Here is a 142,652-nt window from a genome sequence, read left to right as displayed (position 1 = left end):
GCCTTCAGAAGTCACCTAATTAGTAAATAGAGTCCACTTGTGTGTAATCTAATCTCAGTATAAATACAGCTGTTCTGTGAAGGCCTCAGAGGTTTGTTAGAGAACATTATTGAACAAACAGCATCATGAAGCCCAAGGAACACACCAGACAGGTCAGGGATAAAGTTGTGGAGACGTTTAAAGCAGGGTTAGGTTATAAAAAAATATCCCAAGCTTTGAACATCTCACGGAGCACTGTTCAATCCATCATCCGAAAATGGAAAGAAAATGGCACAACTGCAAACCTACCAAGACATGGCCGTCCACCTAAACTGACAGGCCGGGCAAGGAGAGCATTGATCAGAGAAGGTAACTCTGGAGGAGCTGCAGAGATCCACAGCTCAGGTGGGAGAATCTGTCCACAGGACAACTATTAGTCGTGCACTCCACAAATCGGGCCATTATGGAAGAGTGGCAAGAAGAAAGCCTTTGTTGAAAAAAAGCCATAAGAAGTCCCGTTTGCAGTTTACCACAAGCCATGTGGGGGACACAGCAAACATGTGGAGGAAGGTGCTCTGGTCAGATGAGACCAAAATTGAAGTTTTTGGCCTAAATGCAAAACACTATGTGTGGCGGAAAACTAACACTGCACATCGCCCTGAACACACCATCCCCACTGTGAAACATGGTGGTGGCAGCATCATGCTGTGGGGATGCTTTTCTTCAGCAGGGACAGGGAAGGTGGTCAGAGTTGATGGGAAGATGGATGGAGCCAAATACAGGGCAATCTTGGAAGAAAACCTGTTAGAGTCTGCAAAAGACTTGAGACTGAGGTGGAGGTTCACCTTCCAGCAGGACAACGACCCTAAACATACAGCCAGAGCTACAATGGAATGGTTTAGATCAAAGCATATTCATGTGTTAGAATGGCCCAGTCAAAGTCCAGACCTAAATCCAATTGAGAATCTCTGGCAAGACTTGAAAATTGCTGTTCACAGACGCTCCCCATCTAATCTGACTGATCTTGAGCTATTTTGCAAAGAAGAATGGGCAAAAATTTCAGTCTCTAGATGTGCAAAGCTGGTAGAGACATACCCCAAAAGACTTACAGCTGTAATTGCAGCAGAAGGTGGTTCTACAAAGTATTGACTCAGGGGGGCTGAATACTTTTGCACGCCACACTTTTCAGTTTTTTATTTGTAAAAAAATTTGAAAACCATGTATCATTTTCCTTCCACTTCACAATTATGCACCACTTTGTGTTGGTCTATCACATAAAATCCCAATAAAATACATTTACGTTTGTGGTTGTAACGTGACAAAATGTGGAAATGTTCAAGGGGTATGAATACATTTGCAAGCAACTGTATAATCAGGTCAAACTCAATCACTCTAGATAGAGCAAAGGCGAGGGAGGATGAGTGTGGTGTGAGTGTGGGTGGTGTGTACAAGTGTGCATGGTGCACAAGTGCACGTGTGCCAATGAGGAAATGTGTGTGTATTTGTATGAAGACAGAACAGGTTACAGATGCAGTCATCTGAAGCCAAAAACAAACTTAAGGAGGAGTTCTACCTTCCTCCGGCAGCTTGTTCTAAATACAAACTACACTGAGTAAAAATGTTTCCCCTGTGGTTCCTCTTATATCTCCCCCCTCTCACTATTAATCACTTCAGCCCTCTAATTTTAGAATCTTCCACCCTGGAGAAAAAGACTGCGAGCGTTCACTTTATCCTCATGGTCATATACCTTGATAAAGTCTTCCTTCAGCCTCCTATACTCTAGAGAAAATAGACCTAGCCTATCCAACTTCTTCTAACTCAAACCTGCCAGCCCAGATATCCTGGAACTTCCTGGCCAATTGCACTTCCTTGTCCCTTCACTAGGAGGACTAGTGGTTCAAGGAAGCAGCTCATCAAAAATATAAACGTATTATTTTCTCTCTGCACTGTTTTAACCTGTAGGGGTTTTGCATTTCCCTTTACTCCACAAAAGGGATTCCCCTAGGTTCTAGACCTCGGAATTATGGTGGGATATGATAAAAAGGTTGAATTGACCAGAGTGTGCTGATGAGAGAAAACAGAAACCAAGATGGACTCAAAGCAAGTCTAAAATTTACAGGCTTTATTAAACAATGAGAAATCGAATCTCACCAACACTACATAATACGTGGCTAAACTTATGCTTTAAACTAAGACTATGGACGGAAAACTATCGGGCACGTCGTGAAACTTACTTTAACACAATTTTACTCCCCTCGACCTCGATCCTATTTCGGGAATTTCACCAGGTCACCAGGATACTCACAGCTTAGGTCGATGCAGGCTCACGGGCTGTCCAGCAGAGCAGAAAGAGCAGGAAGAGCAGGAAGAGAGGAAGAGTTCTGGCTTGACTTCGGCTTTTATACCTGAGCTTCCTTTGAAACCCCCAGGTGGTCCTCTGGATAGAAGGGGTTCTTTTGATGTTTCCCAGTTTCGATCTGGCATGAACAATAGGCTTCCGATGATAAGGGGTTTGCTGATGTCATGATCCCTCAGCCTGATCATTATCATCCCCGATGGTGATTGTGCTTCTGCTGGCCTGTTTACCACCGTCTGCTGAGGCTTGGTTCCTTCCTTTGTGTATCCAAGAGAATCTCGTTATCTCCGTCTCAGCCTTTCCTGTTCACACCGTTGTGTGATGTCCAAGTCCACAGGCCAGACGGGTTTGAAACTTGAAATTGATTCTTTCTGTGGATTGGGGTTTTTTTTCCCTTGCAGCCAGCAAATCTGTCTTTTAAAATATCCATGTACTTATCCAAGTCCGGATTTGCCCCAATAACTTACATGCCCCTACGATACGTCCAGGCTTGCACGGACCGTGTCGATTGACAAAGTTAGTGGGCAATCCTCCAGACTCAAGAGCTGTAAACACTCCTGGTGAGAAGGTGAAATTATGTACCCCGAAAGCCCCCTTAATCGCTAAACTAGGCCCTCGAAGCACATTAACTTACACTATACACCTTTTACTTTACATCAATCCCACAAACCATACAGTACCCTCACGACCATTCCCTGAAAATGCAGGGATTACAACTTATGTACAAAAACTATTGCACTAGAGTACAGACATTTTACAGTGATGGGGTGTCGTTACGGTGACGTCGGGCGGCTCGATTTACCAGCTGTTGTAATTTGGCCATCCTCCTCCGCCTTTTAAATTTGCAATTAATGCATAGCAAATACACCACAATTATCATCTGGCAGATGATCAGAACATGGGACACGATGCGGACCCATGCTGGTACTATGATCCAGGACTCCAGGTCCCACCAACTTGGAGACTTGATCTCTTCGATCTCCCTGGCGATATCCAGAGTCTTTTGTTCCAGGGAGAAGAAGTGTTTGTGCGACAACTCGACCGCCACCAGCAACTCTTTTAATTTTTCATTCACTGGGGGAATATCATACCCAAAATGGGCAACATAGTTAAATAAGTCAGTTACATTTTCTCGTACCGAGAGGTGAACCGAAGAAGGTTCCGGGATGGGTAATATTCGCTGCTGTGCCACATGGACTTCTGCCCTGGGTTTAAAGCAGAAGCTGCTGTGCGGTATCGGGCACCACAGCTGTGATCCGTGCTGATACCGCTGGGCACTTGTGGTGACACATTACGTCCCACTGCCTATATACGCCACTTGTGGAGGGACATGGTCTGCCGCCATCGCCTCCATGGTGCAGTTTATAGGCTGTGCCCCAACAGTCCTGAACCCATACTGAGGCCTAGCCTCAGCGCCCATGTGCTGGGGACACACGATTACCTGTGCTCCCCGGCTCCGACAACCCAAAAGGTCAATGCCTGTCACAGGTTGCTCCCTCACTATGACATAGGGCGGGACCTTCCCGTAGCGAATATACACCCCCCCACGAACAACTCCCACGTTCTCCACTCGGTACAGAGGAGCTGGTCGTGCCGAGGTTCCCATCACCGGGATTCTTATGACCACTCCCATTATGGTGTGATTGGATTTTCCGCAATCCACCGGTACCGGGTAGGCCTCGGAGGCCACACGAACCTGACAAGGACTCAAAGTGCTGTTATAAGGGTGTAGCGCTGCTAGGTGCTGGTTGCTTATCCAGGAGGGGACCCGACCTTGCCTCAGGTCTTCCAGGTTGCTCCTCCCCTCCCCCAACAACCACGCACCATACAGCCCACACACCTCATTCTGTGCAGCCTGATCGGACGCATTCCGGTCCTCTTTAATCAAAGCGTTTATCGTTTTTGCATGTGTCTCCAATTGTGCTATGATTTCTTTTAGATGTAGAGTCATTGCCACCTCTTCGTGCAGTCCCGATCCTACCACCGCATTTTCCTCCCCCAGAACCTTTCGTAACTGGCCCTTCAACTGATTGATCTGCAAGGCCAGTTCTACGTTGTCCATGCTATTAATAATAGATGTCCCCATGTTAAATGCTGTAAACCCGTCGTTAACCACCCCTCGTCTTTGCCTACCGGACCCCAAAGTGAAATCCCCTCCCCCGCGGTACATCTCTTCTATGTCTATGTCCCCAAAATCCAGGTTGTGGAATTTCTGGAACATGTCTTTTAACAGGGCCTGATATAATAATTCCGTCTCGCGGGGGCACCATGCGGGTAACCGCACTTCAGTCAAATCCGTTGGACTTCTCCGTGACCCCGCGACGCGCCACGCACATCCGGAGGCACATCGTTGCCATCATCCATACGGCGGGGCTACTTATCTGGAAAACAAAGCAAAACACCTCCTTGCCTCCACAGAGCTATCTGCCTAATAATGGCATTTGGGGTTTTGATTGTCTGTTGTGGTCTACTTTTCCACAGCACATCCCTTCGATCCCGTACTGTCTGTCCCTGTACACCCCTGTAGCTATACAAAACCCTATATCTAATTACGCTAATTACATCTACTTACACACAAACCAATGCTATATACAACGCCACCCGTCTCCGGGTGGCCAACTCATAACTGGTCCCCGTCACGCTGGGGCCACCCCTCTGGTGGGCCCACCCGTGCAGCCCAGAACTCCTCCTGTTGAGGGGCCTGACTGTCCCTCACCTCCCTTTGCACTACGGGGTTTCGAGATACCCCTACGTTCCCTGTGGAGACTGGGCTCCCTCCAGCCGCACTCCGAAGTGCCCTGTTTCGGCCACTCTCCTTTCCGGCTCTCCTGTGGCCGGCCCTACCCCTAGGTTTAATTAGGGATGGGGACCACCTTACTGGGGGTTTAGTGACCCTGTCACTCCTACGTCTGACCGGGTGTTCCCACACCAGAGGTGATACCTCCATCTCCTCTGCTTCTGCTAGTTCTGCCTCTCTTAGGCAATCTATGGTACCTGCCTGCGGAGGGCTGGAGTCAGCTTCCTTCTCTGCTGCTTCCAGTCCTCGCCCTGGAACACAGCCGGCTACTTCAGGCTGACTACCTGTGGGCTCGCCTGGCTCCCCTACGGTTTCCACATCAACCCGGGTCTGTTCTTGATCTTTACCCCCATACGATCCCTCTATCATCTCCTGCCTGCAAATGGCTGCTGAGGCAGCCTTTAAAATGGGGTCTTGTGCCTGGACCATGGTCAGGTCCGGTGCCAAAACCACTCCCGCACTCTCCTTTTCTCGAGGCTGCTCCCTGGCTGCAGCTACCTGTCCTTCCTCATGGGGATCCCATGCTTTCCCACTCCTGGCTCCTTCCCTGGCCAAGCAATCCGCCCTCTGATTTCCCTCGCCTCGTGGACTATAGGGTGCCCTACTAGATGGAGGGGATGTACGGGGGTTGTTCGTGTGGACAATGCTACTGGAAGCACCAATGTCCAGCAGATAACTCTCGACCACATCCTGGACCTCCATCTTGACCCAGGGTCTCCCACATGGGCCACACTCTAACGGGCATAGGAATGTGGGCTGTTTCGCTGGCAGTCATAAAGGTGCCGGGGGTGCGGATACGGGCGCGCCCTGGCCTGTTGCCATGGCTACCTGTCCGGACCCTCCCGCCTTTGACTGCAAATAGGTAATTAGATCTTTTATATCTATTGTTACTGGGGTCCTATCCCCCACTGCTCTACTTAGGTTTCTGCACTCCCTCTTGTAGTGCCCGGGCTTCCCACACCCGTAGCACACCGGCCTCATCTCGGAAGAGGTCTGGCTGCCTTCCTGTTTCCACTGCCTCCTTTTGGGGGGTGCTGGTACTATTTCGTGCACCTTGCCCTTAAAGGGCTCCTCCTCACTTCTCACCCCATTGCGATACGCAAGGGTGAGCTTCCTGATCACCTCCGCCTCGTTAAGGTTTGGGTCAGCTGGGTCGAACCAGTGCTCGGCCTTTGCCCTAACTCGCGGGAGGCAATTCGCCACCAGAGTCTTCAGCCAGTGAGCTGTTCTCCCATCTAAATTCTGCCTATCTAAAGGCATCCCACACGCTCCCTCATACACTGCCCACAGCCTGTCTGCGAACATGTCCGGGGACTCAGCTACCTGCTGCTTCGTCTCCCCCACCCTGGTGAAAGGACTACCCTGATTCAACCCCATGGCCTCCAGAACCGCTGTCTGTGCCGCTACCCATGTTTCAGGTCTTCCCCCTTCCCTGGAGGTCACCGCCTTGCATAGGTATGAATCTAGGGTCATCAGTAGCAGCTTTACCCATTCTACCTCATCGCAATCGTTTATGTCGGCTGCCTGCTGCACCTCCATAAAATGCAATGATGGGTCTCCCGCCCTGGTTAACTTGGGAAAGTGAGCCACCATCCCCCTCAGCACATGTGCCCCATGGGGAATGATGATATCACTCTCTATGGGCCCCCTATCTGCCTGCCCTACCGGGGGACCATATTTCCTTTGCCGTACTGGGCACATCTGCCCTACTCGGGGCTGTTGCCCCTTTACCCCCGGCTCTCCCACCATGATCGGTAAACCCACCACCTCGTGGTGTGCTACACATGGCGCGGAAGCCGCTAACTGAGGGTGCTCTCCCGCCCCTCCTTGGGCCTGTCCCTCCCCGGACAACCCGAACCCCACCTGCCGACCCAGACCTATCCCTGGCGCCTCAGGAGGCGGTCTATTCCCCTTTGCCCCTGGGGAATCATCTGCTGAGGGAAGCCCTCTGCCCCCAGGGGACCCCCCTGGTCCTACCAGGTGAACCCGTCCCCAGTCTTGGACAGAGTCTCCTCCAGCTGCGCTATCCTTGCCTGGCAAGGCCCGTGATCACTATCCCCTAGCTCGCTACGGGCCACCCTGTATGCTGCTTGGATATCTTGGAACTTTCCCTCCAGCTCCCTGCACTTCTGTGTACTCTGAGCCAGGAGTTCCTGGGCGTTCCGTTCCCTCTCCTTTGCCTCTACCACCTGGCATTGGAGGAATTCCTGGGCATTTCTGTGGGACTCCCTCGCCTGCAAGATACACTGCCTGGCTTTACTGCATTCCTCAGATAGCCCTTCCCCTTCTCTAGCGCTTTCTTCAGCGCTGGCCCTAGCTTCTCTCAGTTGCTCTTCCAGTCTATCTACCTGTCTCTGCATTTTTGCTACCTGCTGTGATAGGCACGCTAGCCAAACTGCCTTTTCCTGCCCTTTATTATACGCTTTGCTTTCCGTCCATTGAGCCGCAGCTACTGCAGGCTGCTGTGCTGTCAACAACGCTATCACCCATTGTTTGGTGAGATTGATCTTTTTAAACAGATAAGAGGAGATTCTCTCCTCCATCTTGCTACGTTCTCTCACCCCCTCTGGTAAATCACATATCCCAAACCACCGAGGTCCTGTCACGGTCGCCATTCTGTAGGGGTTTTGCGTTTCCCTTTACTCCACAAAAGGGATTCCCCTAGGTTCTAGACCTCGGAATTATGGTGGGATATGATAAAAAGGTTGAATTGACCAGAGTGTGCCGATGAGAGAAAACAGAAACCAAGATGGACTCAAAGCAAGTCTAAAATTTACAGGCTTTATTAAACAATGAGAAATCGAATCTCACCAACACTACATAATACGTGGCTAAACTTATGCTTTAAACTAAGACTATGGACGGAAAACTATCGGGCACGTCGTGAAACTTACTTTAACACAATTTTACTCCCCTCGACCTCGATCCTATTTCGGGAATTTCACCAGGTCACCAGGATACTCACAGCTTAGGTCGATGCAGGCTCACAGGCTGTCCAGCAGAGCAGAAAGAGCAGGAAGAGCAGGAAGAGAGGAAGAGTTCTGGCTTGACTTCGGCTTTTATACCTGAGCTTCCTTTGAAACCCCCAGGTGGTCCTCTGGATAGAAGGGGTTCTTTTGATGTTTCCCAGTTTCGATCTGGCATGAACAATAGGCTTCCGATGATAAGGGGTTTGCTGATGTCATGATCCCTCAGCCTGATCGTTATCATCCCCGATGGTGATTGTGCTTCTGCTGGCCTGTTTACCACCGTCTGCTGAGGCTTGGTTCCTTCCTTTGTGTGTCCAAGAGAATCTCGTTATCTCCGTCTCAGCCTTTCCTGTTCACACCGTTGTGTGATGTCCAAGTCCACAGGCCAGACGGGTTTGAAACTTGAAATTGATTCTTTCTGTGGATTGGGGGTTTTTTTCCCTTGCAGCCAGCAAATCTGTCTTTTAAAATATCCATGTCCTTATCCAAGTCCGGATTTGCCCCAATAACTTACAAACCACAGTGCAAAACAAGAGAATATAGTCAAAGGCATCTGTCATGAAGGAATTCTGATCTTTCCCAAATCTTTGTTGTCAAGGCTCGAGCCAAATAATCAATTTGGTTTGAAGACATAAGGAACTGCAGATGCTGGAATCTGGAGCAAAACACAAAGTGCTGGAGGAACTCAGCAGGTCAGTCAGCATCTGCGGAGGGAATGGACAGACAACTGTGCCTAAGTATCAATTAGGTTTAGACACTATAGATGCTGGTTTACAAAAAAGACACAAAGTGCTGGATTAACTCAGCGAGTCAGGTCGCATCTCTGGAGGACATGGATAGATGTCTCACTTGGCTGACTTTGTCTCCCCCACAGCTATAATCAGTCTGAAGAAGGGTCCCGACCCGAGATGTCACCTATCCATGTTCTCCAGAGATGCTGCCTGACCCACTGAGATACTCCAGCACATTGTGTTCTTTTCATAATTAGATGTAATTATCTCTGAACCTGGAGGGAAGCATCAAGGCTGTGATGCTTATATAGCTTGTACTAGCCCCAAGCACAGCTAAGATTCAGAGTGATACTTAACTCTTAAAAAGGCCAGCTATGTCACATCAGATCACGTGTGCTGGGTGTAACACCACTCTTGTTTAGTTTGGATTTCAAAACTGTAAAAGGTTGAGCAAGTCTGAAGTAAAAAATAGCCTTTATTAACCTTATTCACTGTTCATCATCCTCCGTAAATGCATGTTTAAGGTGAGAGGGGCAAAGTTTAAAGGAGATGTGCAGGGCACGTTTGTTTACACAGAGGGTGCCTGGAACCCGCTGCCAGCGGTGGTGGGAGAGGTGGATATGATAGTGGTGTTTAAGAGGCTTTTAGATAGGCACATGGATATGCAGGAAATGGAGGGCTATGGGTCACATGCAGGCAGTGGTGATTATTTTAACTTGGCATCATGTTCGGCACAGACATTGAGGACCAAAGGGCCTGACCCTGTGCAATACTTTTCTATGGTCTATGTCCAGTCATTTATTGAAAACAGCCCTCAGCAGAATTACATCTCAGCAAAGTAAGACTAGTGAATATATCACGTCCTAAAGAGGAAAGAGCGAAATATATTTTTTACAACTTGCTGATTTTCTAACTTCCTCTTCTTGCTTTACCTCTCTCCTTCCTCAATTATCCCCATCGCCAGACTAAACTCGTTTAATCCCTCTCTAATAGCGCGAGCAAATGTCCCTACAAATAAATTAATATCAGCCATGCTGAGGTAAAACACATCTGATCTGTGCAGCAACCTCAATGTGCTTCCACTTCATCAGAAATCTAAACCCCTTTCTTCTGCAGAATTCTTTAGTATTGGTATATTATTGTCACATGTACCAACATTCAGTGAAAAGCTGCTGTTTGCCTGTTATCCAATTAAATCAGATAATATTAGAGATTAATATAATCAAGCCATACACAAGTACAATAAGCAGAGATTTAAAAGTGTGGAGCGAATGTATCGAATTATAGTAGATCCAATTCTGGGGCCAACATGCAAAGAGTCACTATGCTTCATTGCCAACTTGCTTGATTCACCATCTTTCCAGCTGTGCGTGTATCTGCTTTATCCTTCTGCTTTTCTGAAAGTTTTAACGGGACTAATTCTGAGATTACAAGCTGTGAGGACCTGCTATTTAATCTCTTTCCCAGTTCGGTGGGCAGGTTTGATTTAGTTTAACTTGGCATCATGTTTGGCATGTACATTGTGGGCTGAAGGGCCTGTTCCTGTGCTGGACTGTATGGTTCTATGTCTTATGAGCAAATTCCTTACTTTGACATAATTGAGAAGAGTTTCTCCATAAATTATCATTGTACTTTAGAGTTGCAATGGTTAAGTAGGTGGAAGTGCAGAGAGCAGAAGGGAGGCTAGATTTATTGCGCCCTCTATAGCACCGTGATCCTGTTGCTACTGACTGAGAGACATTAGTGGACGAACGCACCCTCTGTGACACAGGGTGTCTCCTTAAACTCAGTAACTCTTAGATTAAAGGAAACAGGGGAACAATAACCTCCCCTCATTCTCTGAAAATATTTCACATTTTTGTGTGATTCAGATCACAAATTCATCTCGAACAAATAGTTTGAATGATTATAATTCCAGACATTTTTATGCACTTGCATAATACAAGTCATACTGGAATTTTGTAATAGATACAAATGTAATAGACACAACATAGATTGAAAAGTATAATCTGCAGATCAAATTAGTTGTGCGGTTAGAGTCATAGTTGTACAGCACAGAAACAGGCCCTTACAGGTAAGAAAGGATGCGTTTTGTGTGTTAACATTGTATGCCGGAAGCTGCTATGTCCTCCAAAAGGATTGAGCTGCTTCGTGCGTCATGCACTTTGACCCGACCTTACGTGCAACCCCCCTATATCTGTCGTTTCATCTCCAGCCTGCAGTCTGCCTATCAAGAAGCTCCCTCGCCTGTGCCGCCGAGAATAAAGGGGGGACCTGGCGGAGGGCCGCCGTCAATGAAGGGAGTCCTGTTGAGGGGCCAAGGAGAACAAATGGGGACCGGAGGGGCGCTGAGAATGAAGGGGGTCCGGAAAGGGGGGGGGGGGGGGGGGCGGGGGTGACACGTGCAGTGTCTGGCAGAAGACAGGACTGTTCAGTGAACTTTTGTAACTCTGTCGGTACCAGAAACAATGGCCACACTTGTTTACAGCCTAGGTGAGATCTGCTGTATGATTTTACTGGCTTGAATGCAAAACAAAGCATTTCACTGTACCTAGGTACTTGTGACAATAAAGTTTAATTGAATCAATGTCTGAGGAAGGGTCACAACCAGATTCGTCACCTGGCCATCTTCTCCAGAGATACTGCCCGACCCACTGAGTTACTCCAGCATTTTGTGTCTTCCATTAATTCTTAACATTGTTTATCTCCTCTAGGAACATAGCTGTAGTGAAACTTCGACAGAAACCTTTCAACGGTGCTTTAATAGTGATTGTATTTTAAAATGTCAACAGAAACAGTCAAGCGATATGGGGAGAAGGCAGGAACGGGGTACTGATTGTGGATGATCATCCATGATCACATTGAATGGCGGCGCTGGCTCGAAGGGCCAAATGGCCTACTCCTGCACCTATTCTCTATTGTCGGGGTGGGAGATTGCAACCTTCACGTGGTCCGCCTTGTTTCGACGAATGCAATCAAATAAGATCAAACAGAACAAGTTGTCCTACAACTTTAGGCTGTGCACACCATACGCAAGAAGAAGAAGTCTATTGTCTATTGTCTAAATGTTTGCATTCTTCTGCTTCTGTTGTGAAGAATGGTTACACAATGCGTTCTTATTCCTTTGCTTGCTTTGTGCTGTCTGAGTGACAGTGCTTGCAGTAACACCAGAGAAAACTCAACAAGTAATCTCTTTAGCTTGGTACACAAAATTGCTGGAGGAACTCAGCGGGTGCAGCAGCATCTATGGAGCGGAGGAAATAGGCGACGTTTCGGGCCGAAACCCTTCTTCAGACTGATGGGGGGTGGGGAAAGAAAGAAGGAAAAAGGGGAAGAGGAGGAGCCCGAGGGCGGGCGGATGGGAGGGTGGGAGGAGACAGCTAGAGGGTGAAGGAAGGGGAGGGGACAGCACAGGCTAGCCAAATTGGGGGAATTCAATGTTGATGCCATAGGGGCGCAAGGACCCCAGACGGAATACGAGGTGCTGTTCCTCCAATTTCCGCTGTTGCTCACTCTGGCAATGGAGGAGACCCAGGACAGAGAGGTCGGATTGGGAATGGGAGGGGGAGTTGAAGTGCTGAGCCACCGGGAGGTCATGTAGGTTAAGGCGGACCGAGCGGAGGTGTTCGGCGAAACGGTCGCCCAACCTACGCTTGGTCTCACCGATGTAAATTAGCTGACATCTAGAGCAGCGGATGCAGTAGATGAGGTTGGAGGAGATACAGGTGAACCTTTGTCGCACCTGGAACGACTGCTTGGGACCTTGAATGGAGTCGAGGGGGGAGGTGAAGGGACAGGTGTTGCATTTCTTGCGGTTGCAACGGAAAGTGCCCGGGGAGGGGGTGGTGCGGGAGGGAAGGGAAGAATTGACGAGGGAGTTGCGGAGGGAGCGGTCTTTGCGGAAGGCAGACATGGGGGGAGATGGGAAGATGTGGCGAGTGGTGGGGTCACGTTGGAGGTGGCGGAAATGGCGGAGGATTATGTGTTGTATTTGCCGGCTGGTGGGGTGAAAGGTGAGGACCAGAGGGACTCTGCCCTTGTTGCGTGTGCGGGGATGGGGAGAGAGAGCAGTGTTGCGGGGTATGGATGAGACCCTGGTGTGAGCCTCATCTATGGTGGCGGAGGGGAATCCCCGTTCCCTGAAGAACGAGGACATTTCCGATGCCCTGGTATGAAATGTCTCATCCTGGGAACAGATGCGGCGTAGGCGGAGGAATTGGGAGTAAGGGATGGAGTCTTTACAGGGGGCAGGGTGGGAAGACGTGTAGTCCAGATAGCCATGTGAGTCAGTGGGTTTATAATGTATGTCGGTCAGGAGTCTGTCCCCTGCGATGGAGATGGTGAGGTCAAGGAATGGTAGGGAAGTGTCGGAAATCGTCCAGGTGTATTGGAGTGCCGGATGGAAGTTGGTGGTGAAGTGGATGAAGTCAGTCAGTTGTGTGTGGGTGCAGGAGGTGGCACCAAAGCAGTCGTCAATCTCTTTAGCTTTCTGCATCAAGAGATTGTTTTCATTTAATCCTTTCCAATCATAAAAGGCGCAACCCTAAGCAAATGCTTTTAATAAAAAGTACAATTTGACAGCACTTTAGCAAAATCTTGCTCATTTTGAAAATACTGCATTAAAGTTCACAGAATTATAAATTGACCACACAAATTTCAAGAGCATCTGATTTTCATCCATTTCAAAACAATGAAATTCTTACTTGCAGCAGCACAACAGGCTTGTTAACACAGTACTCAATAGATAATATAATAAATAAACAATGAAATGAAGTTCAATAAATAAAAAAACAAAACCCAGAGTGCCCAGTGCAACCAAGTCAGTTTGTAGGTTGGAGGTTAGTTGGAATTCGTAATGTTCAATAGCTTGATGGTTGTTGGGAAGAAGTTGTTCCTGAACCTGGACTATGCAGTTTTCAGACACCTATACTTTCTTCCCGATGGCAGGAGTGACGTGAAAGTGTGGCCAGGGTGGTGTGGGTCCCTGGTGATGCTGGCTGCCTAATGGAGACAGCGCCTCTTAGAGTCATAAAGAGAGAGTTATAGTTATAGAGTCACACAGCGTGGAAACATGTCCTTCGACCCAACTTGCCTATGCCGACCAAGATGCCCCATCTACACTAGTCCCACCGGCCTGCATTTGGCCCATATCCTTCTAAACCTATCCTATCCATGTACCTGTTCAAATGTTTATTAAACCTTGTTATAGTACCTGCTCTTATAGATCCATTTTTAACAGTTAACAACACACAACAATTAATTATAAGATCCAATCACTTAAATGTTTAAGAAGTAATGCTCAAAAACTATGCAGATTTATATGATTAAAAAATCACTATTTTAAATTGTGATCTTTCTTGTCATCATTTTCACATGTATAAAATATTTCAAAATGCATTATCCCAGTATTATGATTCACATAATTATGTTCTGTTGCTGTAGGGAGATTTGTCTGGGATCTTAGCCTAGTGGATGCTTCCCAAATAATAATAAGTTCATGTCATAGGAGCAGAATTACGCTATTCGGCCCGAGTCTACATTGATCTAACTTTCCCTCTCAATCCCATTCTCCTGCCATCTCCCCATAACTCTTGACACCCTTACTAATCAAGCATCTGTCTATCTCCACCTTACCTGATAACGGCCTCCACAGAATCCATATTCATACAATGAATTCTACAGAGTCACCACCCTCTGCCTAAAGAAATTCCTCCTTTCTAAAGGTACGTCCTTTTATTCTGAGACTGTGCCCTCTGGTCCGCTAGTGGAAATCTAGGCCTTTCACTATTAGGTAAGTTTCAATGAGGTCCCTCCTCATTGAGCATTGCCAACAGCATGAAGATTGAACAATGTCCAATCTTCACCAACTTGCCATAATCATTCTGTTCAGGCATCATCTGAACATTAAGTGGAAATAGAAATTCTCAATTAGAGTAGATCAATAAGTGGCTTTGAAGAGCCCGGATGCCATTTCTGAGATAGACACAAAATGCTGGAGTAACTGAGCAGGTCAGGAGCATCTCTGGAGAAAAGGAATAGGTGACATTTCGGATCGAGTCCCTTCTTCAGACTCTCGTTGGAGAAAGTAGGCATACCTTGAGGAGATTTTGGAGTGGAGCAGACAAAATGTGTAGGATGCTGGTTTACACTGAAGATAGACATAAAATGCTGGAGTAACTCAGGGTCAGGCAGCATCACTGGAGAAAAGGAATAGGTGACATTTCAGGATGAGACCCTTCTTCAGACTCAATAGATGATGTTTCGGGTGGAGACTCTTCGGAATCTGAAATGCTGGGCTCATGCTCATTTTCTGCCCTTTCACGTGATGCCTTCTTTTGATCGGGGAAATTAATAAGTTATTGCCCTACAACCCTGCCATTTGCTGTCTGTAACTTGTAAAGGACATTAGGTGGAGTGTGAAACAAGTTGCCAATATGCCTTGACCTGCTTTAGGTTGCCATGGAGTCATACAGCGCAGAAACAGACCCATTGGCCAACTTGCCCACATCGACTAAAACGTGACATGTATATCTTGACCACTTCCTGTCTGCGCTGTATATTGATTTTAGAAAAGACGCTACCATATATCGCTAGTCACAGTCCTCCTCCGCTGAGCAAGCCCCGAGGATTTTTCCGATCGATGAAAAATAAAAAAGTTATGAGTGTTTAAAAAATCTTGAGATCAGCTGATTGGTCCTCTCGCCTGTCAATCGCCACGACGAAGGTAATGCCCCTTCCGGGGAGGGGGGGGGGGCAGGACTATAAAACCCCGGATGCCTGTACGTGAATCAGTCACTCTGGAAGATCGCGAGGGAGAGTTCACAACTGTGATTCTAAGCTGTGAATCAACTGAACTGTGAGTCTGCAATGTACTTGCAATAAATGATTTGTTCGCCCTTAATGACAATGCAATGAGTTGTTTGGCAATTTGGTGGCCTGCACTCTGCTTGAAATGCTATGAAATTGAATTTGGTGGCATGTACTCTGCCTGAAATGCTGTGAAATTGAGTTTGATGGCCTGCACTCTGACCGAAATGCTGTGAAATTGAGTTTGGTGGCCTGCACTCCGCCTGAAATGCTGTGAAATTTAGTTTGGTGGCCTGCACTCCGCCTGAAATGCTGTGAAATTGCGTTTGGTGGCCTGCACTCTGCTTGAAATGGAATTTCACATAGCGCACTCTTTTGTTTTTTGTATAAAAATCCAAAAATTCTGGAACGAAATATTTGAAATCTTCACAAAATTAATTAAAATAAAACTTGTACCAAAAGCAGAATGGATTATTTTTGGAATAACGGAAGGTAGCCCCGAACTAAACGTGTTTCAAAAGAACCTACTTAATTACGGGCTAATAATGGGAAAAAAAGCTTGTACTCAAATCCTGGAAAAATGCTCCTATACCAACAATAAAAATGTGGATTTCAAACATGTTCGAAACATTACACCTGGAAGAGATGAGACTCCTCCTAGCAGGCTAAGCAGACCACTTCCAAAAGACGTGGCCTGCATTTATGGAACTACTACAAGCATAAGGTGCGATAGTAATTTAAAAAATAAATGGTGCCAGGATCTGGCAACGGGGGGTAAAAAAATACGGTTGGTATATCCCTTTTTGCGGAGTTTTGTGTTATAATAGAGCGATTGTTTCTCTTTCTGTTTTTTATTTCTTTTCTAGGGTCTATTTCCTTTCTTTACTTCCTTCTCTAACTTCTTTTCTAAGGGGCTTTCTTTTCCCAACACTTTCCTGCACCTTCACGACTCTTTTTCACTTTCCTTACTTCCTTTATTTCTATCTTTCTTAAAGCTCAAAAAATGAAGTGGTACAACAAATGTAATAAGATATATGTGATGTGTATTACTGTACTTTATTGTACTTCTAATAAAAATATTTTTTAAAAATGGAATTTCAAGGAATAGCCGTGAGTGAACTGCCAGCCGACCAGCCCTGAGTGACTGATCTGCCAGCCCACCAGCCCTGAGTGACTGAACTACCAGCCCACCAGGCCTGAGTGACTGAGCTGCCAGCCTACCAGGCCTGTGACTGAGCTGCCAGCCCACCAGGCCTGAGTGACTGAGCTGCCAGCCCAAGAATCCATTCGGCCCACAATGTCCATACTAGCCCTCTGGAAACCAGTACCTTCGACTCACAACACCCATACTAGCGCTCCAGAAAGTCCCAGCCCCCACTGGCCACCAATATTGGAATTGGTGGAGAGGTGGAATATTGCATTGGGAGACCAGCCCTTCCGTGTGAACATGGGACCCAACGGGTTCCACTTAGTCTAAACTACACTAGTTCCACCTGCCTGCCGCAACCAACAAAACCCAAAAACTCCCTTAATATTTAGAAGGCCACTATGCATTAGCACAATAGATTGACTTAATAGGTTATGGTTATCTTTTTATGATACTTAAACATTAAAACAGATTCCACAATCTGGCACTCCCAGAATCACTCAGTAGTAAAGTATGTGGTAATAAAAAGGTAAGTTTGAAGATATTGTAAGTCCAAAAGGAAAATGCATATCAATGAGAAGCGCAGTAACAGGCCCCTTTTCCTGCCCTGTCTGTGTGGAACATGGTGTTAGGTTAAACCAGAGGGAAGAAGAGGAGAGAAGGAGAAACAAGGAACTGCTGATGCTGGTCTACAAAAAAGACACAATGTGCTGAAATAACTCGGCAAGTCAGGCAGCATCTCTGGAGAACATGGATAGGTGACTTTTCAGATTGGGACTCTTCTCCAGACTGAATTAATTAACCTACAAACCCGTACTGATGAGGATGTGTGTGGGGGTGTGTGAGCGGGGTGGTGGGTGTGTCTGGGCGGGGATTGTGTGTGGGCGGGGTGGCTTGTGGGGGGAGGGATGTATGGGCGGGGGGGAGTTGTGGGGGGAGAGGGGTGTGTGGGCGGGGGGAAGTGAGCTCGGAGAAACGACGGGGGAAAAGCCATGGGGGAGAGGGGGGCAGGAGCCAGCGAGGGGGACAAGAGGGGGAGTGGCAGAAATTGGCGGTGCGATGGGGACTCACAGCAGGCGCTGGTCGCTCTCCTCTGCCGGAATCAGATTCTCCGCTTTCTGTTTGGTGACATCTCCGACTGCGGGCTGGGCTGGGTCTCCGACTCTGGGCTGGATCTCTGACTCTGGGCTGGGTCTCCCACGCTGGGTTGGGTTGCGTCGGGTCTCCGACGCTGGGCTGCTGCTTGGGGCTGGGCTGCTGCTTGGGGCTGGGCTGCTGCTTGGGGCTGGGCTGCTGCTTGGGGCTGGGCTGCTGCTTGGGGCGGGGCTGCTGCTTGGGGCTGGGCGGGGCTGGGCTTCTTGGGGCTGGGCTGGGCTGCTTCGGGTTCCTCCGAAAGTCCGGTTGGAAACCTACGCTGGCCACTCTCAGCTCCAGTAAAGACGCGGTGGCGCAGGAAGGAGCAGACCGTCCCAGGGAGTGATAGGGGAAGAGACTAATCCGCGTGGCAGTGACTGGCAGGAGAAGAGGTCGATCTGCGCATGCGTGGTTTTTAAGATTTTTAAACCTCGCTTACTTTTACGACATTCAACCGATCGGAACGAAACTTGCCGCACTCGCTGCACAGGAGAACAGTGAGTGAACTGGAAATCGTAGCGCTATCGCAAACCATTTTTGCGCAAATAGAAAGACCGCCAGACCAGAAGATAACAAGATCAGAGTTTTAGTTATGTATAGATAGACAGACAGACAGACAGACAGACAGACAGACAGACAGAGACAGACAGACAGACAGATAAATAGAGCTTTTATATATATTTTATGGTGTTTTTATATGCATTGTATTTTATGTAATGTCGTCCCTTGCCTGGACCTTGAGCCCGAAATGAAGTTTAATAAAATTTAAAAAAATAATAATATATTAATCTAAACTAAATATTCTCTGTCTGCACATGATCCATATCCTTCAAATTCCTGCATATCCATGTGAATATCTAAAGGCCTCTTAAACACCACTATTGTATCTGCTTCCACCACCATACCTGGCAGTGCGTTCCAGGCACCCACCACTCTTTGTGTAAAAAAACTCCTTTAAACTTTCCATTCATGCCTTAAAGCTAAGCTCTCATACAGAACTGAAATGATTAAGAACAAACTCTCCTGCAACATGCAGCACATTCAGGAGGCAATGTTACACATGCCTAGCTGCAGAATGTACAGAAGCCGCAGGGAAGATGGCATGTTGCCAGCAGCTGAGGAGGTTTGCTCAGATCATTCCCCAACGAAAATTCAATGAGGCACTACTACTAATCTGCACGTTAATCAATACTTGCTCTTCAAGGTCTTTTAAACACAGAACTCTCAAACAATTCAACAACACTTGGGGGCTCTAAACTTTGAAATTCACCCTTACCTATCTTTGCATCGCAAAGTTAATACCGGGTGGTGCCGTACATGGCAGCCTCACCGACAGCCTAGATAGATAGATAGATAGATCCTTTATTGTCATTCAGACCTTTCGGTCTGAACAAAATTATGTTGCCTGCAGTCATACACAGAATCAATAATAACAAAACATACAATAAACACAAATTAAACATCCACCACAGTGAGTTCACCAAGCACATCCTCACTGTGATGGAAGCAAAGTCTTAGTCTCCGTCTCTTCCCTCCTTGTTCTCCCTCTGCGCTGAGGCGATCGATCCAGGCCGAAGATGCCGCTCTCCAGTCCAGCGGACCTCCGTGGTGATGTCGCCGCCGTCGAAAGCCGGAACGCCATCTCCGCTTCGAGACGGCCCACCACAGCATCAGCTCCGGGCCGCCGCCCCAGCTCTGGGCCGCCGCCCCAGCTCCAGGTCCCGCAGTCTCCGCTCCAGGCCGCCGCTCCAGGTCCCGCAGTCTCCGCTCCAGGCCGCCGCCCCAGCTCCAGGTCCCACAGTCTCCGCTCCAGGCCGCCGCCCCAGCTCCAGGTCCCGCAATCTCCGCTCCAGGCCGCCGCCCCAGCTCCAGGTCCCGCAGTCTCCGCTCCAGGCCGCCGCCCCAGCTCCAGGTCCCGCAGTCTCCGCTCCAGGCCGCCGCCCCAGCTCCAGGTCCCGCAGTCTCCGCTCCAGGCCGCCGCCCCAGCTCCAGGTCCCGCAATCTCCGCTCCAGGCCGCCGCCCCAGCTCCAGGTCCCGCAGTCTCCGCTCCAGGCCGCCGCCGCAGCTCCAGGTCCCGCAATCTCCGCTCCAGGCCGCCGCCCCAGCTCCGGGTCTCGCAGTCTCCGCTCCGGGCCGCCGCCCCAGCTCCGGGTCCCGCAGTCGCTGCTCCAGGTCCTGCAGTCTCCGCTCCGGGCAGCTGCCCCAGCTCCAGGCCGCTGCCCCAGCTCCGGGTCCCGCAGTCTCAGCTCCGGGCCCCGCTGCATCAGCTCCAGACCGCCGCCGAAAGCCAGAACGCCGCACCAGCAAGTCGGGCCACCGCTGCCTTAGCCCCGAAGACGGCCAGCCTCTCGTTGGTAAGTCCTGGCTGGCTCTGCCTCCGGAGCCTCGGGGTCGGTCGCAGGTTGGAGGCCGCCAGCTCCACCATTAGGCCTCAGCACAGACGGAGGCAGAGAAGGGGGATACGACACGAAAAAGTTGCATTCCCCCGAAGGAAGAGACAGAGAACATGTTTCACCCCCTCTAACACAACCCAACAAACTTAAACTTAACCAAAACAAGACCAAAAAAACAACAGAAAAAAGTAAAAACAGACGCCGCCACTGTCTCATCCCTTTCTCATTTTGTTGTTTTTAGTCTGTTTTTACTTGTATGTTTTAGTGTATCTTTCGTTTTTGTTTTATGTGGGGGTGGGGGGTGGAAGGGGGGGGGGGTTGGAGGGGGTGGGGTGGGGGGGTTGGAGGGGAGTGGGGTTGGAGCGGGGTGGGGTGGGGGGTGGAAGGGGGGGGGTTGGAGGGGGTGGGGAGGGGGTGGGGTGGGGGGGGTGGAGTGGGGGGGGGGTGGAGTTGAAGGGGGTGGGGTGGAGGGGGGGTGGAGGAGGGGATGTGGGGTTGGGAGAAACTTCTTTATCTCTTCTCTCGACGGAGATGCGGCTTTTTCCGTATCATATCTCCGACTGAACTGCGGCCTTAACATCATGGAGCTGGCATTCCCTTTGTTAGGGATCGACTTCGGGAGCTCCAACCGCAGAAGCTTCGACCGCCCCGATCGCGGGAGCTTCGATTGCCCCGATATGGGGGCTTCGATCGCCGACTGCAGGAGCTTCGATCGCCCCGACTGCGAATGTTACGATTGCACCAACCGCAGGAGAAAAGGAGGAAAGAAGGTACAAGTATTTTGCCTTCCATCACAGTGGGGAATGTGAGGTCGCCGATGGACCAAAATGGATGTGCTGCCTGCACTGGTGAGGACTCCGAGGGAGTGCCGTGAGTGCAGTGATCTCAGTGTTTGCAAGGACATCGCTCCATGAGGAAATCCTGGTGTCTAGTGCGAGTGTGGATGGCTTTCTGACTATTCGGCGGACAGGGACTACAGAGGAAATGGCATAGGTCAGTACAACTCTGGTCACATCACGGTGAAGGAGTGTGTGTGTGGCCTGGACATTGAACTGATGGCTGTGGGTCTCCGCATATGCTGTAGAGAACTACATAAAGATTATCTTGTTGCTTTTTTTTATGTATGACTGTGTGGTAAATCAAATTTCACTCTACCTCAGTACATGTGACAATAAAGGACCGTTGAACCATTAATATAGTGTTGAAACAAGTAACTGCAAATGCTGGTTTACAAAAAAGGGCACAAAGTGCTGGAGCAACTCAGCGGGTCAGGCAATATCTCTGGAGCACATGAATAGGTGACGTTTCAGGTCAGGATTCTTCTTAAGAACAGAAAAGCCTGAAGAAAGGTCCTGCACCGAAAAGTCACCTATCCATGTTCTCGAAAGTTGCTGCCTGACCTGCTGAGTTACTCCAGCACATGGTGTCCCTTTTTTGATGCATTGTTGCTTTGTCTTCATTCTTCCATATAGAATATGGCCTGTAACTGCAGTGTACTGAGCTGGTATTTAAGACAAACATTTATATTTAATAGTCAGGTTTATTGTAAGTTGCAGAAGTACAGTGAGATACAGGTACAATGAAAATCTTACTTGTAACAGAATCACAGGCATAGATAAAGAGTATTGACAGGTTGTATTATGGGCTTGTTTGGCAACTCAAATGTCCAGGAACCAAGGAGATTACAGAGAGTGATGGACACTGCCTGGTCCAACACAGGGACTGACCCCACCATCGAAGGCATCTACAGGAGGTGCTGTCTCAAAAAGGCATCCTGTATCATCAAAGCCCCACACCACCTTCACCACACTCCCATTTCGCTACTACAATCAGGAAGTCAAAAGACTGGAGTCTGAAAAATGTGACCAGCAAGTTTAAGAATAACTTCTTCTTAACGTCATCAGGCTCTTGGACACTACACACTATTAACCTCAACTAGGGACTGTCTTTGGTTGCATTAAGCACTTCTGAGATTTTTTGCACTAGAATTGTGGTTATTAATTTATGGGTTTTCTTGTTTATCGAATATTATATATGTGTTTTGTGTTTACAGACTGGTTATGTTTCTGCAAGTAAGAATTTCATTGTTCTGCTCTTGCTTACAATGAACATTGAATTCTCTAATTTTAAGTAACTTCACTTTACACTCCCTTCCCCTCCCTCTTGCCTTCTTCCTCCACCCTAGTTGTTTTACCAGTTCCACATGTCTCCACATTGTTTCTCTTGAGATCACACCTTCCCTAGCCAAGCAACACCCTACCTGAGGCCATTTGTGGCCAGCCCTGATTGGTCCTGGTATTATTTTCCTGCCAGCTCTTCACCTACCCCTTTCTCCAGAGATGCTGCCTGACCCGCTGCAGCACTTTGTGTAGGTATGTTACAAAACTTACCTTCAGCGGCGCTGCAGTTCTGTCACTGGCCGTGTGCGCGACTTTGACGCCTTTGAGGGTAGGGGGCGGGTTTAAAATGCAGTTTTCTACCGCATGTCCTGGATTATATTTTCTTGGGGAGCTAGTTAACGCTGAAGATTTGTTCCAACTGCCGTTCTGTGAAAAAACATTTTTAATCGTTGGACCATTTCAGCGCTGGAGTAAACTAAAAAGACGCTTCTAATGCCGTGAACGCCGACAACGGGGACGGATTTCAGGTACGGGACAGCTAAAGGAAAGCCGTTTATTTTACATATAAACGTGCTTCTTAGGATGACCTTAATCCACATTTTACGTTGCGAAAAGGTGATTTAGGCCCCATACGAACCGGCAGTGTTTTTCCTGCCAATATGGGGTTTAAATTCACCCCAACCGCAACGTTCCAATCGATCGCGTTCCACAGAATACCACTCGCAAGATGGTTTAACTGGCCATTAATTTATAGGATTTAAACACTAAATTCCTTCCATTTGGCCTATAAATTCATTACAATGAGATTTAAAAATCATGTTATATTGTGAATTCTTGTGTGAATGTTATTTGGACATTTAGGCTATTTAAAAATGTTAATCTTTTCTTAAGAAATGGATAGATATTCAGATCTAGTAATTGAATTTTGTAATTAGCTACAAATGGGTAACTAACTAACTAATTATATGCTTTAATTTCAGGTCATCCAAGTAAGATTGTTTCATATTTGTTTCAGAATGCTTCAATCTATAATAACTGAAAATTTCTTTCCGTTCTCTTAATTTTTAAGAAAGTTATGGCCATTTGACTGTCCTCGATCACAGCTTTTGTGTTAAGTCAATGGAAAAGCAATAGGGAACAAGATGCTAATTTCCGAGTATGAAAATGGCCATAACTTTTTTAATACTGACGATATGAAAGTGAATTAGGTGTCAAATTAAACTTCTTTTTATGCTTTATCTGATGGGATAAATTGCAGACTTGATTTATAAAATCTCAAAATGTTGTAACATTGCTACTTTGTGTCTACCAAATGTCTTGCTCTGTAACTGTATATTTTTGCACTCACGAATTATTTCTTTGATGTCTTTTTATTTCCCTGTCTTGCAGAATTTATGGTGTTGGGTGTTGTCTGAGTATGTCTGCTGCAAGCAAGATTTTCGTTGGACCTGTACCTCACTGTAGTTGTGCACATGACAAAACTCGACATGTGTACTGTATAAACAACAATTTTGCTATTTTTTGTTTTTCTCCTTGTGCCTCTCGCTGGTTTGAAGTGAATAGTAGGAGTGGACTGGTCTGCTGTTGGCGTCTGTTCCACCTGTGGGCAGCCTTGCAGCCAAAGATCAGCCATCCTTGTTTGCAGATGCTTCCCTGACACCTGACCCGGGCGTCATCACCCGGGCAACGGAGGAACGGCAGAAAAAAGGGGGGGGGGGGGGCGAAAAGAACCACAATTGAAAATATAATTGTCGATTGCCGGACAAAACAGTTCTAAACCAAGAGGTAGATGTAATAAATGTGTTTAATTTACCACCCGACAAGAGTGAGAGGGGAACGTCCCAGAGTTCTCCGGGGCCTCCACTTCCTCTGCGTTTGAAGATGGCTGCCATGGAGGGAGCGTTAAGCGTGCTGGGGCAGCGCACCTCTGGAGACTCCATCCGCACTCAGAATGGTGAGGGCTAGAGGTGGCAAAGGACAAGATAAGATATGACATGACAGCCCGCGAACTCTCCATCCCGGGGTGATAGCCTGTGTGGGGGGGGGTGGGAGATACAGACACGGCCGCCGGCCGGCCCGCCCGGGAATGTTCCAGAACCTTCTCCGTTGTTCTCGGTGCGGCCGGCGTGGCGCTGGGCCGCGCGCTGGGCCGAGATGATCGGGCCGCTCCCTGTCTCGGGGCCGGGGAACGAGCGAGGGTGACAGCCTCTACCCCGCGGCTGTGGTGGGCTGGGCGCGCTGCCTGCCCACCACTCGCTGCAGCGACCGGCCATCTCCGGGCCATTGCCCAGAGCCGCCTTCCTCGTGGAGCCCCACTGACGGGCACAACCTGCACTGGCCCGTATTATTATGATTCAAAAGGTGGCATTAGATAACTCGGCATCAATAAAGGTGGATAATTTGATTAATAGATAAATTGTGTGATAATTTATCGATTAATCAAATTAGTACCGTAATATCAAATTAATATTTATCTTTTAAAACCCTTAATTTATAAGAGCACGTGCATCTCTATAATATACTAGACCAAGTGCAGACCCGTTGGGTCTGTTCCCCCAACGTGCGGTTGTGGGGGGGAGGCGGCATGCAGCGTCACACACTAACTACCCCCCCCCCCCCCCCCCCACCCCCCACTCACGCTAATGGAGGGGAGAGGTGGGGGGTAGGGGTGTGTGGAGGGGGGGGGGGGTGCTTTAGGGGAGGGACAGTGGGGGATGGGATGGAGGGGGAGAAAAAGAGGGGAGAGAGAGGGGGGGGGGGGAGAGAGAGGGGGGGGGGGGGGGGAAGAGAGAGAGTGCCTTTTTACCAACCCAAACAACCATTTGCAGGCAGTGCTTTTTTACCTCTAACCATATTTTCATTTTCAAACCAAATTAAGGGTACTCACAGTGCTGTAGACATTTGTCAGTGTCATTCAGAGCTCTGATTGAGGCACACCACTTGCAGAGACTGATTGAGGCACACCACTTCCTGGTTTTATAGTCCCTCCCCCTCCCTCCAGCAGGGGCAGCAGAGAGAATGGGTAATTTTGTGAAAACATTAATATCTCTCAATTTTCATCGACGGGAAAAATCCTCGGCACACATGCGGCGGAGGGGGGCTCTGAGCGAGGTGGCCAAAAATGACGGCCGTAGGTGGTGGCGTACTCTCGGAAATCGCAGCACGGAAAGCAAAAACCGGTCAAGAACAGACTTTTAGTAATATATAAGATAGATAGATATACACATACAAACGGTGAAATTAGATACCTTGGTATGAATAAAGATGGATAAATCAACTTAATGGATATATTGAAGGTTTTTATGTTTTTTATATTGATTTGTATATATATAAATGGATTTGTGGATAAATATATATATATATCCCTCCATTTATCCATTAATCTAATCATTTATCCATCTTTATTCATGCTGAGTTATCTAATGCTGCCTTTTTAATCTTAATGTGCTCTAGAATTTCGCCACTGCAGCTGAAATCTGAACACTTGAATTAATACAGAAAAAAGCACAATAAGTGCTGGAGTAACAGCAGGTCAAACAGCATTCCTCGTGAACATAGATTGGAGACGTTTTGGGTCGGGACTCTTCAGTCATTATAGGGATGGGCTTGAAGAGAGGAGAGGCAGGACAAAGCCACTGTCTGCCCAAACCTTCCACGGTTGTCCTGCCACACACCCCCTTCCAGTTTTCTTCTCTCCGCCCTCCCCCAATTAGTTTAAAAAAGGGTCTCTGCCTGAAAATCACCTATCCATTTTCTCATAGGATGCTGCCTGACCTGCTTAAGGGGCTGTCCCACTTGGGCGACCCATTCCGCGAGTTTGCCCTTGACTCGTACTCTCAGCATGGTCGACACGAGGTCGTAGGGGGTCTTTGTAACTCTCCTTCATGCTCGAGAGTAGTCCCCGTGTACTCGAGGCCTCAGCTAGGTCGCGGTGTATTTTTCAACATGTTGAAAAAAATGCCCGCGAGTAAAAAAAGGTCGCCATGGGAAAAAATCGATACTTTTTTTACTCGTAGGTTTAGTCGTATAGGTCGGCATGTTAGTCGTAGGTAATCGAGGGTAGTCGTAGATAGGCTTCATCATGGTCGAAGGGAGGTTGAAGGAGATCGAAGGAGGTCGCTTTCACTCTCCACTATTCGGTGTCCAATTTTCCCGAAGTTAGTCGTAGCTAGTCGAAGCTAGTCTTCAACAGTCGAAGGAGGTCTTCAACATGACATTTTTTCAAACTCTCCAATTAGGTCGCCCAAGTGGGACAGCCCCTTTAGTTACTCCAGCACTTTTTGCTTTTCTGCGTTTTATTTGTTGTACTGGTATGGAACAGTTGAATGGGCAGTAATGCTGAAGTGATGACGATGATTATCATTTGAAAGTTTATTCTAATTTGCTATCTTGCACTGTTATTTATATTTTATTTTAGTGATGGCAGCAGCTTCTATTGCCAACATTGTGAAAAGCTCCTTGGGACCAGTTGGTTTGGATAAAATGTTGGTGGATGATATTGGTGTAAGTAGAATATATTATCTTTTTGTATAGTCTAATTGGCAATTGAGGAAGGGAGAAAGTGTATAGGTTGGAGGAGGGATGGATACGGAAGTGGCGGCGCTGCCTTGCAGCTGCGGCTCGCCTGCAGTCCGTTTGTATTTTCTTTTTTTGTTTTCTTTTGTCCCGTTTTTACAGTTTGTTTCGGTTTATTTAGTTGTGTATATGTGGGTGTAACATGTTTTTTGACTTTTCCTTCGGGGGGGGGGGGCGACCTTTCTTGCCGTATCCCCAGTCTCCGTGTCCGTCTGCGCTGAGGCCTAATGGAATAAGCTGGCGGCCTCCAACTGCGACCGAGCTCGAGGCTCCGGAGGCAGAGCCAGGACTTACTGGCCGACTTCGGGGCTGTGGTTGTGGTCCGACCCAACTTTCGACCCGACTTTGGAGGCTCAGCCGCGGGCCAGTGGACGACATCGTCGGGAGCTCACAGGTTGGTGACCTGTTTTTCTGGAGCTCCCGCAACTACAGCTGCGTCCGCTGGACTGGAGGGCGGCAGCTTCGGCAGCTTCGACCGCCCTGGGCCGGGGAGTTTGAACCGGCCCGTTTGCGGATCACGGATTCAGCCGCGGGACTTGCACAACATCACCCGGCCGGGTCGCAACATCTGAGGCCTGGATTGCCTCGGCGCAGAGGGAGAGCAAGGAGGGAAGAGACAATGACTTTGGGACTTTAAACTGTGTTGAGTGTTTGTTTTGTTATTTATTCTATGTTATGACTGCAGGCTAAACCATTTTGTTGCACTGAAAAGTGCAATGACAATAAAATTGAATCCAATCCAATACAGTTGGGGCGAGGGAAGAGGATGGATGCTTGAGGGCTGGGCAGGGGAAGGGTGGAGAGTATCACGGTGGCCAAGGCTGAGGTCCGGCGAGGTTATGCCCCTAATTTTAGGTTGGATTGCAGAAAGTTGTTGGGAAGAGCATTGATGGTCCAAGGTTTAATTTTTAAAGATCTCTGGTTTTCTGTGCCTTGTTTGCTTTAAAATAAAATATTTACAAAGCAATCGTCCTGTTCATTTTCCCCGGGGATCTGTTTCTGGTAGTTAAATCCGAAGATTTCAGATTTTACCTTGGTTGAGTAATCACAAGGAGGATATGTTACACTTTTATCAGTTCCCTTTCAGTTCTGATCATGGATCAACAACTGAAATGTTTCTCTTCTTGCAGATGCAGACTGCTGCCAAGTCTTTTCAAATTTTTGAAGCTTCTTATTAAATGTAACTGTAATACTGTAATTATTGATGAAAGTAGCATAGTGGCACAGCTAGTAGAGCTGCTGCCTCAGTGCCAGAGACCTAAGTTTGATCCTGACCTTGTGTTCTGTTTGTATGGAATTTGCACGTTCTCCCAGTGACCGTGTGGATTTTGCTTGATTTTTTAAACTCTAAAATACTCCATCAATGAACTAAAATACATGCATTAGGAATTGGCGTGCTTAATAGCACCGTTGGACATAACTGGAAGAGAGAAAATTGGGGAAACGTGTACTTTACGACTTGTTGGTCAGAATCAAAGATCCTATAGCTCTTTGGTCAGAATAACATCCTGATCTTTGGCATCTGATGAGATTGTGCCTGCAGACACAGGAGGCTGGAATCTTGACCAAAAGCAGCTGCAGGAAGTCTGGGTCAGGCGCGTCTTGGGGGGTGCAATGTTTTGGGACAGGGCCCTTTGACGGGGTTATTTCAGAATATCTGCAAAATTCTGAGAGAAAGTAAATGTTTAATTGCTTTCAGTAGCAGCACAATGTAAAGTAAATTGATTCTGTGATTAGTGACTGAACGAAAGATTCAGCATGGAAACAGATGGTGCATGCTGACTATTTAACACCCATTCACACCTATTCTATGCTGTCCCACTTTCTCATCTAATCCCTACGCATTAGAGGCTTTTTGTGGAGGTCATTTAACCTACAAACACGCACACGGAGTACATGCAAACTCCACGCAAAAGCCAGGATGGAACCTGGTCTCTGCTGTAGGACAGCAGTTCTATTAGCTGTGCTGCCCTTAGAAAATGTTTATGATATCAATGAAAATAAGTTTTTTAAAGTATCTCAGGGAATGAAATATTGAATTTTTGGGCATATTTCCAAATTGTATAAATTTCTGATCTTGTGCAGGATGTCACCATCACCAATGATGGAGCCACAATTCTGAAGCTGCTTGAGGTAGAGCATCCAGCTGCCAGGGTATTATGTGAACTAGCTGAACTTCAGGACAACGAAGTAGGAGATGGCACAACATCAGTGGTGAGTGGTTTTTATCAGGTGTTGATCTGTTTAAACATTCAACAAAGCCTGAAATATCTTCATTTTTCTGAAATATGTTTGATTGATTTAGCTATTTTACTTTGAACTGGGGTGGGGGTTGCTGTGGGGTAGGGTTAGGTAAGTTATCAGTAAGTTCCAAGATTCAGAGATTTCACTAATTCTGGGAAATTAGTACATATTCTTGTGAATGTAATATATTACACGATCGAATTTGTGAGAATATGAGAATTACGCAATGCCCGCCAGACTGCAAGTAAAATGGGGCAATAGGGTCTTCACCGGGAGAATAGTGATTCTCTGGAATTGTCCGCTGAAGAGCACAGTGGGGTCACAGCTACTGTCTTTTTTCAAGAGAGACTGGTACATTTTTAGATATTAAGAGATTCAATAAATATTAATGCGAGAAGGTGGTGTCCAAGTAAATAATTAGCTGTGTAATTGAAGGCAGAGCACATTTCGAACTGAACCCTGCCTTTATTGTTCACACTGTACTTAAAAGCATTTCCAGGATCTTAATTTTGTACGTGGGTTAGATATGTCTGTCTTTGAATTTGCTGTTTGTTTTTGACCATGGGGAGAATCGTCGTTACTTACGATTTACAATCCATTGTTCTTAATGCAGGTTATTATTGCTGCAGAGCTTTTGAAGGGTGCAGATGAATTGGTCAAACAGAAAATTCATCCAACATCAATCATTGGTGGTTATCGTCTTGCTTGCAAGTAAGTTCTGTCGATCAGAAGCAGGCTGTGTAATATATGTAGCTTACAGTATACGTAGATTTTAACTAGCTATTAACAAGCTCTATAATTTGCAAGCTGTTAAAATAATTGCTGGCCCTATTCCTGAGTCAGGAATTATACAGCATGGAAACAGGCCTGTTTCCATGCTGTATAACCACATGTGATTTTTTTTTTCTATTACAAATCTCAAATTGTGGAGTACAGAGGCAAAAAAAAAAAGACGGGTCTTTGTCCCAAACATTATGGAGGGCACTTTACATAGCCTCAGTTTTTATTCGTGATTCTAAACCAAATATAGCTGAATTTTTATCTGGACATTTGTATTGCTGAATCTTGTCCATTTGATAAATAATTGAAAATTATTAAACCCACTTCGTTTGGCTAGCTCGACTTATGTGGTGACTTGCTAGTTATTGTTTGTGGGGAGAGAAATATTGCCATTCACAATATTGTGCTGAATTTATTTCTGCAAGGAATTATATGGCAATACAGATGTTTATGTAGCTAACTCTAAACTGTGGGATTGTTCCAGTGCAAAAGGGAGCAGATAGAACCCCACTATTTAAGAAAGGAGAGAGGAAACGAAGAAACCCTGGACATGGTGAACATTTCAGTAGCAGTTGTACAGCATAGAAACTGGACTTTCAGTCCACTTTGTCTTCCTGTCAGTTTTATCTATCTATGCTAATCTCATTTGCCTACACGAGGTTCTTAGCCTTCCATGCCTTGAAGATTCAACTACTTTAAATGCTGCTTAAATGTTGTAAGTGTTCCTGTCTCCTCCACTTATTCAGGTGGTACATTCCACAGTCCAACACCTATGTGGAAATACCTCCAACTCTGAGTCCCCTACAAACCATGCACCTCCCTTCTTAAATCTATGACCTCTTATCTTAGACACCGGTGGGACAAAGATTTTTACTGTGTCTTAACTAAGCAGACCCAGCCACCCATTCCTTCTCTCTGGAGATGCTGCCTATCCCGCTGAGTTACTCCAGCATTTTGTGTCTTATCTTCGATTTAAACCAGCATCTGCAGTTTCTTCCTGCACATGGGATTAGTTTAGTTTGGTATTATGGTCAGCACAGACATCATGGGCAAAAGATACGCTGGCAAATCAAATTCCCAACCAAACGGAACGCATCGTGGCTCGGTCTCTTTCGATAAGATCGATACTAAAAAATGTTGACCGAAGGGTGTCTAAGAGAAGGTCATAGATTTAAGGTTGTAGGTATATGGTTCAGAGGCGGTCTGTTGCTGTGGTTGCACCGTTTTATCTTCTATCGACCCCCGCCCCCCTCATAATTATATATGCCCCTTTTGGGTCTCCTCAGCCACCCCTACGGCAATGGAGACAGCCCCAGCCTATCCCTATTTGTAACTGAAATGTCCTCGTGAATCTCAGCTGCTCCATCCCCAGTCAAAATATATCCTGCCTACTTTGCCGACCAGACCTGTACATGGCATCAGAGCGTTAGATGTAGCTAATGTTTTATAAAATCGCACCACAACATCCTTGCTCTAATGTTTTGCGCCTTGGCTAAACAATTCCCCTGTGCAGCCACATGCTGAGATTTAGTTTAAAAAAAAATTATATTGTTGTTTTCTTCTTTGCTTTTGTAAATGCTTTTGAATAAAGTTGAGGTAAAATGTATATATTTTTTTTACAGGGAGGCTGTCCGTTACATCCAGGAAAACCTGACTATTAATACAGATGAGCTGGGCAGAGAGTGTCTGATCAGTGCTGCTAAAACATCTATGTCCTCAAAGATAATTGGAGTGTATCTTTCTAATGAAAGTGGCTGAGCTATTTTTATGTAACTTTTATTCCCAGTTGATTTCACACTGTACAAAATGGTTCTGTTATAGGTGGCATAGTGGCTCTATTTTTATTTTGACCAATTTTTACAAAGTAGCTTGCCCTTGTTAGTAACCAAAACCTATTTGCTGTAATGTTTCAACATATCTTGTATGCCTGTTGATTCCCACAACTCCAGCAGTTTAGTTTGGTTTATAGATGCAGGCCCTCAGCCCACCAAGTCCACATCAGCCATCAATCACCTATTCACAATAGTTCTATATTTTCCTCTCTTTTTCATACCGTCCCTCCTCACTAGTGGCAATTAACCTACAAACCCGCACATCCTTTGAGACGTGGGAAGAAACCGGAGCTCCCGGAGAAAATCCACACGGTCACAGGGAGAATGTGCAAACTCCACGCCCAAGGGCAGGTTCGAAACTTGATCCCTGGCACTGAGGCAGCAGTTCCAGCACCTGCACCACTGTGCAGCCCTAAACGTTGGCAGCTTGGTTTGTGTGGGTTAGAAATGCTGCAATGATGCAAATATCCACAGCCATTTTATGCCTAACGTGTTCATATCTGACCTGGTATTGAGGAATAGCATATTTAATACATATTTCCATCATTTATATAAATTTTGAATTTGCTTTATTTGGTGTATTATGATTATTTTTTAAACTCAATCCTTACAAACCTTGACCTGACATACAGCGATGCAGACTTCTTTGCCAATATGGTGGTGGATGCTGTTCAGGCAGTAAAATTCACAGATGCCAAGGGCCAAGCTCGATACCCAATCAATTGTGTTAACGTGCTAAAGGCACATGGACGCAGCCAAAGGGAGAGCATTTTGGTGAATGGATATGCAATTAACTCTACTGTTGGTTCACAAGGTAGTATACAAAGTTTTTTCTTTTTTCTTTTATCACTCCAGTATTTACAGTTGAATGTTTCACCTTAGTCAAAGAATGGAACTGTGTTCGATATCAATCTATCAAGCGCTTCAGGAAACAGTTGATGGTTTTGTGGTATTCCAAGGGTGTCAGGTGTTGCAAGCACAATTGTATGTTCATCCCATAACATCCTAGAGCTGTGGGTATTATCTGTCCCATCAACTGGACTATTGCAGGTTCAATCCCATTTGAGTTCTTGAATATATTCACGATAGAGATCAACACATTTTGAGAGATTGAGGGGATTGAGATATTTGGTTAGTGAAGAAAAGTGTGCAGGGGTAAAATATGTTCTTATTGAATGCCAGAATGGGGATGAGGCTGAATAGCCTATTTCTGCTTCTGTGTTTTATATTCCTTGATTAAGGCTGTTTAACATTAGTGACCGAGAATAAGCCAGTTCGGTATTCCGAAAAAAGCAAGGAATCTTGGGATTTGTCAAAGGTCATTTGAGAATAAAAAAAGCGAACGCGGTGCCTGGTAGCAGGGGAGAGCGGGGTGTGGCAGCGAGAGAGAAGGGGCAGATGCAAGTGGGGGACAGGGAGAGACGGTGAGAGGTTGGGGAGAGAGGTTTCAGTTAGACAACCATTGGTAAAGCCATGGCTCGTTGCTTCGAGGAGAGTCGAGAAAATGTCCTCAATCGAGAGATTGCAACTTCAGAACCCCCTCGTCTCGACCGTGCTGGAGATTTCCGCGGGCGCAAAGAACAAATTACCTAAAGTTTGCGTTGAGTGAACTGAGTGTTCTTACCGTCCTCGTCGTACACTGGCGTTTTGTGAGTGGTTGAATCCCGGGATCGAGGAGTCAGTGCCCGACAGGTGAGTGCCTGGTGCCTCTCCGCTTGCCGCTGGAAGAACTGACATCTCTGCTCCGCGGGTCGGGCGCTGCCTCCTCCTGAGCATTGCGATGCCTCACATCAGCTCCTGGTCCCCTGCCGCCTATCCGGATAATGTGACCGACGTTGATTGAGCTGAAGCTGGGATCCAACCACTCATAAAAAGCTGGTGCAGAGCTCGAAATTAACCGTTGCCCGGTTGCCAATGGCCACCTAAAGTCCCGCCGGGCAACCTAAAACCAGTGTTATTTTGGACTTTTGATGCCTTCCCCCACAGCGGGAACCATTGTGGGGGGATGTTTTTATGTTTACTGTTAAATTCTTTGATGTTGTGTCTTATCTTTATTTGTGTGCTGCAATGGCAAGTCAAATTTCACTACACCAATTGGTGTATGTGATAATAAATGTCCTTTGTCCTTTGTATTACTTTAAATTAAATAAGATTAACTGAAACGTTCTTGTGTTTAGGAATGGTCAAAAGAATACTCAATGCTAAGATTGCATGTTTGGACTTCAGCTTGCAAAAGACAAAAATGAAGCTCGGCGTTCAAATTGTCATCACTGACCCTGAAAAATTAGACCAAATTCGACAGAGGTATGACAGGATTGCTGAGATGAACTCCCTTGACAATAACTGGTGAATGCTGTATCTTTAAACCTCTAAATTTAAAGAACTTGAGAGATTATCTTGAAGGTTGTAATAATAATTTCTTCAGATGTTTGGTTTTTCAATTGACAATGAGAAATTCGTTTTTTCTCTACTGCCCCTTCTCTCCTTACCTTGCACCTGTCTCATAGAAACATAGAAAATAGGTGCTGGAGTAGGCCATTCTGTCCTTCGAGCCAGCTCCGCCATTGAATATGATCATGGCTGATCATCCAAAATCAGTACCCCATTCCTGCTTTCCCCCCCCCCCCCCCCCATATCCCTTGATTCCTTTATTCTAAGAGCTAAATCTAACACTCCTGAAAACATCCAGTGAATTGGCCTCGGCTGCCTTCTGTGGCAGAGAATTCCACAGATTCACACATTTCACCTCTGGGTGAAAAAGTTTTTCCTCATCTCAGTCCTAAATCCTCAGACCTGAAGAGGGGCAAGCTCAGGATTGAGGAGCACTTCAACAACAACTCCGACCCCCGACGCATGTGGCAAGGCATCCAGGCCATCACGGACTACAGACCCTCCAACACCACCCCCACATCCAGCGACGCCTCCTTCCTTGAGGAGCTTAATCACTTCTATGGCCGCTTCGACAGGGACAATCTAGAGACAGCCACCAAGGCTGTGCTACCTGCCGATCACCAACCCCTCACACTCACTGAGTAGGACTAATGCACGTAAAGATGCTGGCCCTGACGGCATCCCCGGGCGCGTGCTCAGGGCCTGTGCTGCGCAGCTGACAGACGTCTGGACTGACATCTTCAACCTGTCACTTGCCCAAGCAGTTGTCCTCACGTGCCTTAAAACCACCTCCAACGTGCCAGTGCCAAAACACTCCACTGCGGCAAGCCTCAACGACTTCCGCCCAGTTGCACTTACCCCCATCATCACCAAGTGCTTCGAGAGGCTGGTCCTGGCACACCTCAAAAGCTGCCTACCCCCCACACTGGATCCCTGTCAGTTTGCCTACCGCAAGAACAGGAGTACAGAGGATGCCATCTCAATGGCACTTCACTCCGCCCTCTCCCACCTCGACAACATAGACACTTACGTAAGAATGCTGTTCATCGATTACAGCTCAGCATTCAACACCATTATACCATCAAAACTGATCACCAAGCTCGGTAACCTGGGCATCGACCCCTCCCTCTGCAACTGGATACTGGACTTTCTAACCAACAGACCCCAGTCTGTTAGGTTAGACAAGCACACCTCTTCAACCCTCACCCTGAACAGGGCTGTGTGCTGAGCCCCCTCCTCTACTCCCTCTTCACCTATGACTGCACACTGTACATGGTACTAACACCATCATCAAGTATGCAGATGATACAACGGTGATTGGCCTCATCAGCAACAACGATGAGTCGGCCTACAGGGAGGAGGTCCAGCACTTAGCAGCATGGTGCGCTGACAACAACCTGGCCCTTAACTCCAAGAAGACCAAGGAGCTCATTGTAGACTTCAGGAAGTCCAGGGGCGGCACGCACACCCCCATCCACATTAACGGGACGGAGGTGGAACGTGTTTCTAGCTTCAGGTTCCTGGGAGTCAACATCTCCGATGACCTCTCTTGGACCCACAATACCTCAACTCTGATCAAGAAGGCTCACCAGCGTCTCTTCTTCCTGAGGAGACGGAAGAAGGTCCATCTGTCTCCTCAGATCCTGGTGAACTTCTACCGCTGCACCATCGAGAGCATCCTTACCAACTGCATCACCGTATGGTATGGCAACTGCTCTGTCTCCGACCGGAAGGCATTGCAGAGGGTGGTGAAAATTGCCCAACGCATCACCGGTTCCTCGCTCCCCTCCATTGAGTCTGTCCAAAGCAAGCGTTGTCTGCGGAGGACGCTCAGCATCGCCAAGGACTGCTCTCACCTCAACCATGGACTGTTTACCCTCCTACCATCCGGGAGGCGCTACAGGTCTCTCCGTTGCTGAACCAGCAGGTCCAGGAACAGCTTCCCCGCGGCTGTCACTCTACTCAACAACGTACCTCGGTGACTGCCAATCACCCCCCCCCCCCCGGACACTTATTATTATTTATTCAAATCATTTGCTATGTCGCTCTTCCAGGGAGATGCTAAATGCATTTCGTTGTCTCTGTATTGTACACTGACTGACAATTAAAATTAAAATCTGAATCTGAAATGGCCTACCCCATATTCTTAAACTGACCTGTGACCCCTGATTCCCTCTTAAACTCGTTCATGAGACCCTGCACCCTCCTTCCACTTTCCATAAAATAAACTTGCAATATCAGCCTTGCTGTTCCTCCTGAAGTGTTCATTTTACATTTTGGTGTGCAATAGAGATACTAATAATTCTGTATTTTACCTGCAGAGAATCTGATATTACCAAAGAGCGAATCCAGAAAATTCTGGCTTCGGGTGCCAATGTCATTCTAACCACTGGTGGCATAGATGATATGTGTCTAAAATATTTTGTGGATGCTGGTGCTATGGCAGTACGTAGATGTCTAAAGAGAGATTTGAAGAGAATTGCAAAGGCAAGTGGAGGTAAGATCAAGAATCAGGTTTGTTGGTCTGACTACCTCTTTAAGCAACAACCTGTTATGGAAATTTACCCTTGCAGAATTCACAAATCACTGCCAAAAAGTCTGGGATTTGGAATAAAAATTGACTTATGAAATTTACATGAAAAGAGTAAATGGGTAAACAAAATGGATGGCTCAGCTGGTAGAGATACTGCCTCACAGCGCTAAAGACCCAGGTTCGATCCTGGCCTTGGGTGCTGTCAGCTGGAATTTGCACGTTCTCCATGTAACCGTATGGGTTTCTTCTGGGTGCTCTGATTTCCCCCCACATCCCAAAGGCTTGTGGGATGGTAGGTTAATTGACATTGCTGTAAAATTGCTTGTGCAGTGTGTAGGGAGGAGTATGCGAAAGTCACAGAGCTGCCATGTAGTATGGATTTTCCGTATTTTGTACGGAAATGCGATAAGAATATGGATGTACGATTTATGACCGCACATAAAAAATAATAGTTTTTTCAGCAAAATGGCACTGTAAAAATACTGATTTCCTCAGGCAAATACTGATTTTCAGGTACTAGAATACTGAAACGCTCTGACAAAACTTGGCAGTTCTGAAGTCATATAACATGGAACTAGTGGAAATGGATGATCGGTGGTTGGTGTGGACTTAGTGGGTCAAAGGGTCTGTTTCCATGCTGTATCTCCAAAACTAAACTAATTTACAATTTGCCAACCTGCACTTCTGGAATTTTGTGCAGATGATGCAGCTTTGTGTTGCTGAAAACATTATCTAGGAATACGATGACCCCACCCCGTAAAGCAGGGTTTTTCTGTATCTGATCACATCTGACTCATTTGCATCTTTAAACTTCCCTGGTAAATAAATAGTGACTCTTCATTCAGCTGAAGAGTAGATTTGTTTCATAGTTCCTCGAGAGTGCTTCATTGCCAAATGCACAGAGAATGGAACAATGAAATTCCTACTTGCTGCAGCTAAACAGGCACATCAGTGTAAACAGAACAAATAAATATACAATAATACAATAAGTGATCAGTTATACAGGATATCCTGGCAATAATAGTGCAAGATTATTTATGTAGTGCAGTCTAAATAGATCCTATTTCCTAGCACACGCTCTGTCAGATTCTATGCCATGACCTTGCAGGTGCGCATCTTATTAGGAGTTTTGTCAGACCTTGCCTCCTGGTTAAAATAATCTTCCTCGAAACCCTTGCAAATCTCCTAACCATTGTCTTATATAAACCTCTGTCTGATTCTAGGAAACTTTGTTAAAGAGTGAAGTTTCTCACTATCTGGGTCCCTTGTGATTTTGCATATTTCAATCAGACCGCACCCCCTCTCAGCCTTCTCCAAAATATATATTTAACCATTCTACCTACTTGGCAAACAGTGATACTGGTAACTCACCCCTCTATTCCCCGCTAGTGGAACCACATTCATCCAGTATGGCAATCAGAACTACATTCAGCTGAAGGTACACAAAAAAGCTGTAGAAACTCGGCGGGTGCAGCAGCATCTATGGACCGATGGAAATAGGCAATGTTTCGGGCCGAAACCCTTCTACATTCAGCTGAGATGCACTTAGGGCTGAGGACTTGATGTGGCATAATGTTCAGCATCATTCTGAGGAAAGAAATAATCTGTTTCACTCTGCATTTTAATGCCATTTGTGTATCGCTGCATTGATTAAAGGCAAAGGCAGACTTCAACTGTTCCTCTTGTTTGCAGCAACATTCTGTTCAACACTGACAAACCTGGAAGGAGACGAGACATTTGAAGTTTCAATGTTAGGCCAGGCGGAAGAAGTGGTACAAGAAAGAATATGCGATGATGAACTAATTATGATTAAAAAGTAAGTGTCCGCTGGGAACCATACCTCGCCATTATGCAATTCCCATAAATGCCTTCCTAATTGCTTGTTGCAACTTGGCTTTCAGATATTTGTGTAGAACATCAACACTCTCACCATTTAAAAAACATATTCTGCTGTAATGTTAAGTGGACACCACCCTGCACAGTATTCCACTTTGTATTGCATCTGCCATGTTGTGGAAGCTGGAATGTTTGATATATCTAAGATGGAGATAAATTCAAAGGTTTGTGAATTGAGGGTTGTGGGGAACTGCTGTAGAAAGGGTTAATCAACTGTGATCATATTGAATGGGGGGAGACTGGCAAGGAGCCTAGTGGCCTACTCTGCTATTTAGGTCTATACGGCTAGAGCACTGGCAGCACAGTGCTGGCACACAACGCCGGAGACCCGGGCTCAATCCTGACCTCGGGTATTGTCGGTGGAGATCACATGTTCTCCCTATGACCACATCAGTTTCCATTGGGGTGCTCAAGTTTCCTCTCACATCACAAAGACATGTAAATTGCCCCTAGTGTGTAGGGCATGGATGCAAAAGCGGAATAACATAGAACTAGTGTGCACGGTTGATTGTATATCGGCATGGACGCCATGGGGTCTGTTTCCGTGCTGTATCTCCAAAGCTAAAAAAACAGGCATATAATCATACAGCACAGAAATGTACTTTTCGACTCAACTCGATCACACCCATGTTAGTCCCATTTGCCTGCATTTGACTCGTATCACTCTAGGGAATTTCAAATATTCAACACCTCCAACATATTCCTTATTCCTAGTTGGTTGAGGAGATCTACACTAGGCGATGTGTTCCACCAAAATATATTGCTCGGTGCTTCTAAATGCTTTGTGGACATTGAGGACTATGTCTAGGTTGTTTCAGTCAAATTTAAGATTGATTTATTTCTAATTCTAATCTGGGATTATTTGCGATCTTTGATTCTGGAACTCCCGTTTATTTGCTGCCACACTTATCAGTAGTGTGACCAGTTATACGCGTGGGATAAAGAAAATTCAACCATGTCTTATTACAGCACTACTATTGTGTTGATAGTAATGACATGGTCTGACACAAGCCTCATGCTGTTGCATGTACTCGCTACACAGAGTTGTTTAGGTAGCAGGCTCATTTAGAGTTAAGTGTCATGGGTGAAGAGGCTAAATGATGGTTTGCTGATAATACAAAGCTGGGGATGGGAATATGAGCTTTTACGATGATGCTGTGTGGTTTAGTTGGGTGAGTGGGCAGATGTAATTTAATGTGGATAAATGTGAAGTTACCCACTCTTAATGTAGGTATGTTGCAAAGCGTACCTGAAGCGTCGTTGAAAATCTGCCGCTGCGGGTGTGCGCGATTTTGGCGCAGTTTAGAGGGGGGCGGGTTTAAAACGCGATTTTCTCTAGGCTGTTCAAATCGAAGATGTTCAGCCTAGTTAATTATTAACGAAAAATCGCTGGAAGACCCCGTCGCAAAAGCTATTATTAGTTTTAAAGGCCTCGTATAATAGTTATAGTAGTTTAAAAATCAATCTCTAAACCCGCGACCACCAGCAACCGCAGGGTCTCATAGAGCAAATAACTGAAGGAAGGTTGTATATTTTTACATTAAAAAGGGCTTCTTAAGATCCCTTTATACAAAGTTTAATATTGCGAGTAGCTCATTTTGGACCCATTATATCCCGCAGTATTTTTCTCGGCATTTGGGGCACAAATCTAGCGCAATGTGAACGTTCTAAACCAGCGCGTTCCACAGGGACCCACTGGAAAGCTGATTTAAAATGGGCATTAATTTACAGCAATTGAACACTAAATTCCTTCCATTTGGTCTATAAATTAATGTAAATGAGATTTAAAAATCATGTTTTATTGTGAATTATTTGTGAATATTATTTGGACATTTAGGCTATTTAAAAATGTTAATCATTTATTAAGAAATGGATAGATGTTTAGATCTAGTAATTGGTCTGAAATTAGCTACAATTAGGTAACTAACTAATTATATGCTTTAATTTCAGGTCATCCAAGTAAGATTATTTTATATTTGTTTCAGAATGCTTCAATCTATGATAACTGAAAATTTCATTCAGTTCTCTTAATTTTTAAGAAAGTTATGGGCTTTTGACTGTCCACGATCACAGCTTTTTTGTTATGTCCATAGAAAATCAATAGGGAACAAGATGCTAATTTCCGAGTATGAAAATGGCCATAACTTTTTAAATACTTGAGATATGAAAGTGAATTAGGTGTCAAATTAAACTTATTTTTATGCTTTATCTGATGGGATAAATTACAGACTTGATTTTTAAAATCTCAAAATGTTGTAACATTGCTACTTAATGAGTTGTAAAGCCCAGAAACGGGTCCTTCAGCCCACCATGTCCATGCTGCCCATTGTACCTATCCACACTTGACAATTCATGTACTCATCTAGATGTGGATTCAATGTCATGGGAGAACCTGTCTCCTCTCCAGGCAGTGCTTCCAAAGCTCCAGTCACCATCCTCCCTCCTGATTGCTGGTGGGGCCAAGCCAGAGATCACACCCTCAGTATACAGGGTGTCCTATTTAAAACTGAAGGGTGGTGAACCTATGGAATTCTCTGCCTCGGAACAGTGGAAACTGAATTACTATTAAAACACAAAGTACTTTTGCTATAACACCAGGTTAAGCGCTCAACCAAGAAACCAAGCCTAAAGCCAAAGTCGTAAATAAACTGTTTATACGCACTTATTACTATAGGATAATAACTAACTCTATGCAATAATAAGCTGTCTACATGTTAACAAGCACATAAAAAAAACCTTCACAGGTGTTTTGTTGAGTTAGGGCCATGATACCTTGGGAAGTTTCAACAGTTAGTTCTGGTGTCCTAGAACCCCTCAATACCTGCTCTCACCACCTATGCTACCAGTATCTACTAAATAAAGGAAACTATAGATGATTAATTCACTCGCATCCTGTCTTACGCTTATCTTAACCCATCATTAAACAGTTGTAGCGCCACAAATGTCAACCTTTCGTATAAGACTGGGATACATTTAAACGGAATATACTTACAAAGAATATACCGCGCGTTATACATTTCCTTCTGCCACCATCCAACACTACCAAATCCACCTATTAGCTTGCTCTGCTACCTCTGACATCTCCTTTACGGCCTGGCACAAAATGAATATCTACGCTCGGTCCTGATGCTTACTGAATTCACCTGTGCTCTCCATTCAATTGCTGCAGCTATACCCTTCAAGACCTGGTTATGCACCGACCAAGAGAAAGACTAGTCTTACATCCTGACAAAATATTCCTCAACAGTGCCACCTCTAAACACAAGGGACACACTGTGCCCCCGCCTACCTACTGCGGTTCTGCGGTGATAATAGCACATCATAAATAGTCCCTATAAGGAAACTTACATGACCCGCCTCCATGCATCAGAGGTCCCTCCAGCTAAACCTCCTTTTCTACACTTTCCCATTCATCCATTGCCCCAGCTTAACCTAGATCTCGTTGCTTCCTCCTGATGATGTACCTGTCTACAACCAATTTCCTCCCCTCTATTGGGCCTACTTAACTCCACACTGGTTTCCCACTGCTAAGTGTTTAGGGCCTGTCCCACTTTGGCGATTTTTTGTTTTTGTTTTGTTTGTTTGTTTTTTTTGGGGTCTTTTTTGTTTTTTTGTACGATTACAGGCGACTGCCACAATTTTCAACATGTTGAAAAATTTTCGGCGACAGTGGCGACGTAGGTGTTGTCGTAGGTGCTGTTGTAAGTTGTCGCTAGATGTCGTAGGTGAATTCCATTAAATCTAGTCCCTGGTGTACCACCTAGTCGACGTCAAGCTACCGACAACCGGAGTCCCAATCTTCGCAACTTAGGACGTCCACCTATGACCACACCTGCGACAACCGAAGTCAACCTACGTCCACCCTGCGACAAGCTACGACAAACAACGACCCTGTCGGCGACAACTGAAGACAATTCAGTCGTCGGTACTTGTCGCCGGTTGGAGTAGGTAGCCAATGGAATTCGCCGAAGTCTGCACCTACGACGAGAAGAGGAGCTACGTCAAGCCCAGTCGCCGAAACCGTTGTCGCCATCGAGTGTGGCAGCCTCGCCAGCAGCTGTTCGTCCTTTCACCCTTTTCTGTTATTTTTAGTATGTTTTAAAGGGTCCATTCTTTTTTATGTGATGGGGGGGGGGGATAGGGGGAAACTGTTTTCCAGTCACTTACCTGGACGGAGATGCGTCTTTTCTCCGAGTCACATCTTCGCGCCCCCCACCCCCCTCGTGGCCTACCAACTGGATTGGCGCGGCCTTTCCTGCCGGAGACTGGCCAGAGCTTCAGCAGCAATGCGGCACTGAATTACCATCGTGGAGCGGGGACGATGCCTTGCCGGGATCGCCTGTGTTGAAGCTCCGACGTGTTGGGCCTGCTGACTTTAACACCGTGGAGCTGTGGTTTGCGGAGGTTCTAGCTGCGGGCGGCGCTGAAGCGGCCGATTCGGAAACTCCAAGCCGCTGAGTGTGTTCTTCCGTTCAGACGCCGGAGCCCCGATCATCCCAGCGAGAGGGCCTGAACATCGGGCCGCCATTAGTGGCGACTGCAGAGGGCGCAAAGACCCCGACCACCACGGGTGAACAAAGAGGAAGATGACTGAACTTTATTGCCTTCTCTCACATCAATAACATATTTTCTAAGTTGCTGAACCTGTTCAGTGTCATCCAACTTCCTGTTATGCCAAAAATAGCCATGTTATGGATTGCTCCTTTGTACACATCAGATTTCCTTTGCTGGTTTTAGATATGTATTTGTTAAGCTTTGTAATTTGTTTTCCTCTAAACCATTTATTTTCATCCACCAGCCCAGTTCTCTCTTTGTCTTTCTCAATGCCAAGTTCTGTTTGATAATTCCTTGTCATGTACCTTGGTTTTGCACGAATGTGTATAACGTTTGTGCTAGTATAAATTAAAATCTCTTTCAAATTGTGACTTGCTGACCACTTCCGTTGGTGCAGTAAATTTAAAATGAGTAGAATTTAATTTTGTCTTGTCACGTGGTGCTGTCATTGATTGGGCTTTTCATCTTAATTTTAAGCACAAAGGGTCGTACTTCTGCTTCCATTATCTTGCGTGGAGCAAATGATTTTATGTGTGATGAGATGGAGCGCTCCCTCCATGATGCGCTCAGTGTGGTGAAGAGAGTTCTTGAATCCAAGTCAATTGTGCCAGGCGGGGGTGCTGTGGAGGCTGCCTTGTCCATCTACTTGGAGAACTATGCAACTAGTTTGGTAAGTAATTTAATTTAAACACTTTGCACTAAAAAGTTAATGTATAGCTTTCTTGTTTACCTTCCTTTTCTATATTTAAATCATTTTATCTTTTGATACCAGTCGAGTTGCACTACAAGATCATGTTTTTAAAAAAAAAAGGGAAAGGTTGGATTACTTGTCACTGATTTATTTTGGTGAAATTGACCTAAAGTTAGTGAGAATATTTAAAGTATTTGAAAAAATGTTTTCCATTCAGGGATCACGTGAACAGCTGGCAATTGCTGAATTTGCCCGAGCCCTGTTGGTTATTCCAAAGACTCTGGCAGTAAATGCGGCTCAGGATTCCACTGACTTGGTGGCAAAATTGCGTGCATTCCACAATGAAGCCCAGGTTAATCCTGAACGCAAACATTTGAAATGGTAAGTACAGATTTCTGCTTCAGTTAGCATCTGTCATCTGTATTTGAGATTGACCTGCTGAATGACTTTCAGACCAGAGAAAAGGCTGGTTAAACAAAACCTGTTAAAAGTTGAATTGTATTTTTTATTTACACGTTGTATAGTAGCCAAGGCTCCTATTTTTTATTTACGTGCTGTATAGTAACACAGGCTCATTTAATCTGCCCAAAATTCACATTTCCAGTATCTAATAGGACTGGGGGAAAGGATAATTGGGCAAGTTGGCTTTGCAGTTTGAAGAAGGGTCCTGACCCGAAATGTCACCTATCCATGTTCTCTAAATATGCTGCCCAACCCACTGAGTTACTTCAAAACTTTGTCTTAAGCTGTCTTTCTAGTTGTCTTCTGCCTCATCCTATTGCATGGAAACATGGAATCAATATAGTTACACAGTATTCAAAAGGGAACTGCAGATGCTGGAATATCGAAGGTACACAAAATTGCTGGGGAAACTCAGCGGGTGCAGCAGCATCTATGGAGCGAAGGAAATAGGCGACGTTTCGGGCCGAAACCCTTCTTCAGACTGATGGGGGGTGGGAGAAAGAAGGAAAAGGGGAGGGGGGGAGGAGCCCGAGGGCGGGAGGGTGGGAGGAGACAGCTAGAGGGTTAAGGAAGGGGAGGAGACAGCAAGGGCTAGCAGAATTGGGAGAATTCAATGTTAATGCCATAAGGACGCAAGGTCCCCAGACGGAATATGAGGTGCTGTTCCTCCAATTTCCGCTGTTGCTCACTCTGGCAATGGAGGAGACCCAGGACAGAGAGGTCGGATTGGGAATGGGAGGGGGAGTTGAAGTGCTGAGCCACCGGGAGTTCAGGTAGGTTTTTGCGGACTGAGCGGAGGTGTTTGGCGAAACGATCGCCCAACCTACGCTTGGTCTCCCCGATGTAAATCAGCTGACATCTAGAGCAGCGGATGCAGTAGATGAGGTTGGAGGAGATACAGGTGAACCTTTGTCGCACCTGGAACGACTGCTTGGGTCCTTGAATGGAGTCGAGGGGGGAGGTGAAGGGACAGGTGTTGCATTTCTTGCGGTTGCAACGGAAAGTGCCCGGGGAGGGGGTGGTGCGGGAGGGAAGGGAAGAATTGACGAGGGAGTTGCGGAGGAAGCGGTCTTTGCGGAAGGCAGACATGGGGGGAGATGGGAAGATGTGGCGAGTGGTGGGGTGGAGGTGGCGGAAATGGCGGAGGATTATGTGTTGTATTTGGCGGCTAGTGGGGTGAAAGGTGAGGACCAGAGGGACTCTGCCCTTGTTGCGAGTGCGGGGATGGGGAGAGAGAGCAGTGTTACGGGGTATGGATGAGACCCTGGTGTGAGCCTCATCTATGGTGGTGGAGGGGAATCCCCGTTCCCTGAAGAACGAGGACATTTCCGATGCCCTGGTGTGGAATGTCTCATCCTGGGAACAGATGCGGCGTAGTCGGAGGAATTGGGAGTAGGGGATGGAGTCTTTACAGGGGGCAGGGTGGGAAGACGTGTAGTCCAGATAGCCATGTGAGTCAGTGGGTTTGTAATGTATGTCGGTCAGGAGTCTGTCCCCTGCGATGGAGATGGTGAGGTCAAGGAATGGTAGGGAAGTGTCGGAAATCGTCCAGGTGTATTGGAGTGCCGGATGGAAGTTGGTGGTGAAGTGGATGAAGTCAGTCAGTTGTGTGTAGGTGCAGGAGGTGGCCCCAAAGCAGTCGTCAATGTAGCGGAGGAGAGTGTCAGTGGCTGGGTATAGGTTGCTCCTCTGGTCGAGGAAGAACCGGAGGGCTCCGAGGCCATCCTGGTGGGGGATGGAGGTGTAGAGTGACCGGACATCCATGGTGAAGATGAGGCGGTGAGGGCCCAGAGAGTGGAATGCGTGGAGAGTGTCTGAGGTGTCTAGAACATAGGTGGGGAGGGATTTGACCAAGGGGGATAGGATGGAGTCAAGGTATGTGGAGATGAGTTCGGTGGGGCACGAACACGCAGAGACAATGGGTCTGCCGGGAGAACCGGGTTTGTGGATTTTGGGGAGAAGGTAAAACGGGCCGTGCGGGGCTGGGGAACGATGAGGTTGGAAGCTTGGTCGGGCAGGGCGTGGGAATTGATGAAGTCGGTGATGGTGCTAGAAATGGTGGCCTGGTGCAAGGGTAAGTAGGAGGAGGTGTCCGAGAGTTGGCGCGTGGCCTCAGCTTTATAGAGATCGACGCGCCAGACTACCACGGCACCTCCCTTGTCGGCTGGTTTGATGACCCAATCTGGGTTTTTGCGGAGTGATTCAATGGCAGTGCGTTCAGAGGGGGAAAGAAAGTGGAACACAGTAGTTCCACTTGCCTGTGTTGGCCCATATCACTTCAAACCTTTCCTCTTCATGTTCAATACAGAAAGGAAATAGACTGGGAAAACATTTATTAAAAAAAAAAAATCCCAGAAGATTTATAAAATTAAGAAATGGGACACCTTTTGTAAGGTGTCAGTGACTTTTTAAAAAAAAGGGTGTTTACATTGAATTGTTAAGTTTTCTGTTTAGTTTGGGCAGGGAATGGAGGGAGAGTTGAGTGTTTATTGTCCTATGCACCATGGAATGGAACAATAAAATTATTTGCTGTAGTTTTTACAGGCGCATTAATGCAACACAGCTATGCTAGGTAACCAAACAGTATTAGCGCAAACCAAAGTGCATTGTGCAACCTTATACAAAGTCTATATTGGGTTGGTGCTGAGGTAAGGTTAAGGTTGTGCTGGGTGGTTCAAGAGCCAGATGGTAAATGGGAAGAAAGTGTTCTTGAAACGGGAGGTAACAGTTCTCAGGCTCCTGTACCACTTTCTCAATAGTAGCAGCGAGATGAGAGTGTTGCCAGGCTGATGTGGATCTTTAATATCAACTGCCTTCTTGAGGCAGCATTTCCTCTAGATCCCTTCAATGGTGGAGAGGTCAATACCTCTGGGCTGGGCAATGTCCACCATGTGCAAGGACAGACATTGTGGGCTAAAGGGCCTATTTCTGTGCTGCGCTGTTCTGTGTTCATGTTTACTGTAGATAAAAAGGCAGCTTTGAAGCAGGAATTGGTGAGGGCAAAAGCAACTGTAACAGCTACATGTGCATTAGAATTTAGCTCTGACATGGCTGTCATTTTGATGGTCTTCAAGGGTTTTTATCCAACGTTGCTGGGTAAATTCTCTTGCTGACAAGAGGCAGAGAAGTCTATTGGAGCTAAAAAAATATTTTCCTTTCCCACTGTAACAGGGTGACAGGTTTGACTTGATTCAAGAATGTTGAGAGATGAATGGAAAAAGGAATGAGATTTAGGGGTGGTTTATTGTGGAGCTCATTGGTGGTTTGGGAACCTATTGTGTCGCAGCCAAGCTCCAAGTAAGATCATTACAAAGATTGACACAAAGAGGTGGAGTAACTCAGGCAGTATCCCTGGATAATATGGATAGGTGATATTTCCGGTCGTGACCCTTCTTTAGACACCAATTCATGTACTCCAGAGCTGCTGCTGAGTTTGTGTCTTTGAAATCCAGCACCTGCAGTTCCTTGTCTACGTTTTATAGCAAAGGTTACTTCATCTGATTGCCAAGCCTAATTTTAAAATCCCAATTTGAAATATGCAATACATTTTTCTTTCTTAAACAGGATTGGCCTTGATTTGGTGAATGGCAAACCGAGGGACAGCAAGCAGGCTGGTGTGTTAGAGCCAACTATGGTGAAAACAAAGAGTCTGAAGTTTGCAACTGAAGCTGCTATCACCATCCTTCGCATTGATGATCTCATCAAGCTTTATCCAGAGGAGAAGCAAGACAAAGGAAAGAGTTACCATGATGCAGTTCAAAGTGGAGAACTGGATGGTTAAAGCAACTATAGTACACCCATATCTGTCAGATATAATTTGTACTCTGATGTTAGTTAGTAAAATTACAAAGTAAAATGTTCCCATCCCTATTGTTTATGTTACAGTACACATAGTGAATATTTAAGTTGCATCCAATGTGTAAATGAGGTAGGATGAAAATCCCCATCCTGTTGTTGTTTTGGCCTCCAGTGACCTGAGGGAGGAGTGTCAGTTTCTCAGCTGATAAATTGTGTGCCCTTCATTTCTGGCTTGAATAAACGTCATAAAGAATAGAAATGTTGTTATCAACTTGAGATGAAACAAGCCAAGAATATTTTCACATATTTGTGTTATGAAATGGTGAAACAAAATCAATAAATCTGTAAGTTGTACAGCGCCAGCTATCTTGAAGACTTGTTGCACTTAAACATTCTCCGTGTGTATAGTGCTGTGAAGAATCATTCATCAGAATGTGCTGCTGCTTGTGTGAAATAAGCTCAAACGAGGCAGTTTGGATAGGTAATGGGTTCATCTAGATGCATCTTAAACATCATTGCTTTTATTTTTGTGGTACAGGAAGATCTTTCTCCCACACAATCCAGACTTTGCAACAGTGATTCATTCTTTCTAGGTTTGGTTAATCATGCATGTGTAAAGTGGGAGCTTGGACATGTGCACAAACCAAGTGATGGAGTCATACAGCACAGAAACATGCCCTTCAGCCCAACTCATCCATGCTGACCAAGATGCCCATCCAAGCTAGTCTCACTTGCTCATATTCATACAAATCTTTCCAATCCATGTGCCTTCTCAATGTTGATATAAAGTTGCCTAGATTTCTATTAGATCTTTCACCTTAAACCTGTGTCTAGCTTTGCCTTCTAGTCTTAAGTCTCCTACCCTGGAAAAATACTTTGCATTCACCCTGCCCTCATGATATACTCCTCTTTCAAGTGGAATACATGTGTTGAGATGCCATTACACAATTTTACAGAACGTAACAGTTCAGATCGCCGCACTATAGGGAGGATATAGTTACAATGGAGAGTACAGAGCAGATCCCCTTGGGTGGAAGGTTTCGGTCATGAGGAGAGACTGAACAGTCTGGGTTTGTTCTCCTGGGAGCACAGGAGGCCGAGAGGAGACTCGATAAGAGGTCTACAAAGTTATAAGGGGTTTGATCGATTAATAGCAAGAACCCTTTCCTCAAGTTAGAGGGACACGATTTAAGGTGAGGAGTCAAGAGGTTCAGAGCAAATCTGAGGAAGAAATGCTTCACCCAAAAGGTGGTTGGAATCTGGAACGCGCTGGTGGAGGCAGAAAGTCTCACAATATTTAAGAAGCATCTGGACTTGCACGATTCACCGACATAAAGGGAAATGGGATTAGTGTGGGTTGGCATAGACAAGGTGGGCTGAAGGGCCTGCTGTGCTCTAGGCTCTGATCTTTGTGTTTGTTCTTTGCCTTTTTCACCCAGCAAAGGCATAGCTGCGAACCTCTGGGCCAGTGTGTTGACGGGCAAGGCCGGTGACGACACAAAGGATGTGATCTGTCCTCCCTGCCCTTCATTCACACCTGGGGCCCCTGCTGCCAGCCCTCTCCTCCATTCATTGCCTCTCGACGCACATTGCTATTCCCATCCCACCGCCGATGCATAGGGCGCCAACTCCACGGGCTCCTCCCATCCTCTCCAGCGCGTGCAGGAGCGTGACGAGGATCCTGCAGCCAGACATTCCCAGCGGATGGCCCAGTGCAATTGAGCCGCCTTGGATGTTTACCTGCCCAGAGAAGATGCAATCAATTGCTGCGGCTGGCTGGAATTTCCACATCACTCCTGGCAACCACCACTATTTATGTTAAAAAAAACCTGCCCTGTATATATCCTTTAAACTTTGTCCATCATTAAAACAATGCCCTCGAGTCTTTTGACATTTCTACCCTGGCAGAAAGGTTCTGATTGTCTACCTAACTATGCCTCTCATCATTTTATAAACTTCTATCAGGTAATTCCTTTATCTCCTTTGTATTTTCTCCGACTGAGACTTCCTGCACACTTTTCTCTTAAATTCTTCCTCCTTCCTGATCTATGGTATCCCCTCTTAGTAATCCAGAAGAAAGATCCTATGTCTTGCAATGGGAGAGGACTTATCCCGATGTCTCCTGCATTCAACTGTTGCTGCAGGCAGTTGCGTGGGAGGAGGAAGATGGGAGGGGCGTGGGAGTGACTGGGAATAGAGACCAATTTTCAACACAATAATTAGTTTTTCCATCAAATAAGCATTAATGTTACATTCAATTCTCAGCTGGGTTAATCGTGAATCTGCACTCTGTATCTTCCCCTTTCCTCTAACTATTGTACATTAATCTGAACTGATTATGTCTAATCTATTTGGACAGCATGCAAAACAAAGCGTTTCACTTTATCTCAGCACATGCGACAATAATGAACCTAAATCTAATCACAAATGTGAGGATTATGGGGATCTCTTGATAGAGGTATCCAATGGTGAATAAAAATGTTTGCTAAAGGTAAAGCAAGCGAGTTTCCTGCAGAATAGAAGAGTTGGGAGTAAGCGGTGTGGAGCAGACACTCACTTACCGGGTCTGAACTCCGTTATCCTGCTCTTTGACAATGTTCTCAGCCAAACTCGCTCTCACAGCCATTGGTCCTTGCTCTATTGGTCCATTATCCAAACAGCCAGGCCTCTGGCAACTGGTTGTTAGAGCAGAGAACAGTATAGTGCAAAAACAGGCACATCAGCCCACAATGGCCGTGCCAAACATGATGCCAAGTTAAACTAATCTCTTCTGTCTGCACATATTCATCCACTCGCTGCATATCCACATGCCTATCTAAAAGCCTCTTAAACGCAACCAGATCTGCCTCCACCAGCAACCCTGACAGTGCATTCCAGGTATCCACCACACTGAAAAAAACGTATCCTGCACATCTTTAAACTGCTCTCCTAATCTTGAAACTATGCCCTCTAAGTTTTGAATTTTTTCAACCTGGGAAAAAGGGTCTGACTGTCTACCCTATCTACACCGATAATAATTTTATATACTTTTATTAGATCTCCCCGCAACCTCCAGCCTTCCAGAGAAAACTGTTTGTACAACTCTCGCTGTCGCTGATATTCTCAAATTCAGGTGACATTCTATTAAATTTACTGACCATCTATAATTGTTCATTCTGGGAAACCTCTGAACCCTTTCCAAAGCCTCCTTCCAGTAATGGGGCGACCAGAACGGCACACAATACTCCAAATGTAGCCTAACCACAGTCCTATAAAGCTGTATCATGACATCCAAATTCTTATACTCAATGTCCTGACCTAAGAAATCAACCACACCATGTGCCTTAATTTACCACTTACCCAGGTAATTCGCCATTGTATTTTCTGTTGGACCTGGTTTTAATCTACTTGTGTAGCCACTTAGAAGAAGACATGGACTTGGATTCCAAGATCTCCCTGTACATCAATGCTGTAATACACAGCCTCTCCTAATATCAAACCCTGCAGTCCTGGTTATATCTGCATACATCCTTTTAGCACATCTTTCCAGTTTGGTGACTCGATATTGAGTCCAACAGTTCCAGATAAATTGCTGGATCAACACCACCTCTGATGTCCATGCCACCTGCAGACCTACTAATCTCTCCTTTACGCCCGCTTCCATCAGAGCATACCACTTCCGCTCTAAATCATATCAATATGAGATTGGCTCAGATCTGTGCTGTACACGGTGTCACAGCGGTAGAGTTGCTGCCTTACAGCGCCAGAGACCCAAGGTTCAATCCTGACTACGGGCAATCCTGTATGTACAGAGTTTGTATGTTCTCCCTGTGACCGCATGGGTTTTCTCCGGGTGCTCTGGTTTCCTCCCACACTCTAAAGACGTAGAGGTTTGGAGGTTAATTGGCTTCGGTAAAATGGTAAATTATCCCTAGTGTATGTAAGATAGTGTGCGGGGATCGCTGGTTGGCACGGACTTGGTGGGCTGAAGGGCCTGATTCCGCGCTGTATCTCTAAACTAAACTGTGACTGGATATCGAATAGAGAGAGGCAGGGGCGGACTGCCATTTCCAATATCTTCCTGTGTTTTCTTGCAGCTCCTGATAGTGTCAGAGGTCATATTATTAACCTTCCTGGTCACCTCACCACCTCACTTTAGACTTTACTTGAGACACAGCATGGAAGCAGGCCCTTTGGACAATCAAGTCCGTGCCAACCAGCAATCACCCTGTACACTAGCACTACCTGACACACTAGGGATAATTTCCAATTTTACCAAAGCCAATTAATCTTTGGAGTGTGGGAGGAAACTGGTGCACCCAGAGAAAAACCACAAGGTTACAGCGAGAACGTACAAATTCCACGCAAACACCCGTAGTCAGGATCGAACCCGGGTCGCAGGAGCTGTAAGGCAACAACTCTACCGCTGTACCACTATGCCACTCACTCGGTTTACCCACCTTTGACACCTCACACTTCTGGGGAGGACTTCTGCATCGATCACTCACCTTGTCTGGGCTCAAACCCAGCTCCTTAACAACAGCAACCGACTGTGCTGCAAAAGCTTCATTAATTTCAAACAGGTCGACTGTATCCAGCTTCCATCCAGCCTTCTCCACCTGGTGAATTGAAGAAAAAGTCAACAAATTTACCAAACAGATCCCAACAATTCCACACAATGTGTTTTCCTGATGCAGACTCTGTCAGAGTCTCTAGTCAATACTCTGCTATGTCTCTAAAGTAAAGTCTAAAGTAAGGTAACAAGGTGACAAGTAAGGTTAATAATAAGATCTGACAGTTTCAGGAGCAGGGAAAGGAAAAGTTCCATTAATGCAAGAAGGAATTGTAGAGCAGAGGGGTATAAGAGTACATAGTTCCCTGAAAGTGGACTCGATGGGCTGAATAGCCCAATGCTGCTCCTATGTCTTATGGACTCTCCTCATGTCTACACGGATGCGGCTTGTCCGTGAGGAAGTGATACTCTCCTCGTGTCTACTTGGATGTGACTTGTCCATGTGGACCGGAAACAGGAGCTGGCAATTTGGCTCCTCCAGGCTGCACCAGTACTCCGTGAGACCATGGTAGATCTTTTACCTCAGCATCAACTTTCCTCCAATAACCCGATCTCCATATTTCTGAGAACGTGTCTTACCGCTTTCTTTATTGCTGGGATAGGACCGGTGCCCATAATAGCCGGGTCCAAGCCAGCCTGTGCCCAGGAAACAATGCGTGCCAATGGTGTCAGACCTCTCTCCTGGGCCATCGACTCCTTCATCAGAATCACAGCTGCAGCCCCATCATTTATACCTGGAGGAACAGATACCCAAATAACATCAATTCCGTTGAGATTCCGGGACCCATCTCTCTACTGCAGAGGGTGTAAGATGCAAGGTGCTCACTCACCGGAAGCATTACCAGAAGTGACACTCCCAGTCCCGTCAGTTAAAAAGTACGGCTTCAGGTTTGATATGGTTTCGTAGCTGCTCCCGTGGCGGGGAAATTCATCTTCCACCACCTCAACAGAGCCTGAAGACAGATAATATCCACGTGAGCAAAGGCAATGCTGAGAATTCAGAACAGCATTGGTTACCAAAAGTTCACAGTTCAACAAGCATCCGTGATTAAAGGAAATGGGTTTTTTTTACACACAGAGGCTGGTGAGTGCCTGGAACACGCTGCCGGAGATGATGGTGGTGGAGGCAGATATAATAGTGGTGTTTATGACTTTAGGATAGGCACATGAATATACAGGGAATGGAGGGATATAGATAAACTGCGCTCCATCCCCCACCAGGAAGGCCTTAAAGCCCCCCACTTCTTCCTCGACCGCAGAACCATCCAATTTCTCGCTACTACTCTGTCTTGGCTGGTCCTCACCCTCAACAACTTCTCCTTTGACTCCTCCCACTCTTCCAATATGCACTGCCCTCTCCCCCGACCCACAGCTGGCTCACGATCAGTGGTGAAGATGGTTGCCACGGCATGAAAGGACTTAGTCCGTACCTTTCCGGGATGCGACAGAAACGGGGACAATTTCCTTCCTGAAATATCCTGCCTTTTGTGCCATCTCCGTCTTCTCCTGTGACTGCAGAGCGAAACGGTCCTGGGCTTCCCGGCTCACATCCCATATCTTGGCCACGTTTTCGGCTGGGGAGTGAGATGAGAACAGCATCATAAAACGCCACTGGACAAAAGGAGTGATTCCGCCGTCAGCCATGTCAGTCAGGTTGAAGTAGGGGACTGTGCGAGTGACTGTAACTTAAGCAGCTGATCCATTTCTGGGGCGGCAGAGCGCGGCGGTGATAAAGTCCTGGTTCTGCCTGAGCGAGCAGCGGGAGGCTATCTGAGGGGTCAGGGGCAGAGTTTACCTGTGATTCCCATGTGGTAACTGTGGAAGGCGTCCATCAACCCGTCGCACAGCAGACTGTCCCGAAGGGGCACGTCGCCCATTCTGTGCCCGGCTCTCATCTGCACCAAGTGTGGAGCCTGGTGAACAGTAACAAAGCAGCGCTCACTCTCACACCCGGCACCAGTCAGTGTTTGCTACGGATCATGGTGACGTACACTCAGTGTAAGGGCAGAGACCTCGTCATGACAGCAGAACTCCATCTGCCAATCACACACCATTTCTTCACCTCTCCCTCATTGAGGTTCCTTGGATTCTGCCCACCTCCCTCACTGTTAACCACAAAGTCATTTAGCCCAACTTGCCAACACTGAACAACATGCCCTAACTACACTGGTCCCATCTCCCTGCGTTCGGTCCATATCCCCCTAAACCTCTCCTATCCATGTACCTGTCTAAATGTTTGTTAAATGTTATAATAAGACCTGCCTCAACTACTTCCTCCAGCAGCTCGTTCCATATACCTACCACCCTTTGTGTAAAAAAGTGCCTCATCAGGTTCCTATTTAATCTTTACCACCTCACCTTAAACCTATGTCCCCTGGTTCTCAATTCCCCTACTCTGGGTAAAAGTCTGTGTTCATCCATTTTGTTCCTCTCATAATGTTATACACATCCTCAGTCTGGTCTCATCTTCGGACTGCGGGACTACTTTCCATTCTCGTTCAAATGGTCGACAAATGGCAGCAATTCCAGTGATCCCGGTAGCAGGCAGGAATTAAGGGAACTGATCCTGGCACAGGGCAACAATCCTGTCTCCATGCCGTGCATAGGCTGCCTCCAGTGGCTGTTTGTTTTGACAAAAGATTACTGCCCGGGATCTTCATTAATCATTTTACATCACTTGCACTAAATATTATACCCTTTATAGTGTATCCTATACCTGTACATTGTGGACGGCTTGATTGCAATTCATGTATAGTCTTTTTGCTGACATGATAGCACGCAACAGAAAGGTTTTCATCGAAACATAAAAAAAGGTGCAGGAGTAGGCTATTCAGCCCTTCGAGCCTGCACCGCCATTCAATATGATCCTGGCTGATCATCCAACTCAGTATCCCGTACCTACCTTCTCTCCATACCCCCTGATCCCCTTAGCCACAAGGGCCACATCTAACTCCCTCTTAAATATAGCCAATGAACTGGCCTCAGCTACCTTCTGTGGCAGAGAATTCCACAGATTCACCACTCTCTGTGTGAAAAATGTTTTTCTCATCTCAGTCCTAAAAGACTTCCCCCTTATCCTTAAACTTGACCCCTTGTTCTGGACTTCCCCAACATCGGGAACAATCTTCCTGCATCTAGCCTGTCCAACCCCTTAAGAATTTTGTAAGTTTCTAAAAGATCCCCCCTCAATCTTCTAAATTCTAGCGAGTACAAGCCGAGTCTATCCAGTCTTCCTTCATATGAAAGTCCTGACATCCCAGGAATCAGTCTGGTGAACCTTCTCTGTACTCCCTCTAAGGAACTGTACCTTGGTACACGAGACAATAATAAACTAAAGTAAACATTTAATTTGGTCAAGAATGGGAAGTAACGCCTGAGATTGTTGGGTGATACAAGGGAGGCAAGTGGTTCATGCCTGGCGCTCTGCTTATTCTGCCCTCTGACTCCAGTGGGACCCGACCAGACGCAGCAGCCCACAATGTGGTACCTTCATAAAACTGAAGCACTACACTCAGGTTTTATATAGTTCAGCTATAACCAAATGTTTCCATATTCGAATTGCATTTAACGCGAATGATGAATGAGGGAACATTATTTACATTACCCAGGGTAAATTAGTCAATATACCATTTCAATTGGAAACTAGTAAAATTTAATTTGAAGATTCACAAGCAGAAAACCCCCCCACTCCCGGTCACTCCTTCATTTCCCCTCTCCCATCAGGCAAGAGGTACAGAAGTGTGAAACCGTACACCTCCAGTTTCAAGGAAAGTTCCTTCCCAGCTGTTATCAGGCAACTGAACCATCCTATCACCAACTAGAGAGCGGTCCTGACCTCCCATCTACCTCATTAGAGACCCTTGGACTATCTTTAATCGGACTTCATCTTGCACTAAACGTCCTTCCCTTTATCCTGTATCTGTATACTGTAGACAGCCTGAATGTAATCATGTTGTTTTTCCGCTGACTGGATTGCACGCAACAAGAAAGCTTTTCACTGTATCTTGGTACACATAACAATAATAAACGTACCTAAAACTAAGCTAAAACTAGCTTGGGCTGGCTGCCACAGTAGACCGCAGCGCTCCACTGCTATACCGGGCAGAGCTGGGCTCTCCCACGGCCACGCCGAATGGACACTCTTCCTACGGTGGCGGATGTAAGGGAGAGAGACAGCGACGCACCCATACCTTGCTCATGCTCTCCATGCCTCCGGCAACCACGATGTCGGAGCTCCCGGTCAGGATGGCCTGCGCGGCCAGGCAGACCGCCTTCAGGCCAGAGCCACACACCATCTGACAGCTCCACGCCGGCACGTGGTAGGGGATTCCTGCACCAACGCTGGCCTGCCGGGCCGGATTCTGTCCTTGGCCTGCGGAGCAGAGGAAGGTTATCGCGAGAGCACCACCGCGGTACCGTGCCCCACACTGCCAGCAACAGACAACCCAATGTCCCACAAAAGCATGTCCTACTCTCGAGCATGATAGACTGTTTTGTTGCATGTGTTTAAACATTCTCTCTCTCCTGTGTTACTGATCACTTTACTGGCTCACACTGGTCACTGGTGCATTCTCCCAGTATCCCCGATCCTATGCTCCGTAAACACATAATCAGAATCATACTTTATTAGCCAAGTATGTTTTGCAACATACGAGGAATTTGATTTGCCAGTCATACCAATAAAAAGCAACAAGACACACAAAATACATTTTAACATCCACCACAGTGACTCCTCCACATTCCACACTGTAATGGAAGGCAAAAAAAAAAGTTCAATCTCTGCCCTTCTTTGTTTCCCACATTCACTGGGGATTTAATCCCACACTCCCGATAAACTCACTGGAGATGTGACCCCGCTCTCCCAATAAACCTATTGGGGCCTGACCCCACACTCTCAATAGACTCACCCAGGACCTCACTCTATAAACTCACTGAGGACCTGACCGAACTCTCTCAATAAACTTACAGAGACTGGCTCCCTGTAAACTAACTGTGGACCCAATCCCACTTTCCCTGTAAACTCAGTGACCTTATCCCATGCACCCTGTAAACTGACTGGGGACTCAAACCCAAGGTCGCTGTAAACTCACCAGGTAACTGATCCCATGCTCCCTGTAAAGCCATCTGGGACCTTATCCCACACTCTCTCTCTAAACTCAGTGACTTTACCCCGGGCTCCCTGTAAACTCATCATTACCTTAACCCATAGTTCATGTAAACTGACTGGGGACCTAAACCCATGGTCCCTGTAATCTCACTGGGGATCTTGCCGCACACACCCTCTGTAAACTCATCAGGGAACAGATAAAATACTCCCTCTAAACTCACTGAGAACCTTACCCCATGGTCCCTGCAAACTCAGCGGAGATCCAAACACAAGGTCCCCTGTAAACCTACTAGTGACCTTAGCTCATGCTCCCTGTACGGTGAGATACGGTAACCGTACCCCACACTCCCTGTAAACTCAGTGACTATACCCCACATTCCCTGTAAACTCCCTGTTGACCCAAACACAACGTCCCTGTAAACTCACTGTGACCTGACCCCATGCTCCCTGTATACTCCCTGGAGACCCAAACACAAGGTCCGTATAAACTGACCAGGGACTTAACCCTACATTCCCAGTGGACTCCCAGGTCTTATGGAGTGCAAACACAGAATCTAGCAACGCCACTTGCAGGCAAATCTACACCTGACAACTAGGAGTTTTTCAAAAGTGAAATCGTTGGTTCAGGGTGAACATGTTCCCAGAAGGATGAAGGGTAAGATCAAGGAATTCTGGATGATAAAGAACATAAAGGCAGCATGTGGCAAGGGTGAAGCACTGAAAACAGGAGAGACCATTCACCAGTATGGAGGGAGAGTGTAGGGAGCAACGTAAAAAAAAGAAACTAGAAGGGCAGGAAATATCACAGGCAGATAAGATTAAGGAAAGTACCAGGGCAATATTTAAGTATATAAAGCACAAGCGTGTAGGGAGGGAGATTGACTGAGAAAGGGAGCCAATGTTTTGAGACAGCTGAGGACTAGCAGTGTCTCTGAGATCAGCAGAGCTCCAGCAGTCTGAAGGGTCTCAACTGGAAATGTCATCTATCCATATCCCTCCACAAATGCTGCCTGATCTGCTGAGTTCTCCCAGCATTGTTTTGCTCAAGATCCCAGCATCTGCACTCTCTTATGCCTCACTCTATTCCATTTGCCCCATCCATTCCACCTGCCACCTTCCCCACAATTTCAACTACTTATTTTTTCATCGCTATTTCCCAGTTCTGATGGCAGGTCTACGATCAGAAACATTGCCACTGTTTCTCTCTCCAGATGCTGCCCGATATGCTGAGTGTTTCCAGCATTTACACATTTCCAGTGTGTGCAGTTTATCGTTTTTTTCCTTAAGCAATTTAATTTGAAAATGTGTGTGAAATCTCCAACTCATTTACTGTACTGTACCTGCAGTTAAAACCTGCCCTAAAATCACTTCAGACACATCTTCTGGTTGTACATTTGCTTTCTTCAGGGCTTCCTTTATCACCACTGAGGCCAGTTGATGGGCATCCAGACTCGAAAAACACCCATTGAAGGAACCTGCAAAGACAATTAAATTCAAAGCATCCAAATTACCACAGTTAACACAAGTAAATGCAACTTTGAATATGAGCTCACAAAGCCGCTCCAGCTAATTACTGCCTGATCGCTCTAGCCTCAAACAACAGAAAAGTAATGGACATTAGAGGGATATGGATCATGCGCAGGCAGATGATTGGCGTAGACATTAAGGCGAGATTTAAGGTGAAAGATTTAATAGGAATTTGCAGGACAACTTTTTCCACATGGGTGGAATGGAACGAGCTGCCAGAGGATGTAGTTGAGACAAGTACTATGACTGCGGGTGCTCGGAAGGCCCAGACCACGGATGCACATCTGGGAAGATCGGAGGAGAGGCTGGCTGGACTATGGTGCCTTCCTCACCTTGGGGCCACTGTGTTATGTTGTGTCGTGGACTTTCTGTGTTTGTGCTTTTCTTTTTTTAATTCAATTTTATTTTTAATATGTTTTATTATTTATTATTTATTTATTTTTATGATACTGCCTGTAAGGAAAATTCATTTCGTTTTCTCTAATTGAGACAATGACAATAAATTTGAATACAATACAATACAATACAACATTTAAAATACATTTGGTCAGGTACATGGACAGGAAAGGTTTAGAGGGATATGGGCCAAACGCAGGCAGATGGGACCAGTGTAGATGGGGCATCAAGTCAATGATAATCAAGGGTAAAACATTCCAGCTTTATATTTCACTAGACCAAGTGGGACCCGTTGGGTCCAGTCCTCAACGTGCGGTTGCGGGGGGGACACCTGCGGCGTCACACACACACATTAACCACCCCCCTTGATATTATATTAATATTATTCCTTCGCTACTTTTACCCCATCCACACCCTATCCACTCACGCATAGCCCCCAACTCGCAGGCACGTCTAGAGAGGGAGAGGGAGGGGGAGGGGGGTAGAGAGAGGGCAGAGAGAGAGGGGCAGATACAGAGGGTAATTTGTGTCTTTTTTTGTAAACAACATCTGCAGTTCCTTAATAGACACATCAGTTTCTTGTTTCTCCAGTTGTTACAGCCTAAGTCTAGAGATGTGGCAAGTGGGAAGACAGGTTTTTCACCCGAGGAGAGATGAAGCAGACTGGTTTTGAACTATCCCCCCTCACCGGTATCCACCTTTTCCTTGCTAGGCTTTGCCTCAACCCTTCGGGCAGATCCAAAATGCCCGAATGATCGTGTTAATTGGTCTGATATTTATAAGAATTAGGGGATCGATTCAGTAATTTGCCAAGAAATTCTGACAGGACTGGACAAATTAGATGGAGGAAGAGGAAGGACCCAACCCAAAACATTTTAGTTTAGGTTAGAGATACAGCGCGGAAACAGGCCCTTCGGCCCACCGAGTCCGTGCCGACCAGCGATCCCCACACATTCACACTATCCTACACATACTAGGCACAATTTGCATACACCAAGCCAATTAATCTGTGGGAGGAAACCGAAGATCTCGGGGAAAACCTACGCGGTCACGGGGAGACCGTACAAACTCCGTACAAACATAGTTGGGATCGAACCCCAGTCTCTGGCACTGCAAGGGCTGTAATGGGCCTGTCCCACTTAGGCGACTTTTTAGGCGACTGCAGGAGAACTATGCGGTTGCCATATGTTCACAGCTGGGAAAGCGCCTTCATGGTCATGAGGAGTTCCCGCATTTTGGGAACTAGTCGCGGCCTCATTATGGTCGCCGCAAATTTTTCAATATGTTGAAAAATTAGCAGCGACCAGAATGAAGCCGCCATGGAGAGTAGCGAGAATTCTCATGCTGTAGGTGCAGTGGTAGTGGGTTGCCAGGTCGAAGGTTGTCGTAGGTTTTAGCCGGTGCTGACCGAAAAAAACGTAAGCAGTAGTTTTCAGAACCATGGATAACCAACCGGTAATGTTAAATGTCCGCCGAGCTTCACAGCTGAGTATCTCTGGTTTCTTAAAAGTTGTCTCCACTCCTTCTTCCCCCTTTCCCCCACTCTTTTAAAGGACTTAAGTGACCATTCCCGTACATTGTTCTTTCACCGTCGTAATTACAACGCCAACCTTCCCGTTCATCGCGGTGTGTGGTCTGTATCACATTGACTTTGCACCGTGTGAATTTCATTCAGACAGCACTCCCCCGCTTGCCCTATCCCCCGACTATATAAAAGGGCTGGTGAAGGAAGCGATATGTGTGTGTTCCACTCTGCACCCAGTCGCCTGAAACATCGCCTGTGGGACAGGCCCACAAGGCAACAACTCTACCGCTGCGCCATCGTGGTCACCCACTTTCTGTCCATTTTCCTCCATGGATGTCGCCGGAGTGATCCAGTGAGTTCCTCCAGCAGTAAAATTGAGGCACAAGCAACTGCAGAGCCCGGGTGCGGCGGTGTTGGGTGCAGATGCAGCAGTGGGTGCAGGCACCGCGGCTGCACCAGGCAGCAGAGCCCAGGTGCGGCGGGACCGCGTTGGGTGCAGGCACCGCGGCTTCTCCAGGCAGCAGAGCCCGGGTGCGGCGAGACCGCGTTGGGTGCAGGCACCACGGCCGCTCCAGGCAGCAGAGCCCGGGTGCAGCGGCACGGCGTTGGGTGCACACACCCCTCCTCACCCGGCAACCTGGGGAACACAACCAATCACCACCCGTTACGCCGGGGCGTGAAATCATTCGAGATGTGTCGCAGGCTGTGATTGGCTGAGGTTGCGCTGGGCCCGGGCGCCTCGGCTCGAGCCGGCGGTTTGTCCGCGGTGACGGGGCGACCGCGGGTCCGTAACCGTTGCCGATCCCTCGGCTTTCTTACCGATGGGGCTGCGCACGGCAGTAACGATCACGACAGCGTCCAGCTGGTTCATGGTGCGGAGGCAGTGGGAGAGGGCGGCTCCGCTATAGGATGTTTGGGCGGCTCGACACACGTCTCCGCCCCCGATCCAACCCCCGGGCCCGGCGCTGACCCCGCCCACCGCTACAACGCCCCGCCCCTAACGGTGCTGACCCCGCCCACCGCTATACTGACCCCGCCCACCGCTACACTGACCACGCCCCCAGCTGCGGTGACTCCGCCCACCACTACACTGACCCCGCCCACCACTACACTGACCCCGCCCACCACTACACTGACCCCGCCCACCGCTACACTGACCCCGCCCACCAGTACACTGACCACGCCCCAGCTGCGGTGACCCCGCCCCCATCTGTCCGTTCACACAGCATTTCTGCGGCTGCAAGGGTCGAGATTGTTTAATTCCCGTATGCATCGGGAGCACCGTTCCTTTAAATTCTTCCTTAGGTCATAAGTGATAGAAGTAGAATGAGGCCATTCGGCCCATCAAGTTTACTCCACCTTTCAATCATGGCTGATCTATCTCTCCCTCCTAACCCCATTCTCCTGCCTTCTCCACATAACCTCTAATACCTGCACTAAACAAGAATCTATCTATCTCTGCCTTAAAAATGTCCTCTGACTTTGCCTCCACTGCCTTCTGTGGCAAAGAATTCCATAGATTCACCACCCTCTGACTAAATATATTTCTCCTCATCATTCAAAAAGAGCATCCTTTAATTCTGAGGCTATGACCTTTAGTCCTAGACTCTCCCACTCATGGAAACATCGTCTCCACATCCACTCAATCCAAGCCTTTCACTATTCTGTGGGTTTCAATGAGGTCCCCCCTCATTCTTCTAAACTCCAGTGAGTACAGGCCCAGTGCGGATAAACGCTCTTTATAGGTTAACCTACTCATTCCTGGGGTCATTCTTGTAAACCTCCTCTGCACCCTCTCCAGAGCCAGCACATCTTTCCTCAGATATAGTGCCCAAAATTGCTCAAAATATTCCAAATGCAGCCTTACAAGCGCCTTATTGAGCCTCAACATTACATCCCTGTTTTTGTATACAAGCCCTCTTGAAATAAATGGTAGCATTGAGTTTGCTTTCTTTACTACCAATTCGGCTTGCAGATTAACTTTTTGGGAATCCTGCACCAGCACTCACAAGTCCCTTTGCACCTCTGATTTCTGGATTCTCTCCCCATTTAGAAAATAGTCTACTCCTTTATTCCTATTACCAAAATGCATGACTCCACTTTGCTACACTATATTCCATCTGCCACATCTCTGCCCACTCTGCAAACCTGTCCAAGTCCTTCTGCAGAGTCTCTGTTTTCTCTACACTACCTGCCCTTCCACCTATTTTCGTATCATCCGCAAACTTGGACACAAAGCATTCAATCCCCTCGTCCAAATCATTAATGTACATTAATATACTTACTGTAGGGTTATAGGAACATTAAAAGCAACAGGCCAACAAATAAATATGAAATAAATTATCGGTAATACTAGGCAACCTGAAGTTTAAGTACTTTTTTGTGTTTGTATTGTGTTGTCTTTTTAATTGATTGAACTTCAATTTGTTGTTTATTATACTATCTACTTTCTATTATGTTTACATATCTGTTATGTTGCTGTAAGTAAGAATTTCATTGTTCCATTTCAGGACATATCACAATAAAAGACCCTCACATAGCTACAATGAAATCCTTTGTTTTGCATACAATCCAGTACTATATGTAAGACAGTCGAGAGCACATTAACCTACGGCATCACTTATCCTGGTTCGGGAGCTGCAAGGCGTACGAACGGCACCAACTAGACAGGATTGTGAAGACCGCCAGCAGGATTATTGGTGCTCCACTCCCTTTCCTGCTGGACATATACAGGAAGAGATGTATCAGCAGAGCTATCTCCATCATCAAAGACCCCTACCACCCATCGCATCACATATTCTCCATCCTGCCATCTGGGAAGAGGTACAGGAGCATTAGCTGCAAAACCAGCAGGATGCTCCTCAGCTTCTTCCCGCAGGCTATAAGACTGATAAACGGACTTTGCCCCCTGCCAAAGTATCGCGCACCAACCACCAACCTGGACACACTGCAGCAGAGCAACTGTCGTGCCGCTGCCGATCGGAACGCCTGTTGATGTTTAGTAGAGAGTAGTGTTTAATTTGTTCATGATATATGTATTTTTATTTCTATTTATTTTTTACTGCACACTGAATGGACACTGGTTGAGCAACGTTTTTTTGTTTCCTCTGGGTATGTGAGTACTCAGGAAAATTACAATAGAGATATACTACTATACTACTACAGTGATGCATAAGTAGAAGAGTGTGCTTATTCGACCTCTGTGGGGCCTCCAGTGGCGCCGATCCATGCAATCTCTTGGCTGCTGCATGGACTCCAGCGGCCCTCTATGCCGACACCTCGACCCCATCCACTCGCCTCCCGCAGGCACCGTTTCCCGTCCGTGCCACACATAGCTGACTTTAGAATCTCAAACGCACTTTCGAGGGCGTGGGAGATATGCCCACACCTTGCTCATCGGCACCAAAATAGATTCCATAGTCGCACTGCTGAGGTAGGGTAGTGGTTAAGACTGTGCAGAGTAGATCAAGAGTCTGATAGTTGATGGGAAGAAGCTGTCCTTGAACTTAGTGGTCACAAATCTCAGGCTCCTGTATCTTCTTCCCAATGGTAGCAACAAGATTAGAGCGCAGCCAGTGTGGGTCTTTGATGGTACTAGCTGCCTTCTTGAAGCAGCTCTTCCTATAGATTAATACCTGTAATGGACCAGGCAATGCCCACCATTTTCTGTAATCTCTGGGTCCCTTCCTGGGTGTTGGAGTCACTGAACCATTCTGTGATACAACTAGTCAATATGTTCTCTACCAAACCTGTCGTAGATCAAGAGTATTCAGTGATGTGTTGAATCTCCTCAATCTTCTGAGGAAGTGAAGGTCTTGATGAGCTTTCTTTGTATTTCCATCAATTTAATGGGGCCAGGAACGATCTTCAGAGATAGGCATGCCCAGGAACTTGAAGCTGCTTACTGTCTCCCACATCACCCGCTGATGAAGACAGGTTAATTGATATTGGACTGTCCACTTCTGAAAGAAGCAGACTTTCGACAACTTTGAGAACAAGATTGTTGTTCGGGCACCATTCAATTTGGAACTCTTACGCCTCTATTAGATGTGGCCCCTGTGGCTAAAGGGATCAGGGCGTATGGAGAGAAGGCAGGTACAGGATACAGAGTTGGATGATCAGCCATGATCATATTGAATGGCGGTGCAGGCTCGAAGGGCCGAATGGCCTACTCCTGCACCTATTTTCTATGTTTCTATGTTTCTATCACTAACACCCATCACATCTGGGGATCTGTGCACTGAATAGCACCTATGGATCCTGGCACTGACACACACCACAGCCGGGGATCCGGTCAGCCCTGATAATGTTGTTGAGGTAGGGAACAAACTTCCGAGAGTGAATGGCTTCAGGTCATTGTGAACGGCGGTCGTAAAACCTTGTTTGTGTGCTAGCCAGTCAAATCATGCTGTGCATGAGTACTATGTAGTCATATTTTCTTGTCAGCGCTGATCACTTCTACTGTTAGATAGACACATGTGCTGGAGTAACTCAACGGGTCAGGCAGCATGGATGGGTGATGTTTCAGGTCGGGACCCTTCTTCAGACGGAGACCTAAAACATCACTCATCCTTTTTCTCCAGAGATGCTGCCTAACCCGCTGAGTTACTGCAGCACTTTGTGTCTATCTTCGCTATAGTCCAGCATCTGCAATTCTTTGTTTCTTCACTTCTACTGTTTACCTGATTTACCCTAGTTCTGCATTGAACTGTATTACTTTTAAATTCATAATCCATTTCTGATCTCTTTTTCCAAAGGCTCTTTGACAAGAAAATGGTCAAAACAAGATCCAAAATAGCATGTTTCTTTAATGTAGAGAAGTAACTCATAAAAATTCCATGAATTCACCTTCTATCTTATTCCAACAAATTCAATTTGTGCAGGCTATATATATGCAAGTTATCATCTCCCATGTTTAGTATGCTACCCCCCATTATTCAGACCTCTAAATTCAGCTTATGTCACACCAATCACAACTAATATTTGGTTGCCGTTCAGTAACTTATTCTTATATTTTCTGCTCGTATCTTAATAAATCCATCTTACCTTATCTGTTAATCCAAGATAATTTCTCACCAATGTTTTCCCCTTCAGTTTTATCATCTTCCACATCAAATAAAACGAAGCATTAGTTAAAAAAGAAAAGAGAAATCGTTTTTCTCCTTGTAAGGATATGTGGATGTCAATGTCATCATCAGCAGAAACTTTACAGGAATATCCACGCAAACAGAGACACAAGGAACTGCAGATGCTGGAATCTTGGCTACAAAAAAAACAATTGCTGGAGGAAATGTAGAGTTGATGATTATGGTTGGGACACTTCTTCAGCCATCCACATAAATTCGCTGGCCACAAAAGCTTGTAAAAAGATGGGTTAACCCAGTACCCTTCCACCATCTACATGCCACAATTCAGAAGGTTCCCCATTTGCCCAATGAATGCAGCTCAAACAACGTTTCAGAAGATAGGAAAGGAAAGGTTGAGAGGGATATAAACAAACACTGGCGAATGGGATTTTCAAGCATGGAGCACCTTAGTCAGCATGAGTTAGGCCAAAGGGCCTGTTTCCTTGCGGTGTCATTCTATTGCCGCCATTCAGAGCAAATAATTTCTCTTCATTGGCATCACATCCATCAGTCAAAACGTTCACTTCACCGCGTTATGTGCATTGTAGTTAGTTGTCAGGGCTACAATGACCGTACCACAAATGCACAACCCCTACTTTAGGCAGTGGGTGCATGGCAACACCATCATCCGCAGCTCCTCAAGCGCAGACCAATATGACTCAGAAATAAATCCCTGGTCCTTCATTGTCACTGGATCCAAACTCCCCCTCAACAGCATTGTGAAAGCACCTTCGGCAGCAGAATTATGGCGGTGCAAGGTGGGGCCTCACCATCACATTCTCTTAATTAGGAATGGGTCATTATTGCCCATAAAATCCAGATTTCATTATTGATAAAGGTACATGCCAAAAGACATACATTTGTGACATATCTCAACATGAATACTCAATAACAGATGACAGCCATTCTCTACCATTGTTTTAAACATAAGCCTTTGTAACTGCATGCTTCCTCCTTACCAACCCAACATTGAATTTGATCGTACAATCACTATTAGGTAAATGTTATTATACTGTCTCAAAATAAATGTCTAGCCCAGTTAGGGAACTTGATCAACATGGACAAGTTGGACCAAATGGCCTGTATCCATGTTATATAACTCTTACCACTCTAATGATCTTCCTTTCTTCAAAAGGGGATGTCCGCTCACCCTCAGCAAATGAATTACCCATACAGCAAGACCTAGATAACTTTTCGGCATGGGCTGATAAGTGTAAGAAGCATTCATACAATAAAGGCTCCATACAATGACCACCTCCAACTAGAGACTCCGACCACTTATCAAAACAATTGCAATTATCAAGTTCTTCGCCATTACATCTTGGGAGCCAATATTGATCAGAAACTCAATTAACAAGCTATATGAGCAGTTCACAACACTCAAAAGCCTTTCTAGCAACTACAAAGCACACATCTGGTATATGAAGGGATACTTTTCACTTGCCTGAATGAATGCAGCTCACACAACACTCAAGAAGCTCATCGTTGTGGACAGCTTGATTGTAATCATGTATAGACTTGACTGGATAGCACACATACAAAAGCTTTTATTGTACCTTGGTACACGTGACAATAATAAACTAAACTAAACCATCAGGATATAGCAACCCATTTGATTGGCATTCCATTACCACATTAAACTTTTACTCCCTCCACCATTGTATTGTTATCGATCTGCAAAATATATTCTAGAGCTTTGCTCACAGCACCTGCCAAATCAGCAACTACTCCATGTCAGTGGGCAGGTGCCTGGGATCACCATCGCCTGCATGCTTACCTCCAGTTGGACACCATTGAGAAATAACATGGAACTGTAGATTCCACCAGTGTGACTTGGAAATAAATAATCTTTCCCTCATCTTCGCTGATTTTTAACCTGGAACCCTCCCAAAGACAGCACTTTCTGTGTTCACCCCAAAAGAGGATCTATTAACATGCTCTCATTAAATCTCATTTCCACCGTCAAATCTAGCCCCTTTGCTTTACCTATTGCACTCTAGTTTAGCTTGATTGTATTTATGTAGTGTTATCTGATCAGACTGGATAGCATGCAAAACAAAGCTTTCAATGTACCTAGGTATATAAGACATTAAACCTAAACGAAAGAAGGAATACTGCAGTTCAAAAAAAGTACTCACCACCATCTTCTCAAAGGCAACTGGGAATATACGTCTTGCTAGCAACATCCAAGACCCAAAACAAAATAAATAACAATAGACAATCAAGCATTTCCTCATTTTGATTTTAGAGAAGTCAGAATCATACAGCATGGAAACTGGCCCTTCGGCCCAACGAGTCTGTACGCACCACTGAGCACCCATTTACACTAGGTTTAGAGGGATATGGGCCAAACACAAACTGATCTAACTCAGACGTCTTGGTAGACATGCACAAGTTGGGCCAGAGGGCCTGTTTCTATGCTGTATAACTTTAGTAAGACTCTAATCCAGTAGACCAATAGATAAACTGGTAAACTGCTCCAATAGACTGAGCGTGCGGGCAGACCATACTTAGGAAATAGCGCCCAAACAGGATGGCGCTTGCATCTGTAAATATACCAAAAAAAATCACTGTGCAGTTGCACTTGCGACAAATAAAGTACCAATGAACCTGTTGCCTTCTCCACTTCCTTATCAACTTCCCCAAGATTCTAACGCTCACCTACACTGTGGAGAAATTTACAGCACCAATTAACCAACCAATTTGCACAACCTTATGATGTGGGAAGAAACCGACCATGCAGTCACAGGAAAAACATACAAACTCTATACAGACAAGTTCCATCTGCAACATCACAATGTTGCACTAAAAGTACAGTAAAGGAACATGAAGAAAGTAACTCTTAAGATATTAACAAGGATACATGGAATTTGACCTGAAATGGTCAACCAGATACATCTCAATCACTTCATCAGTTGAAGTAGAATGATATCATGCTCCTTTCCTTAAAATGAGTCAAATAGCTCAATGTTCCTGTAGAAACTATTTCTGGCTCCATGTGAACTAAGAGAATGAAATTGATAGGTTGCCTAGTTCCATTTCATTTGCATCAGTGCACCGTCTTTGTAATTTAATTTACATTGTGGTTACAAAAATCACATTAATAATAATAATAATAATAATGGATGGGATTTATATAGCGCCTTTCTAATACTCAAGGCGCTTTACATCGCATTATTCATTCACTCCTCAGTCACACTCGGAGGTGGTAAGCTACTTCTGTAGCCACAGCTGCCCTGGGGCAGACTGACGGAAGCGTGGCTGCCAATCTGCGCCTACGGCCCCTCCGACCACCACCAATCACTCACACACATTCACACACAGGCAAAGGTGGGTGAAGTGTCTTGCCCAAGGACACAACGACAGTATGCACTCCAAGCGGGATTCGAACCGGCTACCTTCCGGTTGCCAGACGAACACTTAGCCCATTGTGCCATCTGTCGTCCCAACATTAAAGCAGTTAGATAGTTTTAAAGTGATTGAACCAAAGAACAAATTGCCTTGATGCTTGAAAACAGAATTTGTAAAAGAGAGTGCAAGGTTCTCTTTGATTAGAATGTCTAAGATTAAAAAATGACCCTTAACACGAAAGAAAAATTGGCAGCTTGGACATTAGAAATAGTCAAGTCTTGACTGCCACCAAGAAAATCAATGCATTGATAACAAAAACCTACGTACATTCCATACATACTACACCTTACAACCAATTGAGGGCAAAAACTGGTCCATAAACCAGTTAGAATAACGGGGGCACTTTTGACTTGAAGTTAAAAGCAAGGGCCTTGTACATGTCGCCAAAGTTGTTTGAATAGGAACAGAAATAGTCACTTTAGCCATAAGCATGTCTGACCCATTTCCATATATCTAGCTGGGGTGAGAGATTGCAACCTTCACGTGGTCCACCATGTTTCGACTAATGCAATCAACTCAACGTGCACAAACAAAAGATCAAATAGAACAAGCTGACCTACAACTTTAGGCTGTGTCCGCCATATGCAAGAAGATGATATATCTAGCTTGCCTCCTATCTCATATCTTTAGTTGACAGATCATTATTCAACTCAAATCTTAAACTATAGGCCTAGAAGAAGCGTCATAAACTGCTGCCACCGTCTGTGGTTGTGTGAAAGTGTATCCTTATTTCACTCGTTAGGTCTGGCTCAGATCATGGCTCTTAGTGTCTGACTCCTAAACCAGCAGAAACAATCTCTATATCAGTTCCCCTTTCTAACTGCAGATATTTAACCAGCACTTGAATCTTCTATTGGTTGGTATCAGTGGCGCAAATCTCTAGAAACGAGGAAGGTAGACAAAAATGCTGGAGAAACTCAGCGGGTGAGGCAGCATCCATGGAGCGAAGGAATAGGTGACGTTTCGGGTCGAGACCCTTCTTCAGAAACAAGGAGATAGAATGACAGATTTATAAGAGAGTATGATAGTAAAAACAGAAGGGTTGTTAAGTATTAATAGATTAAACTTAAAAGTGAGTCTTGGAGGATTTGGAAGCACGGGCATTATAAGTATCCCAGCTCATGTCGAGGATAAACATTAAGTCAGTCAGAGATAGACTCAAAGTGCTGGAGTAACTCAGCGGGTCAGGCATCATCTCTGGAGAAAAAGGATGGGTGACATTTCAGGTCAGGAACTTTTTTCAGACCGAGTCTGAAACGTCACCCATCCTTTTTCTCCAAAGATGCTGCCTGACCCACTGCAATTCTTTGTTTCTACATCAAGTCAGTCAGGTTGGGTCACTGCGTACCAGTTTTAATTTCTGAAACAGTTAAAAGATGAGTGGAACAGCAACACAAACATCAGTCGACAAGTCAAATAAGCCACAAGGAGCCTAATGGTGTCTAAAATGCTATTTTTCACATCATTCTGCAATCAAACCTTGAGGAGTTGTATTTCGTAACAACAAAACATGAAAAGTATACTTCAAAGAATTTTAAAGAACCATGTATACTGCAGAGTAATGAGATTGATGCTTAAATATTTTTTTCTGTGCCATTCAATCGAAATTACAGACATATTGTGGTAATTTTCAATATGCCAGTGTGTATCCAGGTTTGTATCTGGAGCAGTCCACAGATTTTCACGTTAAATCTGCTGTTAGAAGAGGGTCAAAACAACAGAAATACAAGTTCTCCAAATTCGACATAAGCAGCTAGCAGTTAACATGGTAGAAGGCATTTTGGTTTGCCCCAAGCATGGCTAACCTAGAGAAGGAAAATAAATTTTAGCAGGAATTATGTATTAGTCTGAACTTGAAAGACCTTGTTCCATATATCACATCCGGCACAAATAACTCAATAGAGTGAAGTTCAAGATATAGGCTATTAAAAGACTTTATTAAGTTTGGTCAGTACAGGTGAGGGATTTCTGGGGATTTCACAGAATATGCATTACACAGGAAACAACTCTTGCCTAGAAACTGGGTAACAATATACACTAATTTTTTTTAAGCACAGCCATGTCACTGGGGATAATGCACACATATGGATGGTGTAAAATGTCAGTGTAGTTCATACAAACTACACAAGACTTCCCAAACCTGAATATGCCAAGTACAACACCCAAACTTCCTTTGGAAAAGTAACTACTGCATTTGGCAAGCTAACATAATCATCACACACATTTGTGGTGCAACTTTTTCTTGTTGCAGGACTGTATAATGGGGTGGGGTAAAATGTCAATAGCATTCCACTGGACTTCTAGATGTACCAGTCCCAGTTTTACACAATTTCTCCCCATGTTAAAGTTGTTATAATACATTTTATTCAAATTAAATCATATAAAAAAATAACTCGGGTCTACATGTATCAACATCGTTTCAGCAACAGCCAACGCAATTATGATGCTTTAAAAAAAATTAAACAGTAGCAACAGTTTTACAAGAAAGCAAAACACAAAAAGGCTGAACTTTTAACAGAAGTTACACACTACCTTTATCAGTCACCGGACAGCTGTCAGCCAAATGAAATGACACTATATAAAAAAGACTGCAGACAAAGCCCGTTAAATGTTACAAAACTGACCCCTGTGTGCTGACTGAGTCCAACCCATTCTGAACATGGCGGGAACCCATAGTTCTAGTACCTTTCACAAGAAGTGGTTTATCTTCCTGAGGGTCATTGATGGAGTCTGTGTCATTTGAGTGCTGTGTAAGAGAGTTCTCACTACCAGTAGGGGAGTCTACACTCTCATATCCAGGACCTAGCTGATACATGCTACTGCTGCCTGCTCGGTCCAGCCTTTCTTCACTGTGGTTTGAAAGTTTATTCCCACTCCCCGGAGATGATGGGAAATCATCCTCCGTGCTGCTTCCTTCTCGGTAGAGATTAGTCTTGTCTTGGTAAGCAGCCGCTGCTCTCCCTTGCGGGGATGAATCACCATTGGTTGGTCCATTGACGATTCGGTTGCAGTCTTTGCTAATGGTCTCCACCTGTACAGAAGGCTCAAGGACTGGAGTCCTGCAGGTGCCAGGGGATAGCACCTGGTGATGCTGCTGTTGTCCTTGAAGCTGAGCCAACTGCTGGCGTGCCTCCTTCAGTTGCTGCTGCAGAACCATGATCGTACTTTGCATCCCTTCTACCTCCTCATCCAACTGGATAATGAAATCATTCAGCTCTACACAGGGAAAAAAGAACAATTCAATAGGGAGGATTCAAGAATCTTTTTCAAAACGAAAACACCGGCATCAGACCGTCGCACTTTTTAAAGAAACATTTTACACTTCTGAGCACAATGACGTGCAAATAATCTCAAGTTCCACTGCATTATCAAATCTGATCGTCAAATTACTATCCAGATATTTCACATATGCGCAATGGTATATAAATAGACTTCTATATTATTTACTATGAATATTTTTCTTCAAAAGAATTGCATTTTCCAGGGTGACTGGAAGCTGTAACATTTCTACATGTTTAGGCTTTGTGGCTCAATTGGTCATTAACGCAGAATACCGTATCATCATACACGATTCTCTAACCTCGGCATTTAAACAGATGTTTGTTGAAGTCTAAAGGAATTATAACATTAAAATATATCCTCAAAAAGTGTGGGTTTGTAGGTTAATTATACCTTTACAATTGTCCCTAGAAGTGATGTGAAATCCAACCTTACAAAGTGCACGATAACTGAGTTTACAGCAGCATCAACTGGCTTTAACACCAGAAACAGACATCTCCCTTACACCATTCCGCCACCCATCCTATTCATCAAATAGTTCAAATCTTTTCTTAAATCTGGACTTTTTCTTGAATATTCTTTATTCAGCAAGACATTTTTCTTAGATATTTCATATATCCATGCTTTCTTTTATCACAGAAATTAAATAAAACTGAAATAAAATTAACATTAGACAATACAAATTGTTTATGTAGAATTGACTCTTGATTCCTTATTGGATTAACTGTAAACTGTGAGTGAGGTAGGGGCCGGGACAAGGCCCGGCAAATGATATGTGGATACAGGTGAGGGGTTGATTGGCAGATGGGTGGACAAAGGCCAGACACGAGAGCAGTAGGAATCACAGAGCAGGAGCAGTGAGACAGGGTCTCATTCCACATAAGAATTAGTGGTTGGGGGATTCCACAACCACTAATGCGTCTTACAGTTCTCCAGTTATTCTGTTTATTTTTGGCCTATTATTAATAAGTCATTCACATTTTAAACAATCCACAAGTTTCATGATCACAAAATGTTTTGTTTTGCTCACAATTTTTGTGAGAAACACTATAAAATACATTTCCCAGAACAAGCACTCCAGCACAAATCATCAAGAACATTTCAAGTACCTAATGAAGCTAGACAGTGCATATAAAAGGAAAAAAAAAACACATGAAAACCAGAAGACATGTTTTAGTAAAGTATGTATTGATATGGGCCACAATCTGTCGCTGGCCATAAGAACAAAGCATTGTTCTTATGGTCAGCGCACCATAAGCTTCCACCACAAACTGGAAACTCAAAAATGTTCTGTGTTATCCTGAACATCTATACCTTCCTATAATGCCAATTCTTCACTCCAGGTCTAATTCCTGGAGGGTCCATCGTAACAAACTCTTTTGGAGTACGTTCACCAGTTCACATGCAATAGCACATCACAATAAGGGATGTGCAATGAATCTTTTTATCAGTAGAAACAAGGAACTTCAGATACTGGTATACACAAAAGGGCACAAAGTGCTGGAGTAACTCAGCGGGGCAAGCAGCATCTCTGGAGAACATGAATAGGTGATGTTTCGGGTTGGGACCCTTATTATATCAGGCTCTGCCTCAACAATGTCGCAGGTTCAAAACCTGCACAAGAGCTCTCCGTCTTGGGGAAGTGTTAATTTGAACTGAACATTGGTTATCACATGGATGACAGAATCAGAATGGGGCTTATCTGACTGGAGATAACTAGTGGAGTACCCTTGAGATTAGTTCTTGGCACTCAGTTATTTACTATCTATTAACAATCTGAATGAGGGAGACGGAGTGCAAGGTATCCAAACTTGCCAATGAAAAAACATAGGAGGGGAAGTCGCAATTGTATTTGAACTATGCAACATGATATATAGGCTGTGTGAGTGGGTAAAAACTTGGCAAATTGATTTTGATATAGAAAAATGTGAGGTTGTACACTTCGCTAAGAAAAATCAAAATGCAGATGATTATCAAAATAGAGATGGAAGAGGATTGAGGTTCAGAGGAATTAAAGTGTTCTTATGCATGATTCACAAAAGATAAATAGGCAAGTGCAATAAATAGTTAGTATGGTACATAGTGTAAATAGTACGTAGTATTCTAGGTGTACAGGGTGTTGGCGAGACACCTGGAATACTGTGCAGTTTTGGTCCCCTAATTCAAAAAAAGGATACTGTCACGTTGGAGGAAGTCTGCGAACGATTCACAACGCTAAATCCAGGAAGACAGTTGGAGAACCGGTTCAGAAGTAAACAGGCACAGATTAATTGTGATCATACTGAAAGGCATGTAGCCTTTAGCCAAAACTAGTTGCATATCCAGCCAAGATGTACAACAGCAACACTGGCATAAGTTCATAAGCAGAATTACAGTGCCCTCCATAATGTTTGGGACAAAGACCCATCATTTATTTATTTGCCTCTGTACTCCAGTTTTAGATTTGTAATAGAAAAAAAATCACATTGTCTCACAAAATCACATTGTGCACATTATCAGATTTTATTAAAGGGTATTTTTACACATTTTGGTTTCACCATGTAGAAATTACAGCTGTGTTGATACATAGTCCCCCATTTCAGGGCACCATGTTTGGGGCACATGGCTTCACAGGCGTTTGTAATTGCTCAGGTGTGTTTAATTGCCTCAATGCAGGTATAAGAGCTCTCGGCGCCTTGTCTTTCCTCCAGTCTTTTCATCACCTTTGGAAATTTCTATTGCTGTTTATCAACATCAGGACCAAAGTTGTGCCAATGAAAGTCAAAGAAGCCATTATGAGACTGAGAAACAAGACTAACACTGTTAGAGACATCAGCCAAACCTAAGACTTACCAAAATCAACTGTTTGGAACATCATTAAGAAGAAAGACTGGTGAGCTTACTAATCGCAAAGGGACTGGTGTGGATTTATCAATGACCACTGTCCGCAGAAGACTTCATGAATGGAAATACAGCGGCTACACTGCAAATTGCAAACCACTGGTTAGCTGCAAAAATAGGATGGCCGGGTTACCATTTGCCAAGAAGTACTCAAAAGAGCAACCATAGCTCCGGAAAAAGGTCTTGTGGACAGATGAGATGAAGATTAACTTATATCAGAGTGATGACAAGAGCAAAGTATGGAGGAGAGAAGGAACTGCCCAAGATCCAAAGCATACCACCTCATCTGTGAAACATGGTGGTGGGGGTCTTATGGCCTGGGCATGTATGGCTGCTGAAGGTACTGGCTCACTTATCTTCATTGATGATACAACTGTTGATGGTAGTAGTATAATGAATTATGAAGTGTATAAACACATCCTATCTGCTCAAGTTCAAACAAATGCCTCAAAACTCGTTGGCCAGCGGTTCATTCTACAGCAAGACATTGATCCCAAATATACTGCTAAAGCAACAAAGGAGTTTTTCAAAGTTAAAGAATTCTTGAGTGGCCAAGTCAATTACCTGATCTGAACCCAACTGAGCATGCCTTTTATATGCTGAAGAGAAAACTGAAGGGGACTAGCCCCCAAACAAGCAAAAGCTAAACTTGGCTGCAATACCGGCCTGGCAGAGCATCAGCGGAGAAGACACCCAGCAACTGGTGATGTCATGAATCGCAGATTTCAAGTAATTATTGCATGCAAAGGATATGCAACAAAATATTAAACATGACTACTTTCATTTACATGACATTGTTGTGTCCCAAACATTATGGTGCCCTGAAATGGGGGGGGGCTGACTATGTATTAACACTGCTGTAATTTCTACATGGTGAAACCAATCGTATAAAAATGGCCTTTATTAAAATCTGACAATACGCATTTTGACTACCTGATTTTTTCTATTACAAATCTCAAATTGTGCAGTACAGAGGCAAATGAATAAATGATGGGTCATTGACCCAAGCATTATGGAGGGCACTATAGGCAATTCGGCCCATTGTGTCAACCCCACCATTCAATCATGGCTGATCTATCTTTCCCTCTCAATCCCATTCTCCTGCCATCTCCCCGTGACCTTTGATATCCTTACTAATCAAGACTCTATCTACCTCCATTTAAAAAATACCCAATGAGGGCCTCCACGGCCATCTGTAGCAATGAATTCCATGTTTTGGGGCATCTACCCAAAATGTGGAAAATTGTCCTGCTCACGAAAAGCAGAACAAATCCAATGCAGCTAATTACTCTCCTATCAATTACTCTCCAAAATGATAGAAGGTGTGAACAGCTGACCACTGTATCAGCTACAGAAATACTGTGACTGCAAGAGTAGGTTAGAGGTAGGTTTCTATAGTATGTGACTCACCCCAAGACCCCAGCGCCTTTCCACAATCTACAAATCACAAACGATGTGATGAAACATTTCACTGTCCACTTGCTTTGATGATGCAGTTCCAACAATACTGTCTCTTTCTCTGGGAACGCTGGAATAAACAGTACATCAGAGAAACAGGCCCTTCTTCCAACAATGTCTGTATCAAACAGGATGCCTACTTCAACCAATCCTTTCTGTCTGCATGTGTCCACCTAAAAGCCCTAAAGGGCACTTTCATATCTACTTCCACCATCACCCTTGGCAGCGCATTCTCACTATGCAAAAACATTGCCCTTCTTTAAATTTTCTTCCTCTGACCTTAAAGCTTTGCCCTCCAGAATTTGACATTTCCATCCTGGAAAAAAGTCCTGAATATCTACCCTATCTATGCCTCTATCTTACGAACATCATAATGTTTCCCTCAGCCTTAGATGCTCCAGAGAAAACAATCCAAGCTCACTCCCTCTATCACCAGCATATCTTAGCTGGAGCAAGAAACATCCACAAAGTGTACTATAAGTATTCCACAGTGCTATTTGAACAACAACTTCTCAATCTGCAACTCGGCCACCAAGAACATGGGTGGCAGGCATGGAAGGATACCAATGCCTCTTTCCCTCTATGTCACATAGATTTCCCTCTATGTCACATTTATTTGAATTTGGAAATATACTGTTGTTTATTGAGTCTAAATCCTGGAACACCACTGATCAATTGTAATTAAATCACAGCCCCTTAAGTGTTCATAATTTCATTCAATTTCTGAGATTCAACTGAGAGAAAGATCAGGGATGCCTTAACCATCAGGACCACATCCCCAATGCAAATAATAACCATTGTGAAAGGGTATGTACTGACGGCCAAGAAGGTCAGCATGGAAGTGATGGGATTCCGTAGGGCATTTTCTGTGCTGTACAACCCTCTGATTCCTTGGCTATTAACCAGAGAGATTCCAACCATTTTGAGAGAGTGGCATGGCAAGTAAATTTAGTCGTTAAATACCCACTGAGGTGGGTTTTCCAGTTTACTGGCAGTATTCAGAAATAAATGCACTTTTTAGAAATAGCTCTCTGGTCCGGAGATGTAATATTGTGTTGTGACAGTACAAGGTGGTGACCTTTCTCAGTTTTGAGGAGGTACTGCACTTCGTAACAGTTTGTTTGACATCAAGAATTCACTAAGTGACGAAGATATGCTGCAACTTTATTCAATACAATGCAATGCAGTGTCAATTGCACAAAAAACTGCTGCTGCATTTTTAGACAGATTCAATGGCTAAATGTGCCATGCTCAAGAAATTGCTTGAGGCACAGATGTTAACCAGGGCATTCAGTCCTCTCGAATATGACAGCATCTTTTAAAAGTGGTTAAAATAATAAATAAACAAAGAGGTTTGATAATAAAGCATGTTCTAAACTATATTGCTGTTATCCTTGAGGATTAGCTTATCCTGAAATCAGTACCAATTCACAACAGTCTGACTGTGAAGAGTGATGCCCGACTTAACCATGATACTTTAGAAATCTGAGCAAATGAGAAAAATGAATAAAACATCAATTAATACAAAATACATGCATATAATACTACACAAGCCCATCCAATTCCTTAACACCAATTCCTGTAAAAATACCTTACTCTACCACCTCATTACAACAAAAACAGTCAAGAGCCCAGCTCTGAACTCCACTCACCATCTTGGCTGCTTTTTAGCTCCTCACTGTACTTCTTCTGAAGAGCCAATTCAGCTTCCAGCTGTGCAATCCTTCCCTGGGACAGCTGTCTCCCTAGTTCCTGGTTTTCCTGAATTAACATCCGACACTTGGCCATCAGCTTTTTTCCCGTTTGGCTGTAAAGACAGACACTTACCATCACAGAGGGAAACAACAGTTCTTCATAAACTGGAGTTCACCAAACATGATCACATACTATTAAAGACCAAACATTTAAAACCCACTTTGGTTACGATCCCATTTTCAAATCAAGTACCAGAAACAACCATTTAAATGTTTTCCATTTTTGTTTTTATAAACACAAGTGGAAATAACATTAACCAGTTCCTGCAGGACATATGGTTGCAACATCAAGGCTATATGCAGTTAACATATTCAGATATCTTATAACAACTGGAAAAATGTCACGATTAAAAAACAAAAAACACAAGTTTACTGCATTGAAATTAATTAAAGCATCAATGTACATTAGCAATTAACAGTAAACTCACGCCAGCTGGTATTCAAACCTATGCATCTTAGCCGTGTCCAAGGACTCTGGTGACTACTCAGGATATCAACGACCATTAGAGTGACTGCATTTTGGGAAGGTGTCATGGGAGAAGGCAGAAATCGGCTGGGCTTCCCAGTTCAGCTTAGTGCACCCCTGTTAAGTAGCGCACTTGTACATTGGACAAACAGCAGAAAGTTTAGGTTGGGCTATTAATGAACAATGGCCTACTAACATACAAGAATAAGAGTTTGGGCTTGAGGCATTGATGCATGTAGAACTGCACCATAAGCAAGTCATGCAAGCTAACAAATGTCACAAAATCTTGAAATGGCCTATGCTATACATTCAAAATGTTAAAACTAAAATGCTTCCATTGTGGATTTAACATAAGAAGCATTGAAAATAAATTGCACCCGGCCCAAATAAGTCTTCAAAATTGACTAAACAAAGCAGGCAATCTAAACTAGAGCTCTCATGTGTTACAAAACATAAGCTGTCACAAGCTCTCTGCTTTAGGGATGTATGAATTTCAAATTCATACAATGTTCCTCAAAACTATAGATTTTAACTATGACATCCAGGGTTGGCATCAGCAGTGGAACTACAGGAATCAAACTAGTATAAATCAATTGCAGTACTCAAGGGCGCAGGAACCTGTATTGTGTTGGTGGAATTCTGGATCAAAGCACATTGATATAATTCTGTTCCCGCCTCTCCAACTCCATTCCCACAAACCTCCCGCCATCTCCAAGAAAAATAGAAGCCCCGCCCACTAAGGATGGTGCAAATTCATCATCAATAGTTCAAAATGTTAAACCAGCCTGACATGAAGATATACTGTGATGCCTGGTGCTCAATTCTTACAGAACTCAAAAGAAGAATCAAACAAGACATTGCAATGATAAACAGAACGCCTGATGAGATGGAGGTTTCTAATCCTCAAGAAATTAATATGTTGAAGCATATTCACCATCATATTAGTTGCTCTTTTGAAATATTTCCAGTATAACATTGTGACCCAAACTTGATTGTTGGCCACATGTCATGTTGGGTCATGCAGTTTTTCTTCAATATTTAAAATTAACAATTGATACACATTGACAAACAGCCACACATACCTACATGATTCGTATTTAACAAGACACAGCTGGATTATGACGCAAGACGCAATTAATGAAAATAAAGTTTCACAGATTCACACATCCCTATTTTGTTGATATACTTTACAGACACAGCCATCACTGCAAGACCTGGATGAAATTTTCCACAATATCAGTTGTCATAGTCATTTGAGAATGGGGTCAAACATGGTTAAATGTTGTGGTCTTTGAGAACATGCATATAGTTATGTGATCATAATTGTTTTTCAGTTACGAGCAAGGGCATATGTTTTTAATCAAAGGTATTCTCCCAAAGGTTTGGGATCAACTTGATTAAAAAGTTAATTTCGCTGAAATGTATGAATTTCCACCAGCTTGATCTTCAACGTTACTCGTATGGAAAGTTAGCAGCAACGGTTAGCCTGATGCAATACAAAACATTTTATGAAACATGGAAATTCGTTTTTCAGTTTTAGAAATACATTTTTTTTGTTAAGACAGGCCATTTTGCAGTATTGTAATAAATTAAACAGAATATGGTACAATAACTAAAAAGACCCGTACGGAAATGGGAAGAGGGTTAGACTACAATTTGCAAACTGCACTGTGACCTTTACAATGAACACTTGGAAAGACAGCAAGATAAAAGAAAACAGTGTGTACTTTGATATATATTTTCTCCCTGCCAGTTAGGAAAATAGACTGGGTTCATTAAAGAGACTAGTGTTAAAAGTCCCTCTCAATCAGTACTACATTACAACTGAATTCAAATTTTAAAACCATCTACCATCTAAAATTTTGCTTCAGGAGCAATCAGTGCAGCTGAGGGGTTTAAAAAAAAATTTAAAACCTCCCAATATGGTTCAGAAGACATTGCAAGTAAAGCAAGTGATGCGGTACATACTCAGCAGTCCATTTCCCCCAAGGAAAAGCACAACCAACTGGGCATTCTCACCTCGGAGTTGTGGAATTGGCTGAATTATGATGAGGTACACATTTGGTGTGTCACACTGCAGGACTGGACCTGATTTTCATTTGATACCCCATTAATTTGCTTAGATCACAGTAATTAAAGTAACCAGCACATTTGGAAAGCCCGAGTTTGATAAAGCACCGTATAATGAACCAACAAAATTTATATACCTAAACCAATTAGAAACATGTAGCTGCAGACGTCATTCTGACATGAATATTAACAATGTCATTTGAGTTGTATCTCTTTAAACTGTAAGGGTACATAATCTATTACCTCAAACATTTAAATCGTCTCCCATCAACGACAAAGATAAAGTTTTCCCAGAGTGACATTGCATGTCAATTAACCGATGCAAACCATTTAAATGTACAGTTATCACTTGCAAATCCTGGAATTAAAACTAAATTCATTACACTTGGGATCTACCATAGCACAATTGTGTTTCCAGACATGTCACCTGTGGCAACGTTTCAGAAATCAAGGCCCCAGTACAAAAATGGCATACGTTTTAAAAACAACATTCCCTCTAATAGATAGCCGTGAAAGAGATTTAAATCTCACCACCAAAAAAAACTAACCAGATAGATTAAGTTAAGTGCTTACATTTGTAAGACTGCTCATCGATTGACACATACGTTTGTTAGTTAATGATGTTAAAGAAACCATATTCACAATAGAGGGAAGGTTGCTGCAGAATGAATCAATACGAAAAGATGGCTTGCAAGTTCAACTCTAGAGTGGTGGCCAGTTCAAAAAATTATTCAAATCTTTCAGACTGTGCTCTAAAGTCACTTCATTGTTTTTTCAACTCTTGACAGTTCACCATGAACAAGCAGGAAGTCTTCAGTCTTACACCAAACTGACTTCCAGTGTCTATTGGTCACTAGCGCAATATTTGGAGTGCAGGGCATTCCACTACTTAAAACGAATTTACACGAACTCAATTCAGGCAGTGTCTGAGACGAGAAAAGCTATGTTCTCTCCTCCAAACTCAGTCTGCAAACACAGCCACCAGAACAGTGTGCAACAAACAGACTTTACACTTCCCTTTTTTTTGTGCAGAAAATTGACTTCTTTTCCTCCCTTTATTTTCTTCTATAAAAACCAAATTTCAAGTGTCTAAACTGGGCAAGATTTTTTTTAAAGTTGGAGGCAGGCCACCTCTTCGGAACAGTCCGACTCCTTCAGGCCTCTGAAGTAGAAGGGGGGAAAGCTGAAACAGAATGTTCATCTGATAACGTTTTACATTAAGCATAACAAGCTGAGCAGTAAATGAATCGGATTTTTTTGCTCAAAGGCTGAGGCTGTCTTGCTCTGATAAGAGAGTACTTGGCCATCCCACCATAGCATTCTTGCAGTGGGATTGTCAGGGTAGTCTTGACTGGGGAGTATTTTGTTTGTTTACCTATCAGGTGTAAACTTCCAGGCACTCAGTTCATTTTGAGCTTGTTCCAGTTTGTCTTTAGTCTGTTCCAGTTCAGTCTTCATTTTAAGGAAAAACAAGTTAATGGAAGGGTCAACCAAGGTGCTTCGGAGTTGAGCAGCACTGGGCAGTTGGACTTGCTTGAGATATTGAATCTGGTTCTGTTGGAAACAAAAATCACTGTCAAAAAGGCACATTTTATTGAATAACAGACAATATTAACATATAAATGAATAAGATGTTAATGTAGTTCCTTTATCTAACGCCTTCTAATACAGGCAGCAAGAGTGCTTGATACGGATTTATTGCCCACAGCTACATTTTCTTCTCTTCACAATCTATATTACACATACTCCAAGATTTGAATTTAAATATTTGCTGCTGGCTCTTCAATAATGCTATGTCTCAATGCTGTAACTTCCTAATCAACAAATAGAGGGAGAACCTTCACCAGCCAGACTGCAGAGGTTTAAGGCAGTGATTCATCCAATACTTGGTCAAGGGCATTTAGGGATCATGAATGCCGGCCTTCCAATGATGACCAAGTGCTTTCAATGGAGAGGGAAGCGTCTTCGCCACAGGGCTTAATCAATCGTGTTATCATACAAGCAAACGCATGGTTCCTACATGAGATCTGGCCTGTAAATTCCTCAGAAAATCTACGAGAGTGCCAAAGATTAGCATGGCGGGCACTCCGCAGAAGAGACAGGTTTGGAACTATACAGATGATTTCATTACGTATTTTAGCCACCGGTATCATTTACAGTGCCCTCTATAATGTTTGGGACAAAGACCCATCATTTATTTATTTGCCTCTGTACTCCACAATTTGAGATTTGTAATATAAAAAAATCACATATGGTTAAAGTGCATTGTCAGATTTTATTAAAGGATATTTTTATACATTTTGGTTTCACCATGCAGAAATTACAGCAGTGTTTATACATTGTCCCCCCCATTTCAGGGCACCATGTTTGGGACATGGCTTCGCAGGTGTTTAAATTGCTCAGGTGTGTTAGTTGCCTCCTTAATGCAGGTATAAGAGAGCTCTCAGCACCTAGTCTTTCCATCACCTTTGGAAACTTTTATTGCTGTTTATCAACATGAGGATCAAAGTTGTGCCAATGAAAGTCAAATGCCATTATGAGACTGAGAAACAAGAATAAAACTGTTAGAGACATCAGCCAAACCTTCGGCTTACCAAAATTAACTGTTTGGAACATCGTTAAGAAGAAAGGGAGCACTGGTGAGCTTACTAATCGCAAAGGGACTCGCAGGCCAAGGAAGACCTCCACAGCTGATGACAGAATACTCTCTATAATAAAGTAAAATCCCCAAACACCTGCCCAACAGATCAGAAACACTCTTCTGGAGTCAGGTGTAGATTTGTCCATGACCACTATCCGCAGAAGACTTCATGAACAGAAATACAGAGGGTACACTGCGATGCAAACCACTGATTCGCCACAAAAATAGGATGGCCGGGTTAGTTTGCCAAGAAGTACTTAAAAGAGCATCCACAGTCCTGGGAAAATGTCTTGTGGACAGATGAGACGAAGATTAACTTATATCAGAGTGATGGCAAGAGCAATGGAGGAGAGAAGGAACTGCCCAAGATCCAAAGCATACCACCTCATCTGTGACATACGTTATGGGGGTGTTATGGCCTGGGCATGTATGGCTGCTGAAGGTACTGGCTCACTTATCTTCATTGATGATACAACTGCTGATGGTAGTAGCATAATGAATTCTGAAGTATATAGACACATCCTATGGCTGTCGGAAGGGAGAGTGTACGCTGGCGCGGTTTAGCTGCCGCTACTCTCTCTTCACATTGTGTTTTTGATTTTTTGTCTTTGGATCGAATTCTGTCTTTAATTTGTGTATTGGTGATATCTTTATTATTTATTTTACTCCGATTATGTTTTTTTACTCTTGTTAATTTCTGTAAGGTGTCCTTGAGACTTTGAAAGGCGCCCGCATATAAAATGTGTTATTATTATTATCTGCTCAAGTTCAAACAAATGCCTCAAAACTCATTGGCTGGCAGTTTATTCTACAGCAAGACATTGATCCTAAACATACTGCTAAAGCAACAAAGGAGTTTTTCAAAGCTAAAAAATGGTCAATTTTGAAGATGACTAGCCCCCAAAACAAGCATAAGCTAAAGATGGCTGCAATACAAGCCTGGCAGAACATCACTAGAGAAGACACCCAGCAACTGGTTATGTCCATGAATCGCAGTCTTCAACCAGTCATTGCATGCAAAGGATATGCAACAAAATACTAAACATACCTACTTTCATTTACATGACATTGCTGTGTCCCAAACATAAAGTGCCCTGAAATGGGGGGGGACTATGTATAAACACTGCTGTAATTTCTACATGGTGAAACCAAAATGTATAAAAAATGGCCTTTATTAAAATCTGACAATGTGCACTTTAACCACGTGATTTTTTCTATTACAAATCTCAAATTGTGGAGTACAGAGGCATATAAATAAATGATGGGTCTTTGTCCCAAACATTATGGAGGGCACTGTATAGCTTGGTATTTTAAGGGAACCATTGAATTTTTATCTTTTGGATAGTATTTGGCAATGTTCCAATTGCATCTCTTATGTATTTGATTGCAGTGAATACAAGACACCACGTAAAACTTCAGACAGTTGTCATTTATTTACACCTCAAAATTTCTTTAAATAGTTGCTCTGAATAGAAGATACTATGGTTGTTCAGTTCTAAAGCAGCTGATACAGAAGATATCCACATTTGCTCCTCCATCTCAATGGTGATCTTCCCAAACCATCTTCTTCCATGAGCATTACTGCAAACACAGACCTGCACTCACGGCTCAAATAGTTGAATCTTGCATGGGTTTCCCCGCTCAGTTCAAGACAATCTTTTGCTACAACCATGCCATGCTACGATCATCCAGATCAGTTTAAAGAGAAACAATCTTCTGCGTGATACACTGTGAGGGAGGTTTGGTGGGAACAACGCTGGTTCTAAAACATGCGTTAGAACATTACTTTTAGACTAGTTCGAACACTAGTTCTAAAAAATATATACACTAGTTCACCAATCTGATCTTGCAGCAATTCAGGTTGATCTACAAGAACCAACGCACTGGTCAAAAAGGTCAGTGGCCTCCGAAATAAAAATTTCAAAGTATGCGCAGTTGCAAAGCAAATATTTTCTTTGGTCCCTTTGGCAATCAAAATAACATGCCAGCCTTTGGATTATGGATCCCTTACGGTACTGTGCAATGCATTAACTGAACAGACATCACTCAGGTGATGATGGGTGGGATTTTCAGCAGCTGCCGTCAGAATTTCCTTGCACTGTCCTGGAGTCTATTAACTCACATCAAATTCATAAATAAAGCTACCCAAATATTTCATGCAACACAGGGCCTTCTAGTTGTAACTGGCATCTCAAGAGTGATGTCTGAATAAGATTATCCCACAGAAATGTATTGACCCCAATTAAACCCCACATCTTTCCTCTCTACTCCAAGCTTAACTGGCTGTCAAAACATTAAAGCACTGTTTGTAAATGTTGCTAACCTTTAAACATTCAAAGAAAAATTGCACAAAAAAAACCTAGTTAAAACAGAAAAACCCCAAATATATTTAGTTAACCCAAATCAAATATTGGAAATCTCTTGCAGTCATTCTTTGATGGAGAAGAGGCAGGAGAATCGGGTAAAATAGATCAGCCATGATTGAATGGCAGAATAGACTCGTTAGGCCAAAGTGTCCTATGTCTTATAAATGGAAATGAATCGAGTTGCTCTACCTGTGTCATTACTAAATTGAGCCAGGTCCAGAACTTCCTACCTAACCAACGAGAAATCTCAGAACATTAGCACTTCACTGCTGGACTCTGTGAAGAACGCAACTGGGAAATCAATCATTGGATGTGTCTTCACGATGCACATTCATGCTGGATTTACTGAACATGAGTTAATGAATTTACATTAGAAGTTCCAGGCTGAAGTACTCAATTTCTCAGGAAAGTGTTGGTCATGCAAGTTAGATATGGTCAGCTTAACGGAGAAACAAGATGGCAGATTCTGGAATCTGTAACAAAAAACAGTCTGCTGGAGGAACTAGCCGCATCTGTGGAGGCAAAGGAATAGTTGACGTTTCATAGCAGGACTGAGTCGATAGGGGGAGGTTGCCAGTATTGAGAGGTTGGCAGGCGGGATGATGCAGGAGCTGGCAAGTGGCAGGTGGATTCAGTGAGGAAGGGCTTGATGAGCAAATGGAGCAAGGAGGGGGAGAGAAGGGTGAAGACAGCTTCAGGAACAGGGAGATGATAAACGGAAACAAAAGGGTTGCAGATGTGGAATCTGATAAGCCAAAAAAAAGGAGGGATGTTGGGGAAATTGGAACAGTTGGGGGAGGGCCAGATGAAGGAAGGGAAAGAAACTGAATGATAGAGGATGGGGGTTGGGGCTGGAAAGAAGAGGGTGTGCATCAGGAGAGGGAAATGAACAGAGGGGGAGGTGGGCTACTTGAAATTGGACGATTCAATGTTCATGTTGGGATAGAAAATACACAGAAAACAGGTGGAGGAGGCCATTCGGCCCTTTGAGCCAGCACCGCCATTCATTGTGATCATGGCTGATCGTCCCCTATCAATAACCCGTGCCTGCCTTCTCCCCATATCCCTTGATTCCACTAGCCCCTAGAGCTCTATCTAACTCTCTCTTAAATCCATCCAGTGATTTGGCCTCCACTGCCCTCTGTGGCAGGGAATTCCACAAATTCACAACTCTCTGGGTGAAAAAGTTTTTTCTCAGGTGAGGTCAGTCTTAAATGGCCTCCCCTTTATTCTAAGACTGCGGTCCCTGGTTCTGGACTCGCCCAACATTGGGAACATTTTTCCTGCATCTAGCTTGTCCAGTCCTTTTATAATTTTATATGTTTCTATAAGATCTTCCCCTCATCCTTCTAAACACCAGTGAATACAAGCCTAGTCTTTTCAATGTTTCCTCATATGACAGTCCCGCCATCCCAGGGATCAATCTTGTGAACCTACGCTGCACTGCCTCAATCACAAGGATGTCCTTCCTCAAATTAGGAGACCAAAACTGTACACGATACTTCAGATGTGGTCTTACCAGAGCCCTATACAACAGAAGAACCTCTTTACTCCTATACTGAAATCCTCTTATGTAATTGCCCGCGTGGAATACAAGGCACTGTTGCTCCAATTTAAGTTTGGCCTCAACCTGGCAGTACAGGAGGCCACGGAGACAGGTTTGTATAGGAATGGGAAGTGATAATAAAATGGCTAGAAATGGGGAACTCCTGGTGGACAGAGTGCAGCTACTTGGCAAAGTCATCTAAATTGGCCTCACCGATGTAGAGGCCACAGAGAGTACTAAATACAATAGACAAGGATGGAGGAGGTGCAGGGGAATTTCATCACCTGGAAAGGCTGTTTAGGTCCCTGGGTGGAGGTGAAGGAAGTGGTGTGAGTACAGTTGAGGAAAGTGAAGGGTCTCGACCCGAAACGTCACCCATTCCTTCTCTCCAGAGATGCTGCCCGTCCCGCTGATTTACTCCAGCTTTTTGTGTCTATCTGAGGAAAGTGGACTTTCTCCAAGATTCCTTGCAGTAAGTAGATAGTTGCGTCAAAGAATGTCATGCTAGACAAGATGAAAGGCAAGTACGAAGGGAACCCTATCCCTATTCTATTTAGTTTAGTTTATTGTCACGTGTACCAAGGTTGTTGTATGCTATCCAGTCAGCGGAAAGAGTATACATTACAATCAGGCCGTTCAGTGTACAGATACAGGATAAAGGGAATAACGTTTTGTGCAAGATAAAGTCCAGTAAAGCCTGATTAAAGATAGGCCAAGGGCCTTCAAAGAGGTTGATGGTAGTTCAAGACCGTCTCTAATTGATGGGAGTGGAAAAAAGAGCGTGTCCGGGGTGAGACTCGACCTTGATTAAGCTGGTGGTCTCTCCGAGGAGGTGGCAGGGAGCAGAGGTATAAGAAATGGTGGAGATGCGGATAGGAGCTCAATAAACCCCAAAGCAACGTTTCTTCAAAAAGTAGGCCATCCGAGATGTCCTGAAGTAGAAAGCATAATCGAGAACAGGTGCAGTGGAGACGAAGAAACTGAAAGAAAGGGATGTTGACTTAAAAGAGATATGACAGGAAAATGTTTAGCCTTGGAGGTTGATGAGTTGTCAGGCTTATGGTAATTCAGTGAATAGTTTGTCTCACGAGATGGAGACAGACCAAAAACAGGAGAGATGTCAGAAATTTGAGGGCAGGATGTAAATCAGCAGCAAAGTTGATAACATTGAAAAGTTCCACACAAGTGTTGTCACCAACAAAAATGCAGTCTTCAATGTAGTGGAGAAAGAATTTTGGAGTGGTGAGAGGAATCAAAAGATAAGTTGTTTAGGGCGAGAACAAGTACTGCCAGATGTATGGGTTTGTTAGTTGAAGTGAACTGGTTGGATTTATGTTCTAGAAAGAAACAAAGCGCCCGAAGGTCTTTCTGATGGTGGACGTGCGTATACAGGATGGATATCCATGGTGAAGATGAGGTGGTGTGGTCCAGGAATTGGAGGTGTTGAAATGGCTCAGAATGTGCAAGGTATCGTTGATGTGAGTGGTTGGGGTGGGGGTAGGAGAAGGAAATAAGTTGGAATCGGGGTAATGAGAAAGCAAGTACAGTGGGGAAAGAGCAGACAGAAACAATGAGCCTACGAAGACAAAGGGCTTTGACCCGAAACGTCGGCCATTCCTTCTCTCCAGAGATTCTGCCTCACCCGCTGAGTTACTCCAGCATTTTGTGTCTACCTACGAAGAAAATCCTGTTTGTGGATCTGGAGGAGGAATAGAAATGGGGAGTGCAGGGTTGGGGCACTATCAGGTTTGAGGCTGTGGAGGGAGATCCTCTGGTGTGCTGAGATCAGTGATCGTGTAGGAGACAGTGGTTTGGTGTTCGTAAGTGGAGTCATGGTCCAAGGGTTAGCTTTATGTTGCATAACCATAAACAAACTTGCATGCCCAGTGACTGGCTGTTTAAGGAGAATGCCTGAATTGATTTGTTAACCTTTAAAGAATGTCTTCTTCACCCGTCTACTTGTGTTATCACGTTTGAGGAACTACCTCAAGGTCTCCGATTCTACAACATTCTCTAGAATCCTACCATTTGCTATGTAAATCCTGTCCAAGATTAACTTACCAAAGTGCAACACCTTGCAGTTGTTCAAGTTAAATTACATCTGCCATTTCTTGGTCTACTTCCCCAATTGATCTTGACACTTGTAACTCAGATAACATGCTTCATTGTTCGGGTACACCTTCAATTTTGGTGCCCTCTGCTAATTTACAAACAATGTCAAAATGTCATCCAAATTGATAATATAGATCACAGTAGACGGAGCACTGACCATTGGTCACAGGTCTCTAGTCTGGATAACAACCACTCTGATTCCCTCCGCCAGGCTATTATGTACCTAATTGGCCAGCTCACACTGGATCCCATGTGATCCAACCTTCCAGACAAGATCCAACATGCAGGACCTTGTCAAAAGCATAGACAACCTCTAGTGTCTGCCCTCATCAATCCTCTTCAAAACTCGATCAAATTTGCAAGGCACGATTTCTCATGCACAAACCAATGCTGACTAATCTTAATCAGTGCTTGCCTTTCCAAATGCTGGTAGATACTATCCTTCAGGATCCCTTCAGTAATTTTCCTACCACTCACATTAGGCTCACCTGCCTGTAGTTCCCTGGTTTGGCCTTGCAGCTCTTTTTAAAGGCACAAAATTAGCCACCGTCCATTCCTGTGGTACCTTACCCATAGCTAAAGATGTGCAAATATCAATGCTAGCACTTTTCCATCACCTAGGACAATGAAAATGGCCACCTGGTGCCCCTGGTTACAAGCCATTTTAATTCCTCTTCCCATTCCAACCTTCCTGTCCTTGGGTTCTTCGACTGCCAGGGTGAGGCCAAACACAAACTAGAGGAATGACATCTCATATTCTGCCTGGGTAGTCTACAATCCAACAGCATGAACATTTCCGATTTCAGCTCTCCCTTTGTCCCTTTCTCTCTCCTTCTGATCTATCCAGGAACGTAGCCAGGTCCTCACATACCACTCCACGCTCCTATCACTCCTTCATCTTCCCCCTCTACCCTATTTGCCTATCACATACACACTCCCCTTACTGCTTCTACTTGCCGACCATTCCTCTTTTTGAATCCACTCTTCCTTTCTTATCAGATTCCATAACATTCAACCCATTGTTTCTATTTATGCCCTCCAAGCCTGTCACTACCTACACTCTTCCATCCTACACCTATCACTACTCCACTCTTCCTCCTCAGCCTGTCACTGTCTCCACCCCCACCTTCTGCCAATTACCAGTCCTCACCTTGATCCACCTACTGCTTGTTAGCTCTTGCATCATCCCATCTCACCTCTTTATACCGGCCATCTCCCCTCTACTCAACATTTGACCCTAAATGTCAACCTTCCATTACCCTCCACAGATACTATCTGGCCCAATGAGTTCCACCAGCATTTTGTCTCATGTATCACACCATGTATATTACAAGTACAAACATAAATGGAAAATAAAGTTAGGACAATAAACTACTGCAATTAAAACTAATAATTACAATTGAGGACAGTCCAAAAATCCTTTACTGAGCAGCGTAAAGTTGTGATTAACTGCAATTTTTTTGTAAATGCCCATTTACATTGTTTGTTAGCCCTAATTAAAACTAAATTCCCTGCTTCTGATGTTTCATTAATCTATTATCCATTAACAAGTTTAAAACTACCCAGTTACTAACTAATTTACCACCCTAATCATGCATGTCAACTTAAAATGAATGTTAGTTCAGAGAAGAAAAAAAAACAAAGCTCATGTGTTTTAATATCCACAAGCATAAAAGTGTCAATCAGCAACTTTAAGTCTTGGTCAGCGTCAGTGATCTGATCATTCGTTCTTATCCCAGGTTTAATTGTTGATTAAAAACAAAATGCACATGCATATTGGGTAAAGCCAAACATCTTGTTGAATAAAGGATGCCTATCCCCCTATCTTTAATAGTGTGCAGTGCTTATAGTGGCTTTATATTGTTAATTCAATTTGCCCAGAATCAGCATTTAATAAGGATTGAAATATAAACATAAACTGCTAAAAATTCTTAGATGAAGCTGTATCTGTGGAGACAGAAAGAAAGTAAATTTATGAGACTGAATGACCTTTAATTGGTATTGAAAAGGTAGAAACAAAATAATAGTAATAATGGAAAATGCTAGTCAGCAGGTCAGGCTGTGAAGAAAAACAGTTAACATTTAAGGTCTGAAACCCCTTTGTCAAAACCGGGAAAGACTTGAACTCTAACTTATTCACAGATGTTGCTTGACCAGCTGAGTATCCGAGAGTTATGGAGGCACACAACACCCGAGGTCAGAATGGACCCAGGTCTCTGTGCGGTGAGGCAGCAGCTTCATTTGCTGAGTCACCGTGCTGTCCAGTTCTTCTAGCATTTTCTGTTTTTACTAGATTTCCAGTATCTACAACGTCTTGATTTTCAGAAACAAGCTTTAACATATTGAAGGTAGAAGACATGGTTGAAAGGACCCTGGCCGCCCAGGACAGTAGGTTGCAGCTCTAAATGCATTTCCCCCAAGGAATAGTACTTCACTCTATCTATTGCTTGTAGTGCAAGCTCCTCCACAACTGGGAATCTAAACAGATGAATATTCTGCGGTGTACTTCCACTGAATTGACATATTTGATTCCAAAAGCCCCATCAGCGATTCTCTGTACTGCTTTCATGAAGCTCAACAGCACTCCATCTTCTGGCCGGCGTTTCAACTATAATGGTTTGTTTATTGAGTATGTGTGGATATACACGTTGAACTTTTTTTCTTCTCCCGTTAAGTACTATGTTCACATATTCTGTTGTGTTGCAGCAAGTAAGAATTTCATTGTTCTATCCAGGACATATGACAAAAAAACACTCTTGACGTCTATCAGGCTAAGCATAGGATGCCACTTCCTTGCTACTCCCAGTTGTAAATTTACTAAACCTTATTTGTCTCAGTGTCGCCTCATTGTCAGTTAATCATTCTTGTCTTCTATCCTTTTTACTCCATCCCTCTTTATAGTTACCTCCAAGCTCTTAACAGGAGTTTAGTATTTATTTTATCTGTAACCTTTCCTAGTTATGACAAAAGGTAATTAGCATTACTACTTTCTGCAAAGATGCTGCCTGGCCCGAGCATTTCCAATGTTTTGTTTTTATTTTCTAGCACCGCAGTATTCTGTTTTTATAACAAAGCTTAGTAATGATTGCAACAATGAGGCTAGTAACAAATATTAGAACTATACAGTCAGACTGAAATGGGCACATGCAAAAACATGAAGCAATGTTTATTGGAAGGAAAAGAGATGCAGGGACATGAAGTTTGAGGTGTACACACACACCAATCATTGAAGCTGATCCACATTCGTGAATTATTGTAAGAAAGTGTACAAATCCTAGAAAGTCATTTCATGCTTTTATAAATCACTGCTTTACTTCAAATGTAGTATATTAGCACCTTGGAGAGGACGAGGATGATATTTACCAGAATGAATATTCAACTTCAGTTGTGGTAAGATTAAAAAAAACTGAGATTGTTGTTCTTAAAAAGTGAAAAAGGGTAAAATCCCTCATCAATCCCATTGTTTATCTCACCACATTCTCCCCAACTCCCGTCAAATCAATTTTAACTTTGAAAAGGAAACTGGATATAGAATTGAAAAGGAGAAGTTTGCAGGATTAATGTGAAAACAATGAGATGGGATTAATAAATTAAATATCTCTAAGACCATATTTCTGTGCTTTTCGTACTATAATTGTGGAATGGCAAAATAAACAGCTGTGGAAAGCCTGTACTCCAAATACTTTCAAAGAATTACAGAACAGTTGATATGTATTTGAAAGAGCACAGTATTTGGTAGGAAGCAATCTCTTTGCTTTTGAAAAATCAGTACACCGTTGACTTATTAATAAAGGTGGGAAACTATTAAATTGCCAAAATGTTTTATGCATTACTCTTTTTCTGTGATGGGGAATGCTCAGGGTCAATTGATTGCGTAAAGATGGTAGCCCAAATTTATCATGGCAATAATTATACCGAGATGGGTGTTAATAGGCTCGAGATAATGCTTCTGAATGGCAATATATAATCAAGGTAGCAACCAAGCTTCTCTAAAAATCTTCGGCTTCAAACTTAAATGTACGTTGGTATTGCCTTTACAAGCACAAAATTTTGTTAAAAATAAAATGAATTATAACACAGAATAAAATAAAGTTGTGGGTATTAGATCAAGATGCAATTTATTCACAGAATGTGGGTATCAATAGCATTGCTAGCAATTAATACTATCTGTAATTGGCTAAGTGCTGTTAAACCACCACCTGAACCACCGCAGTCTCTATGGTGAAGATACTCCAATATCGTAGGGTGTTCCACGAGTTTAACCCAATGTTGAAAACCATGACATGTTTCCAGCCAGAAAGTACAGGAGATAGACACAAAAAGCTGGAGTAACTCGACGGGACTGGCAGCATCTCTAGAGAGAAGAAATGGGTGACGTTTCGAGTCGAGACCCTTCTTGAGACTGAAAGTCACGGTTAAAGGAAACAAGAGATATTGACGATGATGTAGAGAGATAAAGAACAATGAATGAAAGATATGCAAAAAGTAACGGTGATAAAGGAAACAGGCCATTGTTAGCTGTTTGTTGGGTGAAAACGAGAAGCTGGTGCGAATTGGGTGGGGGAGGGATAGAGAGAGAGGGAATGCCAGGGTTACTTGAAGTTAAGAAATCGATATTCATACCACTGGGCTGTAAGTTGCTCAAGCGAAATATGAGATGCTGTTCCTCCAATTTAGCCTCACTCTGACAATGGAGGAGACCTAGGACAGAAAGGTCAGTGTGGGAATAGGAAAGAGAATTAAAGTGTTTAGCAACCGGGACATCAGGCAGGTTCAGGCAGACTGAGCGAAGGTGTTCAGCGAAACGATCGCCGAGTCTACTGGTCTCTCCGCTGTATAAGTCCACATCCAACAGGATCCCAACGCTAGTCACATCTTCCCATCTCCACCCTTTTCCGCCTCTCGCAGAGACCGTTCCCTCCGCAACTCCCTGGTTAACTCATACCTTCCCACCCAAACCACCCCCTCCTAAGGTGCCTTCCCTTTAGTATTTCGCTTGGGCAGCTTACAGCCCAGTGGTATGAATATTGATTTATCTAACTTCAAGTAACCCCGGCATACCCTCTCTTTCTCTCTATCCCTCCCCCACCCAAGTCGCACCAGTTTCCCGTTTTCACCCAACAAACAGCTAACAATAGCCTGTTCCCTTCATCATAGTAACTTTTTTGTGTATCTTTCATTCCTTGTTCTTTATCTCTCTACATCATCATCAATATCTCGTTTCCCTTTCCTGTGACTTTCAGTCTGAAAAAGAGTATCGATCCGAACGTCACCCATTCCTTCTCTCCAGAGATGCTGCCTGTCCTGCTGAGATACTCCAGCTTTTTGTGTCTATCTTTGGTTTAAACCAGCATCTGCATGTTTCTTCCTACATAGAAAGTACAGGATGTGGAATGTGAATTTTCCATGGACTTACTGCCTTTTTTCTTCTTAGGATGCAAGTGTTTCGATGGTACTGTGAAGAATCTTCAGCACATTTTGTAGATGTATAATTTGTAATGCATGTGATGGAGGGAGTGAAGTGTAAAGTGAGACACATGAGGAGCACCAAACTTCAAGAGTTTTTTGAGATGTGTCCATTAGGACGTGGAGATTATTCCATCTTGACTAAACCGTATACATGCAAAATGGCTTTAGAGATCAGGGGTGAGTTAAAATAAAAGACCCAGGTTCTATCTAGCCATGTTGATTATGCAGCTGATTCAAATTATTTCTGTATATTGATGAGAACATTGCTGCCATGGTAGTGTGGGGAGGAGAGGCGAATGGAAGAGAGGTTTTAGCAATGAAAATGCAGCTGAGCATTGGACTGCTACTGCAATTCACCACTGTAACTACATGTAAAAGTTCAGCAAGAGAAAACAATTCTATTAATTCATTAACTCTCTATGTTGTATCTCTCAAGTAAACTTGTTTTTCGAGGTGGAAGGAAGAAGTTAAATAAAGGAATTCTGCACAAAACAAAATGAATACATTCAAGAATAAAGTAGATGTATTACTAAATCCTGAAGGCATCGCAGGATGCAAGGAAAAGCCAGCACCACAGGAGTGAAGTGGGTGATCAGCCAGGTTCTTGTTGAGTGGAGCAGCAGGGCCAAATGGCCTCTGCCTGCTCCTAGTTTTAGAAACATACATAGAAAAATAGGTGTAAGAGTAGGCCCTTCGGCCCTTCGAGCCAGCACTGCCATTCAATATGATAATCTAAAATCAGTACACCGTCCCTGCTTTTTTCTCATATCCCTTGATTCCTTTAGCCCGAAGAGCTAAATCTAACTTCCTCTGATGTTTAATCAGCAAGGACCACCAAAGCAAATCTCAAAATTTTCTAATTCAAGAATCAAGGAAAGATCATGTCAAATCTGAGGAAAATCTAACACCAACTTAAATTTCACAGATGAGATTATTATTATTGAATCCCCTTCTGACAAGAGCATTTAGAGTTGGGTTACAAAATATTTCTTCCATACCCGCCATTAAAATGTCACAAATTACCAGACAGCAACAAGATGATTTACCTTCCCTGCATCATGAATACATTAGAGCTGTGTTTGCTTGATTAGAAATTTTCAACATCTAAACTTTGAAGGAGCATATTCTTGTGCTTGCATCATCTTATGATGCAAATTCTACAGTGCCCTCCATAATGTTTGGGACATTTATTTATTTGCCTCTGTACTTCACAATTTGAGATCTGTAATAGAAAAATCACATGTGGTTAAAGTGCACATTGGCAGATTTTATTAAAGGGTATTTTTATACATTTTGGTTTCACCATGTAGAAATTACAGCTGTGTTTATACATAGTCCCCCCATTTCAAGGACCATAATGTTTGGGACACATGACTTCACAGGTGTTTGTAATTGCTCAGGTGTGTTTAATTGCCTCCTTCATGAAGGTATAAGAGAGCTCTCAGCACCTAGTCTTTCCTCCAGTCTTTCCATCACCTTTGGAAACATTTATTGCTGTTTATCAACACGAGGACCAAAGTTGTGCCAATGAAAGTCAAATAAGCCATTATGAGACTGAGAAAGAAGAATAAAACTGTTAGAGACATCAGCCAAACAGGCTTACCAAAATCAACTGTTTGGAACACCATTAAGAAGAGAGCGCTGGTGAGCTTACTAATCGCAAAGGGACTGGCAGGCCAAGGAAGGCCTCCACAGTTCATCACAGAATAATTCTCTCTGTAATAAAGAAAAATCCCCAAATACCTATCCGTCAGATCAGAAACACTCTTCAGGAGTCAGGTGCGGATTTGTCAATGACCACTGTCTGCTGCACTGTCTGCAGAAGACTTCATGAACAGAAATACAGAGGCTACATTGCATGATGTAAACCACTGGTTAGCCGCAAAAATAGGTCGGCAGGGTTACAATTTACCAAGAAGTACTTAAAAGAGCAACCACAGTTCTGAAAAAGGTCTTGTGGACAGATGAGACGAAGATTAACATATCAGAGTGATGGCAAGAGCAAAGTATGGAGGAGAGAAGGAACTGCCCAAGATCCAAAGCATACCACCTCATCTGTGAAACATGGTGGTGGGAGTGTTATGGCCTGGGCATGAAGGTACTGGCTCACTTATCTTCATTGATGATACAACTGCTGATGGTAGTAGCATAATGAATTCTGAAGTGTATAGACACATCCTATCTGCTCAAGTTCAAACAAATGCCTCAAAACATTGGCCGGCGGTTCATTCTACAGCAATACAAAGATCCCAAACATACTGCTAAAGCAACAAATGAGTTTTTTCAAAGCTAAAAAATGGTTAATTCTTGTGGCCAAGTCAATCACCCGATCTGAACCCAATTAAATGCTGAAGAGAAAACTGAAGGGGACTAGCCCCCAAAACAAGCAAACTAAAGATGGCTGCAATACAGGCCTGGCAGAGCATCACCAGAGCAGACACCCAGAAACTGGTGATGTCCATGAATCGCAGACTTCAAGCAGTCATTGCATGCAAAGGTTATGCAACTAAATACTAAACATGACTACTTTCATTTATATGACATTGTTGTGTCCCAAACAGTATGGTGCCCTGAAATGGGGGGACAATGTATAAACACTGCTGTCATTTCTACATGGTGAAACCAAAATGTATAAAATGGCCTTTATTAAAATCTGACAATGTGCACTTTAACCAAATTACAAATCTCAAATTGTGGAGTAGAGGCAAATAAATAAAGATGGGTCTTTGTCCCAAATATTATGGAGGGCACTGCATATTACCAATAATATACAAAAAAAAGGATTGTGATATGCTTAGAATGTTAAGACAGAAGGAGCTAAAGGAGAAGAGTTTTAGGACTTTGTAACAACATTTAAGATCTATAAATCGAGGCACTAAAAAGGAATATTATATAATGCCCTATATATATTGTCAGCTCTCTTTCAATCTTATTCAAGAGCTGGAATCCAGTACAAGAAATACCTTACCAACACCTAATAATAATTTTAATGTGGTCTACGTGCACAAGAAAATACTTACCGTACACTCCTGCATTTCATGTTCTTTTGTAGCTAGCCTCATAAGTAGGATGTTCTCCCTTCGGGCTGACTCATGTTGCTGCTGTTTTAGTTTTTCTTCTGACTCTCTTAATCCGCTTACATCATTTGCTGTTGACAGATAGAGTGCAAACAAATAAACATGATCAAATGCTTGCTCAAAATATAGTATTTAATGTCAGTTCATTTCAAATGTTATGATTTTATCAGGAAAGAATACATTTTGTAACCCTGTTTTAGCTACATTAAATACATGATGTCTAATTCTGAGGCTGATTTTGAATGTATTAATGACAATTTTGATATAGTTTACTCAAAAAATCACTGCTCATGTCAATCTTTCATTGTGGTTATATATCAATGTAAACCCAAAGATTTTACCCTTCTACAGACTCACGGCTATTCCTTGAAATTCCATTTCAAGCAGGGTGCAAGGCCACCAAATTCAAGTGCAGTTTCTTACCTCTTCGAGCAGGGTGCAAGGCCACAAAATTCAAGTGCAGTTTCATACCACTTCAAGCAGGGTGCAAGGCCACCAAATTCAGGTTCAGTTTCCTACCACTTCAAGCAGGGTGCAAGGCCACCAAATTCAAATGCAGTTTCATACCATTTCATGCAGGGTGCAACGAAACCACATTCAAATGCAGTTTCATACCATTTTGTGCAAGGCCACCACATTCAAATGCAGTTTCATACTATTTCAAGCAGGGTGAAACCACCATAAAACCACACAGTAGACATTCAGTGTGTTCAGTTGATTCACAGCTCAGACGGAGTCGTGACCTCCCCCATCATGCAGAGACTGAGCCACACCCACACTTCCGGGTTTTATAATCCCTCCCCCTCCCACCGGAAAAGGTGTGGCCTTCAATGGCGTGATTGACAGGAGTGATTCTCAACATTTTTTAAACACCAATAACACTTTTGTTTTTCATTGATGGGAAGAATCCTCTGCACCTGATGAGAGGAGGGGAACTGAGTACGATGGCCAAAAATCACAGCCGTAAGTGGTAGCGTTATATCTAAAATCAATATAGTGCAAACAGGAAGTTGTCAAGTTTAGACAAACAACCATTTGCAGGCAGTGCCTTTTTACTTCAAACCAACCATATTTTCATTTTCAAACCACATTAAGGGCACTCACAGTTGAGTAGACATGTGTTCAGTGTTATTCAGAGCTCAGAGAGATGGCTTCCTCCATCTTGCAGAGACTGAGTGAGGCACAGCACTTCCTGGTTTTATAGTCCCTCCCCCTCACTCCAGCAGGGGCAGCAGAGAGAATGGCAATTTAAAGAAAACCATTAATATCTCTCTGATTTTTCATCGATGGGAAAAATCCTCTGGTCCCGGAAGGTGGAGGAGGGCTCTGAGCGAGGTGGCAGCTTATTGTTGCAGCTTATGAGAGTGTGTCCATCTTCTACTGCATTTGTATCTGTGTGTGTGTGTGAAAGGAGAGCTATGTCGTCTGCAAAGTCAAGATCATCTAGCTGCTCCCACATTGTCCACTGAATCCCATTTATTTTCCCTTCAGTTGTTTCCATCATGATCCAGTCAATTGCCAGGAGGAACAGGAATGGTGACAATAGACATCCCGTTCTGACACTAAAGCTCTGAGAGAGCTGGTCTGCATGCATAACTTTGCATGAGTTTCCATCATACGAGTTCTTGATTAAGTTTATGATCTTGGTGGGAATTCCATAGTGGTCCATTAGGCGCCATAGTGTTGTCCTGTCTAAGCTGTCAAGCTCTCAAAGTCGATGTACAGGGACGTGTTCCATTCAATAGACTGCTCAATGATGCATAATGTTGCTATATGGTCTGTGCAAGGGCGATCCTTCCTGATTCGTGCTTGTTGGTCCCATAGCCTCTTGTCTACAGCTTCCTGAAAACGGTTGAGGATGACCCGGTTGAGAATTTTACTGGGTACAGAAAGTAGGGTAATCCCTCGGTAGTGGTCACATTTTCTTAGGTCACCTTTTTTTGGCAGTTTCACAATGTGTCCCTCTGCCCATTCCGTGGGTGTCTTTTCCTCTTCCAAAATGCTCCCCAAAAAGCCATAGAGCATGTCTATTGATGAGTCTATATCTACTTTCAGGGCTTCAGGCGGAATATTGTCAGGGCCAGCAGCCTTGCCAGTTTCCTGTTGCTTAATTGCAGCCTTTATTTCTGATTTTGTTGGTCTGTCACACTTAATTTGTAGTAGTATCCTTTCTTTGGGAATGTGTGGCTGTACAGCTTCGGACTTCTTCGGACTTCTTCGAAATGTTCTACCCATCTGTCGAGCTGCGCCTCCTGGGTTGATCATTCTTGTCTGTAATTTGTTCATTACTATGCAGATATGTCCCAGACAATTTCCATGTGACGTTATACAACATATGATACTCATTATTTAATTATTGCATTTGACAAAGAAAAGGCATTAACTTTCCAATAGCAGCCATCTTAAGAAGGTCAAACATCCCACCCCACTACCATTTGACCTATCAGTCATAGTGTCCTATAATGCCGTGAACAAAGGCAGCCTTTGTACATGGCCTTCATAGACATGACAAAGGCTTTTGACTCGATAGACCGCCAGGCTCTTTGGAGCATACTATCAAGGTACGGTTGTCATGACAAGTACATCAGAATATTGAGGCTTCTACATGATGGCATGTCGGTCACAGTACTCAGCAACTGCGGCTCTGAGTCCGAGCCCTTCACTGTGAAAACGGGGTTCAAACAGGGATGCATCAGCGCACCCACCCCGTTTGTCGTCTTCATTGCTGCCATACTTCACCTCATTGGTGAAGAGCTGCCACAGGGGATCCCAATCCTCTACACAACTGACGGTGGGCTCTTCAACCTTAATAGGTTGAAGGCCAAGAGCAAAGTTAGTAACACCGCCATCATGGAGCTTCAGCACACTCTGCCAATGCATACAGAGCCATGGGCCTAGCCTTAAATATCAAGAAGACCCAGGTCCTACATCAACCTTCACCCAACCAGCTGTCTACCCAGCCCACTATAAAAGTGGACTGCAACACGCTTGAAAACGTTGACGACTTCCCCTACCTTGGCAGCATTCTTTCCTCAAAAGCTGACATCGACTCTGAGGTCAACCATCGCCTGAGTTGTGCCAGTGGAGCCCACGCCAGACGCAGGAAGAGTCTTTGAAGACCGAGACCTAGAGGCTCAAACAAAACTGCTGGTCCACAGAGCCGCTGTCCTCTCCACCCTGTTGTATGGAGCCGAGTCATGGACCACCTACAGCAGGCATCTGAGAGCCCTGGAACAATACCATCAGAGATCCTTACGAAAGCTGGGAGGACAAACGCAACAACATCAGCGTTCAAGGAAGCCAACATGACCAGCATCACCACCACAATAATGCAGCACCAACTTCGATGGACTGGCCATGTTATCTGCATGTCCAACACACATGTCCCTAAATAAATCCTGTACTCTCAATTGAAGGAAGGTTGGCGAGCACCCGGCGGGCCAAAGAAACACTTCAAGGACAACATCAAGAACAACCTGAAGAAATTCCACCTCACATCAAGCAACTGGGTCCACATTGCACTGGACAGGCACTCCTGGAGGAAATCCGTGCAGGAAGGTGGTGCACTTCATGAAATAGAACTACGCCGTGTCGCAGAGACAAAGCGACAGCACCATAAGGAGAGAGAGAAGAGAGCTCGACGACTACCAACCACCGCCAGTCTCCACTGCCCACGTTGCACCAAGGTGTGTGGATCAAGGATCGGCCTCTAGACATCTGCAGACCCACAATTAGATGACCCTATGAAGAGGAGAGGACAGTCATACTCGTTTCGAGTGACCACCGATGATGATGATAATGAGGCCCAATTCAAGCTTGAGGAAGAGCACTACAGCACGTTCCAGGCACCCACCAATCTCCTTGTAAAAGAAAAACTTGCCTCTTTAAACTTTCCATTTCTAACCTTAAACCTGTGCCCTCTCGTATTTGATATTTCCACTGGGAAAAAAAGACCATCTACTGTACCTGTGCCTCTCATAATTTATAAACTTTGATCGGTTTCAGCCCTTGACTCCCTGGAGAAACCAATCCAAGTATGTTCAACCTTTCCTTATAGCTAATACTCTTTAATCCAGGCAACGTCTTCCTTTGCACCCTATCCAAAGCCTTCATATCCTTCTTGCAATGCGCCAACCAGAACTGCTACTCCAAATTTTGATATGGAACCTAACCAAACTTTTATAGAGCTACAACGTGACTTGCTAACTTTTAAACTCTACACTCCAACCAGCAAAGGCGTATACTTGTGTTGCCACTTACAGGAAATGATGGACTTGCACCCCAAGATCCTCCTGTTTATCAAAGCTACTAAGGGTCCTGCCATGTCCCCCCCAAAAATGACAATAATTGTATATTTCAAGGAGAGTTCATTTTTTATCTATTCTTTACCTGACTGGATTATGGAGAATCGATTTGTATGGGTGTCAGGATGGGGGGAGGCAGGAAAATGGTGTTGGGAGGGAATGAAAGATCAGCCATGATTGAATGGCAGAGTGGACTTGATAGGCCGAATGGCCTAATTTTGCTCTTATAACATGAATAGGTCAAAACTCAAGCTCAAAAGTTAAAATTCAATCTTTAAAAGAACCTCCAGGGAAACTGGCAAACTGATCACAAAGGACCACAATGAAAACTTGACTGATTTACTATTGTCCTGATGGGAACAAAACTCCTAGTCTTAAGAAGGGTCTCGACACGAAATGTCTCCCATTCCTTCTCTCCAGAGATGCTGCCTGTCCTGCTGAGTTACTCCAGCATTTTGTGTCTACCTTCAATTTAAACCAGCATCTGCAGTTCTTTCCTACACCCCTAGTCTTATCCTATTTGTTCCATGTGTGATCCCAATGCTGCCACATACATTGTCTGGCAAACCACTCTGCCAAGCCACACACATATTCCAGTAATAAATGTCAAATAATTTTATTTCCACACGTAATAAAGATTTTGCTTTATAACAGATCTAAAACATATTTAACTTGCTAATACTTCATTGATAAAACTTACATATCTGTAAAAAATCACTTCTGCTAGAGGTATACAGCTGATGAAGCAGTTTAATTGGAGTTTTTCCTCCAACATTAGTTGCACGATGTTGAACTACCACAGATCATCATTTCAGCAAAATATTGATCTCCAGTTAGCTCAGCTTCACATCCATGTTAGTGATGCCAGACAGACACATGTAAGTTTCTTCGTTCTCCGTCAACTCATTTTTACACTCAGCTTTTGGTACAATTGTCTTCACATTCTAGTGACCTTATATTACCCTTCACCATCTCTACTTGTTTTCTCTCTCTTTTTTCTTTTGAAGACAATTTACTTGTACAAGTCCCTGAGTTTGCATTCTAATCACTCGAGCAAAGAAATACATCATAAATTCCGTAATGGATCAATTTGTAACTCCTGCAAATATAACCCAGTTTGGATTCCTATTCATGCATATCCATTCCTTTCTTCCTTTTATTCATGCAAATTAGTTATTAAAACCTCTTCCTGACCATGTTTTTGGTCATTTTCACTAATACCTCCAGTTCAGTTTTAATTTTGTTTGATAACCATTTGCAAAATGCTTTGGGATATTTTGCCATGTTAAAGCTGGTTCATTAATTTTACATTGGTTCTGATATTATCTTCACACGTCTTTTATTGCACTTTCCCCAGCACCATGATGGTTATCTACACTAATCACGTTTGCCTGAATACAAGCCTGATGCATGCACAGGATTAGCATCAGTGGCTTTACGTCAGCATGAATGAGGTGGGTCACACAATTCTATGATTATATCCTTATATAACTATAATACTCTGTGTGTGTTTGTGTGTGTGTGTGTGTGTGTGTGTATGTGCGCGTGTGTATTTGTTTGTGTGTTATCACATCTTCTCGAAAAAATGGCACGATAACGGTAAAATTTTTACATATTCGGGTAGATTTACCCCCTGGATTCCGATGCGCTGCAAGTGAAGAACGAGCAAGTCGGGCCCTGTACTAGAGCTCTCGGGTCTGTCTCTGGTCGGGTCCCTCCCCCCCCCCCCCCCCCACACTTGGTCTAGTATATTTATAAAATGGAGACTAAATGCAATTTGACCAGGTAATAAGATAACAACTATACTTCTAGAAATATCACTTAACCTGTTTTTTAAAATCAAAGTACACTTTAGCCACAGGCATTTTGATCTTTGAAATATCCCTCTCTAATTTGGTTGTACGCAAAATTAATCTCTTTCTTATCTGTTACACAATGGCATGCAATGCCTGATCTTGACCAAGACCCAATCTCAGCACAGCTCAGTGTCAAAAGGGTGTGTTAGTATCCTGCAACATTTTCTCAGTTCCTTCATAATGTGATGTTGGAGCTCAATTAACAAACTTTCGTCTTGAATGGATCTAATAAACAACAATCCAAAAACGTTTCAAACCCAAATCACCATAATCCAGAACGATTTTGGTGGTCAAGCATCAGCGCACAGATGATGTGTGTACATCATTTTGATTTGTTCACAAAAGCATGCAGAGTTTGGGGTGTAAACCTGTAAAACTAAGATTAACGACGTATACAGCATAACTCCTCTGGTGTTAATGCTAACGAGACACATGAAAATGTGCGTGTCTTCTCATATCTCAGGAGTCATCCTTTAACAAAAGTAAACACCAATGATGAAACTTGCCATCGCCTTCAGTCTACCAGCATAGCCATCAGTGGAAAGTGCGTTTAATGATCAAGGCCTCACACCTAGCACAAAATTCAGTCTATCAGACAGAAGTGGCCTTGCCTTCCTGTACGCTTCTGACCTGCACTTTCTACAGTACCTCAAAGCAAAGGGCAGGTACCAACCATTGCTGTTTCTGGTAAAAAACATCTAAATGCACTGGCAGGATGTGAACTAATGTCAACCACCTCACCCACACCAACATGCCATACTTTCATGGCATTAATTAAACTTTGTTGGCTTGGACAGGCAAGTGTTCACAGCCCGACATTGGAACACAAAATACTGTATTCCAAGCTCCAGCATATCAAGAGATTGAGTGGAAAAAGTATAGGATTCAAGGATGTCCTCAAACCATAATCTGCATCTCACACCTCACTACCACTGGGAGGAATTGACTCCAAGAACATTTGTCCTGTCAGCCCATCGCACAAATACAAAAACACAGCCTGGAATGGTGTAGCCATGTTCAGCCCAAAGTCCTAGTTAATGACACAATTCTATTTAATCACAATCACAATAATACTTTATTAGCCAAGTATGTTTTGCAACATATGAGGAATTTCATTTGCCAAGTCAGTCATACAAATAAAAAGCAGCGGAACACACAAAATACATTTTAACATAAACATCCACCACAGTGACTCCTCCATATTCCTCACTGTGATGGAAGGCAAAGAAAAGTTCAGATCCCTTCCCTTCTTTGCTCTCCCACGGTCGGGGGCCTCGAGCCAACGGGACGATCTTGACTCCCGTAGCCGGCAGCGTTTGGGCCCTCCGCATCGGGGCGATCAGCTCCTGCATCAGGGGGATGTCAGCTCCCCCGCGCTGGCAATCGAGCCCCGGGACGGGTCGAGCCTCTGAGTCGTTGGAGCTCCCGACTAGCCTCTTCTGAGACTGCGAGCTCGCGCTGGTAAAGTCCGCAGAGTTAGAGCGATCCGTGGCAAGAGATCGACTCCGATGTTAAGTCCCCGCCCCACGGTGGGGCTCAAAGTCAGTCCGAGGAGCCTTCCAGCTCCATCAATGGGAGGCCGCAGAGCGACCGGAGATGTGACCCGAGGAAAAAAAAAAAATCGCATCTCCGGCCAGGTAAGAAACGGAAAAAAAGTTTCCCCTGGCACCCCCCCAAAACAAACTGGAGCATTTACACAAACTTTTAAAAAGCACAATTTTTTTTTTAAAAAGATGAAAAAACATAGACTGCTGGCGGGGCTGCCAATCATGCGGCGTCCCTGGTGGACACTGAAGGTCCCCACCATCACAGGCGCCAGTCATCTTAATAAACAAAAAAAGACATAAAGTGTTGGAGTACTCAGTGGGCCAGGCAGCATCTCTGGAGAACCATAAATAGGTGACGTTTTGGCAAATTGTTGCCAATGTAGGTGGGTAATAGGAGAATCAAGGAGGGTATTAATGGACACATGTGAGAGTAGGTAACAGTGGAATAAATGGAGGAATGGAATGGATGGGATAACCCTGATGGACTGAATGACCTTGTTTTATTATAAGGAAGTACAAGTATGAAATATAACATAAGAATGCCACCCCATACAAACAACCAAACTCCAGGAGGTGAGATTCACTGCCCTTGACATCATGTCACCATTTGACTTGAGGATGACATTTGTGGTTATTGGAGATCAATATTCCTGTCTCGAGGACATAACTAGGAGTTTGTCAGGGAAGTATCCTTGTCCAAACCATCATCAACTGCATGATTTGTTTATTTTTTCCTTTGGTGCTTTTATGAAATATATAACAGCTCCTGAATTCATTCCTTATTTAGCAACAATTGCCTGACGTGCCTTTTATGAAGTTTCCCATCCAGTTCAGCTAATTCGCTTCTCATTCTTAATAGCCTGGTTTAAATTTAGGACCCAAGTTTCAAATAGAACTACTTCATCTTTCATATACAGAAGAATTGGGGTTTGTTTTGCAGTTACAAACCCCAATTCTTCTGTATATTCTCCTATAGGAGGGAGTAACCAAAACAAGCCCCAATTCTTCTGTATATGAAAGATGAAGTAGTTCTATTTGAAACTTGGGTCCTAAATTTAAACCAGGCTATTAAGAATGAGAAGCGAATTAGCTGAACTGGATGGGAAACTTCATAAAAGGCACGTCAGGCAATTGTTGCTAAATAAGGAATGAATTCAGGAGCTGTTATATATTTCATAAAAGCACCAAAGGAAAAAATAAACAAATCATGCAGTTGATGATGGTTTGGACAAGGATACTTCCCTGACAAACTCCTAGTTATGTCCTCGAGACAGGAATATTGATCTACACAAGACTTAGCTTCTCAATATGCTGATCTGAAAAAGAAAATCAGCACACATTCCAGGAATTTATCCTTCTTAGTATTATTGCGAATTCAATTTGACCAGTCTGTATGTAGAATAAAAACACCCATTGTCACTACTCTCAATTTTCCTTTTTGATGTGGTCACCTATATTATCACTACTATTTGGAGAGGTACAAAGTGTCTTCCACATTGACAGTTTCTATATGTTGACTTTCTGAGCCAATATTCCTTTTTTGCGATCATGCTTTTCCAATCCCGTACAAACAATAGTACCCAACTCCTTTTTCTGTTTGCCTATTCTTCCTAATGATTGAATATCCTTGGATATTCAGCTTCCAGTCAGCCTGCAACCACATCTTTTAAAAATCCACATCACAAAAATGCATAGTATGATTGTTCAACAATCACCAAAACATTCAATTACATTACCACTGGCGAGTAATTACCACTCCCACCAATATATTTGGGGTTTGGGAAGGTACTATTATTCAGAGACTTAAGAGGAGTAGCCACGTAAAAATATAAATACTGTGGCTACAACAGCACATCAAAAGCTGTGAAGTCTGTGACAAGCAACATTCTGGCATAGGTTAGATGCATGACTGTATACCCCACGACTTAGTTTTAACAACAGAATAAATTATCATTAAGTAAAGAACAGCTGAATTGATCACCATCCTATCCAGTTTCATTCACCACAATTTTAGAGATTGTTAAGCGTGTGACATCCTACAAGATTTATGTGAATAGCAGCCATTAATCCAAACAATTATCAGTCTTCTAGCGAGGGCAATTCCAGCTGCATGAATACACACCATTGTCCATCGAAAGAGACATTTCTTAATAAAGTGTTAAAAGACTGCTTTCCATGTCTGGATTATGCAGATGCATTCTCCTCAGTTGAAATGTGTTTCCATATGCAATTAATTCTACAAAGCCATTTGCCACAAATGTTGAGTAACATTTTGAGTGTTGGAGGAACTCAGCAGATCAAGCAGCATCTGTGGATGGTAAGTAATAGTTGACGTTTTGGGTTGAATTCCTGGTTGATGTTAGAGCCACTAGTCATTATGACAAGTCACTCAACTATTCTTGTGAACTGGAATGATGGAGGTTGCCTTGAAGTAGACGGGGACAGTACTGTTGAGCTTGAAGAACATCAGCAAAGACTGCGGCCAGTTGTTGGCACATGATTTTAAAACTTGTCCAAACTTGTCCAGGGGCTCCCCTTGAGAAAGCAAATCTAACATGCTTGGAAGTCTGGAGACACATTTTGGTGGGACTTTTCTTTGTCTGTTCTAAATGGTCATAAAAGACATTCAGTTCATCTGGTAGAGATGCTTCATTACCAGGGTTCACCCCTGGCTTTGACGTAGCCCATGATGATAGTCAGACTCTGCCACAGTTGGCCGGCAGACACAAACTGCTGGAGTAGCTCAGCGGGACTGGCAGCATCTCTGGAGAGAAGGAATCGGTGATGTTTCAGGTCGAGACCATTCTTCAGACTGAAGAAGTTCTTCCGACTGAAGAAGGGTCTCAACCCAAAATGTCCCCCATAACTTTTCTCCAGATATGCTGCCTGACCCGCTGAGTTATTCCAGCAGTTTGTGTCTACCTTCGATTTAAACCAGCATCTGCAGTTTTTTCCTACACACAGTTGGCTGGCATCTGCTTGATTTTATCAAAATCCAGAATAGGCTGAAGACTTTCTGTTAGCAACCCTGATAGATTTACAGATATTATATTTTTGGCCCTCTTATAACAGTACAACATCAAATAAAATGACAATATACACAAATTGGTTAATTTCAAAACTGTTGAGGAAGTCTCTCTGCAATATCTTCCAAAACAAGCCCATGAAATTATGGGTGTTGTGAAGAGTAGAATACATTAAGCATTCTATAGTATTATGTCCAATTTTGGGCATAACATTACATAGAAATGCAGAGGCTTTGGAGAAGGTACAGAGAAGATTTCTCTTAATAGGTATACAGGAATCACTGGCAATGGCAGGATTTATTACAAATCCATTATTGCCCCTGACCTGCCAGGCCATGTAGGCATCACCCACAAAGAGACCAGATATTGCCTATACCTAGATAGGTCACAAAATGGCATGGAAGGCAAATTTTCGCAGCTGAATATCTTCATAGAGCCAGACAGATTTTTCATGACATTTTATCCAGTAATGTCAAATTGTTCATTTTTCTATATGACATTCCATGTCATTAAATGAATTCAAATCCCACTGTAGCCCCTGGGTTCTGCAATACTAAGACAGCAACCAAGCGACAGCCCTGTACCAGAATGGACCCAGGGGAAATCTGTACAGCAAAGCAGAGTTTGATCTGTTTGAACCAGAGAATACGGAATAAAACTAATGTGAGCTTTTAAACCATGCAGGGTGTCGAGATGTTAAATAATATTGTTTCTAATAGCTGAAGAAAAGCAGTAGACTGCAATGGTAATTTGCAAAAGAACAAGTGCCATATGATAATGTTAATTTGATATCACATTTAGGATATGGAATACAGTGCAAGATTGGAAGTTGCATGAAAAATTCAAAAGAAGCCTTCTACAGGAAGTTGGATAATACTTAAAATAAATTTCTTCAATGATTTTGTGTTCGAGCAGGGAAGTGGAAGACACGGGCTGGATGATTTCAATGCTTCCTTTTGTAGTTTAAGCTAATCCCCGAGCTGGATGTATGAAAATCGAAAAGCAGCCCCTTTTTGAGGACATGCATTCAATGCAATAATTCCTTATGCTTTGGAAAGTACCCATGTCCCTCCCATATAATAATAATAATAATAATAATAATATGCAGCAAGCCATGAACTATTGCATGCCACGAAGAATGTAAAAATAACCTTAATTTTGAAAATGCATTATTTGAAACATTTAAATTTTTTAGCCACATCAGCTTAGTGTTCCACTATATCTAGCTGCTTTTCCAATAACAAGCAGTTTAAGTCAGACAGGTTACACCGCAAGAGGACTCAAACCGTTATACATATGCAGGGCAGTCTGCTAGTGCTTTTGTGAGGGCTTTAATTTAGCTTGGTCAGTGGAGAGGAATATGAGAGGAGTCTCAGAAGGGAGGGAAACCAAATTAATAGGCAGTGTAAAAGGCAAACTGCAAATAGGATCAGAATATGGAAGTGATAAAATACCAAATTTAAAGGATATCCTATCTAAATACACACTGTATCCACAGCAAGAAGGATGAATGAATGGACAAATAGTTGTAACTGGTTATAATCTAACAGCCTTTTATAAAAATATCACTGACCAAACCTAAAACCCAAATATTCTAGATAAATAATAATAAGGAAGGACAGGCACCAAGGAAAATAAGGTCGCACTGTTGAGCGACGACATCAAAGGGCTGAATGACCTACTCCTGCACCTATATTGTCAGTACAGTGGTTATAGTGTATCTCGGCTCATAAGATTGTGTTCTTGAGGTAGAATTTAGCTGCATGGAGCCAAGAAGACATTAGTGGGAATTGTTTCCAGACCTCAGAATAAAAAGTGAGGTGGGGTATGCAATTGAAATTAGAGGTCACCCTCTTACAGTAATTGCCCCATCATAACTGCCTCACCACATATGAATGAGTAAATGCTCCAAGTTATTGTTCTCAAGGCAGATTCCCAGATGTATATTGAGGAATATTGCTATCAGGCCAGAGCTGGAATTCCACATTATAGATTCTGGAATGGTTGCTGTAGTTGGAGGGTTATATATGCCACTCAGCTATTGCAGCAGAGAGGAAGAACGGAATGATTAATTTGTTGGCCTGCCCATACCAGACCCATGCCTCCTCCTTTTTGCCAACCAGAAGTTCAATTTCGCTCGTCATGCAGGATTCCTTACTCCTTCTACCTGCCTTACCCCTGATTCTAACAGGAACATGCATACCTTGAACTCTCACTGTCGGACTTTTAAAAGCATCTCACTTTCCGGATGTCCCATTGCCTGCAAACAACTGATTCCAATCAATTTTTGCAAGTTCCTGTCTATTACCAAATTCAGCTTTTCCCCAATTTAGATCTCCATTCCCTAAGAGTAGGTTAAGCTTTGAGGAAGTCAAACTCTTTTAATGCAGGTGATTGTGAAGGGCACAATCAAGACAATACAATACCTTTTATTTGTCATTTGAACCTCACATGAGGTTCAAACGAAATTTGGTTTCTGCAGCCATACAAAAAAAGAACCAAGACACACACCAACACAATTCAATTCACATAAACATCCATCACAGTGAGTCCTCCTCACTGTGATGGAAGGCAAAACTTAAACATATCTCTCCCCTGCACTCCCCTCTCCCCCCCATGTCAGAGTCAAAGACAGAGTCAAAGCCCCCGGCGGGCGATGTTAAATGTCCCGCAGCCATTAAAGCCACGCCGGGTGATGCAAGGCCACGCACCGGGTCTTGGTGTTGGAGCCCCGGCGGGCTCTTGGTGTTGGAGCCCCGGCGGGCGCTCACAAAGTCCCACGGCCATTCCAAGCTGCGCGGGGAGGTGATGTAGGCCCCGCTCCAGGTAATCTTCAACCCCGCAACTCGGGCGGGAGAAGTCGCCGTTGCGGAAGCCCCGAAAAGCGGTCTCCCACCAGGGACCCGCGGGCTCCCGGTATTACTGTCCACAGACCTGCGGTAGGAGCTTCCGAATCTCCGGGGGTCGGGCTGCAGCAGCGCGCCACCACAGCTCCACCCGCTCCGGACACGGCCAGATGGTGAGTAAATCCGCAGCTCCGCGACTGGAGCCCCAGGTCATTCCTGTTGGAGGCCGCTCCACGTTGCAGCCCCAACGACAACGGAGACCCGACAAAGAGAAGGTCGGGTCTCCCGTGCAGGGGAAAGACCTTAAAGTTCCCCCACCCCACCCCCACACACATACCCCGACAAAAAAAACAATAAAAACTACATAGAACAAGACAGAAAACAATAAAAAAGACAGACGGACTGCAGAGGCCGCTGCTGACAAGAGTCGCGCCGCCCATCAAGGATCTACCCGTAGCTTTCTCCAGTTAAACACAGCTGTATCAAAAGTATGTTTAGTTAAGTAAAATTCTGCCTATTTAATAAAGTTGAAATATTTTCAAGTGACCAACAAAACTGCAGTTCCGATGTCAACATTCTTTATCCAAAGGCTTGTATTTTAGTTTAGTTTCGAGATACACGGCGGAAACAAGCCCTTCGGCCCACCGAATCCATGCCGACCAGCGATCCCCACACAATAACACTGTCTTAAGACACGTTAGGGACAATTTACAATTACACCAAGTCAATTAGCCTACAACCCTGTATATCTTTGGAGTGTGGGAGGAAACTGGAGCTTCCTGGAGAAAACCCACTCGGGTCACAGGGAGAATGTACAAACTCCGTACAGACAGCACCCATAGTCAGGATTGAACAAGGGTCTCTGGTGCTGTAAGGCAGCAACTCTACCACTGCGCCACTGTGTTGCCCTTAAGTTTGGTAGTGTGTTGTAAAAAGGACAATTTTCTTAAGTGAATAGTGAGGTAGCAACATTAAACTTCTTACAGCATCTTTAAATATTCAATGTATAACCAGCTTTAATTTCTTCCTCAACCCTTTACCACTATTTGGAATATTTCAAAATTCAGCTTTCTGATGTGCTGTTTCACAGCTCTGCTGGTTTCTCTGACACCAAAAACCTACATTCTTCAAGAAGGTAAAATAATGTCCTGAAAGTGCAAGCTCATACTTAATCCAAAAAAATCTGATATTTTATCCTCAGAACATCTGTCTTAGCAAAGAATTTAGCACGTGTCTAACTTCATGCAAGCAGTGAGTACAACCAAACTATCAACGTTTACAGGACATTTGCTACTTTAAAAAATCTGTTGCAAGCTATAACCAGAAATACGAGTTATAAAGAAACTAAAACAACTTACAGCTGAGCTCTGAGCATTTAGTCTCTAATGCATGTACATAGACTTCTTGTTGTTTCCACCTGTAGGAAGAAAGAGTTAATTAGGCAATGAATTACCCCAAGAGGAATTACTTTCTTGCTATCTCTCCCATCATGTCATCTTTTGATTATATTAATCTCCTGCAAGAATTTCATTGTTCCTTTTAAATACATATGACAATAAAACACTCTTGTCTTGACTCAAGAACATCAACTCCTAATGTTTCATATTCTTTATCATCCATCCATGGAATTTAACCAGCTTTACCTCCTAGCTAAATTGAAAGGGGGCCACTATCCTTGCAGGAAGGTTTTCTTATACTTCTCGGGACAGTTTAAACTAATTTGGCAAAGGGCTGGGAAATCCAATAGCAATGTGGCAGGTGGGAAGATTGACCTGAATGTAGAGGATAAATCAAGCATGTCCACTAGGCAGAACAAACAGAAGCATGTTAGGGAGCATGGGGCTCAAATGCATTTACTGAGGCAGATGAGCTTAGAGCATTGATCATCACATGGAATTACAATATTATAGCAATCACAGAAACGTTGTGACTGAAAGGCAAGACTGGGCTATAGAAGTTTCAACATGACAGAGGATGATGCAAAAAAAAAAAGGGGAAGCTGCATTACTGATTAGGGAGGGCATCTCAACAGTACTTAGGGAGGATATCCTGGGGATGTGTTCACACGGGTAGAATTTAAGAATAAGAGAGGACTTTAGAGATACAGCGTGGAAACTGGTCCTTTGGCCAACCGAGACCACGCCTGTACCTTTTTGGAGTGTGGGAGGAGACTGGAGCAGCTCGAAAAATCTCACGTGGTCATAAGGAGAATGCACAAACTCCGTACAGACAGTACCTATAGTCAGGATCAAACCTGGGCCTCTGGCACTGTAAGGCAGCAACTCTACCGCTGCGCCACTGTGCCGCCCCATCAAATTTGATTTTATTGAATGGTGGAGCAGGTTTATGGAGCCGAATGGCCTACTCCTATTTTTATTTTAGAATATCGTAAGACATCCACCTAACTAATTGAAAGGAAAATGTATAATGGTGCAAAAATAAAATGAGAATAAATTGGCAGGTAATGTAAAAACAGGTGTAAGATTGTCTACAAGTATGCAACAGGAAAGGGGCAACAAAAATAAGCATCGGCCCTCGATAAACTGAATGCACAAATTAGTAATGCACAATTTAAAAAAAGACTACAGACTAGCAACCTTAACATCAATTGTTGGGAAAATTCGAATTATTATATAGTAAATGGGCTTCCAGAAATTCAGAACATGTGCATTGGTGAACCAATATTGTTAAGATGACATAATGAGACTACAAAGATACATAGAAAAGCTACGGCAGAGGGCAAAATTCTGGCACAGAGGATAATGTGAGAAATTGTGAAATTGTCTTATTTTGACAGGAAAAATAAAGAGGATTCTAAAATTAGAGGGCATAGGCTTTGACTGGCCCAGGATGCTGACTTGGGTCAGTATGGACAAGATGAGCCGTATAGCCGTTTCCATGCTTCCATCCAGATCAATGCAATCTTCTTGAATAGCATCCTTTCCAGAATCCTACTCATTTTATCTACCAATGGCACACAATGGCCGATGCAAGTGCCATTTACAAAATGCATTGCGGCATGCTACCCTGAAAGCAACTCCCAAACCTGTGATCTCTGCCAGTGTGGACAAAGGCAGCAATGGCCTAGGAACACCACCAGCTGCAGATTGCACTCCAAGTTACAGATTCCTCATTTGGAAATTCATCACTGATCCATCACTGGATATATATCTTTCTAAAAAGGCACAGGAACATTGACCCAATCTCCCCTTTCCACGGTGTATTATTTCACAAACAGAATTTTTGACAGTTGTTTCGATCTGGATTTTATTTTACATCTACACCAGATTAATAAATGATTAGGATTAAAGGTAGGGTGATATACTGGAGAAGGAGTTTTGACGTCTGGACTGGGGCATTTGCAGATCACATGCATTTCATACAAAATATTTCTTTTAAACTTGAATTAATCCAATCAATGGGAAATATGGAACATGAAGTTTCCTGTTAAAAATATTTTATTAAGAAACAACAATACAGATATTCTTAATTGTGATTAATTAAAAAAATGATTCTAGTATAAAATTGGGGAAATAACCATTGCTGAAGCTAAAAATGGAGAAAACGTTGGGAGCAAACGATTACTAATTGAGGAATGTTAGAAAGTTTCCTTGTCTGTAACATACCAGTTAAACATCAGTATGAACTGAATGGAGGACACCTGCTATAGATCATCAGCAAAAAGACCCATGCTATGCTACTATTAGATATCACTTTTCTGGGTGCTCAATATCCTTTCAGTAAAAAACTATGTAGCAATTATATGTTGGAGAAGATCTAACAAAAATACAATTTGATTCTCCAGATCAGCCAAAATTGGTAATGGTCCTATCTGCTGATCACTATCTGGTGACATACTGGGAGAATCTTGAGAGTTAAATAGAAAACTGTAGGGTAAGAAAAGGACGCATCACTTGCATCTCTACCAACCTCATCTATTGCATTTAGTGCTCCCATTGTGGCCTCCACTATATCAGCGAGGTCAAGTGTAGACTGGGCGAATGTTTCACTGAACACTTGTGCTCTGTTTAGTTTATTTTATTGTCACTTGTACCGAGGTACAGTGAAAAGCTTTTGTTGCATGCTATCCAGTCATGCAGAAAGACAATACATGATTACAATGTTCACCAAGGACTGCTGGTGTTCCTGGCTGCTATCCATATTAACTCCCCTTCCCCCATCCCAATGTTTCCAAGACTTGGACTCAACTGCCAGAGTGCGGCCACACACAAACTGGAAGCACAGCACCTCTGTATGGGTAGCCGACAATCAAACAATATGAACATCAAATTATACAATTTCAAGTAATATTTCCCCCCCTCTGATCCCCCCCGCCCCTTCTCTTCACCCAACCGCTAGCCTATATCACTATCTCCGTCTATCTGCCAATCACCCTCACCTGACCTGTATCCACCTATCACTCGTCTGGCTTAGCCTCACCCCAACCTCTCTTCTCCACCTTTCTCCCCCATACTCTATCAGTCTGAAGAAGGGTCCCAACTGGAAACATGTCTGTCCATTTCCCTTTACAGCTGCTGTATGACCTGCAGAGTTCCTCCAGCACTTTGTTTTTTCCTCAGAATTCCAACATCTGTAGTCTCTTATGTCTCTACAATACTATCAGGTGCTATACTAAAAAAAAAGGATATACTTGTTAATTTTACTCTTGGTTTCAAAATTCAATTCATTAATCATTACCTGGAACATAACTCATCTCGGGACAGAGTCTTGAAGTCTGATTCACTTAAGCGAACCTATTTGTGAAAGAAAAAAAGTCAGCATTATTTTCTGCATATGACAAAGATATTGCCTTGTTGAAGTTTATAGAAAATGTACATTCCTTTGTACTTACCTTCTTTGGCAGAGGTTCTTCATTAGTCATTCTGATTCCTGAAAAAAAGGATGGTATTTTTAGATAATAATCTAAACATCAAGGCACTATCTTCACATAATTTGTCAGGAATTATAGAATCAGGCATCAAAGCATAGAAACAGGCTCTTTGGCACATGAAGTCCTTACCAATTAACCATTTATACGAACCCTATATTAATCTATTTTATTTCCCCAAAAGTCTTACCATTCACTTAGACACTTTAAGATATACAACAAAACCCACTCGGTCACATGGAGAATGAGAATGCAAAGCCGCTGAGGTCAGTATTGAACCTGCGTCATTGGTGTTGAAGCTTTACCAAATGCACCACCTGCAAATGTTGTTAATATATTACTCCAAATTCAACACACAATAACAAATCTTACTATCAGTATGGTCCCATCCATAAAATTTCACGTATTACAAAATAGCTCAAGCAAAATCTACAATTCAGTTAGATTAAAAGGACAAAAAATTGATAATTCCCCCACATAGCCGAGACAAAATTTAAATGTCATTGAAATCCAAATGGCAAAATGCAATGATGGCCTCAGTTCACACATGTAATACTAAAATGTTCTATTGGAAATAGTGCATACTTTCAACATTGGCCCTAATCTGAAAAATTTGGAAACTAAAGAAAAGTGCAGCATGCCCTTATTATTTCAAAAGCACTTAAAAGCCTCCATTCCTTTCAAACCACTGAAGTTAGTTCCTTCATATTCATTGCCATAGAAAAACATCCTGTGGAACATAGATGTGATATGTGTAGGAAAGAACTGCAGACGCTGGTTTAAATTGAAGGTAGACACAAAATGCTAGAGTAACTCAGCACGTCAGGCAGCGTCTCTGGAGAAGGAATGGGTGACGTTTCGGGTTGAGCGTTCTTCAGACTGATGTGAGCTGGCTGGGAAATGAAGATATGCAACATCCACAAAGGCATGAAGAAAATACACAAATACAGAGCAAGAGAGGGGAAAAGAAGATGGCAGATGTAATATAAACCGTAAACTGAAGAAGTTTGCTGTGGCGGTATTAGAAAAATCCTATAAATAAGATTCATCTAAATGGTATTTATTCGAAGATCTTGATTTGGTGAATCATGAAAGCAAGTAGTCTGATGTCGTTTATTGCAAGGGGTTTGGGGTACATAACTAAGGAATTATTTTTACAAAGTACATCAATTTGTATGAAACCACAACTAGCTAATTATCAAGCAATCCATGTAAATTCCATTAATTCATCTCATAACAATTGCATTATCCATTCAGACTGTGCCATAATTGTAATATCTGATCTGATGGCTCTATATAATTATTAAGTTCTTTGTCACTTAGAGACACAACACCAAATGGAGTTATTAATGCTATACAATTCATACATAAATTCATATTGTATCAATTTAATTACACAAATTCTGCAAGTCAGTGAAAATAAAATCCTGGGACTTGGGTGAACAGTGGTCCTTGTGACTTTCATTGTAATGACCATTTAGAACGTTTGCCTTTGGTGTCCTATTCTGTGCCTTCAGTTGCAACAGCTGTTAAGCTCTGGACTTCACTCCAACAACACCTTTATGCTATTTTAAGCTATTTTAATATTATACTTTCTTATGGCATAGGAGATCGAGAGTCAGAGTACTTAATTGAGATATATGCACTGGCAATGGAACAGTGAAATTCATACTTGCTGCAGATTTACAGTCCCATTAACACAACACACAAATAAATACATAATCATACAATAAACTAATAAGCAGTAATACTAGGTGACCAAACCATAATAGTGCAAATCCAAAGCATGTATTGCAACCAAAGTCCATAGATCAATTGCCCAAGTAGGATTGTTCCCTACTTGGGCAACTAGCATGGCCAGGGTGGTATGGGTCTTTGATGATATTCGCTGGCTTTCTGAGGCCACACCTCCTGTAGATTATTTTGATGAAAGGTCAGTACCCATGATGGACCGGGCAATGTCCACCACTTTCTGCAGCCTCCTTCAATCCTCTGCATTCATGTTAACGAATCAAACGACGATACACCCAGTCAGTATGCTCTCTACTGTACACCTGTAGAAGTTCAATGGCGTTTTTGGCGACATACTGTATCTCCTCAATCTGCTCAGGAAGTAGGAGTTGAGCTTTCTTCATGATTGCATCAAATGCTCAATCCAGGACAGATCTTCAGAGATATACATGCCTAGGAAATTGAGTTGCATCGCCCTCCCATCGATGAAGACAGGTTCATGAATCCTCGGCTTTCCCATCCTGAAGTCAACAAATCAGCTCCTAGATCTTGTTAATGTTGAGAGTGAGATTGTTGTTCTGGCATAATTCAATCAGATTATCAACCACCCTCCTATACTCTGACTTATGATTATCTGTTATTTGTTCAACAATGGTATTGACAAATTTAAAGAAGCTGTTAAGCTATGTCTAGCTACACAGTGATAACAGGGTAGATCAGGGGACTGAGTACACTGCTTTGAGGTGCCCGTGTTGATGGTCACCGAAGAGGAAGCGTTGTTGCCAACTTGAACTAACTAGTCTACCGATGAGGAACTTTAAAGCGGATGATGGTATTGAACGCTGAGCTGCAGTCGACGAAGTACAGCCAGCCGTATGTGCGAATATTGTCCAAATGGTCCAGTGCAGAGTGGAGAACCAGTGAGATCTCATCTGCTGTTGATCTGTTGTGGTAGCAGGCGAATTGCAGTGGGTCGAGGTCCTTAAGAAGGTAGGAGTTGAGATGCATCATAACCAACTTCTCAAAGCAATTCAAGACGAACATCATTGCCACTGGTTTGTAGTCATTGAGACATGTCACCTTGCTCTTCTTGAGCACCAGTACTATCGATGTCCTTTCAAAGCAGGCAGGGACCTTGGACCTTAGTAATGAGAGGTTGAAGATGTCCGCAAAAACTCCAACCAGTCGGCCTGTGCAATTTTTAAGAATGTTTAGTTTAGTTTATTGTCATGTGTACCAAAGTACAGTAAAAAGCTTTTCTTTGCGAGCTATCCAGTCAGCAGAAAGACTATGCGTAGCCAAGTACACAAAAGAGGCCTGATGCTTTCTGAGAGTTCACCCTCATAAAGAACCTTCTGACGTTGGCCTCGGTGACTGAGATTAGTGTGTCATTGGGGGCTTTAGAGGCTTGAGAAGATACATTGATATTCTCCCTTTTGAAACAAGCATTGAAAGCACTGAGGTCCTCTGAGAGTGAAACGTCATTGTGACTTGGGCTACAACTTGGTTTCGCCTTATAGGAAATAATGTCCTGCAAGTCCAGCCACAGCTAATCCCAATCCCCAAATTATTTCCCAGTAACCTATTCCCTCATCCACTGCTTGACTACACATCAATTTTTATAACACAGTCAGACTAAGGATAATAACCTGCCAACCAGCACATCTTCCAGAAGTGGGAGGAAAGCAGAGCACCCTGGGGATATCCAGTTGCAGAACACGCAACCTCCACATGAAATACAGATACAGCACCAGTGGTCAGGATCAAAACCAGATTGTTAGAGCTCACGGTGTTGCCCACAACCATTTCATCAGCTGCAATAACATCTCATGCACCAATTTTTGTGAAAATACTCTTGTAAAGTGGTTTGGTATATTCTCCTGCTCTAAAAGAGACATATAAATGTGTAGGAAGGAACTGCAGGTCTTGATCCATAACGTCACCCATTCCTTCTCGTCAGAGATGCTGCCTGCCCCGCTGAGTAACTACAGCATTTTGTGTCTATCTGCTATGTTAATGAGTGTTCACCCTCAATGGCGAGACCATCTACATCAGTGAGACTAAGCAACCACTTCTCCAAACACCTTCTTTGTCCGTCAGGGACATCAAAGCTCCTGGTTGCTAGCCCTTCAATTCCTCCTCCCAATCCCATACCGACTTGTTAGTCCTCAGCCTCCTCCACTGCCAACGTGAGCCATAGTAAACTGGAAGAATAGCACCCCATGTCCCACTTGGATAGCCAGCATAAACATTGAATTCTCCAATCTTAGGTATCCCACTTTTCCTTTTCTCTATCTAGCTTCCCCCCTTCCCACCATCCATCTAGTTATACATTTCGCCCCCTACTTTCCTTTATCCATTTAAAGCCGTTTGTCTTCTCCACCAATCGCCTCCATTACGATCTCCACCCATGACCATGCCTAACTCACCTGTCGATTAAATCATCACTGTGAATCCACCTATCACTTGCCACCAGCTCCTGCCCCCACCCCTTTCCCTCTTTCTGCCAGTTATCACCCTCTAGTCCATCAGTCTGAAGAAGAATCCTGACCAGAAATGTTGCCTGTTCTTTTCTCTTCATGGATGCTGCCTGATCGCCGAGTTCCTCCAGCAGTTTGTTTTTTGCTTGATTCCAACATCTGCAGTCTCTCGAGTCTCCTTCTGCTCACATCAATGGATTTTAAGGTGGAGAAAGTTACACACCATGCAGGTGGTGCTGCAACGAGGCCTGGGAATGTACAAAAAGGGGAGGATATTGAGTGCTATGTAGGTGCAATGGGATCTTGGAGTGAACTTCCACATATCCTTATAGGTAGCAGGATGTCAGAAAGGTATAAAGACTTAGAGGATGCTTTCTTCTATTAGCTGTAGTTAGAGAAGGACAGGGAAGTTTTGCTAAAAACCTACACACTATTTACATCACAGTTTGGGTGCTGCATACAGTTGTCACATCACACAAAACTTGGCAAGTGTTTTCAGAATGTAGCCAGGATTAGAATATTATAAGACTTCATCAATCTGAGACAATTTCCTTTGGAAGACTGAATGTAGATATTTAAAACTATAAAGGTCCTAATTATAGTATATAGGAAATACTTTTTCTTTAGTTAAGTAATTAGTATTTCAGGGGATTTAAGGAAACTTTTTTGCCCAGAAAGCAAGAAAAATTATAAAGGCAGAATCTTGCATGATTTAATAAAAAATACTTGCATCAGCCATGACCTGCTTAACTTTGGACTTCAATACTCAAGGTAGGATTAAGAACAAAAACAGAAGTGGAAAAGGTGAAAATAAATTAATCTGTATAATTTCACATCTCCCTTCAGAAATACTGCCTGATCTGTTGAATGTTGCCATCTTTGTCTGCTAATGTTTTTCGCTCCTAATAGCTGACTTTTATTTTTCGAAGTATATCACCACATAACTTCACCATTTTAATCCACAACAAAAAAAGTTAAAAATAGTCCAACTATCTGAAAAGCAAATAATTACAGATGTTGGGATGTGAATGAAAGCAGAAAATGCTGAATACGCCCGGCCAAATTTTACAAAGAACGATATAACCCAAATTTTCAAAACATCGCATGAATGACCTGAAGCATTTACAGCATTCTGTTTTCGCTCCAATACTTCAGCTAAGTAATCCGAGCAAAACACAAAGTGCCATATGAACTCAGCGGATCAGGCAACATCTTTGGAAGGGAAATGGAGAGACCCTTCGGGTCGGGACCCTTCTTCAGGCTGTATTAGCAATCGGGGTAATCCCTCGAAGTAATCAGGGGTCGGGAGCTCAGGCTCCCGCCTAAAGGCTTCAACTGTCAACAAAAGAACCACCACTACTCATGTCCTCCAGTGATATAAAAAAAAAAGAGCACATCGCCACCATTTCAAGTCAGGCATGAGCTCTCGTCCACCCCGCATCGTGGTAAGAGCTTTGTGAACTCCCCATCCACTTACAACCGGGGGTTATGATATACATCTTTTTATGCTCAGCAAGCGGTGCAGGGAGAGCGCCAGCAACTCCCATCCTTCCTCTCATCAGGAGGAAGCCACAGACATAATAATAAGACATTTATATCGTTAATTGCACGAACTAACCGCCTCGGTCCAGGGCCCCTGGCCTATCCGAGCCAGAAACGGGCACACCGCCGTCTACTCCACGTCGGGCCTGACCGAGGGATGGAGGCTGCGGGCTTGTGAGTCCAACAGCAAGCCCCCGGGACCGGGAACCGCTTAGGAAACAGAACAACGAGGAGGTTACAAAGCGCGCGGTCCCGGCCAGGTCCCCGGGGGAAGGGAAGGCGAGGTTCGGGCGGCAGCTTCGCCCCGAACTCGGGCCCGTTCTTCAGCAGCGACACAAAATGGCGCCCGCCGACCGACCGGCCGGCAGCGGCCCCGCCCGCCCAACCTTTCCTCCGGTCCCCTGTCCGCGGGGGTGGGGCTCCGCGCCACCTCCAGCGACTCCCGCTCCACACACCGTGTCTAACGCCGCCCCCGCAGTGTTCTTCAGCGAGGCGCAGGGCGGACAGCGAGCCGACGATTCAACCGAGCCAGGCGCCAGCAGCCGTCAGCGTCCCCCGTCAGAGCCGCCATATGCAGGAGGGAAGCGGCGTCCGTCCGCCCGCGAGCCGCCGGAAGGTGCGTGCATGCGCGCCGAGCACAGGAGCGCGCGGGAGGAGCGCGAGGCCGCGCTTCAGGTGGGCGGAGTCCGACGTACGGCGGCAACCAACGGCCTGTGACGCGGCTCTGCGGGCGGTGCCGAGGACCAGACGCTGAGGGGCGGCTTCCAACCACTTGGCGGGCAGGTTCATGTCCGGGTGAAGGGTGCAGGGGTGGGTCTAGTAGCAGCTGAGCTAACGGCTGCGTCTGTGTCTCTCCGTGTCCTTGAGTGGCGCCCGGGCCCCGGCAACATGCTCCGTGGAATCGGCCAGCTCCGCAGGTTAGTTTCCGCCACTCAACCATCGACCGCCACTGCCCGTTCTCCCCGAGGAAGGAACAAGGCTGCCCTCCTTTATGCCGCGTCCGCCTGGTGGGAACGACCTTCTCGTCAGCCTCTACCCGGTCATTCCTACACTCTCAATCCCTCCACCTACCCACCTGTCTCCCTGCCTACCCACTCCTCTTACTTCCCCCCCCCCCCCCCCATATCCTACCCCAGCCCACCCTCCTCGTACCACCCCATGTCCCCCTCCTGCCCACACCCACAGCTTCCTTGGCAAATAGTTTTCAGCATTGTAGCCCTTCAGTTCCCCAGACAATGTTCTCATTGGGGTGGAAGTGAATTGGACAATATCCTAGCTCATGGAAGAATAGCAATATCCTTGCTTATGAAAGCGAGAAATTGCGGAGAGTTGTAGATGTAGCCCAGTCCTTGTGATGGACTGGGCTACATCTACAACTCTACAATTTCTTACTGTCGTTGGGCAAAGCTGTTCTCAAACCAAGCTGTGATGTAACCTGACTGTTTTTTTTTGGTATATCTGTGGAAGCTTGTAAGAATCACTGGAGACATGCTGTATTTTCCTCTGTCTCCTCGGAAGGTTGAGGCATTGGTTGCCTTCTTGCATGTTGTGTCAATGTGGTTGGTGCACGACAGGTCATTGGCAATGTTAACACCAAGGAACTTGGGGCTCAAGCATTTCCACATCTGCACTGATCGGTCAACATGTTTACCAGAATGCTTTCTGGATGAGAGGATATAAGCTATAAGGAGAGGTTGGACAAACTTGGATTGTTTTCTTTGGAGTATCAGAGGTTGAGGGATGATTGATAGAAAGATGTTAAATTATGGGAGACAATGGCAAGCTAGGCAGTCAGAACCTTTTGCCCCATGTTATAAAAGTCAGATACCAGTAGATATAGTTAAAGGGGAAAAAGTTCAAACAAGGCATTTACACAGAGAGTGGTGGGTTACTGGAACACATTGCTAGAGGTGGTGGTGGAAGCAGATATATATGATAGTGGTGTTTAAGTGGCTTTTTGAGAGGAACATGGATTGGAGGGGATGTGGAGTATCTGTGGGCAACGGTTAACTTGCATTATATTTGGCACGGACATCGTTGGCCAAAAGGCTTGTTCCTGTGGTGTACGTCCTATGTTCTAACTTGATTGCCACTGCTGTTAGATTCATTACCACCTGCCCTGCTTGAATGAAGACAAATGATTCTTATGACTTTCCATCTGAAGCTTTCATGCTTTTCTTTAATCCCCTGACTGCTGCATCCTTTCTTTACACTTAAAACTTCCCAACTTAACGCACTATTAGAGTTATAGAATGACGCAGTGTGGAAACAGGCCCTTTGGCCCAACTTGGCCATCATATCCCAGCTACACTAGTCCCACCTGCCTGAGTTTGGTCCATATCCCTCCAAATCTGTCCTATCCATGTACCTATTTAACTGTTTCTTAAATGTCTGGATAGTCTCAGCATCAACTACCTCCTCTGGCAGCATGTTCCATACACACATCACCCTTTGTGTGAAAAAGTTACCCCTCAGATTCTTATTAAATCTTTTTCCCTTCACCTTAAACCTATGTCCTCTGGTCCTTAATTCACCTACTCTGGGCAAGTGGTATTCACCTACTCTTCCCATCCATGCACAGCTGAAGTTCATTTGGTTTATTCTATTAAGTTCTCCGATCTAATTTTTGCAGCAAATCCAGTTTCTGCTCTTAGTTTTGGGTTTGTTTCTGCTTGTATTTTGTCACCTGAAGATAGATGTGCATCTTATTGATTTAATGTCTGTCCTCTCTATCAGCCTTTATTGAGTCCCTATTTTGTACATGATATAAGTTTAGTTTATTATTGTCACGTGTACTAAGGTACAGTGAAAAGCTTTTTTGTTGCGTGCTATACAGTCAGCGAAAAGACTACACATGATTACAATCAAACCGTGTACAGATACAGGATAAAGGGAATAACGTTTAGTGCAAGATAAAGGCCAATTACAGATAGTCTGAAAGTCTCCATTGAGATAGATGGGTGGTCAGGACTGTTCTCTAGCTGGCGAGAGGACGGTTTCATTTTCCTGATAACAGCTGGGAACATGTTTATAAGTCACAGTTCATTATCTCATGCACAAATTTGTTAATGCTCCAAGTTTGTTTGCCTTTTGTTTGTGTCCCTCTCTTGTAGTCGCAGCTTGTTGGATTTCAATTTTTACTTGCATTTGCGACTTGATATTGCCTCTTCCTCCTTTCGTGCTTACATATTTTTTGGTGGGGGTGGGGGGTTGTGTGAGGCGGTGGGTTAGTTATAGTTTATCTAACATTGGAGAATTCAATATTCATACCATTGGGTTGTAACCCCTGTGCAGCTGAGCCACCCACAGTGCCGTAAACTTGAATCTGCCTCACTAAATGTAAAATTTACTGTGTTATAACGATGCGGGCACTTATCTCCGTAGCTTGTCCCCTCAGCCTGGTCATATTCTGCGAGAAGATTGCATCTGTTTGATTTGATATTTTTTTGTTGCTGTTTTGACATTTTTTTAAATATTCACATCTGAGTTCGGGAAAGCCACCGGCAGATTGGAAAACTGCAAATGTGACTCCATTGTTCAAGAGAATAAGACAAAAAATGAATAATTAGAGGCCTGTTAGCTTAGCATCTATTGCTGGCAAGATGCTAGAGTCTATAATCAAGAAATAAATCACTAAATGTTCTGAAAAGCTTATTCTAATTGAAGCATGAAAGGTAAATCATGTTTGACGAATTTGCTGGTTGCGCTGAGGATGTAACAAGCAATGATGAAGGGGAAAGGACATCAAGTGCTGGAGTAACTCAGGTGAGGCAACACATCTGGAGAACATGGATAAGTGATGTTTCAGAAACATTTGGGGTTGGGGCCCGATCAGATGGGAGCCTGAAAACTTAGTATATTTGGAAGTTCAGATGTTTGACAAATTGGCACAAACAAAGCTGGCACACTTGAGAAGAGTTCTTGGCTTCAGATGAATTTTGTTAGTGTAGATTGAAAGTCAGTTTATTTTAGCGACAGTGTGGAAATAGGCCCTTCGGCCCAAGTCTGCGCTGACCAGCTATCACCCGTCCACTAGTTCTATCCTACAGTCAAGGGACAATTTACAGAAACCAATTTCACGAGTGGCTAAAGAAATTTGATCTAAATCCTGCGAGGGCTTGACAGGTTAGATGTGACCGTGTTTCCACTCACTGGATAATCTTGAATGAGGATACATAGCAGTTACTTGCTTAGGGGCGGTCATAGAACACTCTATATGGACTTTTGGTGGTTTGTCGCAATAATTCTTTGTTCCAGAGGGTTATGGAGGCTATGTCATTTGAGTCATTTAAAAAGACGTGGCTAAATGTGTGAACTTTTTGAAGGTTTTGGGAACTGACATGGAAGCGGAGTTACGTTTTGGAACAGATCAGGCAAGCTAATATTGAATGGGAGGGCAGGCTTGAAGGGCTGAGTGGTCTCCTCCTGCGTGTATTTTCCTACGTTTTTGTAAACAAATTAAAGTCCAGATTCTGTTTTGGAGATTGAATTTGCAACTTTACACAGATGTTGTGCTGAGTGAACCGCTCAAAAATGTCCCTGCTACAGCCTGAGAAGTAGGCTGTGGGCTGAGGTGCTTTTTCGTTTCATTTCGTGACCCAAATTGCGTTTCTACCTGTATTTTTAACATATTGTGTAAAAATATTATAGAAATCATACCTGAAACCCGTCAAGAACAAAACCTGCACATATTTATAAAATATGAGAAAAACCTCAAATTTTCAGAGTAGTAATTGTCCAATCAATGCACGTTTGACATTGCGTCGGACGCCAATTGACCAATCACACGCTTTGTTTCATGGTAGCTATGCAGCGAACACATTGGGATCATGGCTGCCTCCTAATTACATCAAAACAATAGCAAGGTTTCGAAGGAATAAAGGTAATGCTAACCTTGCTAATAATTTTGTTTTACAATTAATTTATCTTTGTATAGTTATGATGTGAACTGTTAAATAAAAATGATAAATAAAATTGTAGAGTTAGGATTAGGGTCAGTCAGTCGGTCAGGCTGTCGGTAGGCCGGTGAGTGTTGCGAAGAATCGGTCGGGCTGTCGCCCGCCGGTGAGTGCTGCGAAGGTTTGGTCGGGCTGTCGGTTGGCCAGTGAGTGGCGTGAAGGGTCGGTCAGGCTGTCTGCCCACTGGTGAGTGCTGTAATTGGTCGGTTGGGCTGTCGGTAGGCCGGTGAATGCTGTGGAGGGTTGGTTGGGCTGTCGGTAGGCCGGTGGATGCTGCGAGGGATCAGTCGGGCTGTCGGTAGGCCGGTGTTGCAGCGAGCGGACTGACGGAGTCGGCACTGGTGGTGCTGAAGGCGGCCTGGGCGGTGTGCAGGGTAGTGCTGCTCCCCTCCATCATTACCATGATGATCCAGAAGGACATGCTGGCCGAGGATGACGCACTGAGCAGCCACATGTACGGAGCCCGCAGCCGGTCCCAAAGCGGCTCCAGCTCCAGCCTTGGGCAGCTCTGGAAGGGGGTTGAGTTAGGGTAGGGTTAGGCATTTTCCTCTCAGTAGAAGATGCCTTAGCATTCCCCCAGCCTGGCACTGCCCCAGTCCCACTATGGCCGTGACCCGCACTCTGCCCACTGGCAGTCAGTGGGGTTCAGTAAATGGGGGAATGCACAGGATCTGCCCTCGCCCATTAATTAGGCGGGTTCAGGAGCTGGTGAAACCCGGGAACTCTGCAGCAGTCTCATCATACACACAATTATATTCATCACATTTTTATATAATACTAGACCAAGTGGGACCCGTTGGGTCCCGTCTGCTCAACGCGCGGTTGCAGGGGGGGGGGGGGGGGGGCGGCCTGCAGCGTAACACACACACTAACCACACACCACACACACACTAACCACCCCACCTTGATATTATATTTATATTATTCATTAGCTCCTTTTACACCATGGCCCGCCCTATCCACTCAAGCATAGCCCCCAACTCGCAGGGGCGGCTGGAGAGGGAGAGAAGGCAACGGCAGAGAGAGGACCGGGGCGGGGGCGGCAGAGAGAGAGCGGAAGGGGGAGAGAGGGAGCGGGGGGGTGGAGGATGAGAGGGAGGGGGATCGAGTTTGAAGGGTGGGGGTGGGGGGGGGGCGGCATAATACTCCCTCGCTCCAGTAACCTCCCCACCATGCACCGACCCGGGGCGAGTACATGGCCCGACTTGCTCGTTCTATCTGCGTCTTTTGAATAACCGGGGGCGGGGGAGTGGTCGGGGGGTGACGTCACTCACAGCGCGAAGAAGACGGCACGCGATGCAGACCCATTGTGACGTCATCAGCGAAAGGCAGTCGTTTTTAAATTCAAAGTTTTGTCAGATTTTTGAACATTTTCAGAAATAACTCAAGAAATAAAGCATTAAATTTTCAGATAAGGCGATTTCGGAATCCACGGGAAAAAGCTCTAACAGAATATAAAAGTATTACCGTTACTGCATCGTTTTTTCGCGAAGATGTGATTATACACAAACAAATAAACACACACACACCTACACATCCAAGATCAGACTTTTAAGTATATAGATAATAATTATATAACTACAGTCATATTCACAAGTTATTATACTCTCTCTCTCGCTACATATATTATATATATAGATATATTATAATAATATATATTTTAAATAGACCGTGGCACGGAATTAGGCTCCCATAGAGAAATGAGAATTGAGCACTAGATGGCGCTTACTTTTTCGATCTAATTTTCTAATTAGTGTGCAACTTTTGACAGACAAGTTATGAATTCCTTCTCAATTATATTTTATCTAAATCTGTGCCAAATTTCAAGTAGATACCAGACATGGGTCACAAAAGTTAAATTCTAGATACATTTTCGATGCTCGGCCCATAGCCTAAATCTACATTCGAACAGTGGACCTTTGACATTTGTTTTATTTGGCAAATGCTTACTTTAGTTTAGTAAACTGAGTTGTTATCAGACTTCGGACAGTCTTTCCATAAGCTAGGGTACAGTCCAGTTGTTCCAACCTACCTCACTTCGGACATTGGACATGTTCTCTGGAATTGTTATTATTACAATACTGAGAAGCTATATTCTGCACTCTGGTATTTTTCTCTTCGGTCTACTGGCTATACTTGTGTATGGTTTGAATATATTTGTGTACAGTATTATCTGATTTAATTGGCTAGCACACAAACAAAAGCTCTACTGTATCTTGGCACTCGTGACAATAATAGGCAAGTATAAAATGATTTGTTTATCAATTTAAATTTACTCTTTTTTAAATGTAATTTGTATTGATTAAGATATAGTGGGAAGCAATAAGCAAATATTAACTTGTAGATCAAGTAAATTTAGTCTTATTTTGAAACTAAATTTTGATTTTGATTGCATGGATAAGGTTTACATTTCTGCATTGGACATTCTGGGGTGGAAGCAGTATTTGCATTCTTCTCTCCACCTATTTCATTGTCCCATAGATAATAATGGGAAAATTATCTTCAAGTTCTTCTGCATAGGTGAGACATTATCATTAATGTCATGATTATCATAATCATGGCCTCGGACAGGCAGTACAGCATTTGGGAATCCCAACCGTGGCATGGAGGTCCACTTTCTTAACTAGCTTAATTTAGAGATAAAGCATTGCCACTGATCCGTTCCATTAACCATAGGGACAATTTTACAGGTGCCAATTAACCTACAAACCCTCATGTCTTTTGGGATGTGGGAGGAAACCAGAGCATCCGGAAGATCCCACACGGTCATACGAAGAAAGTGCAAAATCCGCACCAACAGCTCCCAAGGCCAGGATTGAACATAGTTCTCTGCTGATGTGGCAGCGGCTCTACCAGCTGTGCCACTGTTCTTTATTCGTTTGGAAACTTACATGGATACATTCAAAACTATGTTCCAATAAAAGAGTAACAGCCTCTTTAAAGATTGTATCCAGAATTGGCAGAATATCATCTATGGACAATTAGCGGCACCTTGGATCCCATGTGTCTTAATCAAAGATACTAGAGGAGCATGATAGACCACTAGGCGAAAAAGCCGTCGTTGGTCATGGATAAAAAAAAATTCTAGTATCTTTGGTCTTAATCTTCTAGACCAGCCTACAGGGCCCTGCAAAATGCCATGCAGTAGGCCATATAAACAATGTCTACCACCTCATCTTCATCAAACTCTTTAGTTACCTGCAGAATTTGCGCTCGAATTTTCTATGGATGTTTTATTGTGTGTGTTCATGGGGACTAATTTAGAAAAGTCATTCGTTGATGTTAGTGTTTCAATCATCTGGCTTTGTTTGACAAGGCTGTGTAAGATGCTGAAGTATTTTAACACTAAATATTTGATGCTGGAAATATTTGTTTTTATTTTCAATGGCTAATTAATTTATTTTTATTTTGTGTAGATGTGCTTTCATCACTTCTCCAGCTTTGCGTTATCTAGCATCCAAGCAGAAGCATACGCTGCCTGACCTGCCTTATGATTATGCTGCATTGGAGCCACACATCAGTGCAGAGATAATGCAGCTGCATCATAGCAAGCATCATGCCACTTATGTCAACAACTTAAACACTACTGAGGAGAAATATGCAGAGTCCTTAGCAAAGGGTAAGTGAGCAAAAGATTTACAATGCAAATAAAAGGCTGAAAGGGATGCACAAGTCGATTTTGTTTTAAAACAGATGACTTTTTGGCTGAATCAGTTCATCATATTCAAAGTGCTGTCAGGATGGACAATATAAATGGACTAGAAATATTGGGGATTAACATCAGTTACCAACATTTTTATCTAATGTTCCTGTGAATTGTATGTTGCAATACAAAGCCATGTAGAGAGAGAGAGCGCACACAGAATCGTGCCCCTCGGCCCACCAATTTGACACTGACCACCAACCACTAATCCCACTTTATTCTCCCCACAGTCCTATCAACTCCCCCAAGATTCTACCACTCACCAACACACTTGGGGCAATTTACAGCCGCAGTTAACCTACCAACCTGCACACCTTTAGGATGGGGGAGGAAACTCACATAGTCAAGGAGGAAATGTGCAAATTCCAAAGAAACTACAGTAGAGGTCGTCAAAATTGAACCTGGGTCTCTGGAGCCGTGGGACAGCTGCTCGACGAGCTATACTGCCCCATACAGTGCCATTGTTCAGCAGACTTCCCAACCAGTGGTTCTGTTTAGTCCTTTGTTGGCAAAGATGCAAAATTGGCTGTTTGTCTCCCTTGCCTATGCAGGGAGTTGGTATTTAATTCTATAATCAGATAATGGTTGCAATCTGCCCCTTGCCATAACATTTCAACAGTGACCTGGACTTTGCAGTTGTAATAATACAGATGCTGCTAATTTGATTACATTGTAAAACTGACAGCAACCTTCTGCGTAAATGCACGCAAACATGAGAATCCAGAAGATGGCAACAGTGTCTCCCCATTCTTCTTTGGGAACCAGTGATCTGACATGGGCTATTCTTGCTGTGAGCTACTATCAAAATATCAGGCTTCGTGTGTGATCATTTTTGCCATAATTACGTCAAAGAAATCGAGGAAGAACAGTGACATCATGCTTCTCCAACAACCATTTCCATTTAAGAATTCCTACTTTAGACTTTAGAGACACTTTACAGATACAACGTGGAAACAGGCCCTTCGGTCCACCAGGTTCATGCCGACCAAAGATCATCCCATACACTAGCACTATCCTGCACACTAGGGACAATTTACGATTTTTACTGAAGCCAATTAGCCCACAAACCTGAAGGAAGGAACTGCAAATGCTAGTTTACACCGAAGTTGGACACAAAATACTGGAGTAACTCAGTGGGATATTTCTGTTGTCTTTGGAATGTGCGAGGAAGCTGGACCACCCAGAAAAAAAAAGTCACAGGGAGAAAGTAACAAAATCCATACAGACAAGCACTCGTAATCAGGTTCAAACCCAGGTCTCTGGCACTGTAGGGCCACTGTACCGCTCAAAATACAAAGTAAACAAGGAAGGGAAAAACAACCAATGTCTGAAAAAGGAAAGTCTGTGCTATGGTTTGCATGCTCAGAGCAAGAGATTTGAGAACGTATAATTTTTTTAACATTACAAATGGAAGTAACCTGCAACTCAACACCTTTCAGGGTGATGGAAGGACAACGATTTCCAAAAGAAATTAGATTGGCACATGAAGGAAATAACGTGCAGGGCTGCAGGAATTGCATGGGGTTGGATTGGTCCACCAAGAACCTAATGATATCTAGGCTGCTATCATGATTTAAATCATGAGGCTTCCGTGTGTTTAGAAATATGAAAACAAGATAATTGGTGCTGGGACAGAGTCCATGCTGACCATCGATCACCCATTCACACTAGTCCTATGTTATTCCACTTCCTCAACCACTCATTGCAACACTGAGGCTAATTTTAACCTACAAACCCACATGTCTTTGGGATGTGGTCTAACCTGGCAAAATTGATGGAGATGCTGGGAGAATAAAATAGGATTAGAGTAAATGGGGTTGGTAGTAGTAACAAACTTGGTGGGCCGAATGGTCTCTTTATGTTTCTCTGAAGTAGTGACAGTGTTCAGGTGGACATGGCTGGTGAAATAAACCTTATTTTGGTTGAATTGTAAAGTGGTCTTTTCGCTGACTGGATGGCATGCAACAAAAGCGTTTCACTGTATCTCGGTACACATGACAATAAACTAATCTGAAACTGAAAACGGACTTTGTGGGGAAAGAACTAAATTAAATTTTAGGCGCAGAGAGAATTATTTTGAGCAAATGGTGAATGCATACACCCAAACCTTTGAAGAAGGTGGTTGACAAAGTCCTGGTGATTCTCATTTTGTGTAGTGATATGAAAAAGATAGTAAAGAAGTTATAATAAATTGTTGAAGCCGTGTAAAGCCCTCTGCTTAATTTTCCAACCAATTTTGACTACTGTTTGGGAAGAAAATCTTGAAAGTACAGGGAACAGTTGCTACATTTGCCCTAGGAAAAGGTACAAAAGAAGAATCTGGGTGGTTCTTACAGTAGTCATGGAGGTGGAGGGATTAACCAGATCCAAGCACTTTTCCTTACTTCAGAAGTGGGTTATGTAAACCGGGTTGATACAAATCTCACTCTTTGGTTTTCCACTAAGGAAATATGTGGTTTTATTGTGTCCAATCTCACACCCAGAATGACTGTTCATAAAATGAGTTGATCTTAATAACTTCCTTAATATATTTTAGGTGATGTCACAGCTCAGGTTGCTTTGCAGCCTGCATTACGATTTAATGGTGGTGGTCATATTAATCACTCGATCTTCTGGACTAATCTGTCTCCATCCGGTGGAGGGGAACCTACTGGTAGGTTTGAATTGTGGACATTTTTTCAATTCAACTTTAATGTCATTGCACAAATACTGAGTATGGGTACAACGAAATGCAGTTTTGCGTCAGTCCGTAGTAGTGCAATATAGAAATTAAAAAAAAAAAAAAAAAGAGGATACAGAATAATAAAAAATACAGAATAATTAAACAATGGGGACGGAGGGACCGGAGGAATCTATCGGTGGGACTCCGAGTTCAGCAATGCGACGGTATGATTGTAGAAGCTGTTCCTCATCCTACTGGTATGAGACCTGAGGCTCCTGTACCGCCTCCCTGATGGGAGGATGGCAAACAGTCCATGGTTGGGGTGGGAGGGGTCTTTAATGATCTTCCCAGCTCGTTTCAGACACCGTTTTCGGTGGAGGGCATCCATGGCAGGGAGCGGGGCACCGATGATGTGCTGCGCGGTTTTCACCACCCGTTGTAGTGCCTTCCTGTCCGCAACAGTGCAGCTGCTGTACCATACCGTGAAGCGGGCGGTCAGGATGCTCTCGATGGTACACCTGTAGAAGTTGGTCAGGATCTGGGGGGACAGGTGGGCTTTCTTGAGCCTCCTCAGGAAGTTAAGGCGCTGCTGTGCCTTTTTGATCAGCTTGGAGGTGTTGAGGGACCAGGACAAATCCTCCGAGATGTGTACCCCGAGGAATTTGTAGCTGGAGACGCGCTCCACCTCAGTCCCGTTTATGTGGATGGGGGTATGTCTGCCCCCTCTGACCTTCCTGAAGTCGACAATAAGTTCCTTCGTCTTCTTGGAGTTGAGGACGAGGTTATTATTGGCACACCATATTGTCAGGTGCTGGACCTCCTCTCTGTAGGCTGACTCATCGTTGTCACTGATCAGTTCTACCTCCGTGGTGTCGTCAGCAAACTTAATGATGGCGTTGGATCCGTACTTAGGGATGCAGTCGTGGGTGAAGAGGGAGTAGAGGAGAGGGCTGAGCACACAGCCCTGTGGCACGCCGGTGTTCAGTGTTACAGTGGTGGAGGTGAGGTTGTTGACCCTAACAGACTGTGGTCTGTTGGTGAGGAAATCCAGTGTCCAGTTGCAGAGGGAGGTGGAGATGCCAAGCCCGCTGAGTTTGGTGATCAAGCTGGCGGGGATGACAGTGTTGAAAGCGGAGCTGAAATCAATGAACAGCAACCTGATGTAGGAGTTGTTGTTGTCCAGGTAGGTCAGGGCAGAGTGTAGGGCCGCCGATATGGCGTCCTCTGTAGACCTGTTGGCCCGGTAGGCAAACTGATGGGGGTCCAGTGTGGGGGGGAGGCTGGCTTTGAGGTGAGCCAAGATCAGCCGCTCAAAGCACTTAGCACTGACAGGGGTGAGTGCCACTGGGCGGAAATCGCTGAGGCTCCCTGTGGCTGACTGTTTGGGCACTGGGATTTGGGCTTAATGTGGAATGCTGGGATTTGGGCTTAATGTGGAATGCTTGTGCTCAAATAACTAAATACAGCACATTGCACTTGTGAAATAATGAATTCATAAATATTTTTTTAAGTATAATATTGTAAAACCACGTATGGAATACATTCCCATACAGACTCCTTTGTCGTGGCTTTCCTCCATTGCCAGAGTGAGGCGACATGTTAACTGGAGGAGTTTCATTTTGTATTCTGCTTGGATACCTAACAATCCTACAGTATGAACGTTGAATTCTCCAATTTTAAGCAACATTCTTTCCCCCCCCCCCCCATCCCAACACTCTGGCTCTTTCCTGTGCTCCCACCCCAATGCACACATTTTTTTCACTATCCAGCCTCTCTTACCCGCTCCTGTCGCCTTCCGTTTATATCCCTCGCTCGTGCTTTACTTTTCACTCCTCCTTATCTGACACCCCTTACCTCCTTTTCATCTTTAAGGACTTGTCCCACTTGGCGATTTTTTTCGGCGATAGCCGGCATCATTGACTGACATATCAGGTCACCGAAAAATTTGCGGCGTGATGACGTATGACGCGCGGTGTTTTTTCAAGTGTCGCAACATTTTTTTGTCGCCGCTGGATGTTCAAACTCATTTGGCGACACTGATATGACGCCAGCAGTCGTCAAAAAATCGCCAAGTGGGACAGGCCCTTTAGCCTTTGTTATTTCTCACACCCATCTAATAATCACATCACCCGTACATGTACCTACCTGTCGCCTGTTTGGCTTTACCTGCCCCCCATCTCTCCCTGCTTTCTCACCTCTATTGCCCTCCCTTCCTCCCAGCCAAATACAATCAGTTTTGAAGAATGGTCCCCACCCAAAACGTTGCCCATCCATTCCCTCCATAGATGCTGCCTGACCCACTGAGTTATTCCAGCACTTTTTGTTTTGCTGTGAAATACCTACTCTGTGCAGCAATGCTATTTTTTTTCCTCTGATGGGTTTTGATCTGAAAGTATCATATATGACCAAGAACATTTTGGGCAAGAGATAACATTAATGTATCCTAGCTTAATTGTCTGTGAACCAAAACATTGTCCTATTGATTTATTTGTGCTTTTTGGCCATTTGTAACTGCATTGATCGTCTCTTTTAAGAGGTGCGCATTGTCTTTTGCCACATCTGGAGATATTGCGGTAATTATGTAATATTATTATCCATTTCTGATCCGAAATAGCAGGGAGACCCTGTATTATTGCCCCAATTTGTGCATGGAGGTTGCTGCTTAATGACATTCCAACATTTTAATTGGTGTTTGTTTAATGTCCACTTCCCTTTCAACTTATTCCAGGACCACAGGGTCATTATCCGAAACCCTTGATGTTTGCTGTCTTGAGTATTTAGCCATTACCTAAAGTCTCAATTCCACTTTTCATACATTTCTCTCACTTTTTATTGTCAAAATGCACCTCCCCATTTACACACACATGCTATCAGAAAGTAGGCATGTATCAGGACCCTCATTGATTCCTTGACATTTAAAAGAGCAGGCAGCACCAATTTAGTTTGTTATTCGTTGAAGTGAATTAGCAAGAGACCCATCATTCTTGTTTTTGAGGGTTAACTGAACACAAAATTCTGGAGGAACTCAGCAGATTATGCAACATTTGTAGAGGGAAATGGAGAGATGATGTTTCAGTTCCTAGCCTGAAACATTGTTTGTCCAGTCATTCCCTTTATAGATGCTGCATGAGTCACTGAGTTCCTCCAGCACTGTTTTGCTCAAGATTCCAGCTACTGCAGTATTCTCCATTTGAGAATTATCCAATATTAAGCAACATCCTTCCCACCCTCTGGCTCTTTCCTGTGCGCACTGGCTCTTCCCCAATGCGCACACATTTCTTTCACTATCCAGTGGATTCTCCATTTGAGATTTATATATTTTCAGAACAATTTTGTCTCATGTCTATACAGCTGTATGGAAGCACAGTTTATAAGAGAAATTATGTGAATTGTTTTATCAGTTATGTACATTCTACTGTGTAAATCTATACTATGTATCCTCTCTAGCACACAACAATAGCTTTTTACTGTACCTCAGTACGCGTGACAATGAACTAAACTAAACTAAAACTCTTGGAGACGGTGAAAAATATTGGTTATGAATTCTCATTATGTCCTCTGAATTGTCCACGGCGACTTAAATGTTCACATTCTTTAATAATTACGATTTTGCCATGGAAATTCTTTTGTGAGAAACTACATTGAGGTTAGATGAATTGATGAATGAATCTTATCCACATGTTTCTTTTTATTTGCAGGAGAGCTAATGCAAATGATCAAACGAGACTTTGGTTCCTTTGAGAAATTGAAGGAGATGATGTCTACAATGTCAGTGGGTGTTCAAGGCTCAGGATGGGGCTGGCTAGGATACAAAAAGGATTCGGGAAGGTTACAGCTTGCAGCTTGTCCCAATCAAGACCCTCTGCAAGGAACAACAGGTCAGTTTCTTGTGTCTCCATTTGAGGATTAGCTATTTGGCATCTGACTCATCAGATGGATCGGAGTGTTTGGAGTAGATTCAGAGTAGCAGTGAGGCGTTTCCTGCCACGGGTGATGTAAATAAAAAAACAAGGACAGCTTTGTGTAGGAAGGAACTGCAGATGCTGGTTTGCACCGAAGATAGACAAAATACTGGAGTAACTCAGCAGGTCAGGCAGCATCTCTGGAGAAAAAGAATGGGTGACGTTTCGGGTCGAGACCCTTGATCAGAAAATCCTTTGTTGGACTTACAACACAAAAAGAAAGCCACGATTCAATTAACAAGCTCAGGTAGCCATTTTGTCCTATGTTTCTCTTCATTCCCTTTAAAAAAAAAAAAAAAAAAACCCCCACAAAATCTGAGATTTTATTGATTATGCAAGGGGATTAACTCATAAATTTGTGTTCAAGGTCTACATCCCTTACTTGGAATAGATGTGTGGGAGCACGCCTATTATCTTCAGTACAAGAACGTAAGGGGTGATTACCTAAAAGCTATCTGGAACATTATCAACTGGGAAAATGTTGAAGAGAGGCTCAAAGCCGCCATGAAATGAATGTCCTCAACTGGAATTGGAGCAGCAGACAGAGTCCTATCAGCACTCGTTTGGATGTTGTTATTAAACACAGTTTGCACAGTTATGGGTGATGTTTAAAACATTAAAACATTTAAAAAATATTCAGCAAATATTCACTATCTTTATTGTGCTTAACAAAAATAATTGCATCTGTGATGAGTGTTCTCTAAAAATACTTGGGTCTGTAGAATTTATGGAGGTAAAAGTGTAAACCTGTGTGGTTTACTGACGGAATGAGGTTACCATGGCAAGGCAAGCAGTATTGGGGCCCACTTTGTACACGCTGACCAAATTGGCAGACTGGGTCACATTTGCCTGCACTTGGCTCATAGCCCTCTAAACATTTCCTATCCATATATTTATATATATGTCCAAATTTCTTCAAAGTCGTAACTGTATCAACTTTTATGGTTTCCCCTGAGAGCTCATTTCAGATATGGACTACTTCTGAGTTAAAAAGTTGCCCTGAGGTCCCTTTTAAATTTCTCCAGTCACCATAAGCCAATGCCCTCCTTTTTTGGAATTCTCTGCCCTGGGAAAAAGACTGCGAGCGTTCAATTTATTTGTGCTCTTCATGATCTTGTACAACTCAATAAGGTCACCCAACATCCTCCCATGCTCTAAAGAATAAAGTCCCAGCCTATCCAACAACTCGTTATAACTCAAGCCTGCAAGCCCAGGTAACATTGTGGTGAAATTGTTAGGAGACTGAGAAAATTCAGCATGTCTCCAATGACTCTTACAAACTTCTATAGATACACCTTCATGCTACCTTGGAAAAGCAGTCAGCATAATAAAATATGTCCTGTCGCAATCATTCCTTCCCCTACCTGCTCCTGTCAGTCAGAAGTTACAGAAGTTTCAACACCAGATTCTTGAACATATTCTTTCCCTTTGTTATCACGCTTCTGAAACAGACCTTCCATAAGCTAGGGTATTGTCTGATTTACCTTTACCCCCATTGTGGACATTGGACTTTGTCTCTGGAACTGATGCTCTATAATGCTGAGAACTGTACCTTTCCCTTTGCAACACAACGGGTCAGGCAGCAGCTGTGGAGGGAATACATAAGCAACGTTTCGAGTCAGAACCCTTCTAGATTGGTACCTTAGATTCTGGTTGGGCCTGAACAGAAGGACCTGGAAATTGAAGTGGAAGCCATGTTGAATTTGGCAGCACAGGCAAGTGTTGAGGAAACACACGTGGCTGTGGTAGTGAGTGTGTCAGATCATGGTCGAGGAACAGGAAATCTCCCGACCCAAAACATCACCTATCCATTCCCTCCACAGATGCTGAGTTCTTCCAGCACTTTATATTTTACTTCACATTCTGATGAATCTCTTTTGCATCCTTTCCAATTTAATAACAACCTTCCTATTGCTGGGTGACCAGAACTGCACACACAACTTTTTTTTCTTGGAATGCAGGAGGCTGAGCGTGATCTTATAGACGTGTATAAAATCATGAAGGGAATAGATAGGGTGAATACACAGCCTTTTTCACAGGATAGGGGAATCAAGAATAGAGCATAGGATTAAGGAAAGTAGGGAAAAATTTAATAGGAAGCTAAGAGATGGCTTTTTCCACAGAGGGTTGTGGGTCTATGGAGTACAGGGTGGGGGGGGGGGGGAGATTGACAATCTGATTGAATGGTGCCAGAACTACAATCTTACTCAGAACGTCAGCAAGATCAAGTAGAGGATTGTTGACCAGGAAGAGAAAGCTGGGTGGGTATCCATGGAACTGTCTTCATCAAAGGAATGGTGTTGGAGTATTTCTGGCGTGCACATCACTTGATTTGTTTTGCACCCAGCATTGACACAAAGAAAGCTCACCAATTCCTATAAGGTTTGAGGAGATTTAGCATGTGGCCGAATACCCCACCAAGCTTCTACAGATATCCTGACTGGTTGCATAACGGCCTGGTTTGATAACTCGAATACCCAATAATGAAGGAGACGACAGAAAGTGGTGGATAATGCCCAGTCCATCACATATACTGACCTCTCCACCATCAAAGGGATCTGCAGGAAGCAATACCTCAAGATGTCAGACTTATCATCAAAGATCCACATGCCGTATCTCTAAAAAAAAAACGAAGCGAAACCACTTGCTTCACTTGAAAGGACTTGGGGTCATTGGAAGGAGGAAGTGAAGATAATGTAGGGCAGATTTGAATCTACAGTTTGTGTGTTTTCATTTTATAGCCTGAATGATCCTAGTAACTGAGTTTACAAGAGCAGAGAATTCAAGTGACACCAGTCACATCCTCAAAAGAGCTCCAGATTTTCCTTTGATTAATCACTCTGACTCTACTCCAGCCTATTATTATGTTCAGGGAGCTGATTTATTGCATGACCAAGCAGAGCTGATGTGAATTTGTGGAATGGACATTGTTTCTGTCAGATTGGTGACTTTTAAGAGGAAGTACCTGGCATGGGATGGGGTGAACGGGAGAAAGCGTTTCCACATTTTGGACCATCACTTGGTTATTGGCCACACACGCGGATGCTGCACAAGAGATTAGTTCCTCAGCTGGGAGTTAATATATGAAAGAATCAGAATCAGTTACTATACAGAGGTGCTATCCACCTGGTCTGTTTCCCACATCTGCGTTTGGCCTCTCCCTGGCAGTGAAGGAGGCCAGGGACAGATAGGTTAGTGTGGGAATGGGAAGGGTAATTAAAATGGTTTGCAACCAGGAGCCCCAGGTGGCCATGTTAACAGAACACATATGCCCAGCAGAAAGGTCGCCCAGTCTACTTTTGGTATCACAGATGTAGAGGAGGCGATATCGAGGGCAGTGAATGCAATAGACAAGGTTGGAGGAGGTGCAGGTGAATCTCTGTCTCACTTGGAAGGGCTATTTAGGTTCCTGATTGGTGGAGAGAGATTCACTGACATTTACCACAAATCCACTGACTCCCACAGCTACCTGGACTACAATAAACCTCTATCACCTGGAAGTTGCTGTTGTGGTCCCTGTGGAGGTGAGAGAGGAGGTGTTGTGAGAAGTGTTGCATCACCTGTAGTTCAGAACAACAAAACATACAGCACAGGAACAGGTCCTTCAGCTCATATGTCTATGTTGATCTGTGCATGAAGCTGAGTTGAACTAATCTCCTGTGCCTGCATATGATCCATATCCCTCCATTTCCTGCATATCCATGTGCCTCTCTTAAGCACCATTATCTGCTTCCAGTACCATCTCTGACTGCGTGTTGCAGGCACTCACTCTTTGCGAAGAAAACTTGCCCCACACAGAAGGCAGTCCTTTAAACAGTCTTTGACACCCTGGTAAAAAGATTCTGACCGTCTACCCGACTTGGTTAAGTTGATTAGTACAGGTGTCAGAAGTTATGGGGAGAAGGCAGGAGAATGGGGTTAGGAGGGAGAGATAGATCAGCCATGATTGAATGGCGGAATAGACGATGGGCTGAATGGCCTAATTCTACTATCCCTTTTGACCTTATGAATTGTATGGAAAAGTGCCTGGGGAGAGGGAGGGGTGAGTGAACTAGCGAATCATGGAGAGAGAGGCCTCTGTGGAATAGGGTGCAGATGGGAAGATATGATTTGAGGTAGGATCACCTTGAACCTGTTTTGCTACGTTTTAAGGATCTTTATTCCAAAACTTCTAATCCCTGGGAATTCATAATGA

General features: G+C 44.0%; 4 protein-coding genes across 9 annotated transcripts; 2 read left to right on the top strand and 2 right to left on the bottom strand.

Annotated features, from left to right (window-relative positions):
• Positions 1-24,245: 24,245 nt before the first annotated feature.
• Positions 24,246-48,563, top strand: tcp1 (t-complex 1). The gene is made up of 12 exons (XM_033025412.1): positions 24,246-24,388; positions 26,852-26,937; positions 29,095-29,223; positions 29,867-29,964; positions 31,656-31,766; positions 32,498-32,679; positions 34,043-34,169; positions 36,578-36,753; positions 38,482-38,605; positions 43,717-43,909; positions 44,148-44,311; positions 47,957-48,563. Exons 1-12 carry the CDS (start codon positions 24,316-24,318, stop codon positions 48,171-48,173), a joined length of 1,680 nt encoding a protein of 559 aa, XP_032881303.1. The 5' UTR covers positions 24,246-24,315; the 3' UTR covers positions 48,174-48,563.
• A 305-nt stretch (positions 48,564-48,868) lies between these two features.
• acat2 (acetyl-CoA acetyltransferase 2) lies at positions 48,869-62,273 on the bottom strand. The gene is made up of 10 exons (XM_033025414.1): positions 62,117-62,273; positions 59,190-59,324; positions 56,933-57,114; positions 54,538-54,655; positions 54,173-54,316; positions 53,573-53,695; positions 53,322-53,476; positions 52,678-52,788; positions 49,522-49,930; positions 48,869-48,879 (listed from the first exon to the last, which is right to left on the bottom strand). The coding sequence occupies exons 1-9, from the start codon at positions 62,166-62,168 to the stop codon at positions 49,760-49,762; spliced, it is 1,191 nt and encodes a 396-aa protein (XP_032881305.1). The 5' UTR covers positions 62,169-62,273; the 3' UTR covers positions 48,869-48,879; positions 49,522-49,759.
• Positions 62,274-71,750: 9,477 nt separating this feature from the next.
• Positions 71,751-123,865, bottom strand: LOC116975962 (WT1 associated protein). 4 transcript variants are annotated; one of them, XM_033025406.1, is made up of 9 exons: positions 123,249-123,575; positions 121,702-121,878; positions 117,384-117,421; positions 117,230-117,285; positions 113,890-113,948; positions 98,896-99,023; positions 83,117-83,295; positions 79,104-79,258; positions 71,751-73,050 (listed from the first exon to the last, which is right to left on the bottom strand). In XM_033025406.1, the coding sequence occupies exons 2-9, from the start codon at positions 121,787-121,789 to the stop codon at positions 72,446-72,448; spliced, it is 1,308 nt and encodes a 435-aa protein (XP_032881297.1). In that variant the 5' UTR covers positions 121,790-121,878; positions 123,249-123,575; the 3' UTR covers positions 71,751-72,445. The 4 variants fall into 4 exon arrangements, with proteins under 4 accessions (XP_032881297.1, XP_032881299.1, XP_032881296.1 ...); XM_033025405.1 differs by lacking the exon at positions 123,249-123,575 and adding an exon at positions 123,628-123,865 and having other exon boundaries at positions 71,753-73,050; XM_033025408.1 differs by lacking the exon at positions 121,702-121,878 and having other exon boundaries at positions 123,249-123,627.
• On the top strand, positions 123,865-139,103 carry sod2 (superoxide dismutase 2). Of its 3 annotated transcripts, none has more exons than XM_033025409.1 (5): positions 123,865-124,089; positions 131,547-131,749; positions 134,370-134,486; positions 138,194-138,373; positions 138,825-139,096. In XM_033025409.1, the coding sequence occupies exons 1-5, from the start codon at positions 124,061-124,063 to the stop codon at positions 138,968-138,970; spliced, it is 675 nt and encodes a 224-aa protein (XP_032881300.1). In that variant the 5' UTR covers positions 123,865-124,060; the 3' UTR covers positions 138,971-139,096. The 3 variants fall into 3 exon arrangements, with proteins under 3 accessions (XP_032881300.1, XP_032881301.1, XP_032881302.1); XM_033025411.1 differs by lacking the exon at positions 123,865-124,089 and adding an exon at positions 130,881-130,938 and having other exon boundaries at positions 138,825-139,103; XM_033025410.1 differs by lacking the exon at positions 134,370-134,486 and having other exon boundaries at positions 123,931-124,089.
• The last annotated feature ends 3,549 nt before the right edge of the window (positions 139,104-142,652 follow it).

The sequence above is a fragment of the Amblyraja radiata genome, chromosome 8 (genome assembly GCF_010909765.2).
Source record: "Amblyraja radiata isolate CabotCenter1 chromosome 8, sAmbRad1.1.pri, whole genome shotgun sequence".
NCBI classification, from domain to species: domain Eukaryota; kingdom Metazoa; phylum Chordata; class Chondrichthyes; order Rajiformes; family Rajidae; genus Amblyraja; species Amblyraja radiata.
The sequence above is the reverse complement of the archived record's forward strand: the minus strand, read 5'-3'. Positions and strand labels throughout refer to the sequence as shown.

What these genes read in the sequence shown, in the direction of transcription:
- tcp1 (XM_033025412.1), top strand. Translation starts at nt 24,316, where the DNA reads ATGGCTGCCATGGAGGGAGCGTTAAGCGTGCTGGGGCAGCGCACCTCT. An exon ending in CTCCATCCGCACTCAGAATG is followed by an intron (nt 24,389 to 26,851) that starts GTGAGGGCTAGA and finishes ATTTTATTTTAG; the next exon opens with TGATGGCAGCAGCTTCTATT. An exon ending in TCCTCAAAGATAATTGGAGT is followed by an intron (nt 31,767 to 32,497) that starts GTATCTTTCTAA and finishes CCTGACATACAG; the next exon opens with CGATGCAGACTTCTTTGCCA.
- acat2 (XM_033025414.1), bottom strand. Translation starts at nt 62,168, where the DNA reads ATGAACCAGCTGGACGCTGTCGTGATCGTTACTGCCGTGCGCAGCCCC. An exon ending in TTACCACATGGGAATCACAG is followed by an intron (nt 54,317 to 54,537) that starts GTAAACTCTGCC and finishes CTCACTCCCCAG; the next exon opens with CCGAAAACGTGGCCAAGATA. An exon ending in CACTTCTGGTAATGCTTCCG is followed by an intron (nt 53,477 to 53,572) that starts GTGAGTGAGCAC and finishes CTGTTCCTCCAG; the next exon opens with GTATAAATGATGGGGCTGCA.
- LOC116975962 (XM_033025405.1), bottom strand. Translation starts at nt 121,789, where the DNA reads ATGTTGGAATCAAGCAAAAAACAAACTGCTGGAGGAACTCGGCGATCA. An exon ending in CGAGATGAGTTATGTTCCAG is followed by an intron (nt 113,949 to 117,229) that starts GTAATGATTAAT and finishes TTCTTCCTACAG; the next exon opens with GTGGAAACAACAAGAAGTCT. An exon ending in GCTAAAAAGCAGCCAAGATG is followed by an intron (nt 73,051 to 79,103) that starts GTGAGTGGAGTT and finishes TTCCCTGTGTAG; the next exon opens with AGCTGAATGATTTCATTATC.
- sod2 (XM_033025409.1), top strand. Translation starts at nt 124,061, where the DNA reads ATGCTCCGTGGAATCGGCCAGCTCCGCAG. An exon ending in GGAATCGGCCAGCTCCGCAG is followed by an intron (nt 124,090 to 131,546) that starts GTTAGTTTCCGC and finishes TATTTTGTGTAG; the next exon opens with ATGTGCTTTCATCACTTCTC. An exon ending in CGGTGGAGGGGAACCTACTG is followed by an intron (nt 134,487 to 138,193) that starts GTAGGTTTGAAT and finishes TTTTATTTGCAG; the next exon opens with GAGAGCTAATGCAAATGATC.